General features: G+C 43.3%; 3 protein-coding genes, 1 long non-coding RNA gene and 1 other non-coding gene across 9 annotated transcripts in view; 2 read left to right on the top strand and 3 right to left on the bottom strand.

The window, feature by feature from the left end:
* Positions 1-47,138, bottom strand: part of sdad1 (SDA1 domain containing 1) — a 50,290-nt gene extending 3,152 nt beyond the window's left edge. The window contains exons 1-21 of the mRNA XM_033024537.1: positions 46,923-47,138; positions 42,596-42,700; positions 42,264-42,362; positions 40,708-40,818; positions 40,546-40,617; positions 37,536-37,636; positions 36,321-36,378; positions 33,765-33,839; positions 31,303-31,404; positions 30,608-30,677; positions 28,090-28,193; positions 25,571-25,628; positions 25,429-25,487; positions 21,379-21,455; positions 20,467-20,564; positions 18,573-18,649; positions 15,997-16,111; positions 15,128-15,222; positions 13,178-13,365; positions 8,200-8,284; positions 5,267-5,428 (exon numbers count right to left, since the gene is read on the bottom strand). Of these exons, the coding sequence (XP_032880428.1) occupies positions 5,267-5,428; positions 8,200-8,284; positions 13,178-13,365; positions 15,128-15,222; positions 15,997-16,111; positions 18,573-18,649; positions 20,467-20,564; positions 21,379-21,455; positions 25,429-25,487; positions 25,571-25,628; positions 28,090-28,193; positions 30,608-30,677; positions 31,303-31,404; positions 33,765-33,839; positions 36,321-36,378; positions 37,536-37,636; positions 40,546-40,617; positions 40,708-40,818; positions 42,264-42,362; positions 42,596-42,700; positions 46,923-47,012 (2,001 nt within the window). The 5' untranslated portion in view covers positions 47,013-47,138. The remainder of the gene's footprint in view (positions 1-5,266; positions 5,429-8,199; positions 8,285-13,177; positions 13,366-15,127; positions 15,223-15,996; positions 16,112-18,572; positions 18,650-20,466; positions 20,565-21,378; positions 21,456-25,428; positions 25,488-25,570; positions 25,629-28,089; positions 28,194-30,607; positions 30,678-31,302; positions 31,405-33,764; positions 33,840-36,320; positions 36,379-37,535; positions 37,637-40,545; positions 40,618-40,707; positions 40,819-42,263; positions 42,363-42,595; positions 42,701-46,922) is intronic.
* A 7,166-nt stretch (positions 47,139-54,304) lies between these two features.
* On the top strand, positions 54,305-92,639 carry LOC116975415 (flavin reductase (NADPH)-like). 2 transcript variants are annotated; one of them, XM_033024515.1, is made up of 6 exons: positions 54,305-54,657; positions 66,903-67,045; positions 67,210-67,411; positions 74,148-74,315; positions 82,528-82,560; positions 91,839-92,639. In XM_033024515.1, exons 2-6 carry the CDS (start codon positions 66,911-66,913, stop codon positions 92,000-92,002), a joined length of 702 nt encoding a protein of 233 aa, XP_032880406.1. In that variant the 5' UTR covers positions 54,305-54,657; positions 66,903-66,910; the 3' UTR covers positions 92,003-92,639. The 2 variants fall into 2 exon arrangements, with proteins under 2 accessions (XP_032880406.1, XP_032880414.1); XM_033024523.1 differs by lacking the exon at positions 82,528-82,560 and having other exon boundaries at positions 54,317-54,657; positions 91,845-92,639.
* Positions 92,640-93,413: 774 nt separating this feature from the next.
* LOC116975410 lies at positions 93,414-100,131 on the bottom strand. 2 transcript variants are annotated; one of them, XR_004412618.1, is made up of 4 exons: positions 100,068-100,131; positions 96,471-96,618; positions 94,155-94,394; positions 93,414-93,821 (listed from the first exon to the last, which is right to left on the bottom strand). It is a non-coding gene; the product is annotated as an uncharacterized LOC116975410 (long non-coding RNA). The 2 variants fall into 2 exon arrangements; XR_004412617.1 differs by lacking the exon at positions 93,414-93,821 and having other exon boundaries at positions 93,834-94,394.
* Positions 99,927-129,849, top strand: klhl8 (kelch like family member 8). Of its 3 annotated transcripts, none has more exons than XM_033024479.1 (10): positions 99,927-100,333; positions 105,102-105,398; positions 107,418-107,966; positions 114,263-114,449; positions 119,868-120,011; positions 121,474-121,585; positions 122,939-123,107; positions 124,148-124,307; positions 126,845-127,046; positions 128,243-129,849. In XM_033024479.1, exons 2-10 carry the CDS (start codon positions 105,204-105,206, stop codon positions 128,364-128,366), a joined length of 1,842 nt encoding a protein of 613 aa, XP_032880370.1. In that variant the 5' UTR covers positions 99,927-100,333; positions 105,102-105,203; the 3' UTR covers positions 128,367-129,849. The 3 variants fall into 3 exon arrangements, with proteins under 3 accessions (XP_032880370.1, XP_032880361.1, XP_032880378.1); XM_033024470.1 differs by having other exon boundaries at positions 99,928-100,319; XM_033024487.1 differs by lacking the exon at positions 99,927-100,333 and having other exon boundaries at positions 105,303-105,423.
* An 8,276-nt stretch (positions 129,850-138,125) lies between these two features.
* On the bottom strand, positions 138,126-138,196 carry trnag-gcc. The gene has a single exon. It is a non-coding gene; the product is annotated as a tRNA-Gly (tRNA).
* Positions 138,197-144,179: the final 5,983 nt, after the last annotated feature.

Raw genomic sequence — 144,179 nt, 5'->3', positions numbered from 1 at the left:
TGCCGGAGGCACCGTCTGTGTGGAGTTTGCAAGTTCTCCCTATGACTGTGCGAGTTTCCTCCCACATCCCAAAGATGAGGGGTTTGCAGGTTAATTGGTCTCTGTAAATTATCCCTAGTGCATGGAGAGTGGATTAGAAAATGGGAACGCATAAAACTAGTGAGAACGGGAGATCAATGGTCAGCATGGAATCGATAAGCCGACAAATGCTGTTTGATAAAAGTTTGTTTTAATGTTCTCTGGTTTGTTTTATGTGGGGGGAGGGGATCGAGGGAAACTTTTTTTCAGGTTCTTACCTTGCCGGAGATGTGATTAATTTTCGGATCACATTCTCCAGGTGCTCTGCGGCCTTCCATCGATGGAGCTGGAAGCCTCCTCGGACTGTCGTGAGCCCCACAGCTGGGCGCGGACTTCACATCGAAGCCGACCCTTTGCCTGGGATCGCTCCAACCGCAGCCTGCGGTCTTACCATCAAGAGCTCACAGTCTCAGGAGAGGCCGAGTCGGGAGCTCCAACGTCGCGGAAGGTTCGACCAGCCCCGATGCGAGGTTCAATAGTCCAGCGCGGGAGAGCCGACATCCCCCCCGATGCAGGAACTGATCGTCTCGACACGGAGGGCCCGAACGCCACCGGCTACGGGAGTCAAGATCGTCCCGTCAACGGAGGGCTCAAGGCCCCCGACCGCAGAAGGACAAAGGGAAGGGACTTGAACTTTATTTCGCCTTCCATCACAGTGAGGAATGTGTAGGAGTCACTGTGGTGGATGTTCATGTTAAAATGTGTTTTGGGTGATCTGTTACTTTTTATTTGTATGACTGACCATTTGTATGACCTGGCAAATGAAATTCCTCTTATGTTGCAAAACATACTTGGCAAATAAAGTACTATTCTGATTCTGATTAACTAACCTAAACTAGCTCCCGCTGGCTATTGAACAGTTTATTGTATTGTCTCATCATAGTGATTGCACCTTTCTTATTCGTGAGCTCTCCAAGATGCACTACTGATATTCTCCCTGATCAGTAATGCAATGCTCCCTCCTCTTTTGCAGGCTTCTGTGTCACATCTGAAGCATCTGTATCCAGGAATGCTGAGCTGCCACCATCTATCAACTATGGTTTTACAATGTAGTTCCACGCTCTCTCAATCTAGGCTAGGATTCCTCAATCTAGACTCTCATCATATCTCATTGCAGAAGCTGTAACCTATCCATGGAAGATGAATATTGTCTGAACAAGCATACGAATTGTGATGTCTTAGATCATATATGAATTGCCAAGGAGGAGGTATTGGTGATTTTAAAGCGCATTAAGATGGAGAATTCTCCAGAGCCCGACCAAGTGCATCATCTTTAGCCACGTGAAGTTCTGGTAGATTGGAGAGTGGCTACTGTACTGTTATTTAAGGGCAGCAAAGACAAGCCAGGGATCTACAGGCTGTTGAGCCTGAAGTCAGTGGTGGGAATGTTGTTTGGAGGGGATGCTGATGCAGGATCTCCCAGCATTCGGGTAGGCAAGGACTGATTCGAGAAAGTCAGCGTGACTTTATGTGCGGCAAATCGTGTCTCACAAATCTGTGAGGTTTTTTTTTGAAGAGGTCATCAAGATGATTGATGAGGGCAGGGCAATGAACGTTGTCTACATGAACTTTTGCAACGTCTTTGATAAGGTTCCACGTATCCATGCAAATCCAGTTTACACTTTCCCAATGACTCAATATTACTTTCAATAATATACTGAAGCTAAATTCCATACTCCAGTGGAAGCCAAGTGCGCTTTAATTCCATTTCCGTATAACTTTATCACTCTAATATTCTATCTTATTTTTAAATAATTTTTCTGTCTCTTTGAATTCTCTCTAGTCTTACTCTTCTTTGTGTTAATGTACTTTGTGCATGTTCCTTTTCTTTCCCTCATTATTCATTTATTATTTCCTAGGCTCTATTAACCACAATTGTGTCAATGTTTCACAAAACATTACTACACGTTCTACTTTTAATCCTTTGAAATCAGCTGTTCCCTCAAGATATCATCCTGGCCCCTTTCGTACAACTGTCACTCTCACTTAGCATGCTAAATAATGATATAACTAGAGCTTCTTTAGTCAGAGGGTGATGAATCTGTGGAATTCTTTGCCGCAAAAGGCTGTGGAGGCCATCAGTGGATATATTTAAGGCAGAGAAAGATAGATTCTTGATTTGTACGTGTGTCAGGGGTTATGGGGAGAAGGCAGGAGAATGGAGTTAGGAGGGAGAGATAGATCAGCCATGATTGAATGGTGGAGTAGACTTGATGGGCCGAATGGCCTAATTCTGCTCCCATCTCTCATGATCATCACTGTATCAATCCTTAAAATCCTCCGTTCTTAACCAGGCATTAACCCAACTATGAGTCTCTGTTCATGTGCAACAGACGGATGAAATACATGCACACGGTTAGGGATTTTCCTGCACACCATTTACATGAGTAAAGAATCAACAATTATGCTTCCACCCTAATGCACTGTTAGTGAAACACTAAGGGGCAGAAAACGCTGGTGGGTGTTGTGTACAGGCCACCTAACAGTAGTAGTGAAGTTGGAGATGGTATCAAACAGGAAATTAGAAATGCGTGCGACAAAGGCAAAACCGTTATAATGGGTGACTTCAATCTACATATAGATTGGGTGAATCAAATTGGCAGGGGTGCTGAGGAAGAGGATTTTTTGGAATGTATGCGGGATAGTTATCTAAATCAACATGTGGAGGAACCAACGAGAGAGCAGGCTATTTTAGACTGGGTATTGAGTAATGAGGAAGGGTTAGTTAGCAGTCTTGTTGTACGTGCCCCCTTGGGCAAGAGTGACCATAATATGGTTGAGTTCTTCATTAGGATGGAGAGTGACATTGTTAATTGAGAAACAATGGTTCTGAACTTAAAGAAAGGTAACTTTGAGGGTATGAGACATGAATTGGCCAAGATTGACTGGCAATTAATTCTAAAAGGGTTGACGGTGGATATGCAATGGAAGACATTTAAAGACTGCATGGATGAACTACAAAAATTGTTCATCCCAGTTTGGCAAAAGAATAAATCAGGGAAGGTAGTGCATCCGTGGATAACAAGGGAAATCAGGGATAGTATCAAAGCGAAGGATGATGCGTACAAATTAGCCAGAAAAAGCAGCATACCGGAGGACTGGGAGAAATTCAGAGACCAGCAGAGGAGGACAAAGGGCTTAATTAGGAAAGGAAAAATAGATTATGAAAGAAAACTGGCAGGGAACATAAAAACTGACTGCAAAAGTTTTTATAGATATGTGAAAAGAAAGAGATTAGTTAAAACAAATGTAGGTCCCTTGCAGTCAGAAACGGGTGAGTTGATCATGGGGAACAAGGATATGGCGGACCAATTGAATAACTACTTTGGTTCCGTCTTCACTAAGGAAGACATAAATAATCTGCCGGAAATAGCAGGGGACCGCGGGTCAAAGGAGTTGGAGGAATTGAGTGAAATCCAGGTTAGCCGGGAAGTGGTGTTGGGTAAATTGAATGGATTAAAGGCCGATAAATCCCCAGGGCCAGATAGGCTGCATCCCAGAGTACTTAAGGAAGTAGCTCCAGAAATAGTGGATGCATTAGTAATAATCTTTCAAAACTCTTTAGATTCTGGAGTAGTTCCTGAGGATTGGCGGGTAGCAAACGTAACCCCACTTTTTAAGAAGGGAGGGAGAGAGAAAACGGGGAATTACAGACCAGTTAGTCTAACATCGGTAGTGGGGAAACTGCTAGAGTCAGTTATTAAAGATGGGATAGCAGCACATTTGGAAAGTGGTGAAATCATTGGACAAAGTCAGCATGGATTTACAAAAGGTAAATCATGTCTGACGAATCTTATAGAATTTTTCGAGGATGTAACTAGTAGCGTGGATAGGGGAGAACCAGTGGATGTGGTGTATCTGGACTTCCAGAAGGCTTTCGACAAGGTCCCACATAAGAGATTAGTTTACAAACTTAAAGCACACGGCATTGGGGGTTCAGTATTGATGTGGATAGAGAACTGGCTGGCAAACAGGAAGCAAAGAGTAGGAGTAAACGGGTCCTTTTCACAATGGCAGGCAGTGACTAGTGGGGTACCGCAAGGCTCAGTACTGGGACCCCAGCTATTTACAATATATATTAATGATCTGGATGAGGGAATTGAAGGCAATATCTCCAAGTTTGCGGATGACACTAAGCTGGGGGGCAGTGTTAGCTGTGAGGAGGATGCTAGGAGACTGCAAGGTGACTTGGATAGGCTGGGTGAGTGGGCAAATGTTTGGCAGATGCAGTATAATGTGGATAAATGTGAGGTTATCCATTTTGGTGGCAAAAACAGGAAAGCAGACTATTATCTAAATGGTGGCCGACTAGGAAAAGGGGAGATGCAGCGAGACCTGGGTGTCATGGTACACCAGTAATTGAAAGTGGGCATGCAGGTGCAGCAGGCAGTGAAGAAAGCGAATGGTATGTTAGCTTTCATAGCAAAAGGATTTGAGTATAGGAGCAGGGAGGTTCTACTGCAGTTGTACAGGGTCTTGGTGAGACCACACCTGGAGTATTGCGTACAGTTTTGGTCTCCAAATCTGAGGAAGGACATTATTGCCATAGAGGGAGTGCAGAGAAGGTTCACCAGACTGATTCCTGGGATGTCAGGACTGTCTTATGAAGAAAGACTGGATAGACTTGGTTTATACTCTCTAGAATTTAGGAGATTGAGAGGGGATCTTATAGAAACTTACAAAATTCTTAAGGGGTTGGACAGGCTAGATGCAGGAAGATTGCTCCCGATGTTGGGGAAGTCCAGGACAAGGGGTCACAGCTTAAGGATAAGGGGGAAATCCTTTAAAACCGAGATGAGAAGAACTTTTTTCACACAGAGAGTGGTGAATCTCTGGAACTCCCTGCCACAGAGGGTAGTCGAGGCCAGTTCATTGGCTATATTTAAGAGGGAGTTAGATGTGGCCCTTGTGGCTAAGGGGATCAGAGGGTATGGAGAGAAGGCAGGTACGGGATACTGAGTTGGATGATCAGCCATGATCATATTGAATGGCGGTGCAGGCTCGAAGGGCCGAATGGCCTACTCCTGCACCTAATTTCTATGTTTCTATGTTTCTATGTTTATCAGCTCCCGAGCAAGTCCTTCTATGGATGTGTTTTATTTCCTCCATCTTTTCCGTTGGAGAATGCTACCACCCGTGCTAAAGTTCCCAGCAATTTTTTGTAATAACAACGTGAGTAATTAATTACCTGCTTTTCCCTAAAGGATCGTTTGCCCTTTGATCGCACATTTCGGCTGTATCTTATCATCATAAAATTCTTATTCTTTTTCTTGTCCTGGTTAGTTGTGCTTGCAAATGGATTCAACTTGGTTCTTTTTCTCACAAACTCACTTCTTTCAGTTTTTCCAGCCTAGGAGATAGTTTTAAACAAAACAAAACTTAATCAGACATTTTCTTTTTTTCTCTCTTTTTCTGTATGACTTTGTAAATATTTGATTAGTGTATAAATGTAAATAATTTGGTGTACATATAGCTGGTGGTGTACATATAGCTGCTAAATTTGTATAAGATAATTATAAAGCAGTTGAATAAGCGGTGGGAATGAATAAGCTTTGGCTTCTTCCTGTTCCTTTACGGACACATACAATTTCATTTATTTATAGATATTGTTTATGAAACTTTATAAATATTCTTGTGTTGTTTTTTGTATGCTGTTTCACACTTGCTTTTTATTCTTTTATTCTGTTTTAAATAAAGAATTAAATTATTCTGCTCGAAATAAAGAATTAAATAAATAAACAAACAGATGGATAAATAAATAAATAAAGAGTACGGAGGTTCATTATCAGCAGAGACAGGCCAATCACCTCATTGATTATCAAGGTCATAGCAGTAATACTTTTGCCAACGTTATGGTCAGAGGTCTGGCACTATAATCACTGGCTTCAAGCTTTCCGGAGGATAGGTTGCACATATTCTCATGCCAGGCCCAATCAGTTTCACCGAGAACAAAGAATAGAGCAGCACATGAACATATCAATGTCCATATCAACCCCAATGCCAAGTTTAACTGTTTTCCTCTGCTTGCACGTGATCCACTCATGCACATATCCAAATGCTTCTTAAATGCTACTATCATGTCTACCTCCACCACCACATCTGCCAGCACGTTCCAGGCACCCACCACTCTCCAAGTGAAATACTTGTCTCGCACATCTACTTTAAACTTTCCGCCTCTGACCTTAAAGCCAGGCCCTCTAATCTTTGTCATTTCCATCCTGGGAAAAAGGCTCTGACTGCCTACCCTATCTATGCCTTTCATAATTTTAAATACCCCAATCATCTCCCCATAGCCTCCGATGCTCCAGAGAAAACAATCATAGATTGTCCAACCTCTCCTTTTAGCTAATACCCTCCAAATCCAGGCAGCATTCTGGTAAATCTGCATCTTTGCCAAAGCCTCCAAATTCTTCCTGCAATGTGGATAACCAAAGCCCTATTAAGCTACTGCGAGACCTCCTTCTCCAATTGCCTTTGAAGGCAAGTATACAATATGCCTTCCTTAACACTCCATCTACTTGTGTTGCCACTTTCAGGAGTTATGGACTAGGACCCCAAGACCCCTCGATATATCAATGCAATTCTTGCCATTAACTCTACGCTTTCCCCTTACGTTCAACCTCTCAAAGTGCAACATCACACTGGCTCGGTTTATACTCTGCTATTTATCTGCCCTTTTCTGTAGCTGATCTACATCCCACTGCATACTTTGGCAGCATTCCCCACAGTCTGCAACTCCACCAATTTTGGTGTCATCTGCAAAGTTACTAACCAACCAATGTACATTTATGGTCATTGATATACATCACAAACAGCAGAGATCTGGCACAGATCCCTGCTGAACTCCACTGGTCACATAACTCCAGCCAGCAAAAATACCACCACAACCTTCCGTCTTCTATCAGTAAGCCAGCTCCAAATACAAATTACCAAGGATCCTATGCATCTTACTTTTCTGCATCATGAAGGTCTTTATCAAGTGTCATATTAACATTCTTGTTAACAAAATCCACTCGCCAACCCTACTTTACTACTGTGAAGTTTGCTTCCGTGGAGGTGTTAAAAGGAGCAAAACACAATTGTAGCACATTTTAATCAACTGCTAGCAGCTGTAATTTAACCATTGTGTTGTAATGTTCTAACAAAGCATAACTGCTTAATAAGGCATAACTAACACTGAAAACTCAGTTTACGTGCGTAGCATCAATTCCTTATCTAAATGTATTTATATCCCCGATTAAAGCAAAACATTTTTCTTGCATTACTAAATTATTTCTGTACAACACTTGAAATGAAATGAACTCCCTGTTGCACCCGAGAGATATTTTTGAATTGATTGGCTGTGTAGCCTGCTCACTTCTTGGCCTTCTGCTGCATGTTACATTTCCCTTATAAGAAGCTTGAATTTTACAGCCTCCGTAACACCTTGGTGGTCAGCTATTTATTACTGGATCAATGCCATCTGCCATTTCATCAGCATGGACCCTGGACCCTTCCGCTTCTGCCAAAGTGAGATTTTGGCAGAAGAACTGAACATACTCTCCACAACAAGCCGGGCGGGAACAGTCATGCTGCAAAAGGACAAGTTACAGGAGAATTCATGTCCTGATAGATTTAAAGAAACAGCATGGAAACAGGCATTTCAGCCCACACCGACCATCTGTCATGTTATCCCACTTTCGCATCCACTCCCTACACACTAGCGGCAATTTACAGAAGACAATTAACCTACCAACCCGCACACCTTTGCGACGATGTTTGATGCTACTCTGCTTTTCTTTATTCTCCCTTTTCATGGCAGTATTATGAACAAATATCACTCACAACATATTTTTATGGCCTAACCATTAAATTCCCAAGAACTTGTGGTGTTAACTGTTTTTCAAGGGCACAGAAATATGACAAAAATAAATCGAAGTCTTTTGCGGCTTACTGAGGGGATATTGAACAGAGGCATCAAGATTACTTATAAAATGAAAGAAATCAATGGTTATATAAAATGTTAAATATCAGGAATATTTAAGGAAGCAAACTCAAAAATATTTTGCGTAGCAAGAAGGTCTTTGTTAGACCTCAAAAAAACAATGATGCCATGGCCAAGAACATTTACCAGTTACTTACCATGGCTGTTGCAAGTCGGGTTTCTTTATCTGATTTGGGTTTTTTATGCAGCCGTTCTATATTTCGCAGTGAAAGCAGCTCTCCTCTGAAAGTTTAAGCATTTTACAATTACACATTCAAAGCAGAACATTTATTAGAAACATAGAAAAATAGGTGCAGGAGCAGGTCATTCGGCCCTTCGAGCCAGCACCGCCATTCAATATGATCATGGCTGATCATCCAAAATCAGTACCCCGTTCCTGCTTTTCCCCCCCATATCCCTTGATACTGTTAGCATTTCCGTTATTAAAGGGGAATCTTGTGATGCTGTCAGCAGGGAACAAAAAACGATGCTGGCTTGCAGAACAGGTCACACAATGAACCAAAAAAACAGCAATGACACTTAGCTGACTCGCCACCAAAGATTCCCTTTGTTTAATATCACCCGAGAGGAAAGTTGAAAGAATGAATTTCTGACTCATTCTGTTTACACGTTGCAACAAAATAAAAAAATCTGCGTCTATTAAACATCTTGCTAAGCTCACACATCACCTTTGCATACAAGCAAATTAAATTGAGTTTAGTTTAGAGATACAGCGTGGAAACAGGACCTTTGGCTCATTGATTCCAGGCCGACCATCTATCACACGCACACTAGTTTTATATTATCCCACTTTCGCATCCTACACACGAGAGATAATTTACAGAAGCCAATTAACCTACAAACTTGCACAGCTTTGGAATGTGGGAGGAAACCGGAGTACCTGGAGAAAACCCACACGGTCAGAGGGAGAATGTACACACTCTGCACACACAACACCTATAGTCAGGATCAAATCTGGGCGTAGCAACTTTACTACTGTGCTACCCTAAATACTAGACTGTAATTAATAAGCACACATACCCAGCATTAGACCTTTGTTACCTTCCCATTCAGGGAAACTTAAACTGAGCACAATTTTAGCAGTGCATACAAATTTTGTATGGTTTTTGACATAGTACAGGTGCACAACCTTTTATCCGAAAGCCTTGGGACCAGACACTTTTCGTAATTCAGAATTTGTCGGTCTTCGGAATGGAAATTTTTTAGCGTAGATTTTAATGGCTGGCTCAGTGGTAGAGTGCTCGGCTCATATCCGCAAGGTCGCGAGTTTGCGCCTTGATCCTGGCAGTTACTCGATCGCGAGTTTGAGTCTTCAATGTCGTTTTTTCTTGCAGAATAAATGTTTGTATGAAATACAGTGTAGGAGAAGTGTACTGACTGTGTGGGCAGAACTTTGGAAGTGATTGCCCACCAGTCTAAAAAGCCGCTGTGTCTCCCTGTCCCTGTGATAGCAGGGGGCGATCAAACAGCACAATACCCCCCTCCCTCTCCAACTCCAGAGGAATCCGCTCCCCGATGGGCCGCTACCAAAGATCATAGAGGTGCTCCTCTATGATCTTTGGCTGCTACAGCGACAAGTGGCAGTTCGCCCACAGCCCGAGCTGCGCCCCCTCATCCGCCACCCCAAGAACAAGACGTACCTTGCACACCATCAGCTTCTGCCCCTACGTGTTCCTCTGGAGTTGGAGCGGGGCTGGGCTGGAGTTGCTGCTGGCTGTGGGTCTCTGGGATCTCCGTGCTTGCAGTGGGCCTGGGGGTCGGTGGGCGGCAGTGGGAGCTGTGGACCTACGGACCTACCTCCGTGGAGCTAGCCAGCTTCGGAGCGTGGAGAGTTGCGGGGGCGAGCTGCTGCGACCCGACTCCGGTGGATGGTGACACCGGGAGCTCGCGGGACTCCGGTGGGAGACTGCTTTGCGGGGCACCGGCAGCGGCGACTTCTCCCGCCCGAATTACGGGGTTGAGAGCAAACATCATAGAGGTTGAGAGTGACCTGGAGGGGGGCCTTACAACGCCCGGCGCGGCTGTCAATTGCCGCGGACTTGCTAGCGCCCGCCGGGGGCTCCAACATCAAGACCCGGGGCAGGAACTACATCTCCCGGCGTGGCTTTGAGTGGCCGCTCCCCGATGGGCCCCTACGACGCCCCGAGCTGCGCCCCGTCATCCGCAACCCAGGTTCCTCTGTAGTTGGAGTGGGGCTGGGCTGGGCTGCTGTTGGCTGTGGGTCTCTGGGATCTCCGTGCTTGCGGTGGGCCTGGTGGTCGGTGTCTAATTGGTCCTGACGTCTCCGGTGACTGGCAAAGCCCCCGCGCCTGTGCAATGGGCGGGGAGCTGGAGAGGGGAGGGAAGGGGTCACACACATGGCCGGGAAGCAGAGGGGTGTAGGTGGGGTGATACTGAAGCGAGCGACAATCTGCTGCTGCCTGCCCCGCTGAGTTAAAAAGTTCCCACGCAAGACTCACGAAACACTGTATATCGTGAGTCTACCGTGGGAACTTTTTAATTCAGCGGGCAGGCAGCAGCATATTGTCAATTATTAACCCTCCCGCGCAATATACCCTCATCTTCTCTTTTATGAATGGGGATTTAGTTCCCCTTTCTTCGAGGACCGACCGGAGGTTCCGCTGTCACCTCTGCGGGCCGCCCTCGGTGAACGTTTTCAAGGACCTTTCTTCAAGGACCGAAAAAATGGCCGCTATTCGGAGGTTTTCGTTATTTGGATCTTCGGATAAAAGGTTGTGCACCTGTACCTTCACTGGGAAGGGGAGAGTCTAGAACGGAGTGGAAGGTCACAATATCAAATTAAGGGTCAACCATTTAGAACAGAGATGAGAATAAATTACCACTGGAGAGGCAGTGGAACTCTAGAACTCTGCACCCTAGATAAGTAAAGTAAGTTTATTGGCCAAGTATTCACATACAAGGAATTTGTCTTGGTGCTCCACCAACAAGTAACAACATGACATACAGTGACAGTTACGAATGACTCAGAAAACACTAAACATTAATAATAACAAAACATTAATGATAAAACACCATTGATCAAGCATGTGAACCAACAAAATACCAGATCCAAGGGTGGCAACAGATTTTTGGCTGTTGAATAGAGCAACTACTCGTGGATAAAAACTGTTTTTATGTCTGGCTGTGGCAGCTTTGACAGTCCGGAGTCGCATTCCAGAGGGAAGCGATTCAAAGAGTTTGTGGCCAGGGTGAGAGGGGTCAGAGATTATCTTGCCCGCTCGCTTCCTGGCCCTTGCAGTGTACAGTTCATCAATGGAGGGAAGGTTGCAGCCAATAACCTTCTCTGCTGATCGGACGATTCGCTGCAGCCTCTGGATGTCGTGCTTGGTGGCTGAGCCAAACCAGACCATGATGGAGAAGGTGAGAACAGACTCTACGATGGCCATGTAGAATTGGACCATCATTGCCTGTGACAGATTGTGCTTCCTCAGCTGCCGTAGGAAGTACATCCTCTGTTGTGCCTTTTTGACTGTGGAGTCGATGATAGCCCGATAGAGGCTCAGGGATGCAGAAAATGGAATGCAGAATTTTAGATATTAAATGAAGGGATTAAGGGTTAAGATTGGTGCCACCAAGGTGCAGGCAGGCACAAGGCTCATTTCAACCTCTGTCACATATTATTAAAATTGGGAATTTGGTCAGCAAGAGAATCTGGTAGAGAGAAGGTGCTGCTCTCTTCCTCCCTTAGCGCTTCAGGCAGTAACGTTAAATAGTCTAAACTAGTGCTAGGGGTATTTTTCTTAACAAAACTCTATTCAGGTTAAAAGGTCTAAGTGATATGCACTATTTAATATACGGTATAAACAAATTAGTTATTAGCAAACTTAATACCAAGCAAGCAGAACTGTCCAACTGAGCATCTAAGTAAGATGTGACTGGTAGGGCGTGTATTAATATGCTGTGGTTGCAGCTAGTGGCAATTGGGACAGATGAGCCGAGAAATGGTCAATGTGTAGGAAGGAACTGCAGATGCTGGTTTAAACCGAAAAGAGACACAAAAAGCTGGAGTAACTCAGCGGGGACAGGCAGAATCTCTGGAGAGAAGGAATGGGTGGCGTTTCGGGTCGAGACCCTTCTTCAGTTACTCAATGTTCTTTAATGGTCAATTGTTCTGTTTAATTATGTTTTTACTGTCACATGTGCCAAGTGCCAACACAGCGACATACCTTTCCCTGTACTTTTCTTTACAAGCAGTCCAGTCCAGTCCACAAGCAGTCCATACCCCTGATCCCGATTAGCAAGTGTACAGAGGTACAGAAAGCTCTTGCAGCCAAAGGTTCTTCAAGGTGGAGGTACTCAGATGTTTCATTACATTCAAGTTACAGTTAAAGACATTGCGATGCAATGGGAAGAAGTGGGGAGTTTAAAACATCAATCAGGCACAAACAGTGAAATTGTACGTATTAACTGTACAATGTACAGTTAATATCTGAATGCCTTTCAAGTTTTCAGATATTCCCACATTTTTGCTTCTATTTCAGACTCCAGCATCTGCCATGTTATTTGCTTTCCATTACATTACAGGGCATGTAGATAAGTTAAGCAAGCGGGGAAAAATAAAGTGGGAAATTTTTCATTTTATTAGCAAGTAGGGCACAAAATACATTTTTTTTAAATTGTGAGGAATCAGTAAATGTTGTTTGCGAGGGACCTTCATGTGCTGGTTCATGACTCGGAGAGTAACACCCTGGCAAAATGAGTTGTTGCAAGACCAAAAGTTATTTTTGCATTTATTACAAGGGGGTTGAGCACAAAATTAGGGAAGTTTTCCTGGGACGGTACTGGGGTTGTCAAGTTCAGATTAGGATACTGTGCTTATCATGACTGCTGAACATTTGTTGCAGATTCAATGAAATGACAGCAGCTTCAAAGGGCCCTGTGAGGGTCCTATCTCTGCTTCTTTTCTCATGTTTTAATGTCTTATTTTGTAGTATAGTTTAAGCTACAATTTAAACTATTGCAAACAACTGAAATACATACAGCTTTATCACAAGCTTTTTTTTCCAAATGTGAAAATGTTATTTACACAGACAATTCAAGGGATCAGTGCAGAGATTTTTCACACAAATTATTATGGATTAAAAATGTACATACTTGCTTTCATCGTCACTGCTCTCCTCGATTTTCCTCTTCTGATTTTTGCTCGGGGCAGGGTCAATCTCTTTGGCTATCTGTGCCAGTCGTATCTTCTTGAAGTCCTCCTGTGTTAGAAGGCGGCTGGCACTGACAATGGCTGCTTTGGCTTTGCGCTCTTCTGTGGGCATGCTCTTCATCTTCTCCATCTTTTGAAACACAGACATCCACTGAAACCATCTACAAGAAACTTCTTATCTAACCAGAGCTTCATTTTTGCAGCTGTTAATCAATGTAAAAACAACCCTAGTGGAATCTACCGTCACCCCTTTCAGAATCCAAGCGAGCACTGATATGCGGCAGAGAGCACATCGATTGGTTGCATCACAACTTGGTTTAGAGATTACCAAGAGTGGTAGACACTGCCTGGTCCATCATGGGCACTGACCTCACTACCATTGAACTGATCTATAGGAGGCGCTGTCTCAAAAAGAAACAGCCAGTGGCCACACTCTCATTTTGCTACCATTGGGAAGGTGGTATTTTGAGCCATGGCCACCAGGTTAAAACATTGCTTCTTCCCTCCAACCATATTGAACGCTACATGATGCTAATCTCAACTAAGAACTATCGACTGCCTTTCGTTCCACACGGACTTCAGAGTTTTCCTTGCGCTAGTATTGGGGTTATTAATTTATTGAATTTGTTCAATTATTGCCTATATGCATTCTGTTTACAGGCCTGTTGTGCTGCTGTAAATAATAATTTTATTATACATATAACAATTAGTCTTGACCTTGGATGCTTTTTCAGCATCCCCCAACCCGTCCCGTCTCTTGTCACTCTGAACATATATATGGTGGCTTCCAGCTACAATTAGTCTTCAACATCCAAGCTCGGGGAAACATCCTCTGGCCTTCGGTGCCTCTCAGAATCACTTTTGTCTCAATGAATTAACCTCACTTTCCCCCAAAGACCAGAGAGTATATGCCAATGCTCCTCTGAAAGTGTCATCCCCTCATGCCCCAGATTCCAACATTTGCAGTCCTTTAAGTCTTCAATCAAACACTGCTGAGGGTGAAATCAAACACATTGAAAAAGATGAGCTTGGTAGATTTTCTGTCATGACCCATTAATCAGTGAGGCAGGTAGTTCAGTCTTCACCTTTAACTGCTTTGACAGTCTGTATTTTGCTTACTGGCCTTTTTCAGGGCTTTCTTTGTACAAGGAAGTCCCTTTTCTTACCGTTAATATTTCTGCCCTTCTTATTTTGTCACTGTCTGATAACTGGTCATTCTCATGAACTTACTGGAACAGACTGGTTGTTCCATTATATACTGAATGCACCCTTTCAAACGAAATAGATATAAAACAGCAGAAAGAGTTGAAAATGTGAATAACTCACAAAATGGGGGAAGAAGATGGAAATGGAATATAAATAAAAATTGTACAGCAAAGCAAGTTAAGAGAATATTAAGGGAAGATGCCTACGGAACACTATGTTGGTACAGGAACCTAATGGGGAAGGTCCAACCCACATTCCCATAAACATGGAATCAGCCAGCATGGGGCGACTTGCTTGGCCACGACACCAAAGTCACAAAATCACAATAGCCCAGCAAAAGTAAACTGCAGAAAGTCACTGCGGCTCATTAATTACTGGTTCACGGAGAAAATCTGCTGTCTTTCTCTAGTCTGGATTTTTACAGGCCTGGTGTCCCACAGGTGTCCTACTATAAACTGTCCACAGACATGGCCAGGCAAGCTGGGCACTGTGGCATTATCTTCATTGCACCGACCACAAGAGTTCAGTCAAGCAGAGTATTAGTGCCATATTCCCAATAGTGCCATATTCCCATGGGCACACATGTTTTGTAACATGCCCACCTCAATCAAATAAACAAATTAAATAATATGGTCCATTGCTATTTTGCTAATATCAATGGTCAATGAGGAACATTTCAGACTTACCACCTCTTTCTGCTGCTCTTCATCTGAAGAATGATGAACATCAATCCAGCCTTCATCATCATCATCCTCATCAATGCTTGCACTTTCCCATCCATCTGAAATTGGGAGAGTTTTCTTAATCATACTTGGAAGAGTTACAACTGCTGACATCTCGGTCAAACCATAACGTTCCAGCCATAATGTAAAATAGGTTAATTTAATAAGACAGTTGGGATAAAGTTTCATGTTTACTTAACAATGGGCTGCACAGCTCTTTGGAAGCTGTGCACACTACAACTGGAAGGGTAGAATTTATTTGGCTGTGAGTTGAGACATCTGTGACTTTGAAAGAAAACATTAATCAGAAATCATAGTAGAACACCTGGTGCAAGTAAAGATAGAGCTTGGTAAAAGAAAATGTTGGAAGGCCGAATATTTGAGGAAGCAGGCCGGCACCTCCAGGATGATGTCCACTTCGATGTAACCCTTTACGTTTAACCATTGCTATATTTGTTCCATCAACCCCTCCTCCATCAACCGACTTCGATTGGCTCTAATAACGGATATACTGGAACTCAATCTACAAGTTTCAAGCCTCCTCCTCTGTGCATGATCTCCATCTTACAATGCCATTTATTTTGTTTTTACTCTGCTCTTCTAAAGAGCTCCTTAAAAACTTAAACTCTTTAAAATGTGTTACTTACCAATGTACACCTTGTAATATTCAAGAGAAACACAAGTTGCTTGAGCAGCCAATGTGAGATTACATATACTGCAGTTAAATATCAATAGCCATTTAATGACCAAAACACTTCATGTCCTTATCTAGTTGGTGATGCTGGTATCACGTGGCTTCTGTTAACACCAACAGATACATTATGGAGACTTACCATCTTTCTCTTCTCTCTCTTCTTCCAGCACTTCTGCTCCTGGGATGTAGTCTTTAGAATCTAATGCACCATATTCATGAATTCGGGCTTCCATTGAGGCTTCTGTAGGTTTACCCTGTTGCAAAAATGTATCTTGATGTTTGTAAACAATGCAACACTGGAGTCTCTTGAACATTCAGTTTTGGGGCATGAACCCTCAAATATTTTAGTTTTTATTTACCCCTCCACCTATTTGGCTTGCTGCTGAAAACAGCTACATTCTTGCCCCAGTAGGAAGATTGTTTTAAAGGAGGAGGGAGCGCAATTGTGAACGAAAGTGACTGAGCACGTTGAACAAGATTTCTTTAAAAATAAAATGCCTGTCACACTTGACAAGCATCTACACTACTCACAGTGCCCTCCATAATGTTTGGGACAAAGACCCATCATTTATTTATTTGCCTCTGTATTCCACAATTTGAGATTTGTAATAGAAAAAAAATCACATGTGGTTAAAGTGCATTGTCAGATTTTGTAAAGAGTATTTTTATACATTTTGGTTTCACCATGTAGAAATTACAACTGTGTTTATACATAGTCCCCCCCCCCCCATTTCTGGTCACCATGTGTTTGTAATTGCTCAGATGTGTTCAATTGCCTCCTTAATACAGCTCTCAGCGCCTAGTCTTTCTTCCAGTCTTTCCATCACCATTGGAAACTTTTATTGCTGTTTATCAACATGAGGACCAAAGTTGTGCCAATGAAAATCAAAGAAGCCATTATGAGACTGAGAAACAAGAATACAACTGTTAGAGACATCAGCCAAACCTTAGACTTACCAAAATCAGCTGTTTGGAACATCATTAAGAAGAAAGAGAGCACTGGTGTGTTTACAAATCACAAATGGACTGGCAGGCTAAGGAAGATCTCCACAGGTGATGACAGAATAATTTTCTCTATAATAACAAAAAATCCCCAAACACCTGATTCCAGAACTCTTCAGGAGTCAGGTGTGGATTTGTCAATGACCACTGTCCGCAGAAGACTTCATGAACAGAAATACAGAGGCTACACTGCAAGGTGCAAACCACTGGTTAGCCGCAAAAATAGGACAGGTAACAGATTGCTATAAAGTACTGAAAAGAGCAATCACAGTTCTGGAAAACGGTCTTGTGGACAGATGAGACGAAGATAAACTTATATCAGAGTGATGGCAAGAGAAAAGTATGGAGGAGAGAAGGAACTGCCTAAGATCCAAAGCATACAACCTCATATGTGAAACATGGTGGTGGGGGTGTTATGGCCTGGGCATGTATGGCTGCTGAAGGTATTGGTCTTTATTGATGATACAACTGCTGATGGTAGTAGCATAATGAATTCTGAAGTGTATGGACACATCCTATCTGCTCAAGTTCAAACAAATGCCTCAAAACTCATTGGATGGCAGTTCATTCTACAACAAGACAACGATCCCAAACATACTGCTAAAGCAACAAAGGAGTTTTTCAAAGCTAAAAAATGGTCAATTCTTGAGTGGCCAAGTCAATCACCCGATCTGGACCCAATTGAGCATGCCTTTCATATGCTGAAGTGAAAACTGAAGGGGACTAGCCCCCAAAACAAGCATAAGCTAAAGATGGCTGCAATACAGGCCTGGCAGTGCATCACCAGAGAAGACACCCAGCAAATGGTGATGTCCATGAATCGCAGACTTGAAGCAGTCATTGCATGCAAAGGATATGCAACAAAATACTAAACATGACTACTTTCATTTACATGACATTGCTGTGTCCCAAAAATTATGATGCCCTGAAATGGGGGTGCTATGTATAAACACTGCTGTAATTTCTACATGGTGAAACCAAAATGTATAAAGATGGCCTTTATTAAAATCTGGCAAAGTGCACTTTAACCACATGTGATTTTTTCTATTACAAATCTCAAATTGTGGAGTACAGATGGGTCTTTGTCCCAAACATTATGGAGGGCACTGTATATTGTAACCTGGCTCTCATGGATCCAATTTCATTTTATGCATCTCCTCAGACCATATCAACTAGAATATACTTTCAAATAGGAGCTTACATTCTCGTGCCTGAATGATTCCTTGGATTGTTTAGTTTAGTGTAGCGATACAGCAAGGAAACAGGCTCTTTGGTCCACCGAGCCTATGCTGACCGTCAATCACCCGTAACATAGCTTTATGTTATCAGAACTTTGCATCCCATACACTAGGGGCCAAGTTACAGAAGCCAATTAACCTACAAACATGCAGGTCTTTGTAATGTGGGAGGAAACCGGAGGACCAGGAGAAAACCCACATGGTCATAGGGAGAAAGTACAAACTCCTCACAGACAGCACCCGCAGTCAGTATCGAACCCAGGTTTCTGGCGCTGTGAGACAGCAGCTCTACTGCTGCACCACTGCGGGGTAGAGGAAGTATTGCCGACAACCTGCCTGAGAATCCGGGAAGGGTAGCTGAAGGTTTATCACCCTTTGCAGTCAATCTGCACCACACGTCAAAGTCAGAACCCATTTACCACATTGCGTGAAGAACATCTCAGCGCACTCCTACAGAAGCTGTAATAATTCTTACCCTGTCTTTCTTGAGCAGCATCTGTGGGTTCATTGTTCTAAAAAGCTGAATCAAGCACCTGGCAGACATCATCACATCTAGGAAATAAGAACGGAGCTCATGAATGCGGGAACAGGGAAAATTATACTTCTTTCATCATTTCTGCAGGATTATAGATTTGCTCCATATACAGTAAAACTCTGATAAGCTCGGTCACATGCTTTGTTTCCTGCACTCTCTTTAAACACTCCAGGTCCCATTTTCCAACATTGCCTTTAAACACACCAGGTTCACTGGAAAATGTGACATTCTACTGTTGAGCATCAAAAAATGTGAATTAAAAATATGCCTGGATTTCATAGGAGTAACTTTTTCCGTTTAGTTTATCGTCATGTGTGCAGAGGTACAGTGAAAAGCTTTTATTGTAGCGGCACCTAGTGGTTAGGCCACTCCTGCTATGCGAATCCTTGGCAGTCATGGGAAGGGGTCACGGGATATATGGGTGTGCCCTAGTATATAAGAACTGATCTTCCCTCTTTCGCTCTCTTGTTCTTCCGCTTCCTCTCACTTCATGAGAGTGTCCTGCCACCGCAGCAGGAGCTCAACCGAGCCCACGAGGCAACAGCCTCTCAACAACAACGACTATTATGTTAGAGTGCTAAATGTGCATGTATTTCCAACCTACAATGCCTGAATAAAGAATCCATTTATTCACAACGTTTGTGCCTCGACATTATGTTGTTTGACATAGGAGCAGAATTAGTTCAGTTTAGTTTATCCTCAAATGTACTGAGGTACAGTGAAAACCATTTGTTGCGTGCTATCCAGTCAGCAGAATGACAATACATGTTTACAAGCGAGCCATTTACAGTGTATAGATACATGATTAGGGAATAATGTTTAGTGCAAGGTAAAGCCAGCAAAGTCCGATTAAAGATAGTCTGAGAGTTACCAAACAGGTAGATAGTAGTTCAGCACTGCTCTCTGGTTGTGGTAGGATGATTCAGTTGCCTGATAACAGCGAGGCCATAATTAGGCCTTGCGCTTTAAAAATACCTAATGACTCGGCCTCCACCGCCTTCTGAGGCAATGAATTCCATTGATTTCCCACCCTCTGGCTAAATAAATTCCACTTCACCTCTATTCTAAAGGTACACTCTCCCACTACTGGACATCATCTCTATCTGGGCCTTTCATCATTCGGTAGGCTTCAATGAGATCCCCCTCTCATTTTTCTAAACTAAACTAAACATCTGGTAATCATGCACTCCCAAAGTCCAAGGGAATAAATCATAGGTGTTTTCTATCAATCTAATCTCAGGAGAAATTGCTGCACAAACACCCACAATCCTAATATCATGATTCTGCATTATTTAGTTCTGGCTATTTGAATCAGTGTGGGCCCTTATTCATCCAAGTGAGATTGGCCAAAATTTCCAAAGTAAAAAGGTTACAATGAGAAATATTTTAAAGCATATTTTTTGTCAAAATTTTAAAGATGGTGTCTGAAATGTCCACTAATGAAATTGCCATTTAATTTCCCATATAAACATTAATTTTAACATGGATTTTCACAAGGGGCAGTTAAGGACAAGGAAGCAGCTAATTAACACAACAGTATTTCAGAGTCCAAAATACCAATATTCCTTCGTGTGACATGCAGCTATTTTGATCTTGAAAATTTGCAGTGCAAAGGAGATTCAATGCCATTAAATTTGAGAAGGAAAGCAATAATGGGGGCAAAGCATTCATTATCACAATTGGTCAAATGTTTTGTACAAATCTTCAAAGGGAGAAAATAGTGCTTAAAGTGAGTATTACCCTAAAAAACAAAAAGCACACATTTACAAGAGTTGATGACAACGGTAGTGCTATTTTTAAAATTATTTTAAAAGTGTTTACATTAGCCACTCACTTTTGTCTTTATGGGTTTTGTATTGAGAGAGGTCCTGGAGAAGATCTTCTGTGATGGCAAGAGGGCATCGCGCACTTACTTCTTTGATGGTGTTAATCCTGTTTGGGAAGAGATCTTCTTTAGGATAATGGCCCACAAACTTTCAGTTTAAAAAAAAAACCTGGTCACCTGGAGACCTGTCGGCCTGCAACGTCATCAAACCTTTGTGATCTGTAAATCTCTGCCCACAGATATTGCTTTGGTGATGCTTTTCCTCCAATACCAGGGTCTTGCTGTGCTCTGACTGTCAGAGATCTTTGTCAATTACAATATTGATTCTCACTGAAGAAGTGAGGCTCAAGACAAAGGGCATAGAAAATCAGGCATGGCTTGATAACATTCACAGGAGGCAATCATCATCTGCCAACAAGAAAGTCTAACCACCAGTTCTTTATTGATCTAATTGCCTCTTAATTCCTTTGCTGCATAATGATAACAGATTTTTGCTGCTGCTTTTACCCAGCTGGCAGCATTACCTTGTGGAGATTAAAACTAATGTCTCCGTTGGCCTAAAGTGGCTCATTACAGGTCAAGCTGAAGACTTAAGACTGGGTGGCTTTTTCATTTGGGAAGTTAAATTCAAGTCCTTGCTCTGTTAACATCCACAGACCAGCGGGCAAGCCAGCAGGACTGACTGATCATCTTTCTCTGTGGCTCAGGTGAACTGAAGCCGAACAATGAAGCTCCTTGCATTCTCGGGTCAGTCCAGCTAACAACTGGAGATTTTTAACATGCATGATTGAATCATCAGGAGCCTACTTAAAAGTGGAAAAATGCCGTTATTCTAGCATACAGTTGGTCTACAATAAAATGGAGCTGATTACATTGTATACTTACATGAAGAATGAATCATTTAATGTTACCTATACGTACCCGACAGTCATAACTTCACCGGAATTTCTGTCTGTGACAAAGTTGTTTGCTATTGTCATCACTAATGTTTGGACAATCTAGAAATAAAAACAAACAATAGATTTTTGACAACATTATTGATTACAGGAATGCTGAAAAATACTGATTTGATGATGCATGTCCTCCATCAATCAGAGCTGTGTGTGCTCTGACTGTGAGAGACACTGTCAAAGTGACCATTGATTTTCACTTGAATAAGGAGAGGTTAATACAAGGACATATAAAAACAGACATGGTTTGATAAGTGGTAAGTAACATTCACAGCAACCAATGACCAGCCTCAACTAGAGAGCCTAGCCACCAGCTCTTGACATTCAACAACATTACCATCGCCACATCCTGCACTGTCAACATCCCAGCGTATCACCATTGACCAGAAACCTCTGCTGGACCAGCCACAAACACATCATGGCTACAAGTGCATGTCAGAAGCCAGGTATCCTGCAGCAAGCGACTCATCTTCTGGCAAAGCATCGTCAACATTTTCTCTTAATTTCACATTTTCAGCACTGGCAATATTTTTGTGTTTCAATAAGCAAGTTCTGTATTCTGAAAATCGCAAGGAATCATGGGATTTGTCAAAGGTCATTCGTGATAAAGAAAAAGGGAACAAAGCGCTGGCTGTATAAATTGTGTAAAAATTGTTAACTATTCTACCAATTAATTAATCTAGAATTCTGTCAACTCAATAGCGGACAGGCGTGGCTCTTTTATGAACATTAATTCGATCTTATTTCTATCTCACTTCACATCTACTCGCTGGGCAATTTTCAGAGGCTAATTAACCTACGAACCCACACATCTTTGGAATATGGAGGAAACCAATGTTATATTGCACAGGGAGAACGTTGAAACGCCACAGACAGTGACCCAGGTCAAGGTCGAACCCGGGGCTTGGAATTGGCCAGATTTTCCACACAATGTCCACATAAGCTCACAAAATAAACCACCACCAATCGGCACATTTCACAGTAACATCATCAACACCTGCACTCCAGGGCGTTTGATGCTTTGTAATATATTGGTTCTGGTTTTCTGTGAATAGTCCCCACCATCTGGCATGTCATCACCTCCGCCCAAACTCTGATATTAATGCCGAGCAAATGGCCCTCTCACGCACGTTTTTGTCACATGCAGTTTGTGCACATTAGATTGTCAATGCTGAGATTTCTGCATGGACTAGTGGAGAAGGGAGAAATAGTGTCACTAACTCCAGTAGCAATTCAACAGCACCTGCAGCGCCAGAGACCCGGGCATGGATGAAACGCAGGTCTGTATACACGCAGCAGTTTAACTGCCGAGAATGTTTATCTCGAGTGACCTATGACCTGGGCATGTGCAACTGAAATACCGAACTCGCTTATTAATAAAAAAAATAGACAACACAACTTCAGCCAAATCAGCATCTGATTAAACTGACAAAGTAAAATTATTTTGGTTGAGAAAATGGGGGCAGTTATGGTTTTCAAAAACAAAATCTTTAAAAATCGCTTGTCAGATATATTACCGAAAGGGAAGCACAAGGCATTACAGAGGAGGTGATAACCAGGGACACAATTGGACAGCAGGAAGCAGAGAATAGAAGTGAATAAATGTTATTTCGATCAGAGAAACACATGGTAGACATTCCCAGGAATGAAAATCAGGACACTCACTTTCATTATAGCTGACGTATGGGCCTGTCGCACTTTGGCGATTTTTTTCGATGACCGTCATAGTGTTGCCAAAAAAACAACGACTGGACCCCCCCTACAACAATGTCTACGGCAATGTCTACAACAACCTTCCTCCTAGTTGACGTCAGGCTACCGACAACTGGCGACCCATAGGACGTCCACCTACGACCACACCTACAACAACCTACGACCACCCGCGACAAGGTAAGAGAATTCAGTCGCCGGTGCCTGTGGCCGGATGATGTAGGTTGACGTAGGTCACCAATGGAATTCACCAAAGTCAGCACCGGCGACAACCTACATCAGGCTACAATTGTTGGCATCAAGCCCACGGGCGCCGACTGTCGCCGAAAAGTTTTGACCATTTCAAAATCCACCAGCGACCAGAAACAAGGTAAGACTATTTGGGCGACTGAGGAGCCCATACACGCAACAACCCGGCGACCATGTGGCGACCATGTAGTCGCCTAAAAATCGCCTAAGTGGGACTGGGGCATTAGCTACAACTGACTTAGACCCATCAAGTTGGGGGTGAGTTGATACCCATGTCAGTGGGTTGTGCACCTAAATCCCACTCTACAGAACTCAGCACAAACATCTAAGCTGACGCTCCCGTGAACAAGTCAGGGAGCGATGCATTGTCATCTTTTAGATGAGATGTACCACAACCACAGTCCAATCAACCTGTTTTTGTATGCAAGATGCAAAGATCTTGCAACACTATTTTGAAAAAGACCAAGAATTCCTGGTCTGTGGCCTGTCCAATGTTTATAGCTCAATCAACACCATTAAAAAGAAATTATCTGGTCAATATTATATTGCCATTGGCAGCTTTTTACTATAGGCAAATTTCACTGGTTGCAAATTCATTTGAAAAGCCTGAAGTCATGAACAGTGATGTAAAACTGCAAATCTTTTCTCCTTTGGGGCTGGGTGGAATAGACAGTACCAAGTCTCCGGATGACACAAATACTTTGAGCAGTAGAAATTGCAAACATGATAGCTGCAGACCCACATTTAAGAAGACAGATAGAGGGGGAAATGGGTAAACATAATGTAGATGCCTTTTAATTAGAACTTATCTGGTGTGGTGCATTTTTTATTAACCACCCCAAGTTTCAGATGGAGTACAATGTACAGCATCAAAATTCCAGAAGAACTTCCAAACCTTTGTAAAGCATGTTTATCGGGACAATTCCAGGGACGACAGATTTCAGTTACTAGAGAGCCTGAAGAAGCTGAACGTATTTTTCTCAAAATAAAGGAAGCAAGGAGAAGAATCAAGAGGGAGATCTAAAGATGCATAGTATGGAAGTAGATCAATAACCTGGACGTCACAGTTAAAATAATTAAAAGAACAAGAGGGAAACGAGAACTTTTTATATAAAATTAACGGAACTGAACGTTGGTAGGATCAGATTCCACAGGAACTTCCATGAGAGTAACTGCCCATGACATCAAAGCAGCGTTTAATCGAGTACGGCATCAGTGGGAGATACTTTTTCCTGAGCCAATGTCTTCTGTTTTATATTTACTCATTCTGAATCTTGTACCTTTTAGTTAAGGAGAATCAATCTTAATCTGATTCTGGAGCAAACATCACAGAGAAAAATGTTATTGGCTTTAGACTTTAGAGATACAGAGCAGAAACAGACCAGCAATCACCCCGTACACTAGCACTACCCTTCACATTAGGGACGATTTACAATTTTACTGAAGCCACTTAACCTACAAACCTAGACATCTTTGGAGGTAGCCATCAGACTATTAAACTCAACTCAAACAAAACTCTGAACATTAATAGCCCATTGCACTTTATCTGATTATTTATGTGTATATATACACACATTCAATAGTATATGGTCACACTGATCTATTCTGTATTCATTTATGCCTACTATATTCTGTTGTGCTGAAGCAAAGCAAGAATTTCATTATCCTCTCTGGGACACATGATAATAAACTCTCTTCAACTCTTGAACTTGAACTTGAGTGTGGGGAAAAACGGAGCACCCGGAGAAAACCTACGCAGTCACAGGGAGAACATATAAACTCCTTACAGACAGCGTAGTCAGGTCTCTGGTGCTGTAAGGCAATAACGCTACCATTGTGCCACTATGCCAGTGCTCAAATATATTCCCTACCCACAATAAAAGCCATTAAATAACAGAAAGCACCCTGGCTGTTCAAGACAAAAACAAAAATGACTCAGAAAATGTTGTATGTTATATCTACAAAAACATCCAAAATGTCTTTAATTCAGAATGTGAAAATTATGGCAAAATGTTTTATTAAAACATCCAAGGAGTGAAGTGATAAAGTAATTCATCTTTACCTCTGGAGGAACCAACAGATGGGCGGCCTGTGCAGCGTAGAGAAGAATCTTGGTCACTTCTAAAAAGGGGAACCGTGAAGAATTACAAGTAAATGCATTAAAAGGTACAATTTCACACAGTTAATGTCAGAGAAAGTCTCACCTCTTTGATGTGGCTGGAGGAAGCGTTGTATGAACGGGTAGAAGTTAAAGAGGAATAACTGTTTAGGAAAAAGTAAAAACAAGTAACATAACATTGTACAAGACAATTCTTAATGCCTTTTCAGGCTATTCCACATTGCTTCCATCACATTGAGCAAAAATCATTATCAAAACTTGATCTTAGTAAACATAACCAGCCTTAAATATTTCAATCAGTGGCAATGTCTTTACAACCAAATTTTCAGACGATAGACATTACTAAAGGATTATTATGATGTAGCCTTTTAGGTGAGACACGAGATTGCATACACTGGAATCTAGAGAAAGAAACTGCTGCAGGAACTCAGTGGTAAAGCAAGACGGTTGATATTTTGGGTGATGAACCAGCATCAAGCCAATTAACCTACAAATCTGCACGTCTTTGTAGTGTGGGAGGAAACCGAAGATCTCGGAGAAAACCCACGCAGGTTATGAGAACGTACAAACTCCGTACAGACAAGCACCCGTTGTCAGGATCAAACCCGGGTCTCCGGCGCTGTAGGGCAGTAGCTCTAACCGCTGCGCCACCATGCCTGCCCATGTATTTTACTTTTTGTTCGAGATTTGTGACTAACAAGTCAATTCTCTGAATTTTAACTGAGACCCCAAAACAAAACGTTAATTTAAATTTCAGAAATTGTTGGGAACATGAAGCAGTGTCTATAAGTTAATGTTTAAAATTATGTACGTAAAACATGATTAACCTGCTTAGTAAGTAATACTGCCAATTTTATTTTGTAAATCAGCTGTATGACTACTCACGTATTTTAAGGCATTAGTTGCAGAATAGTTATTTCTATGTTGAAGAAATATCCAATGGTTGAATGGAGAAAAGCACCACATCAAACGGAATTTACAGCCCGAAAGATAAGCGTCAAGAAGTCACTTTCTTCTGCGCAAAATTAACTAGTTTTAACCATGGTGGATACCGTGCAACTAATTAATAGGGAAGGACACAGGGTGATGAAAAGGACAAGAATCAACTGTGATGCTTCCCACAAAATACTGCTGCCAATATTTAGAACTAAACTTCACATCCAGCAACACTGCAGGAAGAATGATGGATTACTCCTCTTGGTCTACTTCATGATCTCACATCAAAACACAAGAGTGCCAAGGTTGCTGCCTTAAACAAATGATCGCAAAACGAGAGAAAAAAGAAAGAAACAACCAACACTATTATCACATTTCTATGTAACTTATGAAAGCCGACAGGTTTTTAATCAAACTTCAACGTCAAATTGTGACGTAATTATTTCATGACTGGAATTTCAGGAAATTGACAGTTCCATTAAATCAAATCTAAAATTATCATAAAATAATCAAGACTATCAATAATGCAAAATTGTTTTACTAATATTTCTCCGAAATATTAAAGTGTTCTTTGAGGCGCGAACAACAATGTTATAGCTAAACAAAAATGTAAAAAGTATTGCGTGAACATTAATGCGCACAATTTTTTTGTTGTTCAATCAGCCTGTTGTAAAATACATAGTCAGCAATTAAATCTGAATGAGTTTACAAAATGTATATAAATCTAGTTTAGTTGCACCCAAGAAATAGGCTTTGTATGCTCCACAGTTGACTAGGCCAATTCTCATCCAAATTACTGGGTGCATATACAAAATGTTCTCAAACATTATTCTGAAAAAACAGCAACAGCATCCCCTACTCCTGGAGGAGCATATTACATCATGAGAGCCTCAATGGGAGGGACACACAAAAGCTCAGTGTAAATAGCAGGCGGGGTACACTACCTCTCAAATTATCCAACTGCTTGCCTGTCGAACATCTCCTGTTCAACATGCTAACATTTGGTAAGTTCCACATAATTTTCAGTCACCTTAGAACTCTCCGAAGTAAATGGTCGTCAATCCAGAAAGACTGCCTAAGAATACATGGAAAGTTCTGGATCAACTAAATTTAGCTACAAGCTTTCTTTAAATTTTCACTCTCAACAAAGATAGACTTTAATCACAGATCCTTAGAGACCCATTGCAAACTTGAACTTCTTTTACAGAAGCTCGTGCATGTTATCAATGATTCGATGGTTGGTTAGGAACATGATTGTTCATGAATAAATGGTTTGTCCTCTAACATCTCTCAGCTTCTCCAAGTGTACTATTCTACAACTCTGCAAGTTCTCTGCACTCTTCCAGTTCTGACCCTCTTATTGGACATCTCAATTTCAAAAGAGGGCATGTTCAACAATGGTGTACCTCAGTACTTCACACTACGTCCTGAGATCACATCATCTAATCCTGGAATGTAGCAATTTGTGACATAAAGATTAGCATAGACGTGCAACTAAGCAACCATGACAGAGATCTTCAATTCTTCAATTTCTAGCCGAGCCAAAATCATTCCTGCTGTTGAACGTTGATTTTATGTGTAAAAATGTAAAAATGACTGCAATGCATTTCCAAATATATATATATATTTTTTTTTTAATGTTTTGCTGAAGTTAGATTAAAAACTCACCTCATGAATTCCAATCAACCTTGAGATTAGATCCATCATCATCATCTTTACTTCAAATCTTTCCTTAGAACTTTCCAACTCTTTGAAAAGTTTCTCTGCAAAGCCTGCGATAAAAATAATTGTGATTACTGGAAATGTATTCTAATAAACTTCTACCCATGAAGAATAGATTATATTTTTCACAAAATATATAGCAGCGCATGGAGCAACCTTCAGCATAGGTACCTCCCACATTATGGCTGTTCAGGTTACTGAAATTTGCTCTTATGCAATTTAAATATAATCGCAGAATGCAAAAGAAACAACAAATATTGGGGGGTTTTAAACTCGCATTTTTGACATGTGTAGATAATAAGACCTTTTTTTTTTTGCACCTAAGTTTCATTTTGCGATCTGGCAGTTTTATCCACCCAGGTTTTCCATATCATTTACTGTTTATTGTTGTGAGTTGTATAATTAAACTATTTTACCTCTACTTGATATGCGTTTAAAAGTGTATATCTCCATTCAGACTGAAAGTTGGAAGGTGATGACTGCTCCTTCACCTGCCAACCTTCCCCTCCCGCCTAGATCCATTAGCCATGTTTTCATCTCCCTCCTTATCTGTCTCACTTTTACATTCCAGTCTGCAGTTGCTCGGGTCTCAAAACGCAGGTCTTGGCCACTTGAAAGGCTTGCTTTGAAAACTGACACGGCAATCTCATATTTCGCTTGGGTAGCTTATAACCCACTGATATTAACGTCAAATTCTCTAATTTTAAGTAACTTCTACTAACACTCCCCCCACCGCCTCAGGTCATTAGTTGACAGCCCAGATCAGTCCTGGTCTATTCTCACCTCCAGCTCTTCAACCTTCCCACAACCCCTACTTTCAGTCTGAAGGGTATGTCGTTCCCCCCCACCCCCACCCCCACCCTGAAACAGCACCTATCTTTTTTCCCCCAGAGATGAGTTACTCCAGAAATTTTTATCTATCTAAAGCAATCTATTAAGGGGCTCCTCACCATAAACCAACAGCTACAGAAATCATTACCAGAGTCAAAAACATTCCATACGAATGCAACTCACACAGAGAGTTGTGAGTCTGTGGAATTCTTTGCCTCAGAGGGCGGTGGAGGCCGGTTCTCTGGATACATTCAAGAGAGAGTTAGATAGGGCTCTTAAAGATGGCAGAGTCAGGGGATATGGGGGGGAAGGCAGGAACGGGGTACTGATTGGGGATGATCAGCCATGATCACATTGAATGGCGAATGGCCTACTCCTGCACCTGTTGTCTATAACTCCGCTTATAACACAAACGGGAACTTTTGGGACACCGTCCAGTTGGGTATGGCTGCCCAGCCTGCAGCTGTCTGTCTTTTCACTTCTTTTATTTTTAGTGTGTTAAAAAGTGTTTTGTTTGGAGGTCTATTCTTTTTTATGTGGAGGGTGGGGGAAACTGCTTTTCCTAGTCCCTACCTGGTCGGAGAGGCGGCTTTTCTCCGGGCAGCATCTTCGACCCGTCCTCGCGGCCTACCATCGGGTCTGGAGCGGCGTTTCCCGAGGGGACCGGCCAGAACCACAGCTTCGGCGGCGGCACAGCGCTGGAGCGCTATCGCGGAGCGGGCGATCCATTGCCCGGGTCGCCGTGCTGGAGCTCCGGAACGCTGAGACCGCAGGTGAACATCGTGGAGCTGCGGGAATGTGGAGCGGCCAGCCGCGGGCGGTGGCGCTGAACTTTACATCGGGAGCCTGGGATCTCTCGCCGAGATCGGCAGTGGTGGAGCTCCATCCAAGCTGTTGGCTTCGGAAGCCGCGGTCTCTGGTAAGGAAGTGGCCGTTCCAGGCATCCCAAGCCGCTGAGAGGGTTCTCCCGACGCCGGAGCACCATCACCCGGTGAGAACTGCCTGAAACATCGGGCCCCGTAAGCGGCGACTGCGGAGGCCTCAATAGGCCCGACTATGGGTCGACTTGGGGATGGGGACTGGACTTTGTGCCTTCCCCCACAGTGGGAACCATTGTGGGGGGATGTTTTTATGTTTATTGTTAAATTCCTTTATAATGTTATGTGGTATTGTTATTAATGTGCTGCAATGGCAACTTGAATTTCACTGCACAAAGCTTGGTGCATGTGACAATAAATGAACCTTTGAACCTTTAGAGATGAAAATAATGTTTCCCGTTACACAATTCCCTTTCTATACCAAGGAACATCTTCAGCAATACTTTGACCTAACTAAAGCCATCACATGACAAGTAATTTCCGACATAGGCAAGTCTTAAATTGGAGCCATGGATAGGGCGAGTCAAATATCCAAAAATTTTAATTACCCGAGAATTGCAATTTATGAAAGTCAATCTAAGTATGCAGCCTTCTCAATTTATGTGAAAGCAACAAATATGTTGACACCAATTGCTTTTTCTTACTTCTAAAATTGACCATCTCTTATGTAGAAGACCCCCATGCACGTTGGTAAAGGAGGCCTGACTGCAAGTGAACACCTTACACAGTAAACTGAACACAAGCTAATTTCTTACCTTGTGGGTCATGAATGAGGTGAATAGCTGAAAAATTAAATACTTCTGCCTTTCTCTTCTTTTTATGTTTCTGCAAAAAAAAATGCATATAAAGTGATTACAGCTAAAATCATGAAATGTAAATTTATTGCCACACCAACGCAATTGGCCTTTAAAATAAATCCAGTCAAGGGTTTGATGCATTTGAGATGCTTATTGCTCTTCAATAAGCATAATCAGAATATTGTCTAATTATAAAATTGACCATATTCGGCAGTGGTGGATCTACTCTTCTCTGTTTTAACCTTTGGTGAGGAACACTAATGTTTTTCCATTGATAATCCTATGATGCAATTATTCCTTTATTCCTCTCTCAACTAGATTCCCACCCCCAAATTTAGAAGAATATTTCAAAACTTTGACATAATTGAAACTTCTCTGTACGACTGCCAATTCAGAATGAACGCAAGACTAATCAAACCAAATCCAGGATGCAGAGGTGAAAGGCACAACTCGTTTTATTTTGTTTGGGAATAGCATGTGGGAGGCTAACAAGTTATCAGGCATGAAGCCAGTTTCATCCAGAATGCCTGCGACACTATGGGTCACAACAAACTGCCTCGGATTCTCAAAAGCACGTCAAATGTCTCCATTACTAATCTCCATATTGTCAGCATTTCACAAAAAAACATCACTGCTGAAGTATAATTGCTTACTTTTAGCACTTTCAAAGCCTTTTCCAGTTTCTTTTTATTTTTTGATGATTTCTTTCCGGTTGAAAACTTCACGGTTAGATCTCGCACTGTGGGTCCTTCATCCTTAAGGGAAAATGACAATAAGAAATAGTTTAAGCAAAAAAAATTTGTCAACATCGAGGCTCCCACTCCAAACTTCCACAGTATCACATACATCCCTTTTCCAATCTCAGTGTTGGAAGACAAATGTTGCATGCATCTTCAATTAAGCTGATCCCCATGATCATCAAAAATATGAAACATGCTGTTTATCCTAAAGAATACAATGCCAGTAGCCCTTTCCATCATGCACGTGCCGTGAGTAATTACTCAGGGTAGGCAGTCAGTCGGCTTTAAAAAAAAACTTAAACCGCGCATGCGCAGATTGTTCTCCTCTCCGTAAAAATAAAAAATAAAAACAATTTACAATTCAATTTGCCCAAGGCTTCCAAATCTCCTTCATTTTGAATTACTGAATGGATGGGGGATGGAGGGTGACGGCAGGTGGAGAGGTGGTGGGAAAAGCGAGAGCACACCAGGACAAGTTGAATCAGTTGTCATCTTATTGAATGATAATACTAGTTCAAGGGTCCAATTGGGGAGAGTTCCTTTCACAGCGTGTGGAGAGTCTGGCCAGGGGTTAAAGTTGCGGCGAGGGCAGGAGTGTTGAGAAGAAGGGGTCGGGGATCATGCCAGTAACTCACTCACTCACCACTTCTGCGGCGCTCCGGGCGCGGAGCCACCGCATTGTGGCTGGGGAGGGAAGTAGCTCAGGTGGCCGCGAGCGGCCACCGGGACCTCAGCGCTTTCTGCCGGCCCACTCACCTCTGGCAGTGCTGTCCGTCTGAACATCTCTCACCTGCCGCTCGCCGGCTTCGCTCATGTCAGCCACTTCCCGCAAATCCTTAAATTCCGACAGCCGAGTAACCTCAATTGATCCCTTGATCGCACTGCCGGAACTTAAGGATTTGCGGGAAGAGGCTGACATGAGCGAGGCCGGCGAGCGGCAGGAGAGAGGTTTTCAGACGGAGAGCATTGCCAGAGGTGAGCGGGGACCGGCAGAAGGGACTGTCCGGTCCCGGCGGACACTCGCAGCCACCCAAACTAATTCACTCCTCGGCCACAATGCGGTGGCTCCGTGCCCGGAGCGTCGCAAGTGGGTTACTGGCCCCGATCCCCTCCTTCACAACACTCCTGCCCTCCCCGCAAATTTACCCCGGGCCAGACTCCCCAAACGCTGTGAAAGGAGCACTCCCCCCCACCCGGGAAATACAGTATTTAAAAGCATATAGCACCAAGAGATTTACCTACCACATTATTGGTACACAAATTCCATTCTTCTCTCTTTGTTTCCCAAGATACTCTTAAGATAAGGACAATCCATATTTGAAAAACCCGCCAAGAAACTTGTGCTGTGCATGCGCAGTAGGCTGCTGCACATGCGCAGTACTGCAAAGGCAGACTTTCAGCTGCCTTCAGCTCCCCTGGAAATTGACGGCTTGAAGCAGCGTCGACAGCACGTCAGCTGCAGACATTCGCGTGTTACAAGTACTGCGCATGAAAGGCACGGGGAATTATGCCTACCTAAGAGATCGATCTTTCATGCGCAGTACTTGTAACACGCGAATGTCTGTGCAGCTGACGTACTGTCGGCACTGCTTCAAGCCGTCAATTTCCAGGGGAGCTGAAGGCAGCTGAAAGTCTGCCTTTACTATTTATATTTAATAATTACCATTTTATAATTTTAGTCAGGGTAGGCAGTGCCTACCTTGCCTACCCTGACGGCACGTGCCTGCTTTCCATCATCTGTTCATGAAAAATGGCATGGCTTCTGCTTCGATTACAAGTGCCTCTCAATACCCATGTGCTCTGACCCAAGTCTCTTCCATTTAATTATTTATACACCCAATCTTGCAACACTGGCAACATCTTTCTCCTATTAAGCCAAAATCAAATTGCTCTTAATTTCTCCTGTTCCAAGTCTAGCAGTACCAAATTTTAAATGCATGTTCGCAGTTGCATTTCCTCACACAAGGCAGTTCAACTTCTCTTCTAAAGTGTGGAGTCTAAACTTTTATAAGCTTAGTACGGCAGTGTTTTTATATGGATGTACCATTATTTCACTATTTCTTAATTTTGCATTTCTTGTTATGACACAAGGTATTCCAACAGTTTTCTGATTAACAGCATCATCCTCCTGAGCTGTTAGTTTTAATCTCACAGTACCCTTAACTTCCACTACTCTAATTATAGTTTGGTCTTTGAATTACCAGCTACCATTCATATTTTGTTAATGGCTACAGCTGAGGACTCCAGTCCACACCACTCATAACCAATTACTGATACCCATCTAGTTGAAATGGTTTCACAGCAGAATGTAGTTATCTCCAACCGTTCATAAATATCTTCCCGCAAGTGTTTCAAGAATTAAATTTCAGATCTACCTCAGAATCCAAATCACTGTCATTTTTCTCATCGATGTCTTTACCCAGAAAGAACTTCAAGGCTCCAACCAAAATCTGAAAATTCAGCGACAAAAGGAAGTTGTGATGGCCAAATGAAATTCAAAACTCAAAGTTTATAATTTATACATAGGATACAGTTGGTTATTTGGAAACAATATTTAATTGCTCAAAGGGCTAGAACACACAGATATCCGATACTAAAGTTCATTCATCAGAGGTGATTAGTGGCTGGAACATGAAATGCAGATGAAGAGAATTAAAGTTAGTGCAGCTACAGATTTAGTTCCAGCTGGAAATAAATGAATTTAATAGAAACATACTGAGACAAGAAACCATTCCAAAAGGCTAGAAAACTCAAAAATTGACACATTCATCACATTAGGAGAAACAAACACACGACAATTAACATGGGTGATATCTTGCCTATTAACTTCTTCCGTTTACATCTTCTATTTCTGCTCTTTCAAGTGATGAGAGGATTACAAAATAAAACAGAATTGCATACAATTCTGGCCGCACTACAGGAAAGATGCAACTGTAGGAGGATATTTACATGGATGTTGCAGGCAGTGGGAAATGTTTAGCTAGGGTGAAAGATTAGACAGGCTCTGCAAGCTTGGGTGCGAGTGAGAACAATTTGATGCGATTAGCAGAAGCTTTAGAGGAGACAAATAGAAAGAGTTCTCCGAGAATGTGGTATGGGTTAGAAACTCACTACAGGGTACTTGGAAAAATGGTTGAGGCAGAAACTCTCCACATTTAGTAAGTGCCTGATGTGCACTTGACGGGTCGTGAGTTGTTCGACTGTAGATTAAATGATGGAAAATTCAATTTTCTTGGGAGTTTATGAAACATAGAAAGCTGCAGTGTTGCAACACAGAGGCATGCTGTTAATCTGTCAACCAGCAGGAAGAACGGGAAGCAATACGATCAGAAACAGAAGATGCTATACAATTTAAATGGGCTTGTAACACTCAGGATTTATTGAGAACCAGCACTATAAGCCACTGAAAAAATGTTTTTAAAACATGTAGTTAGCATTCGGTTATTGAGCATTTCCCCTTATATCAGGGTTATTCCCATCCCTCACTGCTTTGAGAAGGTGGGTGGTGTCTCATCTCCCTAACATCCTACACTTCATGTGCTGAAGGCACTGCCATGGTGTGAATAGGATTTTCACAGCATAGAAACATCAGAGCTACCAAACTACCTATAGTAGAGTTTAACAGGAGGTTTCATAAATGCCATCAGGCTATTTAAGTAATAAATAGTATCAAATTAGCCCGGCTGACCAGTTTCCCTATATCTCGATAAACCCTGTTGCTCACAAAAGGCTCAGACAGTTTTGATGTAAAATACTTTCCCATCCCATGAGGGTGGGGATTTCTGCCCAATGACAATGCCCAAGTTCCTAAATCTCCCTTGCATCATCCTGGACTAGAGCCCAACCTACACTGGAGGCTGCAGACACCCTGGTAGCACCTGGGCTTTACTCCACAGTGTTCCCCTCGTGACTGGGAGCCATGTTTTTTGCCCATCAGCATGGCTTCAAAGCTGGTGAAAATAAAACAGAGATTGAACACTCTGCCAGCATCTTCTGAAAACCAGGCTTATTCAGCATTCTATTAATTTCCCCTGAAATGTTCACATGTCCATTTCCATCACTCGATTAACTCTCAACCACAAGTAATGGATACGATTGATTGCAGCACAATAATTACAAGCCAAGGTGGCGCTGTTGCAGTCTACCCTGAAGCTCACACTCATCTCTTTATCCAATTTATCTTCATTGAAAATTACTACAAGAAACATTTGGAAGTAACCTTTAGCGTTATATGCATATATACCTCCTCTGTTTGTCAATCTCAACGGTTACAAAGCTTTTAGAGCAGATGCAAGCACAAAAGAACAAGTCTTCATGACTCTGCTCTGCCCACTCCCAACGCAGAGAAAAACACTGGTTACATTTTCATAGTCCCAGGAATTAAAAATAAATTGGCAGGAAATTAGTGTGGCCTCAATTTCTTAAACCTTCTATCTTAAACAAAAGGTTAATTTAGTTCCATTCGCTTAAGATTAAATTTGTGCAGGAGGGTCTGCTGTTTATTCCCACTGCTTGTTGTAACATGTTCCCAGTCCCATCTGAACTCTCGAGCAAATATTGCTTCTAAATAAAGAAAAGTTGCATTTAAATATATTATCCAAATCCAATCTCCGTTCCAGTTTAAATTAATTTTAAAATGTGCAGACTTACCCCAGATGTATTTGTGAAGTTAATGCTTAAAGCAATACGGTTTGCCTCCCCTCCATTGCTTACTTAATTGAACAATTACTCAATTGTGTATTCATTTATAAGTTCTAATCATAAATTTTCAAATCCATGTGCAACCTTGTTACAGTTTACAGTTTAAAAAACACTTTTTTTGCATTGTCTCTTTCAACATAATCTAAAAAAATTCAAATACACGGGTCTGTTTTTCAATGTGCTCACTGGAAGAACATCCTGTCTTAGTACAATTGCCAGTCAATTCTTACCTTGACCACTTTTGAGAAGCAGGCTGTGGTAATGACATTCACAGTCTTAGCATCATTCCTGCAAGTAAATCAAAATCTTTGCTTCAGTAATGATTCCATTTCCTCTGGACCTTTCTTTGACACCCAACAAATTTGTGCGCAAAGGAATCTTGAACCATCCATGAAAGAGGGCATTTCACATATTGGTACGGGGTGGGAGTTAGCAACCTTCACGTGGTTCACCCTGCAATCAACCTGACGTGCACAAACAAGTTCAAATAGAACAAGTTGACATATAACTTTAGGCTGTACACCCCATACGCAAGAAGAAGAAGACATACTGGTACCTAACAATCAGCATCAGCTGCCTATTCAAACATGGGGAATGAGAATTTAAAAAAGCAAAATCCGAGACATTGGGCTGGTCAAGTTGAAATATTAATGTTTATTTTCCACAAAAACTGCTTGATCTGAGCATTTTCAGCATTTTCAGTTTTTATTTCAGAATTGCAACATATAATTTCTATTTTACATTTGATGGGACATTAGAACATAGACAGACAAGAGACACACCACACCCGACTCCTGATTACGTGTGCCAGATTTTCAGTACCAGGAAAACTAATTGCATTTCTAAATGGCTTTCACTCTCCCTTGAAATAGATTCCAATAATTTCCCCACCACTGCAGTTAATCAACCTGTCTGCAATTGTTTTCTTTATCCTTTCTATTTGTTCTAATAACAGTATAATTGGCATCATAACTGTAGCTGTAACGTATTGTAAAATTGTAGTTAGTGCCTCTATAACTTTCTCTCTTGGTTCTTTAACAACCTGGCACATATTTTAACTGGGCTTTGTACTTTATCCATTTTCAAAAATGCTAATAGCCTATTAGCATCATCTAATAGGGTGTACATCATCTCTTAATATATTTATGTTGCCCACTTGTTTCCTTTAACTACAACATGAAATTAATCCTCCTATCCATAGACCAAGATCAGAGCATCTTAGAACTCCCTTCAAGCTTATTCAGCAAACGGCCCGGTACCAAACTTTGAGCTTATGAGAATTCTAAATCTTTCCAAATGGCCAGTTGTTGCAGAACACTAAATGTCTGTTCAAATAGTAGTAATTCAAGAAATTCATTAAATGATTCAATAGATATTTTAAATGCACTAAAATTGTTTTAAGTAACTTAACTGGTAACTACTCAAACAATGATATCCAAACGTACCAGATGTTTCTTTTGTACAGATCTATCATCACATCAAGGGACATCTTTGCTGCGATGGGGTTGCTGTCCCTCAACATCGTGTACATAAAATTTTGTAAAACCTGACAACATGCAAACACAAGTCACATACTCCCACAAATAATATTATTTTTAATTAATTATTTAAACACTTTGTTTTACAAGGACAGTCTACATTGCCTTTACTTTTATTCAAAGTACTCGTACATTTTACGACAGGGAATAAAACCATCTGTTACACCATATTTTGCTGCCACCCAGAGACGTTTTTAGTGTGGCCCTCCATGGCATTAGTACATGTCATATCTACTAACCAGCACTACAACTAGTCTGGTATTATAAAAGCAAGAAAGATGTTATTGGTTGGAAGCTAAAGTCCAGAACCAAATTAGATTCTGTCAATGTCAAAGTCCTTGGTATATGCTAGGAAAAAAATAATGGCTCTCTAAGTGAAGGTCACATCTTCACTGCAGTTATAAATATATTTTAATTTTTGCTCCATTGCAAATGTAGAAAAATTGCATAAATTTTGCTTTGCCTGCAGACATTCCTAGGTTGACAACATTTTTATGAAGCCAGTGGCGTTGAAACGTTGACACACATGTGCACATCTACTGAGAGGATCAACTGTCACTGTCACCAGCTTAGGTCGAAAAGAGCAAGCAGAAAGCAAATTTAGGAAATGTTGCTGTCCGTGGCAAAAGCACTATTGTTATACACTACGAGATTTCTGCTGCTCATCCCTAAAAAAGATAAAAGTGGGAGTAGCCATTCCAGGTAACAAAATCAGTGCGGATGCAAATTTAGATTAAAACCATTCCTGATTAAATCATAGCTTAACTCCTAATCTAACATGCATTTATTGGATCTTTGGACCACATCAACTGTGTCTCATCCAATTATGATTCTTTTCACCTCCTCTATTCTGTACATTTCTGACTTGTTTCTACGTTTTTTTGGTGAGACAGTCTGAGGTAGGCTGGCAGATACCAGTCTTGGGAAGCCATTGTATGGAAGGTGCAACCCAAGCAGCAAGTACTACTGCAAAGAGCAACAGCCAAATGTTAACCTGATGCATATTTACTGAGGCTGCTGGTTAAAGCACAATTGTTTTTTTAATTTCCACCACAGGTAATTTCTTTTGGGAGGCTGTGGAAAATCAAGGGGCAGAATTCTGTAAATTGGATTAAATGGAGGACCATTCATCCTTGGCTTGGGGAACTGAACATTCCTGTGGTTCCTGAAGGGAGACTTACTATATTCAAACCCTTTGCTTCCAGTTTGGAAACACCTGTTTATGTATGATTCCAAATGTCAAGCATATTATGAGATAGTGGGAATATTGCTTAAGCAGTTTTACTCCATTGTGCATGAACACAATATGAATTAGCCCTCTATTTTGTTCAACCCCACACCTACATACAAATGAAAATGTGTTATTTATGATTTGTTTATATTTTCACACATCTCCATTAGTTGAATCAATTAAATCACTTTTATATTCATGATACAAAAGTTATTAAAAAAAAGAAAGCATTCAGATTATATATTTCCAATGCAAAACTTGTCCAAGAATCATGAAGTTTGCAACATAACTAATTTACCTGTCAGAATTAGCAAAATCCTTCCTGAAATTTCATTAGCAACTTAAACCTGCTGCTGCCCATTTACATGCCCGTTAAGCCTACAGCATCTGGTAATCCAAGGCAGTCTTCTGTCAAGTAGTTACCAGGACCGAGATCATTGTCCAAGAATTACCTACGATGCAAGCCTTATTGAAACATTCAATATGCATCAATGGTTGCAAAGGCTTCAAAGAAACGTTTTAACCACAAAATTTGCTAGTCTTTTTCAGGCAATTTGCAAATTCTTAGCTAATTGCTGCTGCAAATTTCAGTAAAAGGCTGATCGGTAAATTTCAGTTGTGATATATGCTCCTAAATATTTCTCAATTTTCTTTCATGGATGCTTTGCATTGAAAAATATAACCTTTATATATAGATTTCGTTTTAATTTTGAATTTTGAAAGTGAAAATAATTTGATTCTATCAAATCGATTCAATCCAGCCTTCAGGAACATTTGTATTAAATTACATATTTAATAAATAAAAGCACTTGTACATACAAGCACATTATACTGGGATGGGAGTGAGGTCCCATCATCGATGAAGTACATATGGCTCATTCTTCATGTCACTAACAAACTACAGCACCACCACCTTGCATAATACTCCCACAGAACCTGCTAACCTTCTGTTGAGTTTATTTTGCAGATGTTATAACTCAAATTCACCTCCAAAACATCACTATTAAGTAAGTAAGTAACTAAGTTAATTGGCCAAGTATTCACATACAAGGAATTTGCCTTGGTGCTCCGCCCACAAGTAACAACATGACATACAGTGACAGTTACAAATGACTCAGAAAACACTAAACATTAATAATAATAAAACATTAATGATAAAGCACCATTGATCAAGCATGGAACCAACAAAATACCAGATCAAAGGGAGGCTACAGATTTTTGGCTGTTGAGTAGAGCAACTACTCGTGGGTAAAAATAGTTTTTATGTCTGGCTGTGGAAGCTTTGACAGTCCGGAGTCGCCTTCCAGAGGGAATTGATTCAAAGAGTTTGTGGCCAGGGTGAAAGGGGTCAGAGATGATCTTGCCCGCTCGCTTCCTGGCCCTTGCAGTGTACAGTTCATCAATGGAGGGAAGGTTGCAGCCAATAACCTTCTCTGCTGATCGGACGATTCGCTGCAGCCTCCAGGTGTCATGCTTGGTGGCTGAGCCAAACCAGACCATGATGGAGAAGGTGAGACTCTACGATGGCCGTGTAGAATTGGACCATCATTGCCCTTGGCAGATTGTGCTTCCTCAACACATCCCAATGTAAGAAACATGTGACAAATAAGTTATCTTGTCTTATACGAACTAAAAACTCAGAAGGTCGTGCTGCTGCACACTTGAGTATTTATTTGAGTTACTCACCGTGTTCACTTTGTTGTTTTTGTGTTTGGCGTTGATATTCTTAATGTCAGTCACTATATGCAAGTACAGGGTCTGATAATATATAAAAAGAGCGTATCAGATTTCAAGTTGACCAAGTCATCTGCACTTATTTGGTATTGAAACAGCATAAAAGTAGCATACCTTACGCAAGAGTTTGTCTTGACACCTCAAGAGCTCAAAGAATAATTCCAGCAAACTTGTCGGATTCAGGAGGCTCTTATTTCTGAGTAAAATCAAAGCTTTACAAAATGTCTAAATGAAAAGTCAAGGAAATACAAAACATTAATGCACGGACGTCAAATGCATCGCACAATAATAAATGCTAATTTAGGACCTTTTTCCACAGGTTCATTCTACATTGTCATCAACTAAGAAAGTGGGCAGATATCCATGTTCCAGGAACATTTCAGTCAGTGACGCAATATTGAATGTGGCACGTTTCTCTGAGAGAGAAACATGGCTTTGTAGCATCTCTCCATTCCAACTGGTTGAAAGACAATGAAGAATAAATTCAACTTCAGCTGGAATTGGGTGTCATTTAAACAGGGGTTTGGTTGTTATTATCTGCTTTTAAAGTTTAACTTGCTCCCTCTGGTGTACGATACAATACAATACACTTTATTCATTCCCGGAGGGAAATTGGTCTGCCAACAGTCACAACACACAAGATACACAAAAACTGACTGTTGTCTGGCTGCTGTGTGCACAGTGCTTTCGCCGGAACAAATGAACAAACAAACAAATGCAGACTTATCCTCTGGGCAGAGGATTCTAAACTAGAGTCCCCCCCCCCCCCCCTACACCAGGTCCCCCTTAGTTCTCAACACCGTCCCTCAAGGGTCCCCATTGTCTTCCCCTCCTCCCCCCCCCCCCACACACTCCACCATCACTGAGGTTCCGCTGACTCCGCCGATGCTCTGTTGCTGTCGAGGCTCAAGCTGCCGCCGAGGCTCCCATCGCTGTCGCCGCCGCAAGGCTCCTTCAGCCCAGGCAGGCCTCGCCGCCAGACTTCTCCGCAGTTCCCTGGGAGGCCTGTGGGGCGAGTCAGGCCGAACAACCGCGGCACCAATGACCAGAACGCGCCCGACCTAGTTGTTTTCTGCGGGTGAATCGGGCTCGCCCGACTCCCCGGGACACTCCCGCTGCGTATGCGACTCCCTGGGACAATTTGTAACAAATTGTGGCCATAAACTTCTGCAGCTAGAGTAGATTAGATCAGCCACTGTTACAGCAGGCTGGCCAATAGATCCTAATATTAACAATGCGGGTTAGGTACTATTCTAACTCAGTGATATAAAATATTTGTAAAATGAGACAATGTATTCCTGGGAAAACCGTTTTTCCATAAACTATACATGGACAATTATAATAATTGGCCAAACCCAAGATCAATCTGCATTCACTATTTATCTAGAGTTTTAAATAGAAACTAAAAGTAGAATTCTATGAATCCTGAATATTTAATTAGATAAAGGTGTAACGTGTAAATATATGTCCTCATGATGAACATTAAATGCTGCAAATCTTTTAACCCTTTCAAACCCCCCACACCCAATGAAACATTATGAAACATCTCACAGATTGAAACTTATTTTGATGCCACATAGCAAAGAGGGCCCAATTAGTCTTCACATAAACAGAAAACAACATGTTTTACCTCTATTGCGAAACAATAAATAGCATTAAGAATAGTTTACCATCCGCAAATCTGAGTTCAGAATTGTGTGGTGAGAGAAAAGAAGCTCTTTCAATTCCTGGGCAAAGTTAGACAGCTCCTCAGGGTAACAATGTGCAACCTTGAATCAAGTTAAAAGATTATATTTAGGCATTTAGATTTTGATAACAAATAACATGCTTATTTTCCCCACAATTTTATAATTTCACAAACTTGTCTTGACCAGTAGAGTTCAATTTTTCTAATCCTACATTGCATTATGGTAGGTAAACAGCCAATTTTCATGAAAAAATAAGATAGCTAAATGGTTTTCAGTCAGTTCAATGCAATTTTCAATTACAAAAGTAAATTTACCTGTGCAAGAAACATCACCAGTTCAGAAAGTTCTTTACTAGGTTTGTCTGGCTGCAGCTTGAAAATACGCACATTGGACAGGTAGTGGTTGTACTGCTGTAGAAACTGTAAGAGAGAATTTTTTTTTATAAATGCAGATTAAATTGTGAGAAAAAAAAGTTTTGTATTAAATGCTGTGCAAGGAACACATGGTTCATTGGGAAAGCTTTGTAAGTATCACTCTTGTAGGTGACTCTCAAAGGAATGTTCAATGTTAAGCATGTATTCTATTTTACACACTGAAGGAGCATGTGATTGGTCTTTGGATTCACACAATATCAGACTTCTATCAGTCGATTTTGCCATCTGCGTCGGCATTGCAATATCCAAAACAAGTTGTTAAACAAAATAAAATGAAATGTAAGATGATATATCATAATTTCATGCATCCACCACGTTATGCTCACTTTGAATACCTTCACTAATGTTTTCACTTAGCCTCTCCCATAACCATCTGCTTAGATATAATATTTCTGATTGAGGATGCAATTTAAATCTACGGTCTGGGATCCTGCAGTAAAGCTTCAACTACTTGTTTCAAATGTCTCCAAATATCGTTTTCTCCACTGGAGTTATCAAACATGATCAAAAGCCCACAAAGAGGCACGAGGTCAACTGATCCAAAATCTGGTCCGTTTTATTTTAAGGAGATTCTTAAAACTAGAGAGGGAGAGTATTTTTTTTTAAATGAGCTCTTTGGACCTTTGTACCTGAAGCCACAATACAAACAATGGCGGGATGGAAATCAAAGGTGTGCAGGAGACCAGAGGTACAGATGTTCAAGGGTGGTAAGGCTGAAGAAGGTTGGCAACATGTAGTAGGTGAGATCATAGATGGGTTTGGACCAAAGTACAGGTACAAGTAGTTCTGCCATAAAACACAGGTTATTGATAGGCGACGATCAGCCTTGATCCAATGAATGGCGGTGCTGGCTCGAAGGGCCGAATGGCCTCCTCCTGCACCTATTTTCTATATTTCTAAAATGATAGTAATTTTCCCAAAGAAAGTCGTGTTATAGAAAATTGCATTGTGAGGCAATTGTATTAATGGGGGAAAAGTGAGTTAGAAGCTAGATTATTTCAACTCACAATAAAGTTATTTTTCCTGCTGGATTTTCAAAAATAAAAGCCGTTGTAATAGAAATAAGTTTATTTTTGTTATAGCTAGCTAAAAGCTCTAAAGGCTGTATTTTACATTGTTTACTTGGGTATTATTTCACAAGGGTCAATACAAGCCATTGCTCGTCAATTTCAATTACCACCCATAGTTAAAGGAGCAGCTGTGCTCTTAAGAGATAAAGGGGTCAGGTTATAGCAGGGAAATTCCATAGAAACAGGTTGGCTGAGGAGTTGGGGCAAGGGGCAGGGATTTAGATTTCTAGATCACTGGAATCTCTTCTTGGGCAGGGGATCCATGTACAAAAGGGACGGGTTGCACCTTAATTGGCGGGGGACTAACATTCTGGCAGACAGGTTTGCTACAGGGTGGGTTTAAACTAAACGGGGGGGGGGGGGGGGGGGGGAGATCATTGCAAGGAGACAGAGGGCCATGAAAGGAGGACAGAAGCAAAAGGTAGAAGGGAGATGAGAAAAACTAACCTGAAAGCTTTGTGCCTTAATGTGAGGAGCATTCGTAATAAGGTGGATGCATTAACTGTGCAGTTAGTAGTTAATGAATATGATATAGTTGGAATTATGGAGACATGGCTCCAGGGTGACCAAGACTGGGAGCTAAACATGCAGGGGTATTCGATATTGCTGTGGCTTCAATTTCTCTCATTGTCCAAGCTTCCTTACTCCCATCTGCTCTGCCGTTCACTCAGGGATGGTAGGGATAGAAGTCGTGTTTTGATGCAGCTCCTCATGTGGATGCTTTTGATGGAGAGGAGGGTGTGCCTGTGATGGACTGGGCTGAGTACAACACTCTCTGCAGCCCCTTATGTTCCTGTGGACTGGAACTACCGTTCCAGGCCACGATGCAACCTGTCAGGATACGTTCTATAGTACATCGGCATATTTTAAGAGAATTATTTTTAAACTTCCAAGAAAGAACAGGCCTGGCCCACCAGAGGTCCACATGCACCTTCTCTAACCTCATCTACTTACGAGTGCTGGGCCCAGGACAGAGATATTACTGCCCTGAAATTTGAAGCTCCAAATTCTCTCCACCACTGCCCCTTAAATCTAGTCCCCTCTCACCTTGAGAAAAATGTCTGTGACCTTTCATCTTACCCATGTCCTCGTGGTTTTGTATATCTCGACAGTCATCCCTCAGCCTCCTATATTCCAAGGGAAAAAGTCCCAGCCTATCCAGCCTCCTTGCAATTCACATCCTTGAGACCACAAAGAGTCACATCTTTGTGAATCTTTTCTACATCCTTTCTAGCTTAATTGCATCCTTCCTAGTGGCATAATTCCAGAACTGCACACAACACTCCAGTCTGAAGAAGGGTCACAACCTGAAACGTCATCTGTCCATGTCCTTCAGAGACGCTGCCTGACCCACTAATTACTCCTGGACTTTCTGTTCTATGGGAAATCACATTTGTGGGACAAGATTTCCCAGAAATCACCAGAACAGATAATTTAAAATTCAGAGAAGTGGAAAGACTGCAGAAATATAGATTGCAACACTCAAGGTACATCAGTCATTGAGATAAACACCACAGAAAGAGACTCTTCAGCCCATGACTTCCAAGCCGACTGTTGAAACCATTTACTCTGTGGAGAAGGGAATGAGATCATACACAGGTCAAGTTAGGGCATATTTTTAAACCAATCGATGTGACGGATCAAGAGCCCTTTTCCTGACCGTTTTCCCAAATGTATATATCAAACTTGGATTGTTTTCCCTGGATCATTGGAAGCCGTGGGGAGACCTGATAGAGGTTTATGAAATTATCCAGGGTAGAAACATTAAAAAAACTAGAGAATATAGCCTCAAGCTGAGAGGGGCAAAGTTAAAGGAGATATGCAGGGAAAACTAAAGCAAAACTAAAACTTCGCCTTACCATAGTTACCCAACTAGATGCAACTAAATTTAAGGTAGCTCTTTTTTCCTCCAAGAACCCTTTCTTGCTTAAATCCACCCTCCACCACCTCCAGTTTAAATCCCATTTGGAATATTTTGGAGGACCAGGAAACCAAAACCAGGGCAGGTTTTTCTTTGCACAGAGTGGTGAGTAACTGGAACACGCTGCTGGGGTTGTGGTGGAGGCAGATACGATAATGACATTTAAAGAGACTTTCAGAGAGGCACATGGACATGCAGGGAATGGAAGGCTATGGATCACGTGCAGGGGGAGGAGTTTAGCTTAAAGGCATCATGTTCAGCACAGATATTATGGGCCGGAGAGTCTGTTCCTGTGCTGCACTGAAATAGGGTCCCGACCCGAAACCTCACCTATCCATGTTCTCCAGATATACTGCTTGACCCACTGAGTTACTCCAGCACTTTGTCTTTTAGTGTAAACCAGCATCTACAGTTTCATGTTTCCACGCTGTACAGTTCTATGTATCACAACGCGTGGTGGCAAACAAAGCACATTGAAGTTTAAAAAGCACCGAAACAAGGGCCGCGTTCACTTTTGAGCTCGTGACATCCTAAAATACCATGGGCACATTATTCTATAGATCTGCAAACTGGGGAGAATTAGTTTTAAAACATCTGACACTAATGATAACGGCTTGGTTCACGTGGCAGGAGTACGGCAACCGTGACTTCCAAACTACATTTAATTTGGAAGGCATGGCGTTGCAGTGCGTTTAAGGATTGCAGTGGGGTTGGAAGAGAGCGAGTAGGCGCTGGTGCAGGTAAACGTAGAAAATAGGTGCAGGAGAAGGTCATTCGGCCCTTCGAGCCAGCACCGCCATTCAATATGATCATCATGGCTGCTCCTCCAAAATCAGTACCCCGTTCCTGCTTTTTCCCCATATCCCTTGATTCCCTTAGTCCTAAGAGCTAAATCTATCTCTCTTGAAAACATCCAGTGAATTGGCCCCCACTGCCTGGCTTCTGTGGCTCGAGTCGGTGTAGGAAGTAACTATAGATGCTGCTTTAAACCGACGATAGACCCAAAAAGCTGGAATAACTCAGTCAGCGGGACAGACAGCATCTCTGGTGAGAAGGTGACGTTTCGGATCTTCTACTGAAGAAGGGTCTCGACCCGAAACATCACCTATTCCTTCTCGCTAGAGATGCTGTCTGACCCTCTGGGTTACTGCAGTATTTTGCATCTATCTGTTGGAGTAGGTGGTGATGCAGGCTCGGCGGCGCCGGCGCCACTCACCTCCTCGGTGTAGGATTGCGGGTCCCGCTTGATGAGGTTCTGCAGCTGCGGCAGGTTCCCGGGCAACTTGTTGTTGTTCCTCGCGGACATGATGCTGCCGATCAAAGCTCCTATGCTCCGCTATAAGATCTTTGCTGCCGATTGTCCCGGCCCGGAGCGCGCGGACACGCCGCTGCCAGCATCACGTTCCAACCCCCTACGGCGGCTGCCGGGGACACTCAGTGCACGGCGGAGCCAACACTATTTCGACATTGCTAATGTCCACAAAACCACACGACTCGATACGATGTTTAAGAAGGAATTGCAGATGCTGGAAAATCGAAGGTAGACAAAAAAGCTGGAGAAATTCAACAGCATCTATGGAGCGAAGGAAATAGGCAACGCTTCGGCCCGAAACGTTGCCTATTTCCTTCGCTCCATAGATGCTGCCTCACCCAGTTTCTCCAGCATTTTTGCCTACCTTCGATTCGATACGATAGAACGTCATTTATCTCAGGAGGGACATTGATCTGCCCAGTCATAAAATACAAAATACATGAAATTAAAGTGTAAAATGTCCCAGATAGAACAATTCAATTCTTACTTGCAGCAGCACAACAGAAAATGTAAACATCGTACATTGTAAACAATATAATAAACGAGAAGAAAAGATCATTTATATCAAGAAACGTTATTTACCCCAGGAGGGAAATTGATCTGTCAACAGTCATAAAAACACAAACACAAGATACATGAAACAAATTGCACCCCTGGAGAAGTGTGTAGGAAAGAACTGCACAGATGCTAGTTTGCTCCATGGATAGATGCAGAATGCTCGAGTAACCCAGTGGGACAGGCAGCAGCTCTGGAGAGAAGGAATGGGTGACGTTTCGGGTCGGGTCATACTGATTTTTGGGTTTGGAGGCTGGAAGAGAGGAGGTGTAGTTCAAAGCAAAGATTATAGAGGAGCTCCTCTAGTATCTTTGGTTCAAAGCGTGGCAGGTAATAGGGAGGTTGCACGGCAGTCGGGTCACGACCTGTGACCCGTGACCCGTACTGTTGCTACGCTACGCCAACTGGAGTACACGCGATGAACTGCAGGTAAGCACTTACCATTTTGTCCACCATAGCGGGCCCATTAAAAACCCGCCAAAATTGTCAATTTTTGTGCTGTAAATAATTATGGAAATCGGGGTAAGCGTGAGAGACATTATCCTACTTATCCTACTTCAGAATTCCAAAAGTGAGGAGAAATGACAGTAGATAGAAGCGGCAGCTGAAAGGACAACAACAGCTAAAGTGCTTGGCGAACATTGGCCGTGCAGATATTGATATTGAAAATATTGGGAATTATCGCGTTTGCTCACTATATTTCATCAACAGTAAGGCATTATTTGTGTTTTTTCTTGATTCCTTTGGTATCTAAAAAGTTTCAGAAGTGAAAACTGGCTGTAAAATTTTAAAATTGCCCATGGTTCTCAAGTGGGTTTTACATACAAAAAGAAAACGCTTCTGAAGAAAAAATTATCATTAAAAAATCGCAAACCTCATAATTTTGAATTACATTTTACTCAGATGCAAGCCAAGGAATGGCATAATTGTTAGCTGTTAATTGATCATAATCAACCTTAGCAAATTGACAATATCCTATTGAAGGGGAGTGGGTGTTTAAGCTGTCAAGACATTTTATTATTTGCGAAAATATACATCTCAATAGCATAATGATAGAAAACTTACTTTTCCACACACCACTTGTACGTCTGGAGATTTTTTTAATGGGGGGGGGGGGCGGGCAAATGGTTGGACAAAAGGCCAGAGATGAGAAAAAGATGTGAGACAAAAGGATTGACGAGTTGCAAATTGTGAAGCTAGAGGAAGGATGTAAGCTGAAGGGAAGGAGAGAAATAGGTGTGAGTCTAGGTAGAGCACAGGAGAGAGGACGATGTTGTGGAGAAAGGTGGGGGGTTGGGTTTGATTGTTCATACTGTTAAGTTGTAAGCGACCCAAGCCGAATATGGGGTGCCGTTCCTCCCGTGACATGAAGATTGTGATGGGAGACTGGAATGCCAAGGTTGGAAACAACAACACAGACCAGGAAAGAGCTATGGGGAAAAAAGGGCTGTGGTACAATGAATGAGAATGGAGAGAGACTAATAGAATTCTGCACCACTTACAACCTAGTAATTGGAGGGACCATCTTTCCGCACAGAGGCATCCACAAACTGACATGGTACTCTCCAAATGGAAAGGATAAGAATCAGATAGACCACTTGATGATTAACGGCACATGGAGACGCTCATTACTTGATGTTAAAGTTAAATGGGGAGCTGATGTTGGTACTGACCACCACCTAGTCCTGGCTGTTCTCAAAGTGAAACTGTAGAAAAAAGGGAGCAAAAAGACAGACAGGCAACAGTCTGACGTTGAGAAACTACATGACCCAAAAGTGAAAGGCTCTTTCGTCTTACAATTAAGGAACAGGTTTCAGGCACTAGCAGATATGGATGATCACACAGCTGATATTAATACTGTGTGGGTACAAACCAAAATAGCTTACGTGAAAACACGTGAAGCCTGCCTGGGGTTTAAGCAGAAGACAAAAAGGGAGTGGATGACTGAAGACACATGGCAAATCATTGAAAATAGGAGAAAATTAAAGAAGCAAATAAATGAGACAAAGTCCAAATGGCTGCAAGAAAGATACAAGATGCAGTGCCAAGGAGCAAACAGAGCAGTTCAGAGGAAAGCCAGAGCTGAGAAACGGGGGTACCTGGAAGATCTTACTAATCAAGCAGAAGATGCAGCTAAGAAAGGGGAGCAAGGGAAGGTCTACAAGATAACCAAGATAATCTGTGGCAAAAATCGTCCAACCATTGAGACACCAATTGTAGACAAAAAGGGCCGACTCCTAACAACAGAAGCGGAACAAGAAGCTCACTAGACAGAACACTTTAATGAAGTACTGAATAGAGCACCGCCCATAATAAAGGCTAACACCCAACAAGCAGAGGATGACCTGGACATTAGCACTGAACCACCAACTAAGGAGGAAATTGTTACAGCCATTAAGTCTCTCAAAAGTGGAAAAGTGGCCAAGATAACCTCAATGAAGAACTGTTCAAGGCAAACCCAGAACTTGCAGCTGAAGTATTTGTACCACTTTTCACACCTATTTGGGAAAGGAAGGATATACCTGATGACTGGTCAGAAGGAGTCATCATTAGGATACCAAAGAAAGGCAACTTAGAGAGTGTAACAATTGGAGAGGGATCACTCTTTTATCAATTCCAAGCAAGATTCTGGCAAAGATTATTATACAACGTACCTCAGAAGTAGTAGACAAACAGCTCAGGAAAGAACAGGCAGGATTTTGTGGTGGAAGGGGATGCATTGACCAGATATTTGCCCTTTGTAACATTATAGAACAGTGTACAGAGTGGCAGAGACAGATATACATCAACTTTGTTGATTTCGAGAAAGCATTTGACAGCATCCACCGAGACAACCTCTGGGGCATACTACGAATGTATGGGATCCCACAGCATATGATCAAAGTCATTAAGAGCTTCTACGCCAACTTCTCTTGCAGAGTGGGGAACAGTAACCACACATTCCAGGTGAAGACAGGAGTCCGACAAGGGTGTGTGATGTCAGTGCTACTCTTCAATATTGTTATTGACTGGGTGATGCGTCAGACAACCGAGGACCAAGCAAGAAGCATATGATGGACCCTCTTCTCAGCATTGGAAGACCTTGATTTTGCTGATGACTTGGCTCTGGTCTCCCACACTCACAAGCACATGCAGGAAAAATCATCCCGTCTCAGTGACTTTGCACAACAAATTGGCCTGAAGATAAACCAGAAGAAATCTGAAGTAATGATACTTAACATCCAAAACCCTTTGACAATCCAAGTGAATGGAAACGATCTTCCCATAACTGAGCAGTTTACCTATCTTGGTAGCAAAGTCAGACACGATGGCGAAGCACGCAATTGACATAAAGAACCGGCTAAACAAGGCTAGGAATGTTTTCAGAATGCTAAACAATGTATGGAGGTCCCAGCAATACAGCACCAAGACCAAGCTGAAGTTATACCAGAGCTGTGTCCTCTCCACCCACCTATATGGCTCGGAATGCTGGAGAATGACAGTGAGTGACATCAACCAGCTGTCAGTCTTCCATACTAAGAACCTGAAAAGAATCCTTAGAATATTTTGGCCAAACACCAAATCCAACCAAGATCTCCTTGCTCAATGCCAACAAGAGAGCATGGACACCATTATCATGAGAAGGCGCTGGAACTGGATTGGCAATATACTGAGAAGAGAACCAGACAGCATCCCAAGAATAGCCCTGCACTGGACACCGGAAGGGAAAAGGAAAAGAGGGAGACCCAAAAACCACCTGGCGTCGAACTGTAGAGGAGGAAATGAAAACAATGGACCTGACCTGGGGTAGTGTCCAGAAGCTGGCCCAGAACAGACAGGAGTGGAGGACCTTCGTTGCTGCCCTACATGCCAGGAGGCATAATAGGCAGTAAGTAAGTAAGTAAGTGTTACTGTAGGCCATCCATCTCATCGAATTCCAATGGACAGGTGCCCAATCCAAGGGGGAGCCGGTGTGCTTTGTAACTTTGGTTGCTATTTGTATACATTGGGTACGCAGGCAAAAAATGTCACTGTGTCTAGTCACGTGTCAACGCACCCATTCTGCATTGTCAGTACCTACACACAGGAAGAAAATGGGAGCTGTAGTTTAAGGTGTGTAGTTGGTAAACTTCTAGAAGATTAAGTAATGCAGGACAGGTTGACTGGGAAACATTGGTCAGTTGGTCCCAATCAACCCGATCCTGCAAAGTGTACCTTGAATTCGGAACCAGCTACAGAAAGTTAAACCAAGTTTGTTTTTTCAACAGTAATGTGCTGAATCCTTGTGGACAACATTGTTATCCATGTGACTATTTCACTTTATTGATGTGGATTGGGTTACACGGCACGCCGAACTTCATACCTTAAACACAATTGGTTTTTTTTATCTGTACAATTCTAGTAAGTAAGTAAATTTTATTCATATAGCACGTTTAAATCAACTCGCTTTAAACCAAAGTGCTTTAAATAAAATAAATAATAAAATAAATAATAAAGTTTCCGTACATCCATAGAAAAATTAAAAATAAGAAAAATGCCATAACACATTATAGAATTCAACATGAACATCCACAACAGAATCAAAATTTTCCACTGTGGAGAAAGGCATCAAAAAGTTTAGTCCTCTTCCTCTGTGAATCACCCGAGGTCTGGGCCGATTTGTGGCCTCCGCTGCCAGTCTGATGTTTTCAGGCCCTCTTGCCGGAAAGCTGGAACTCCGGCGTCGGGTGAACACTCCTCAGCGGCTTGGAAATGTCTATCCGTGTACTTTAAGCTGATCTGCGACAATAATAAAATTCACCACCTGTAGGTGCAGAGATAATATTGCACACAATATTGCTGGGGGGAAAGTTAGCGGCCACGCAACACCTGCGGAGGAAATGGACAAAGCCGTTTCGAGTCGGGACCCTTTTTCAGATTCAAGTTCAAGTCCAAGTGAGTTTATTGTCACGTGTCCCTGATAGGACAATGAAATTCTTGCTTTGCTTCAGCACACAGAACATAGAAACATAGAAATTAGGTGCAGGAGTAGGCCATTCGGCCCTTCGAGCCTGCACCGCCATTCAATATGATCATGGCTGATCATCCAACTCAGTATCCCGTACCTGCCTTCTCTCCATACCCTCTGATCCCCTTAGCCACAAGGGCCACATCTAACTCCCTCTTAAATATAGCCAATGAACTGGCCTCGACTACCCTCTGTGGCAGGGAGTTCCAGAGATTCACCACTCTCTGTGTGAAAAAAGTTCTTCTCATCTCGGTTTTAAAGGATTTCCCCCTTATCCTTAAGCTGTGACCCCTTGTCCTGGACTTCCCCAACATCGGGAGCAATCTTCCTGCATCTAGCCTGTCCAACCCCTTAAGAATTTTGTAAGTTTCTATAAGATCCCCTCTCAATCTCCTAAATTCTAGAGAGTATAAACCAAGTCTATCCAGTCTTTCTTCATAAGACAGTCCTGACATCCCAGGAATCAGTCTGGTGAACCTTCTCTGCACTCCCTCTATGGCAATAATGTCCTTCCTCAGATTTGGAGACCAAAACTGTGCGCAATACTCCAGGTGTGGTCTCACCAAGACCCTGTACAACTGCAGTAGAACCTCCCTGCTCCTATACTCAAATCCTTTTGCTATGAAAGCTAACATACCATTCGCTTTCTTCACTGCCTGCTGCACCTGCATGCCCACTTTCAATGACTGGTGTACCATGACACCCAGGTCTCGCTGCATCTCCCCTTTTCCTAGTCGGCCACCATTTAGATAATAGTCTGCTTTCCTGTTTTTGCCACCAAAATGGATAACCTCACATTTATCCACATTATACTGCATCTGCCAAACATTTGCCCACTCACCCAGCCTATCCAAGTCACCTTGCAGTCTCCTAGCATCCTCCTCACAGCTAACACTGCCCCCCAGCTTCGTGTCATCCGCAAACTTGGAGATATTGCCTTCAATTCCCTCATCCAGATCATTAATATAGTAGGCATTTACTACAAAACAGATCAGTTTGTCCATATACCATTGTATAAATATATACACACATGAATAAATAGACTGATAAAGTGCAAATAACAGATAATGGGTTATTAATGATCAGAGTTTTGTCCGAGCCAGGTTTAATAGCCTGATAGGCTGTGGGATAGTAGCTATTCCTGAACCTGGTTGTTGCAGTTTTCAGGCTCCTGTATCTTCTACCTGAAGGTAGCAGGGAGATGAGTGTGTGGCCAGGATGATGCGGGATACTCAAAATCCGAGTGCAGTACCAGTCCGAAGAAGGGTCCTGACCAGAATTTTTGTCTGTTTGCCCTCCACAGATACTGACTGACCCACTGAATTCATCCAGCGCTTTTTGTTTCGTCCCAGTACAGTACTACTAGCAAAGTGCGGTAGAAATGTGAGACTCGTTCACACGGGGTGGGGCAAGATCAATTGTTTGTTTGAACTGAGGTGAACGCTTTATAACCAAACATAAAAATTACGGTGGTACACAAAAATGCTGGAGAAACTCAGCAGTATCTATTGAGCGAAGGAAATAGGCAACGTTTCGGATCGAAACCATTCTTCAGTGTACCTTCGATTTTCCAGCATCTGCAGTTCCTTCTTAAACAACATAAAAATTACGGTGTGTAGGTGCCGGGAGGTATATGGAGTCAGATTACAGGGCGAAAGCCAAAATGTTTTTGTTCCGAAGGCGGTTCTGTCCGAACCGACCTCAGTGTTTAAGTCTTTACATGCGTTTGGGAACATTCTGTAACAGGAGTGCGTTCCTCTACGGGCTCACGTATAACAAATGGACTTTGCTACTGAACTTCACTGCATACATTCTGCTGCATCGTGGAAATATACAACACTTATAACTTCCCGCCTGCCAATCAATTGAGTTGTAGTGACGGCGTTTATGTAAATACCGTGGTTTGCTTGGATAAGGCGGGGCGATAAGGGTTTGGGGTTGGGTTCCGGCACCCGGATGAAGAGCTGTTTGTGTAATACTTCTTTTGAAAGCCACTGATTTCTTAATAGAGTGCATAAAACTTTTGACAAGTTCAATTATTCCCTTGCAACTGCGGTCGTGGGAAACTGAGCGGCAGCGTATTTTTTTTTTAACAAAGTGAGTATGTCCTGTTAAACTCTGTGGTTTATTTGTTTCACATTGAAATATTTTACTATGCGTGCAGTGGAAGGATTATTACTTTTCTGAACGCTATAAATTGTATTTCATTGTGGATTTAGGATTAAGGAACAATTATCCTGTTTTTCTGGCAGTAATTCTTGCAGGCGTTGATAAATGATCTATTAATATTATTTTTCATATATGGTATCACCTTGCTGAAATTCCCAAACCAAAGCAGAAATTACTCGAAGACACCAAATCGACATCTAAGGCGATAACTTCCTCCTAAACTTCCACCTGAAAAGGAGCTTAAATTTGTAGTTTAAATTTGTCCATAGGTCTTCCGAGGAGTGCATATGACCTCAATTTACATGGTAAAAGAAAAATTATGAACATTTCAAACACGCTGCTGGGACCGAGAGGGAAAAGAAACAAAGAGTATTTAAAATTATAGTCTGCAGCCGGGAAAATACACCAGGGGGGGTTATCTTTACATGTGGAGTGACCTTGGAAGCGGCAGTTGTTTTGGCACTGACAGGCAATGAATTCCATAGGAACACAAAAATGCTGGAGAAACTCAGCGGGTGCAGCAGCATCTATGGAGCGAAGGAAATAGGCGACGTTTCGGGCCGAAACCCTTCTTCAGACTGATGTACATACATTAACCCAATTATCCCCGGGATCATTCTGGTAAACTCCTAGGGGCCCTACCCAACACAGAGGCTCTTTCTCATATATGAGGCTTAAAACTGCTCACAATATTCAACATGTGGTCTGCCCAATGCCTTATGAACCACAACCTGGTTCAGCAACTCCAACGCCTGGGTACGATGAAGTTGATAAAAAAGTGGCGCATGATGGATACTGACCTCCCCACCATCAAAGGGATCTGCTGGAGGCCCTGCCTCAAACAGGGAGCCAGCATAACCCTGGCCACTCTCTCATTTCACTCCTGCCCTCGGGCAGGTATGGGTTTCTGAAAACAGGAGCAGCTTCTTTCCAACCACCATCAGGCTATTGAACACTACAAACACTAACTAAACATCTAAATCTGAACTACCTTGGTTGCACTAGGGGCTTGGGGCTTTTTTTTGTTGTTTTGCACTAAAATCGGGGTTCTTTTTTATTTATTGAACTTTTTATTTCTGTTTGTTTATTTTGTTATCTATTTGTTTACAAACCCGTTATGCTACTGCAAGTAAGAATTTCATTGTCCTCTTTGTGGTACATATGATATTTAAACACTCTTTGACTTGACTCTGCCTTCTGTGCTCCAGGAAAAACAGTCTATCTATTCTCTCCCTCGAACTCAAACTTCTTGATTAGTACGGGCGTTAGAGGTTATGGGGAGAAGGCAGGAAAATGGGGTTAGGAGGGAGAGATAGATCAGCCATGATTGAATGGTGGAGTAGACTTGATGGACCAAATGGCCTAATTCTACTCCTATTCCTTATGACCTAAACCCTCCAGTCCTGGCAACATTTATATCAATCTTTTGCACCATATAGTTGGTGTTGAATGAGCCATTTGCATATATTTTAGCGATTCTCTGTTACTCTTTGTACTTCTCTATAAGGCACTCCCCCAACTTAGGCAATAGGAGTCTTGCGTAAACTCGCACTTATGAAAACAATTCTGTACGCGTGTAAGGCAGTTTGTAATTTCCACAACACTGTACATCACCCAAGTTTACATCGGATAGAAGCCAGCAATGGCGGCAGTGTTTACCCAGAAGGCCACGTGCCACAGAAAGTGCCCTTTATGCAGCCGGATGCTGCTGAGATAGTTAATGCTCTCAATGACAGACCCAGAGTATTAGAGTAATTCAGCAGGCCAGGCAGCATCTCTAGGGAACATGGATAGGTGGTGTTCAGGTCAAGACCCTTCTTCGGACTCAGTAAATTATTTCTGGCATAGGATTGGCATGGTGAATCTGATTTGTGAAAAATCTGACTTGTGTTACGTTCTGTGAACCCTTACATAAGTTAGGGAGTGCCTGTCGTTTGCAATGGGTCACGTTTGAAATGAAGTGGATGCAAGGAAGAAACTGTTCTCCCTTGGAATAGAGGAGGTTGTGAGGGGATCTGATAAGATATTTAAAATATGAACGGTCAAGACAGAGTTGAAAAACAGAAAATTAACCCATTAAAGGAAAGACAGGACGGAAAGGTCAGTGTTCGTCATAACCTGCATGGCAGGCTGCTCTGGAAGATTAGATCATATGGGATCCAAGGAGAAATAGCTGAATGGATAGCAAAGTGGCTCCATGGAAGGAAGCAGAGGGTGATGGTGGAAGGTTGCTTCTTGGACTGGAGGCCTGTGACTAGTGGTTCGGTGCTGAGCCCGTTACTGTTTGTCATCTACAATGATTTGGATGAGAGCATACAGTGCAAGATTAGCAAGTTTGCTGATGATACAAAAGTGAGTGGTTATGCAGATAGTGAAGATGGTTGTGAAAGATTGCAGCAGGATCTAGATCAATTGGCCAGGTGAGCAGAGGAATGGTTGATGGAATTTAATACAGAGAAGTGTGAGGTGTTCAATTTTCGGACGTCAAACAAGGGCAGGGCCTATACAGTAAATGGTAGGCCTCTGGTAGTGTTGTAGAGCAGAGGGATCTAGGAGTACAGGTGCATGGGTCCTTGAAGGTCGAGTCGCAGGTAGATAAGGAGGTCAAAAAGACTCTTGGCACTTTGGCCTTCATCAGTATTGTGTTTGACATTGGGAGATCATGTTGCAGTTGTATAAGACGTTGGTGAGACTGCATTTGGAATATTGTGTTAAGTTCTGGGGACCATGTTATAGGAAAGATATTGTTAAGCTTGAAAGGGATCAGAAAAGATTTACGAGGATGTTGCCAGGACTGGAGGGTGTAAGCTACAGGGAGAGGTTGAGTAGGCTGGGTCATTGTTGGCTGGTGTGGGCAAGTTAGGCCGGAGGGTCTGTTTCCACACTGTATGACTCTGACTCTTTGACTCTAAAAAGGATATGTTGTATTTAGAAGGTGGACAAAAATGCTGGAGAAACTCAGTGGTTGAGTGTATTTATAAGGCAGTTTTGGCTTCAGTTTGAAATATTTTAATTGTATTCCAACACCACAGTTGTGAAATGTAGGTCCAGTTTTAAGGCTTAAGACAAAGTGAAACTAGTGTTAGGGCCGAGTCCTGATCCTGTTCAGAATATGTTCTGTTTAGATTCTAGACTTTACTTTAGACTTTAGAGATACAGTGCGGGAACAGGCCCTTCAGTCCACCGAGTCCGCGCTCACCCCATACACTAATTCTATCCTACACACTGGGGATATTTTATTTTTATTTTTTTTACTGAAGCCCATTAACCTACAAACCTGTATGTCTTTGGGATGTGGGAGGAAACCTGAGCACCCATAGAAAATCCACGCGGTCACAGGGAGAACATACAAACGCCGTACTGTCAGCACCCACAGTCAGGATCAAACCTGGGTCTCTGGCACTAAGGCAGCAGCTCTACCGCTGCGCCACTGCGCCGCCCTTGGTTTAAATTGTAGTGTAAATCACTTAAAAAAAATAATTAGCATAGGATTTTTTTAAATATCATGTTGACAATCATGACCAATCTAAAGGCTGCCTATATGCGTCTATACCCATTTACACGAGGTTCCATTTTGCTTTATGGTAGGTTTCATGACTATGTCATGTTGTACACTTATCTATGGAATTCAGCATTGTAAATTAATAAGGATTATTTGTGTGGTGGAAGGGAGAAACAATTTTTATTATTGATTTTTGAGGTTACAAATTGAATCTTCCCATTTTAATGAAGGCTGGATTTGTTACCAGGAAATAACACAATTTCTTGACTGGTTAATGCTGTTATTGTTGCAGTCTATTTTGTAAAAACTGGACATAGACAAAAACTGGAGTAACTCAGCGGGGTAGGAGAGAAGGAATGGGTGACATTTCGGGTTGAGACCCTTCTTAAAAACTGTATATATGTCAATTGTAAATATTTAATCAGTAATAAATACTATTTGGAAACGGGCCCATCAGCCCCGAGTCTGTGACGACCAATGATAACCCATACACTAGTTTTATCCTACATGCTAGGGATAATTTACAGAAGCTAATTAACCTCTAAACCTGCCGCTTTTATGTAGGAAACCGACCTTTGAGAAGAAATCAGAGCACCCAGAGAAAACCCACGTGACCACAGGAAAAAAGTACAAACTCCATACAGAAAGCACCGTAGTCAGGATCACACCTGGGTTTCTGGCACTGTAAGTCAGCAGCTCTTTCACTGTGCCACTGCGCTGCCCTATTATCACTGTGAATGATATTAGATACTTTCATGATTATAGCCTGCTGGCAATTTTTTTTCGATGTTTAAATAAGATTTAACTCTCACCAAGACTAGAGATCCAGTGAAGAACATTCCAATTGAATGTTCAAGTTCATACACATCGTTCATAAACGAGGACAAAACAAAGGAAGTACAACTCGTGCTTTGTTTACGTGTAGCCTCAAACCACAATATTACAAAACGTGTCGATAATAGAACTTTGATGCCTTGCATAAATGATATAATCTTGCTTTTGATCTGGAAGTGATATATATGCATTAAAGTCTGTTTGAAAAAAAATGCTTTCAAACGGATTGATTTTAGTGTGACAGAAATATTATGCGGACAGTTTTTCATAACAAGCCTTGCTTTATCTAAATTTGAAAGGGGCACAATGAGACAGTTGTAGTGTGTTTTGTAGAAGCAATGCATGGAGGAGAGCATGTGATAAGTAGTTGAGTTCAAGTAGAGAACCTAACTTAGAAGGAAACTAATAATCCTGCATCCCAACAGTAGGGATATATTACCATTCATTACATCTTTTCCACAAGGTGGGAAATCAGATACAATGTTCTACGTGCAAATTTTGAACTAAAAGGAAAAAAATCTCTTTAATGTCCCACGAGTGCAACATTCCCAGACTCGCTCTGTGATATCCCACCACTCGCCACATCTTCCCATCTCCCCCTATGTCTGCCTTCCGCAAAGACCGCTCCCTCCGCACCCCACCACTCGCCACATCTTCCCATCTCCCCCTATGTCTGCCTTCCGCAAAGACCGCTCCCTCCGCAACTCCCTTGTCAATTCTTCCCTTCCCTCTCGTACCACCCCCTCCCCGGGCACTTTCCGTTGCAACCGCAAGAAATGCAACACCTGTCCCTTCACCTCCCCCCTCGACTCCATTCAAGGACCCAAGCAGTCGTTCCAGGTGCGACAAAGGTTCACCTGTATCTCCTCCAACCTAATCTACTGCATCCGCTGCTCTAGATGTCAGCTGATTTACATCGGGGAGACTAAGCGGTGGTTGGGCGATCGTTTCGCCGAACACCTCCGCTCAGTCCGCAATAACCTACCTGAACTCCCGGTGGCTCAGCACTTCAACTCCCCCTCCCATTCCCAATCCGACCTCTCTGTCCTGGGTCTCCTCCATTGCCAGAGTGAGCAACACCGGAAATTGGAGGAACAGCACCTCATATTCCGCCTGGGTTGCTTGCGTCCGGGTGGCATGAACGTTGAATTCTCCCAGTTTTGCTAGCCCTTGCTGTCTCCTCCCCTTCCTTAACCCTCGAGCTGTCTGCTCCCATCCCCCCCCCTCGGGCTCCTCCTCCTCCTCCTCCCTTTTTCCTTCCTTCTCCCCCCCACCCCCCATCAGTCTGAAGAAGGGTTTCGGCCCGAAACGTCGCCTATTTCCTTCACTCCATAGATGCTGCTGCACCCGCTGAGTTTCTCCAGCATTTTTGTGTACCTACGCTCTGTGATATATTGGCATTCCCACCAAAGGGAAGAATGTCTGACACACTGGCGACCCCCAGGGCAGGCTGTCAGGAAAAGTGATGAGTGCAAGTGGTCATGTGGGCTGTATTGCACAACAGCTGATGTGGCAAAGAGATGAACACCTTGTATTCTCTGATTTGATGTCCAGGATTGAAACAAACTGCAAAGTTGACTATACAAAGACCAGATATTAAAAGAGGACTGGTTTGAACAAGGCAAACTAAGCATTTATCACCCAGTACTTCAGAGGTAACTTTAAGTTGCACAGAAATGTTATCATCAAAATACATTGGTGCTACCTCCTGCACCCATACAGAACTCACTGACTTCATCCTTTTCACCACTAACTTCCATCCGGCATTCAAATACACCTGGACCATTTCCGACATCTCCCTACCGTTTCTAGACCTCACTATCTCCATCGCAGGTGACAGACTACTGACCAACATGTACTATAAACCCATTGACTCCCATGGTTACCTGGACTACACTTCTTCCCACCCTGCTTCCTGTAAGGACTCTACTCCCTACTCCCAATTCCCCTGTCTACGTTGCATCTGCACCCAGGATGCGGTGTTCCACACCAGGGCACCAGAGATGTCCTCATTCTTCAGGGGACGGGGGTTCCCCTCTTGTACAATAGATGAGGCTCGCACCAGGGTCTCTTCCATAGAGGAGGTTGAGGCAGAAACTTCGGAGTGGCGGCGCGGCACTGGCTGCAGCGGATCACCGGCAGTCCCGTTTGTTTGTGTTTTTTGTGTTGTTTATTTTGTTTTGGTTAGTCTAGTTTTTGGTTTTTAGTTTGTGTTTTGGGGGGGTGGGGGGTTGAAACGGGGTTTGCAGTCTCTCCCTGCGGGGGAATGCGACTTTTTTGTCGTATTCCCCTTCTCTGTCTCCGTCTGCGCTGAGGTCCAATGGAGCTGATGACCTCGAGGCTCCGGAGGCAGAGCCCGTCAGGACTCGCCCTGAGGTCGCTCCCGTGTGGGTGGTCCGGCTCAGGGCTGGAACAGTGCTCCCGTGAGAGGCTGTGGCGCTCTCATGAGGGCGGCCAGCCCAAGGGTGGAACGAGGCTCCCGTCGGAGCGGCCGAGCTCGGGGAGGTGCGGCGCTCGCAGCCCGAGGGAGGTTCTGCGCCCATGTCGGGGCGGCCCGGCCAGAGGGAGAAGCGACGCCCAAGTCGGGGCGGCCCGGCCGGAGGGAGAAGCGACGCCCAAGTCGGGGCAGCCCGGCCAGAGGGAGAAGCGACGCCCAAGTCGGGGCGGCCCGGCCAGAGGGAGAAGCGACGCCCAAGTCGGGGCGGCCCGGCCGGGGGGAGAAGCGACTCCCAAGTCGGGGCGGCCCGGCCCGGGGAAGAAGCGATGCCCATGTCGGGGCGGCCCGTCCCGGGGGAGGTACGGCGCCCATGTCGGGGGCGGCCCAGCCCGAGGCTGAAGATGGCACGATACTCACGTGAGGGTGGCTGGGACGGTGTTCTGGCGGTGGTGGCCTGAGTCCGGGGTTCGGCCACGGGCCAGCGGCTGCGTCTGCAGGACTGGTGGGCGGCAGCTTCGACCACCCCGGGCCGCGGTGTTTGAGCCGCGGGACTGATTTATAACATCGCCCGGGGGGTATCGCCTCAGCGCAGAGGGAGAAGAGGAGGGAAGCGACTGCAGACCTAAGACTTTTACCTCCATCACAGTGAGGAGATGCTGGGTGGACTCACTGTGGTGGATGTTAATATGTGTTTATTGTTGTTTTTTTTATTGTATTATATGTATGACTGCTGCAATTTCGTTCAGACTTCGGTCTGAATGACAATAAAGGCATATCTATATCTATCTATCTATACGCCGTAACTCTGCTCACACTACCCATCCCCCCCCCCACTCGTAACAAGGGCAGAGTCCCCCTTGTCCTCACCTTCCACCATACCAGCCGTCACATACAACAAATAATCCTCCGACATTTTCGCCACCTCCAATGGGATCCTACCACTGGCCACATATTCCCATCTCCTCCCCTTTCGGCTTTCCGCAGAGACCTCTGCCTCCGTAACTCCCTGGTTAATTCGTCCCTTCCCACCCAAACCACCCTCTCTTGCAACCGCAGGAAATGCTACACTTATCACTTTACCTCCTCCCTCGACTCCATCCAAGGACCCAAACAGTCTTTCCAGGTGCGGCACAGGTTCACCTGCACCTCCTCCAACCTCATCTATTGCATCCACTACTCTAGATGTCAGCTGCTCTACATCAGTGAGACCAAGCGTAGGCTTGGCGATCGCTTCGCCCAACACCTCCGCTAGGTTCGCATTAACCAACCTGATCTCCCAGTGGCTCAGCACTTCAACTCCCCCTCCCATTCTAAATCCGACCTTTCTGTCCTGGGCCTCCTCCATGGCCAGAGTGAGGCCCACCGTAAATTGGAGGAGCAGCACCTCATAATTCGCTTGGGTAGTTTACACCCCAGCGGTATGGACATTGACTTCTCCAATTTCAGGTAGTACCTGCTTTCTCCTCCCCTTCCCAGCTCTCCCTCAGCCCACTGTCTCCGCCTCGTCCTTTCTTCTTCCCGCCCCCCCCCCCCCCCACCCCCACCCCCACCCTCACATCAGTCTGAAGAAGGGTCTCAACCCGAAATGTCGCCTATTTCCTTCACTCCGTAGATGCACCCACTGAGTTTCTCCAGCATTTTTGTCTACTCTCTCATCAGAATTCGATGTTACATGTCTTATTGTAGCATTTATAATTGGGGCAATCCTATAAAGTTCCTTCACCCGATGACGAGACCATGATAAGATAGCTGAATGTCAGAAACATTAGTCATTAAACATTAGACGAAATGCAGGGCAATGCAAGGAGTAATTTAAAGCAGTCTACTTCAATACTGGAATGAGATAGCAGCAAATATTACAATAGTTTAACAATATTCCTTATATCAATCCCATTTATCTATCTATCTATCTATATATTACTAAAACTCTGTTCTTGACCGATTTTGGCGATCTGTGCTGCAATTTCCGTGAGAACGCCGCCACCTACGGCCGTCATTTTTGGCCACCTCCCTCAGAGCCCCGCTCCGCCGTATGTGTGCCGAGGACTTTTCCCGTCAATGAAATATGACAGAGATATTAATGATTTTACAAAATTCCCCATTCTCTCTGCTGCCCCTGCTGGTGGGATGGGGGAGGGACTATAAAACCAGGAAGTGGTGTGCCTCAATCAGTCTCTGCAACATGGAGGTCTGAGCTCTGAATGACTGAACCAATGTCTCCTCCCCCCCCCCCCCCCCCCCCCCCCCCCCCCACACAACCGCACGTTGTGGGAACAGACCCAACGGGTCTGCACTTGGTCTAGTACATAACTAAAACTCTGATCTTGTGCTCTTCCGGTTTCCACGCTTTTTCTATTTGTGCAAAAACGGTATGCGATAGCAGTACGATATTTCGCCAGGTTACTCACCGTTCTGTGCTGCGAGTGCAACAAGTTTCGATCCGATCAGTGGCATATTGCAAAAGTTATTGAGGTTCAAAAATCTTAAAAACCACGCGTGCGCAACGCAGATTGGTCTCTTCTCCTGTCAGTCAATGCCACGGCCGGGATGGCGACGTTCATTCCTGCCCCATCGGTGGTGGCCTGTCCCGCCTCACTCACAAACACCTCTCTCCCCTCCTCACAGTAACTTGTCTATTATCTCCCCCTCCACCAGCGGCAGCCGTGGGGTGGGTTCGGTCATGGCCCAGTGGAGGCCCTGGTCCCGTTTCTCTCTCCATCATCACTCACCCCTCTCCCCCGCCCGCTGAAGCAATGGCGGTCCCGTCTACCCGTCCCCCCGGGTCCGTCTCCTCCACTACCGCCGTTGCGGTAACTCGCCCTCATGGCCTTCTCGGAGGAGATCTTCTCCACCAACTCATCAAAGCTCGTGGTGCCCACCGTGACGAACACTGACTCCATCGTACCTCCCACGGCCCAGCGGTGACACCGAGCAGGTAGGTGGGCGGGCGGGCGGAGAGGACGGGGACGGTGACGGGCCGAGCTGCAGCGGGCAGTGGGCAGAGGGAGAGTCGGGTTGCAGGGTGGCCGAGCAGTTTGCGCGGAGTTTGAGTAACACACAGACAGACCGGCAGACAGACAGACAGACACATACACTGCAAATTGGTCCAATCGTCAAGTCAAATGGATCTAAACTGCAGCTAACAATGAATGACCTGTGGAGGAAGGAACTGCAGATTGCAGATGCTGCTTTTTGTGGATGGAGGGAGGGAGTGACTGTGGGAAGGGGAACGGAGAGGGGGGGGGAGAAAGGGATTGTGGGAGGGGAGGAGGAGGCGAGGGGAAGATCCTGGGGAGTTGAGGAGGGAGCATGGGGGGTTTGAGGGAGAGGAAGGGGTAGGGAGGGAGAGGGGGAAAGTGGGGGAGGTGAGGAGGGGGAATAGAGGGAGAGGAGTGGGGGCGGTAGGGAGCGGGGAATGGAGGGAGAGGAGGGCAGTGGGGGAGGTCAGGAGGGATAGTGGGGGGGATAGGGGGAGGTGAGGAGTGGGGGATAGAGGGATAGCAGGGTGTAGGGTGGGAAGGGGAGTTATGGAGGGAGTGACTGAGGGGAGGGGGAGGTGGGCGAGGGATTGGGGGAGGAAAGGGGGAGAGTGGAAAGAAGAGGGAGAGTGAAGAGGAGGAGGGAGTGCTGGAGGATGAGGGGAAATGAGCTGCGCCTGCGCAGTTGGGAGCTATGCGTGAGTTGTGCAATATTGCGTGGGGGAACGGTTGCATTGGGGGACCAGGCCTCCCGTGTGACAGGGACCCAACGGGTCCCACTTAGTCTAGTTATAACTTCTTCTTCCTCATGTCCGGCCATCTTCCAAATTGCGTCTTTCCGGTCGGTCAGTGACGGTTGACGGTCGGTGGTTGCAGAATTGGCTACTTCAGTCAGTCACTGTGGTACAGTTCCTGTTATCAGCATTGCCACGTGGAGGCTTCTGCTTGCATCCCTAGTTATAACTAAATGTTACAATTGAAAAGCTTTTAGGAATAGAATTACATGGCAAAATTCTAGATCAACCATAATTGCTACTTTATGCATCAATAAAACATTTTTTTTTGTGACAGTTATACCTTTAGTTATCCAAAAGTGATATAATATTTTGTTATGGAACATGAGCAATTCAAGAGATGGTCACCATTAATGAACATTATTGTGTGGCTTTTGGTTGGAGACATCAATCAAGAAGATGGGTAATAACAAAAATGACAAATCATCCTTAATTGCACTTGTTAATACATGTTTAATTTTTTTTTAGTTTCAGCCAAGATGAAGAAAGAATAAATTACAAAATAATCAATAGTAAATGTGACATGAGCCATAGAATAAACAAGCCTGATAGTTAACATGTAGAGTTCCAGCCCAGTTCCGAGGGGAACACAGAGAACAACCCACCATGTCTCTCAGACCTTGGCGGGAAAACCACTTAATTTTGTGCAGTGGGCACACACCAAGAGGAATTTGAATGAAGAGTCTACAAACCAATTACACTAAGAATATATTTATCAAATTAAAAGCACTGTTGCTCCCATCAATCTAGCCTTTGTCTTGGCCAGTGGAAGAACAATACCTCGTATTCTGTTTGGGCATCCTACAACCCAATGTTATGAACATTGAATTCTCCAATTTCAAGTAATAGTCCCCCACCTCCACCACTGAATCCTTCATTTTCTCCCTACTCCTCTCTTTCCTCTGCCCCTCCACAGCATTGGTGTACATTTTTCTCCCACTACCCTAGTCACCCTACTCCTTTCCTCTTCTCTGTACACTCATCCCCCTCTCCAGGGTCCCTTATTTCAGTTTTATTCACCCCTTTTTCCATTCCCCCTGTCCTCTTCACCCATATCTCTCCTTCTGGCTTTACATTTCACTCCTCCTCTTTCCTTATCTGACACATGGGATATTGTGTCTTCTTTTCACCTCTAATTTTTGTCACTTACACCACCCATCTGCCAATCAAACACCCTCCATACTTGTATCCACCTATCACTTTGGGGCTTTGCCAACCCCCACACCTCGTTTCCAGCTTTCACCTCCCCCTCCTTCCCCCTCCATTCTATCAAACTGAAGAAAGGTCCCAACCCAAAATGTCATCTGTCCATTCGCTCCACAGAGGCTGCTTAACCCGCTTAGTTCCTCCAGTCTTATAACATTTTACTCCTTTCTCTAAAGCCAAAATCCAAAAGTGAGTATCTTAGATGCAGCAGCCTGCAGCTCCCAACTTACTTCTGGCAACATACATACATACATACATGTAGTTTGGAGTGGAGTGAATGTGCGAGTTCTCATAATTGAAGTCGGAACTGTGAAAATGCGTTTGGGATGCACAAGGAAGTTATTAGTCTGTGTAAAAATTCATTTGAAATTCTAAATAACCACCATCTGTTAATTGTGTAGCTTATTGTTTGTCTCTTTTAGACTGAAGAATGAAAGTCTTGGTGCTTGGTGCCACAGGCAAAACAGGCCAGTTTCTAGTGAAGCAATCCCTGCAGCAGGGTCACATGGTGACTGCTGTGGTGAGGACTCCCAGCAAACTCACCATTCATCATGACAACCTGAAGGTACTTTCTGGCGTCATAGAAATTTCTGTATTCTGCAATTTACATTTGTATATTCCTCAAATTGGAAAATTATACTGCTTCGAATTCCCTCTATATATATATTTATATAACAACTTGCAGCCTGGTACAAACTGTTTCTTATACATTTATCAACTATTTTGCAGGTTGTTCAAGCAGATATTTTCTCTGCCGACAGCCTCGTGGAGCACTTTAATGAGCAGAATGTTGTCATGTCCTGCCTTGGTTTCCCAATAAGCATATTTTCTCAAGTTACTCAATATACAGAATCCATGAAAGCTATTATTGCTTCAATGCGCCTGGCAAAAGTGAAGCGAATTATCGCAATGACATCCTGGTACACACAAAGTGAGTCCTTAGACCATTATGTATTTGCAATGAATTGGAACACATTGGAATGTAACACATTATGTAAACACATCACGATAGAATATAATTTATTTTGATAGGTAGTGAAAATAATGTGAATGTTCTATTATAAATGGAGTATAGGAATTTCGAATGGAAAAATGTAGAATTTAAACACAAAAATGTGGAGTAACTCAGTGGGACAGGCAGCATCTCTGAAAAGAAGGAATGGGTGGTGTTTCAGGTCAAGACCCTTCTTCAGACAAAATAGAATGGACAAATTAGAATGAAAAAATAATTTGGATACCTACATGTCCCGGTTCAATTATTCAATGATACTTTATTGTCACATGCACCTAGGTACAGTAAAATGCTTAGCAGACCTCACCTAACAGTATACAAGTGTCACCATGTTTCTGGTGCTGATAAAGTTACAAAGGTTCACCAAAAGTCCTTTCTTCCATCCCTATCTTCTGCCTGCTGCCGCACATATTATGGAAGGAAACTGGTGCACCCGAAGGAAACCCACACGGTCACAGGGAGAACATGCAAACTCCTCACAGACAACACCCGAGACCAGGATCAAACCCAGGTCTCTGACACTGTGAGGCAGCAGCTCTACCAGCTGTGCCACTATGTTGACCCCTAGTTATATTTTCAAAATTTGTGGATGGCACAAAATTGGCGCAAGAGGGTTGGGAATTATTTTGAATGTGGAGGAAAACGGGAACAAACAAGGGAATGGCATTTGTAAGGTTTCCATTTATCAGGTGAGTAATTGACAAATTTAATGTGAATAAAAGTGAATGCGATTGTTACATTTTTGAAGGAAGAATACAGAGGCCACACCTCAATAGGAGTTCACATGGCTGGAAGAACAAAGGAATGGAAGAAAACTGAATGGCATACTGACAATTAATAGTGAAGGATATATGTGCGGTATTGCAAGTCTATCAGTGGCTGCAAACAAGCACAGCATATGGTGCATTGACTTTAATGGGAGTTAAGTAAATGGAAATGGCAAGAACTCACTGTTGTTATTTACATTTTCATTAAATTTGCAATTTGTATTCATTTATTACATTTAAAGACTAGATAAAACTGTTTTAGCCAAGCCACTGTCCATGGATATCATATGAAGTAATAATACCGCACAATAAGTGTCATCTGAAAAGTAAAGTTATAGTAGTGAGAACATTACTGTGTGAACATAAATAATACATTCAGCACAAACTATTAGTTCAAGGGAAATCTGAACACGCTGGAATTGTTCAGCAGTTTGGTCAGCATTATGGAAGAAGGATGGGTTAATATTCCATTTGAAATGTGATGTGAGAACTGTTCTTGACTAGTCATGGGGTCTTGGATGAGATAGCAAACTGGATACAAAACTGGCTTGGTAGAAGGAGGCAGAAGGTGGGAGTGAACGGTTACTTTTAGATTGGAGATGTGTAACTAATAGTGGACCACAGTGAATGGTGCTGGAGCCTTTATTGTTTGTCATATATATTAGTGACTTTGAAGAGAATGTAAGTTGGTGGCATAGTGGAAAGTGAGGAAGATTATCCAAGGTTATAACAGGATCTAGATCTACTGGGAAAGTGAAGATGGGGAATAGCTGATGGCACTTATCTCAGACATATGCAAAGTTTTGGGAAGTTAAAGAAGGCCAGGACATACCGAGTGAGTGGCGATGCCCTGTGGAGTGTTATTGAACAGCAAGATCTTGGGGTACTTGCACTGTTGCTTGAAAGTGTAGATGAAGAAAGGCATGTGGTACGCTTGCCTTCATCAACCATGGCTTTGAGTGTTGGAGTTGGGACGTCGTGTTACAGTTGTACAAAACACTAGATGGGCCTGAGTTGGTGTATTGTGTGCAGTTCTAGTCACCACACTATAGGGAGGATGAAATTGAGGTAGAGATTGTGCAGAAAAGATTGACAGGAAAGGTGTCTGGACTGGAGGGTTTGTATTGTAAGGAGAGATTGGACAGGTGTTGTTCCTGGAGCAAAGGAAGCTGAGGAGTGAGCTTATGGAGATTTATAAAATCATGAGGGGTAGATAGTTATAATCATGGGATTAACAGATAATCACCTTGGTTGACATTGATAGGTTGATCCGAAGGACTTGTTTCCATGCTGTATAAGTTCTATACATATATCTATGAAACCTTTAGTCTACAACGTTGACCCTCCTATCCTTGCTTTCTACTGCAGTCAATGTGGCTTAGAAATAATTCCGTGCCAACATGTGGTTTGTACATGTTTTTTTTATCGCACTCCATGCCCACAAAATATGTGCAGTAGTTTGGGTCTTACATGGACAAAGATCTCTCCTTCACCTCCTCCACCATCAAGCAGTAGTGGATTGCGAAATGGGGAGGTTGCACAAGACATAGATCTGAAGTAAGGGTAATACAAAAAGTGTTAGAGAGAGAGAGAGAGAGAGAGAGAGAGAGAGACCAGGGATCGGTGCACAGAGTAAGGTTGGGTATTCAGGTTGGGTATTCAGTCAGGTTTATTTTTTCTCTCTTACAAAGATACTTTTTTTGCAACAACGGTGTCAGCCAGCTCCCTAACCTGAGGTTGTTTATATTGTCACAATGCTGCTTTTATTTTGTTGGAATTAAAGTTCATTAATATAGCCTTAATTATGAAAGATGTCTTTGCCTTTCTCTATTCAGATTTCATAACTCAGCATGTTTCCTTATCCTTCCATTCATTTCTCATGAGTGTATTTACATAGTCCCTCGTATACAGAGACTCACATGATTTACAAGTATTTACATAGTATGAAAACAACTATTTACTATTCTATATAAATAATTTATTTAAATCATTTATACAAATAGTAATATATATATATATATATATATAAATGTTATTTGTATAAATCATAAATGATTTCTATAAATTATTTTTATAGAATAGTAAATAGTTGTTTTCATACTATGTATATGTGTGTGTGTATATATATGTGTATATATATATATGTGTGTGTGTATATATTACAAAGTATGACATCAAGTATTAACATAGTGCCCTTATATTTCTGCTATATTTGGTGATGATTCAAGTTAGTTTGGAGAAACAGCATGGAATCATGCCTTTTGGCCCATCAAGTCCACATTGACCATCGATCACATAGTGAACATAGAACATAGAAAATGGGTGCATTCTCTAGAAGGAGAAAGAGTAGGCCCTTCGAGCCAGCACCGCCATTCAATATGATCATGGCTGATCATTCAAAATCAGTACCCTGTTCCTGCGTTTTCCCAATATCCATTGATTCCTTTAGCCCTAAGAGTTAAATCTAACTCTCTCTTGAAAACATCCAGTGAATTGGCCTCCTCTGCCTTCTGTGGCCATTCACACAAGTTTTATCTTATCCCTATTTTTTCTTAAAACACCCTACATATTAGCGGCAACTAGCTGGGGCCAATCCTCCTGCAAACCCAGCCGTCTAGAGGAAACCCATGTGGCCACAGGGAGAAATCCACACTGAGCGCCTGAGGTCAGGATCAAACCCGGGTCTCTGGCACTGTGAATGAGAGCAAGATACCGTTAATACTTTTGCGGGTAGGCATATTATTATTGCACCCCTTTGTTTTTATTCATAACTTTGAGTTTATATTTTATTACCAACCATTTTTTGAATGTGGTTTGATTACGTGTGCTCGCATCACCCGGGAGGGCTGGTCCCCCAACTTAATATTCCACCTCTCCACCAATTCCAATATCGGTGGCCAGTGGTGGAGGGTGGAGGGGAGGGGGGGGGGGGGGGGGGCGCGGCGCTGGTATGGGTGTTGTGGGCTGAAGGGACTGGTTTCCAGAGGGCTAGTATGGACATTGTGGGCCAAATGGATTCTTGGGCTGGCAGCTCAGTCACTCAAGCCTGTTGTGCTGGGAGCTCACTCACTCACGGCTGGTGGGCTGGCAGTTGACACGGCTATTCCTTGAAATTCCATTTCAAGCAGGGTGCAAGGCCACCAAATTCAAGTGCAGTTTCTTACCATTTCAAGCAGGGTGCAAGGCCACCAAATTCAAGTGCAGTTTCATACCATTTCAAGCAGGGTGCAAGGCCACTAAAGACAGCGAGTCGTGACCTCTCCCTCCTCCATCTTGCAGAGACTGAGCCACGCCCCTCCTCCCCTCCCACCAGAAGGAGCATGGCCATCATGGCGCGATTGACAGGAGAGAGAATCTCAACATATTTTAAACACTAATAACTCTTTTATTTTTCATCGATGGGGAAAAAAACCCTTGACCTGCGCAGTGGAGTCTTGAGTAAGATGGCCAAAAATCACAGCCGTAAGTGGCAGCGTTTTTTTTTTTAAAATCAATATACAGAACAGGAAGTGGTCAAGATCAGACTTTTAGTAATCTAGATTATTTGTGTATGAATTTTTTCGCCACATACTTTGTGAAGCTAATCTTTTGGGTACCTTCCGCTCCCATAAGAATATCTTTCAGAACAAAGCACAGGCGATGTTTTACCAGTGTTTTTAATTCACAGATCAACGACTGCACCACCAACATTTGCTTGTCAATTAACTATCCAGTTGAATATGAACCTTGTTAATGTAAATATATGGTCTTGACAACAAAGTTGATCTTTGTAATTATATTTACACAATATTATGAAATTCAGAGTGTGGACAGGACTTGTATGCCCTTATATTTGGTAATTATCATAAATTTGATCCTTTTAAACACATTCCTAAGTAATTTATTTTGTGAAATAGGAATTTTAACCCCCTTAAAATGAGTGACTGTGGATTATAATTTCATAATAGATGTTAAAAATTGAAAAGCCTACATGTTGATTTACTGTCTTAAAATTGGAATCTCACGGGTTTGAGCGTCATCCCCCCTCCCAGTAGGACAAGTGATAAATTGTGATAGGGCAGCATGCTTCAAGATTTTAACTTTGAATAGAGTGTGCCAGCCTTATTGATCAGATAATATCTGTTATGTTGTAGTTGGACTACATTTGCAATTCTTCTTTCAGTTATTTCAATGGCTTTTTCTCTTCTCTTGAGAAGACTCTCTTTTTAGGAGAGTTTCATGAGTGCTCTCCATTTACCGCAATTCACCCAATGGGCTATTCTTCCAAATCTGAGGTTAGACAGTAGGCGATTTCAGAGATCAAAGTTAGACAAAATGATGGAGGAACTCAGCGGGTGAGGCAGCATCTATGGAGCGAAGGAAATGGACATCAGAGATCAAAGTAGTTGAGTCCAATAAAGTCAAGTTTATTCGTCACATACACATACGAGATGTGCAGTGAAATGAAAAGTGGCAATGCTCGCGGACTTTGTGCAAAAAGACAAACAAACAAACAACCAAACAAACTATAAACAAACAACCAAACAAACAACCAAACACAATCATAAACACACACATATTCTTTTACATATTAAATATTGGAAGGAAAAACATTCAGTAAAGTTAGTCCCTGGTGAGATAGGAGTTTACAGTCCAAATGGCCTCTGGGAAGAAACTCCTTCTCAACCTCTCCGTTCTCACAGCATGGCAACGGAGGTGTTTGCCTGACCGTAGCAGCTGGAACAGTCCGTTGCATGGGTGGAAGGGGTCTCCCATGATTCTCCAAGACACAAGGACACATAGGCACAAAGCGCTGGAGTAATTGCGGGTCAGCCAGCATCTCTGGAGAACATGGATAGATGTTTCAGGTCCAATGTTGTTCTTAGCAAAGGGTTGCATTTGTATTATTTCCAACAAAAGTCACTGATTAGCAGTGTGGAACAGGAATACACACCAAATTTATTGTACCTGCCTAGCCCTAAGGCATAAGGATAATGGTGTTTTCTCAGTGTTTGGCTGAGATGAATAATAGAAGATTGGATCATTTTGATCTAAATGCCATATCGGGTAGTGTTGGTCATCCACTGAACCATTAGAATGTTTTTCACAAATGTCTGATTTCATTAAATGTGTCACCTTCATACTTTACCAGAGTTGTGAATGGAAAAAATACTAGGTCCAAATAGCAACACTAATATGACACGAATAGTTGACTCAAACACAGCAGTACTACTTCCATGAGGACTAATCATTGTAATGAATAAAACTCTTATCAGGCTTGAAAAGATAGACACTGAGTTAATGGTTCCACTAATTGGGGTTTCTGGAACCAGGAGCTGCAATGCCAAAATGATGAGTCCAGCATCTAGGACAGAGAAGCGGTGCCTTTTTTTCAGAATTTACTTTAGAAATACAGTGCAGAAACAGGCCATTCAACCCACCAAGTCAGCGCTGACCAGCAATCACTCTATACACCAACTCTATTCTACAGAATAGGGACAACCTAAAATCCGGTAGGTCTTTAGAGTGTGGGAGGAAATCGGAGCACCCAGAGAAAACCCACACTGTAACGGGGAGAATGTGGAAACTCCGCACAGAACCATGGTCAGCATCTAACCCGGGCCTCTGGCATTGTAAGGCAGCAATTCTACCACTGTGCCACTCTCTATCGAAAGGATAGTGGCTCTTTCGAATCCTTTGTGCTGAACATTGTCACTGAGCGTATCCAATGGGAATAGATCTGGAAGTGTAGGAGAGTGGTGCTAAGGTAAAGGATCAGTCACAATCTCATTGAATGGTGGAATAGGTGTGGGAGATCAGTTTGACTATTTCTGTTTCTGTTTGTGTATTCTTATGCCACGGAAGGATTGTGGAGGTTTTTCAATCAAAGCAGTGTCCATGTTTTACAGCTGAGAGTGCACAATTGACCTCTTGGATGGTGCGGTGGCTGCTAATCCCCATGATCCGTACCTTACTGAACAACATGTATGAGATGGAAAATTATTTGACCGAGGAGTGTATGGATCTGGATTGGACTACAGTCAGGCCTCCGGAACTTCAGAATGCTCCAGAAACAGGTTTAAATCTTGCTTTTTCAATTCCATTCACCTCTATATAGGTTTCCCCCAATGTTGCCTAATTCCCATCTATGAATAAGCATCTTTTCACAAATTCATATGCTGTTCCCATAATTTTCCAAACAAAACAATGATTCTGTGATCTCGATATTGTTGACAAGCTTTAGTTTAGTTTTTTTTAGTTTGGAGATACAGCGTGGAAATTGGCCCTGTGGCTCGCCGAGTCCGCGCTGACCATACATGTGGTGTGGGCACAAACGGCGTCGGGAAGAAGAGGAAAAAGGTTCTGCAACGTGAGTTAGAGAGTATAGGAAGAAGACTGAAAAGCAGGACTTCTAGGGTGGTTATCTCTGGTTTGCTTCCAGTATCTCGTGCTGGTGAGGGCAGGAACAGGGAGATGGGGGATCTGAATGTGTGGCTGGGGGATTGGTGCAAAGAGCAGGCATTTAGATTTATAGACCACTGAGATCTCTGCTGGGATAGGGGTGACCTGTACAAAAGGGACGGGTTACACCTTAACTGGAGGGGGACCGACGTTCTGGCAGGCAGGTTTGCTAGTGCTGCACGTGTGGGTTTGAACTAAATAGCGGGGGGGAGGGGTTGACAAATTGGGAGTATAAAGATGGAGTTCAAGGGGAAGTGAGTACAGGAAAAGTTACAAAAGACTCCTGAATTAATGGGAAGGAAAGTTTGAGAGGAGATAAGAGAGTAAGTGGCAATAGTGTGAGTGGGAAGGTGAAAACTGGTTGAAATGTTGTTTATGAATGCGCGAAGTATGAGAAATAAAGTGGATGAGCTTGAGGCTCAGTTAGAGATTGGCAAGTTTGATGTTGTGGGGAATTACAGAGACATGGCTGCAAGAAGACCAGGGCTGGAAACTGAATATTCAAGGGTATACGTTCTATCGAAAAGACAGACAGGTGGGCAGAGGGAGTGGGGTAGTTCTATTGGTAAGGAATGAAATCAATCAATCCATCAATCAATCAACCTTTATTGTCATCTTGCAAAGCAACAGTTGTACAGTGCAAAATGAGAAGACGCTTCCCAGGGAATACCGGAGCATCGCACATGAAACTTAAAACATTTCACACATAATAACAATAAAAACAATCCAGTCCCTGATGAAACAGTATAAATAGTTAAAAGCAGGTAAAACAGCAACATTAAAATACAGTAATTAAAATGTCTAGGGCAGCTGATTTGAGTGGCCAGTGCCAGAGTTATTAAAATGTCAGTGCAAAGCTGCAGAATCAGGTGACTGTGAGTACAGAGTGACTGTTTAGCAGCCTCACAGCCTGTGGCAGGAAGCTGTTTAGCAGTCTTGTAGTCCGGGCTTTGATGCTACGGTATCTCTTGCCTGATGGCAGGAGATCCAGGTGTGTGTGGAGGGGGTGCAGTTTGTCCTTGGCTATTCTCAGAGCTTTTTTCAGACAGCGGCTCTGGAACAGTTCTTGTACCGAGGGTAGGGAGACAACAATGATCCTCTCTGCTCCCCTCACTACCCTCTGCAGAGCCTTCCTGTCTGAGCAAGTCCCATGCAAGGGCTGACATAGAATTAGGAGATGTAGTGTCAGTATGGATAGAACTGAGGAATTGTAAGGACATAAAGACCCTAATGGGAGTTATCTACAGGTCCCCAAACAGTAGCCTGGATGTAGGGTGCAAGTTGAAACAAGAGTTAAAATTGGCATATAGCAAAGGTAATGCTACGGTTGTTATGGGAGATTTCAACATGCAGGTAGACTGGGGAAAATCAGGTTGGTACTGGACCCCAAGAAAGGGAGTTTGTGGAGTGCCTCCAACATGGATTCTTAGAGCAGCTTGTATTGGAACCTACCAGAGAGAAGGCAATTCTGGATTTAGTGTTGTGTAATGAACCGGATTTGATAAGGGAACTCGAGGTAAAGGAGCCATTAGGAGGTAGTGACCATAATATGAGAGGGAAAAGAGAAAATCGGAAGTGTCAGTATTACAGTTAAACAACGGGGACTATGGAGCGATGAGGGAGGAGCTGGCCAAAGTTGACTGGAAAGATAGTGGAACAACAATGGCAGGTATTTCTGGGAATAATACAGAAGGTGCAGGATGAGTTTATTCCAAAGAGGAAGAAAGATTCCAAGGGGAGTAAGAGGCGACCGTGGCTGACAAGGGAAGTCAAGGACAGTATAAAATTAAAAGAGAAGCATAACATAGCAAAGATGAGCAAGAAGCCAGAGGATTGGGAAACTTTTAAAGAGCAACAGAATATAACTAAAAAGGCAACAAAGTGAGAAAAGATTAGGTACGAAAAAGATTAGGTACGAAGGTAAGCTAGCCAAGAATATAAAGGAGGATAGTAAAAGCTTCTTTAGGTATGTGAAGAGGAAAAAATTAGTTAAGACAAATGTTGGTCCCTTGAAGACAGAAACAGGTCAATTTATTATGGGGAATAAGGCAGACGAGTTGAACAGGTACGTTGGATCAGTCTTCACTAAGGAAGACACACGCAATGTCTCAGATGTACTAGTGGCCAGAGGACCTAGGGTGACTGACGAACTGAAGGAAGTTCACATTAGGCAGGAAATGGCATTGGGTGGATTGATGGGACTGAAGGCCAATAAATCCCCAGGACCTGATGGTCTGCATCCCAGCATACTTAAGGAGGTGGCTCTAGAAATCATGGACGCATTGGTGATCATTTTCCAATAGATTCAGGATCAGATCCTGTGGATTGGAGGGTAGCTAATGTTATCCCACTTTTTCAGAAAGGAGGGAGAGAGAAAACAGGGATTTAAAGACCAGTTAGCCTAACATTGGTGGTGGGGAAGATGCTGGAGTCAATTATCTATATTACTAAATCTCTGATCTTGACCGCTTTTGGCCCACTGTGCTGCAATTTCCGCCATCTACGGCCGTCATTTTTGGCCACCTCGCACAGAGCCCCTCTCCGCCTTTCGGGTGCGGAGGATTTTTCCCATCAGAGATATTAATGTTTTTTAAAAATTCACCATTCCCTCTGCTGCCCCTGCTGGAGGGAGGGGGAGGGACTGTAAAACCAGGAAGTGGTGTGCCTCACTTAGTCTCTGCAAGATGGATGAAGCCAAGGGTCACGTCTCTCTGAGCTCTGAATAACACTGAACAAATGTCTACACAACTGTGAGTACTCTTAATGTGGTTTGAAAATGAAAATATGGTTTGTATGAAGTAAAAAGGCACTGCCTGCAAATAGTTGTTTGGGTGCTTTGGCTTGAAGTTGAAAGGCACTGCAAATGGTGGTTTGAGTGTTTTGGCTTGAAGTTGAAAGGCACTACTTACTGCACATGGTGGCTTGGGTGCTTTGGCTTGAAGTTGAAAGGCACTAATTACTGCAAATGGTGGTGGGTGATTTGGCTTGAAGTTGAAAGGCACTTCTTACTGCAAATGGTGGCTTGGGTGCTTTGGCTTGAAGTTGAAAGGCACTACTTACTGCAAATGGTGGCATGAGTTGTTGAAAGGCACTACTTACTGCAAATGGTGGCTTGGGTGCTTTGGCTTGAAGTTGAAAGGCACTACTTACTGCAAATGGTGGCTTGGGTGCTTTGGCGAAGTTGAAAGGCACTTCCTACTGCAAATGGTGGCTTGGGCGCTTTGACTTGAAGTTGAAACGCACTACTTACTGCAAATGGTGGTGGGTGATTTGGCTTGAAGTTGAAAGTCACTACTTACTGCAAATGGCGGCTTGGGTGCTTTGGCTTGAAGTTAAAAGACACTACTGCAAATGCACTTACTTCCTGTTTGCACTGTATATTGATTTAAGATAAAAATGCTACCACTTATGACTGTGATTTTTGGCCATCTTACTCAGTCCCCCCCCCCCCCCCCCTCCACTGAGCAGGTGCAGAGAACTCTTCCCATCAATGAAAAATAAAAGTGTTATTAGTGTTTAAAAAATGTTGAGAATCTCTCTCCTGTCAATCACGCCCTGAAAGCCACACCTTTCCCGGTGGGAGGGGAAGGGGTTATAAAACCCGGAAGTGTGGGTGAGGCTCAGTCTCTGCATGATGGGGGAGGGAGAGGTCGTGACTCTGTCTGAGCTGTGAATCAACTGAACACACTGACTGTCTACTGAACTGTGAGTTTGGTGTTTTGTGTGGTTTTATGGTGGTTTCACCCTGCATGAAATGGTATGAAGCTGCATTTGAATTTGGTGGCCTTCGACCCTGCTTGAAGTGGAATTAAACTGCACTTGAATTTGGCGGCCTTGTATCCAGCTTGAAGTAGTTGGAAACTGCACTGAATTTGGTGGCCATGGATCCAGCTTGAAGTGGTATGAAACTGCACTTGAATTCGGTGGCCTTGCACCCTGCTTGAAGTGGTTGGAAACTGCACTTGAATTCGATGGCCTTGCACCCTGCTCATAGTGGTAAGAAACTGCACTTGAATTTGGTGGCCTTGCACCCTGCTTGAAATGGTAGGAACATGGATTTGAATTTGGTGGCCTTGCACCCTGCTTGAAATGGAATTTCAAGGAATAGTCATGAGTCAACTGCCAGCCCACCAGCCGTGAATGAGCTGCCAGCAGATCAGGCTTGAGGGAATGAGCTGCCACCCCAAGAACCCATACCAGCACTCCAGAAAGCCCCCCCACTGTCCACCAATATTGGAATTGGTGGAGGGGTGGAATATTGCGTCGGGGGACCAGCCCTCCCGTGTGAACATGGGACCCAACGGGTCCCACTTAGTCTAGTAAAAGATAAAATAGCGGCACATTTGGATAGCAGTAACAGGAGTCAACGAGATCTGGGTGTCCTTGTACATCAGTCACTGAAAGTAAGCAGGCAGTGAATAAAACTAATGGTATGTTGGCCTTCATAACACGAGGAGTTCTGAGTGTGGAATTTTCTGTCTCAGAAGGTGGTGGAGGCCAGTTCTCTGGATGCTTTCAAGAGAAAGCTGGGCAGAGCTCTTAAAGATAGCAGAGTCAAGGGATATGGGGAGAAGGCAGGAACGGGGTACTGATTGTGGATTGTGGATGATCAGCCATGATCACAGTGAATGGCTCGAAGGGCCGAATGATCTACTCCTACACCTATTGTTTATTGACCAGCGATTACCGTACATTAACACTGTTAACTAGTGAAGTATCACTTCACTAGGCAGTGAAGAAAGCGAATGGTATGTTAGCATTCATAGCAAAAGGATTTGAGTATAGGAGCAGGGAGGTTCTACTGCAGTTGTACAGGGTCTTGGTGAGACCACACCTGGAGTATTGCTTACAGTTTTGGTCTCCTAATCTGAGGAAAGATTAGCCATAGAGGGAGTACAGAGAAGGTTCACCAGACTGATTCCTGGGATGTCAGGACTTTCATATGAAGAAAGACTGGATAGGCTCTGCTTGTACTCGCTAGAATTTAGAAGATTGAGGGGGGATCTTATAGAAACTTACAAAATTCTTAAGGTGTTGGACAGGCTAGATGCAGGACGATTGTTCCCGATGTTGGGGAAGTCCAGAACAAGGGGTCACAGTTTAAGGATAAGGGGGAAATCTTTTAGGACCGAAATGAGAAAAACATTTTTCACACAGAGAGTGGTGAATCTCTGGAATTCTCTGCCACGGAAGGTAGTTGAGGCCAGTTCATTGGCTATATTTACGAGGGAGTTAGATGTGGCCCTTGTGGCTAAAGGGATCAGGGGGTATGGAGAGAAGGCAGGTACAGGATACTGAGTTGGATGATCAGCCATGATCATATTGAATGGCGGCGCAGGCTCGAAGGGCCGAATGGCCTTCTCCTACACCTATTTTCTATGTTTCTATTTTTCTATCCTACACGCACTAGGGACAAATTACAATTTTATCAAGCCAATTAACCTGCAAACCTGTACGTCTTTGGAGTGTGGAAGGAAACTCTCGCGGGTAACGGGGAGAATGTACAAACTCCTTACAGCCAACACCATATTCAGGATTCAACCCGCGTCTTTGGCACTAAGGCAGCAACTCTACCGCTGCACCAACAAGCCTTTTTCTAAATTTGGGAATTAGATCAATTTGTACAGTTCCTATCAGTGACTGCTGTGTATATTTTTCACAATGGTCGCAGAATTAAAAAATTAAATTCTACAACTGTTTGAGAAAAGGAGGTTCTCTTCCCTTTTCTCCTTATTTGGATTAATCAAATCTGTACTTTAGGCTGTGTATGCCATACGTAAGAAGAAGAACCTAATCTGCAACTATCTCTCAAGATTTTAGACTATCCAAATAAGGAAAGTCTCCAGGCATCTCTCGTCATTACCCTGAGGATCTTGTAAATCTCAAAATGCTTAAGGGGCTGTCCCACTTGGGCCACCTAATTGGCGAGTTTAGAAGAGTTTGAAAAAATGACATGTTGAAGACCTCCTTCGACTATGTTGAAGACCAGCTTCGACTGACTACGACTAACTTCGGGAAAATTGGGCACCGAATAGTGGAGAGTGAAGATCCTTCGACCTCCCTTCGACTATGATGAAGACTATCTACAACTACCTTTGACTACCCTCGATTGCTTACGACTAACATGCTGACCTACTACGACTGAACCTACGAACAAAAAAGGATCGTTTTTTTCCATGGCGACTTTTTTTACTCGCGGGCATTTTTTAACATATTGATAAAAATGCCGCGACCTAGCTGAGGCCTCGAGTACGCGGAGACCACTCTCGAACATGAAGGAGAGTTACGAAGACCTCCTACGACCTCGTGGTGACCATGTTGCGAGTATGAGTCGAGGGCAAACTCACCAGAACTTGCGGATTAGGTCGCCCAAGTGGGACAGGCCCTTTACCCTTCTATCCTAGGAACCATACAAACTGATGCCACAGTGTCTCTCAGGTAACTACTGCCCATGTTACTTACTGTATAACTGCAGCATGACAGCCTTACTTTTGTAGACCAGCCCTTTTATTTTTGTGTTTTGATTACTTGTTGTAACTGCAGATTTCTGCATCTCAGTGGACCAGTACCTTCCACTCACTGACAACTTCTAATGTTTAGTTTATTTATTGTCACGTGTACCGAGGTACAGTGAAAAGCTTTTGTTGTGCGCTAACCAGTCAGCGGTAAGACAATACATGATTACAATTGAGCCATTCAAAATATATTCTGTTTTGCTCTTTCCCACCACCAAAGACAAAAGGTTGACATTTATCTGCATTATTCCAGTCATCTCATCCACTTGCTCAACCTATTTGAATTATTTTGTAGAATTCTTGTGAAACTCCCTGCTCATTTCTCCATCTTTCTTTGTTTCATCAGCAAACTTGGATGCATTCTATCCTGTCAATTCACCAACATAATTTGTGTACATTTTGCATTGCTCAGAGCTCTAAGGTCATCCAATGACAACTGTAACTAATGCATTGAATTCTACCCTAGAAGTGTTTATCTTTTAAATGGATATTCCTGCATCTATCCACTCAGAGCAGTAACAAAGCTCAAAAGGTTTGCACATTTTACAGCAAATGCAGAACATTTTAATGAAACTGAAGTAATAGAAATATGCAGGTGAGCTGGATCACTGCTGGATGCTCTATGCATGGTTTGGCACTCTTTCACCATGTGCCTGTGCATGAAGTGTGAGTGGGCATAGTTCCCACTGATTACAATCAATAGAAACTTTAGGTGTCAGTTAATGAAAGGGCTTGATGATAGTAATCAAGGTATTCTTTATTTCATTGAATCTCTATAAGTGATATGATCTCACATTTTTTTCAAATTGTGGGCTTTAACTAGGAATCACCAATTCTGTCAACACACTAACCATCATGCAGCCTAAATTGATTTGCTTAAAGACGTTTTATTCAGATCTTTTACAAAGGCATTTTAAATCCAATTCCACCAGCTGTCATATTCGGATGGACTATTTTGAGAGATGATAATTTATCACTGGAGTTTGACTGGGAGAAAACTGATTTTGTGGTAACAATTCATTAAATTTCTGGCTGACGTGGTCATTTTATCACAGCAAACTGGCAGGGAACTGCCTGCATCAGATAGGTAATCTACAGTATCACCTCATCTTGCAATGTGTTTGAAATCCATGCAAACTAAAATGGAGTGGAATGTGAAATAAGTTATGGGTCTGATCCTAATCACTTTAAAGCTGGATGTTGTGGGATAATTTTTCCACTGAAGTCAACAGACTGAATTGTTGAAATTTTGGCCCGCTGAGAAGAGATAATGAATTCTGCTGCATAAAAGTGGCATCTGTTGCATTTTCAGATACTCATAACATCACCGCGGATAGTTTCAGACCTCACACTCTTTTCACACTCACTCCTTCATTTGCATTGATGAATGTCATGTTTTGCTGTGAAATGTTAATTCGTTTTGCTGTACTTTACTAGGAGCTTTTCTCAAGCATAATCAAGTGTATCTCATTGACAGACTTAAATTCCATAATTATTTTATCTTTTTTATGTTGGGCATCCATCCTTTGTGTTCCGAAAAAATGTACCCTAGGTTTCCAATGCCATCCTGTGCTCCTTCCCATTTTGAGCAGCCCTGGGCCAGTGACACAGTGAGGAAGCGACACTTTTTTTCCAAGGCGTTTTTGAGAATATCCTTGAATCTTTGCTTCTGCCCACCAACTAAAGCTGTGATGGAGTTCAGAATATCTCAACTGATTTATTTTTACTTTATGAGGGTTCAATCAAATTTAGGAAGGGATGAATCAGTTTTGTGCTGTTCTTAAGTTCTTAAAAATTAAACTTCATTGACATCAGATGACGAAGCAATACTACAGTTGTTAAGAAAGGGTTCTGAAATGTTCTTGATAGCTCACCTGCATTGATATTATGTGATTTTTGTATGTTAGCAAAACACATGTGTTGGTGTGCTCTACACATGGACAGGATTGTCACCCATATGTTAGATTCAGCAATCAGAGAAGCATTCGCTGGCACTGCAACCTTGCACTGTGAGAAGCACCAATGTTTGATTCAGTTTTGTATGTAGCACATACAGGTACTTCTCATAAAGACTCATTCAATGCTCTAACACAATTTAAATGTCTTCTTCAAATTATATGAATATCTTGTGTTTGACCGCGATTTCCTCAAACTTTGTTTTTTTGACATGGCTAAACTGACAATTAGTTTAGAGAGGAGGAACTTATTTAAACATTTATGTGCGAGTGTTCTTGAACGTTTACTCTTGCTACTAGTCTGCAAATTAATATGCCCTGAGCCTGAATTACTGCCCCATCTGGGCAAACAGGACAATATAAGACATTCTAGAGATGTTCTGATTGCACTTACGCAGTTAAGATTGGATTAAGAAAGGTCACCGAGAATATAAATGCGGATGGGAAGAAAAAGTCTGGTAATGACAAAATGGAAAGAATAAAAATGAACTATGAAATAAAAGAAACAAATTAAAACTTGACATATCCACTTGATGCTTAATTTAGGGTTTGGGTTCAGTTTAGGGATCCGGTGAATATTATGGTGCTCAGCTCAGAAATGAGATAATTTATCATTGGTAATACTTGGGATTACAAAGAGAACATTTGTTCCATTTACTGCAGAATGTTTTTACTGTGTAGCACCCATTTACCTTTAGTTGAACCACAAAGATGCGCAGGGCAGGTTACGTTGGTTGATTGGAATTCCTGCTGTGAGCTGTTGGTACATAATTTGTGATGGAAAATATCGTTATTGTTTCTTCAATGAGAAGTGTTTCAATATTGCCACAGCTGTACTCAGTTGCACAGCCCTGCATTGTGACACGGCCTTCCTGTTATTCAATCCTGTGTAACAGGAAGGTGGGAGCAAAACAACTGCCCACCATAATACTGAAAGAACCAAACCCTGCCTCTGGCTGTCAAAACCATTCAGAAATATTTGAAAACTTTACAAAACTATTAAATCAAACAAATTAAAATAGATTGAAACACACTCAAGCAATTATAAATGTAGGATCTGTCACTTCCTAATGCCTCCCAGCAGTTCCCCATTGACATCTGGGAGAGAACTTACTGCAGCAGGTCTGAGCTGGCATAGGTGCTTCAAGCTATCTGTGCAGTACATCTACTCTGCTATAGGGCAGCATAAATGCAGTTGGGAAATTGCCTGCAGTCTCCAGAGTTACTTTATATTATCTTGCATATGAAACCACAGGCAGCTCTGCATGGAAAGGGAAATGTGATTGTATGCGGCTATCCAGGATCAAATCTGTGATTTAGAATCTGGATTTGCAATTCAATTAAATAAATATAATATTGGCTTCTGGGTTTTGGATCCCTAAGATGACTTTAAAAAGGAGAGTGGAAATTGGAGGTGTGCTCTATATTCAATGACACACCACTGATTTTTTCCCCCCTGTATCTGGTCAGGAGTAGCAGTAAAATACATTTTCCAGCTATGTGCAGAAGCCAGCAACTTGTGTTGTTGATGCTCTTCACCCATTCTTGAGTCAGACAGTGACATCGAGACTCTAGTGTTGCGATGTGAATGAAGATGGCTGAATGTATCAACGTGGGTTTGAAAGTTCCTTCCACACAGTTTATAGAGGTGTCAGGTTGCTGTAGCCTGTATTTCTTGATGTCTGTATTTCAGTGTTTCTTGATTTTTGAGATTCTCTTTCCAGAACCAGGGGCCACAGTCTTAGAATAAAGGGGAGGCCATTTAAGACTGAGGTGAGAAAAAACCTTTTCACCCAGAGAGTTGTGAATTTGTGGAATTCCCTGCCACAGAGGGCAGTGGCCAAATCCCTGCCACAGAGGCCAAATCACTGGATGGATTTAAGAGAGAGTTAGATAGAGCTCTAGGGGCTGGTGGAATCGAGGGATATGGGGAGTAGGCAGGCACGGGTTATAGATAGGGGACGATCAGCCATGATCACAATGAATGGCGGTGCTGGCTCGAAGGGCCGAATGGCCTCCTTCTGCACCTTTTTTCTATGTTTCTTTTCCTCTTTGTTTCCTCAATTCTAGCTTAGCACATGAACGAGCATTGCATCTTATGCAGGAACACCACACAGGGCAATCTGGTTCTTGTTGTTCCTGGTGGTGTATGTCAATGTTGAAACTCTGCTGGGATGGTCCAAAAGAGTCTTTGAATCTCTTTTTCTGTCCACCACATGATCAGTCGGCTCTCCATAAAGCAGCTGCTTCAGTGTTCTGCTTTCAGACAGACCAGTGGTATGAATATTGATTTTTCTAACTTCAAGTAACCCTTAGTTACGTGGTACCCATGGTAACTGCTTTTATAAGGTGGAGATTGACAGATTCTTGATCAATAAGTGTGTCAGGGGTTATAGGGCAAAGGCAGAAGAATGGGGTTGAGAGGGAAAGGTAGATCAGCCATGATTGAATGGCGTAGACTTGATGGATGGAATGGCCTAATTCTGCTCCTATCACTTATGAACATCCCTTCTAATACATCCTTCCAACGTGATTAGTGATTCTTTCAGCAATGTGTAGATGATGGGGAGGTACGTCTGGAACAGAATCTGTGCGTCTGGAACCTTGTCTTGCCACTTGATGGGAGGTTTTCCTACAGAGAGCAGCCATGTGGAAGTGGTTCAGCTGCTTGTTATGTCTGCTGTACACTGTCTACGATTCACAAGCATAGAGCAACTCCCTTTACAAATACATGGTTGGGGTAGCTGAGGTGGAGAGCTACAAAATGGTTTTGTCCAGATCTTGGATTCAGTACAGGAAATGGTTAAATTGCCCCATTCTCTCAGGAAATGTTGGTTTCCTGAATTAACTACAACCATGATTAAGGCACCAACTTGCTATGACTTTACTATTCATGTCAATGCATTTGAGCAACCCTGAGCTTTCAATTCCTACGTGGGTCATTACCGCCGGGCTAAGTTGTGCGGCATCTTCTTTACACAGGTAAAGTTGAGTAGGAAGGAACTAGAGATGCTGGTTTAAACCGAACATAGACGCAAAAATTGGAGTAAATTGAAAAAGACTCTGCAAAAACATGAACAAGACATATGTGCAAACACAATTGGAAAACTTGGTGGTGCAAGAGTTGGTCTGTTGCTGAGGCAGTATCGAGGTTGTGCAGGTCTTGTCAAGATCCTGATATTTGTAGGAAAGTAGCTGTTCCTGAATCCGGTGAAGTGAGCTTCAGTACCTCCTGCCTGATGCTAGATGCAACGAGGGTGTTGCCCGAAAGTCAGGGATCCTTGATGATGAATGCCACCGCCTTGTGGCAGCGCTTCATGTAGCTCAGGGGTCGGCAACCTGCGGCCCACGGGCCGAATCCGGCCCGTAACACAACATCATCCGGCCCGCAGGCACATATATATATTTTTTCCTCAATCATCCGGCCGGCAGACTTCCGTCATCTCTGGTACCTGGAATGTTTAAGAAAGAACTGCAGATGCTGGAAAAATCTAAGGTGGAAAAAAATGCTGGAGTGAGTTTCTCCAGCATTTTTTTCCACCTCCGGTACCTGGAAGGTAATTTTTGAACCGAGGGTCAGGTGAAACACTGAAAAAGTACTGCCCATTGCTCTGCGTGAGGCCGGTCTCCTCCTCCCGGGCCCAGGCGCGGTGACGCAAGGAGGCCTGCGCTGGCGGCTGCAATGGCTGAACGCCGAGCTCTGGCTGTACCGCTTCCTGCGCAAAGCCGCCGGCACAGCCGCACACCTTCTGTGTCTGGGATTCACTGTCGGGATTGGGGTTGTCAGTAGGCCGGGGATGAGCGAGTATGATATTTGAGCTCAGTGCTCCGGGTGGCATCCTTGAAGGGGCGGGATCCATGTGTACACGTGATAGATGTGGCCCGCCATCCGCTCACAGACATGTGTCCTGGCCCCTTGGCAGAAAAGGTTGCCGACCCCTGATGTAGATGCTCTCCAGGGTGGGGAGGACTGTGCCCATCCAAACACGGAGAAACACAACCAGTTTTACAGTTTGTAACAATGTATCCCTCTTGGGATCACACTGTCCTGAGCCAACAATTGGTCTATCAGGAACCACCCTGCCTGAGGTCATCTTTTGCAGGCCCTGATTTGTCCTGGTCTTTAATTGCTCTAGTCCCCCCCCCCCCCCCCTCCCCCCCTCCTCCCCCCCCCCCTCCCCCCCCCCCCCCAAATCAGTCTGAAGAAGGGTCCTGACCCCAAACTTCACCAATTCATTTTCTCCAGAGATGCTGCCTGACGCGCTGAGTTACTCCAGAAATTTGTGTCTATCTCAAGCACAAAGAGGTGTTGATTAGGAAGTATATCCCAAAATGCCCAAAAATGTAGTACGGTCTATCTGAGAAGCCCTCAGGTCGTGTGGCACAGTGAGGAAAAATAGGAATGAGCCATGTCTGTATAGTTCCTGAAGGTAGGTGAATCTAGCTAAGTTAATCACTGGGGGAATTGAAAGTGGGGACGTGTCTCGCAACATTGTTCAGTCGGGCCTCGGGGTCAGGTTGTGAGGTTGGCCACTCCCGCCAGTTTGAGTGCTTGTTCAGGTTGGGCTTTCAAAAGGCTGGTAGGTCACTGGTTTCTCCAATAACCTTAGGCAGCGGTTTTGGAGTCAGCAGTCAGGCCTCGCCGGCTCAGTCGCATCCTCCAACAATCCTCCATTGCGCTGGTTGTGAGACATTTTTGTTTCATTGGGATATGGAGTCGTGCGGTTCAGGCCGGAAGGCTGCAAGACTCGTCGGTCATGGTAGGCCTTGTCCTAGACATCGCTGGTCGGTAGGGTTGTCAACTTTCTCACTCCCAAATGAGGGACCAAAGGTCAAAATAAGGGACAAATTCTCGACGGCATAAAGTACAGAAGGCCTTCGTCAAGTCAACACTGACGGGCTTAACCCACGTCTTTTTTTGCTTCCCATTGTTGTTACAGCTGCACAGTCTTTTCTTTTTTGCAGGTTGATCCATTTTGCAGGTTGATCCATATTAGCACATGCTAAACCGACCGAACAACACCAGACGTTACTGAAACTTTTTGTTTTGTCAGGAATTGGAAAAATATAGCGTACAACTGATGCGCATAAAGCAGCCTGTGATTGGATGATAGGTGAATCACTCGTGCGTGGCGTCAACAGCACATGCAACACAAACGCACGATGTTGTATCAGATCTAGGATCTGTCTGTAAGTGTGCCCTCTGGTGATTACAGAATACAGATGCTCCTCGACTTACGATGCTTCAACTTACGATATTTCGACTTTACGATGGTGCATAAGTGATGCACATTTAGTAGAAACCATACTTCGAATTTTTAATTTTGATCTTTTCGACGAACCAGGCATGCATCTGATGCACGGAAAGTGACAGGACGTCAACCAAATCACCAATTCCGGGCAATTCGTTGACCAACTTGAGCAAGTTGGCCCGGGTGCTGGACTGCACACAAAGCCCAGCCGGTGGGCCAGCTGAAGAGTTTTAGAACATAGAAACATAGTTTTGGCCGCATGATGTTGTGCGCAAAGTCTGGTGTCCGGGCCAAAACTTCTCAGCTGGCCTGCCGGCTGGGCTTTGTGTTCTGCTGCACACGAAGTCCAGCACCACATCCAACTCATGAACTGATGATGGGCCATGAGAAGGATGGGTGGTGTTGTCGGCGGTAAACGAAGGTCTGAAGGTCGGACAGCTGGCCGGGCTGCTGACTGACGGAGCCGTGAGCGAGGCGCTGCGGCTGCACTCCATGGGCTGCACTACGTCGGGACGGGTGAGGCAGGGCCGGACGGTCCCGACAGTCCCCTCGACCTGAGTAGTAGCAGTCAAATAAGGGTCAAGGATGGTCCCGTATGGGATAAACCAATTTAGCCCAATATACGGGATGTCCCGGCTAATACGGGACTGTTGGCAACCCTGCTGGTCGGGTCCGTCTGAGTTTGGGAATGGGGTTGGGAGATCAGTTGTTCCTGGTAGACGGAAGATTTTCAGACCTGGAAGTAGATTGACCTGTAGTTCGAGACACAAGTAACTGCAGATGCTGGGATCTAGAGCAAAATACTAAGTGCTGGTGGAACTCAGCAGGTCCGGCAGCATCTGGGGAGGGAATGGGCAGGCGGCATTTCAGGTTGGGACCCTTCCGAATGGAGATGGGTCCTGACCCAAAATGCCTCCTGTCCGTTCCATCCCCAGATGCTGCCTGACCACTTTGTGTTCTGACCTGTAGTGTGGTTTGCTGATCTTACCGTACATGGCAGCCTTGCCAACAGCCTGTCTCGTCCCTTTCTTCTTTTTTTGTTTTTAGTCTGTTTTTACTTGTATGTTTTAGTGTATCGTTAGTTTTTGTATTATGTGGAGAGGGTGGGGCGGGACTTTTTTTTATCACTTCCCTCGACGGAGATGCGACTTTTTCCGTATCGTATCTCCGTCTGCACTGTGGCCTAACATAGGCGGTCCCTATGTTAGGGATCGACTTCGGGAGCTCCAACCGCAGGAGCTTCGACCGGCCCGATCGCGGAAGCTTCGACCGCCCTGACCGCGGGAACTTTGATTGCCCTGACCGCGGGAGGAATGGAGGAAAGAAGGTATAGGTTAGGTACAGTGGAATGTGAGGTCGCCAAAAAAATAAGATGGACGTGCTGCCTGCACTGGTGAGGACTTGGAGGGAGTGCCGTGAGTGCAGTGATCTCAGTGTTTGCGGGGACATAACTCCATGAGGACATCCCGGAGTCTAGTGCGAGGGTGGACGGCTTTCTGACTGTTTAGGCGGGCAGGGACTGCAGAGAGAGTGACAGCGGTCGTTACAACTTTGGTCACATCACGGTGAAGTAGCGTGTGTGTGGCCCGGACATAGAACTGATGGCTGTGGGTCTCCGCTGTGTGCCCTGGGGATTCTCACACGCCGCTGTGGTGGCTGTTAAAGTCTATGTTTAATCTTTATGTAGTTTTGTATCTTGTTGCTTTTTTTTTGTATGAATGTATGGCAAATCAAATTTCACTGTACCTCGGTACACGTGACAATAAAGTACCATTGATCCATTGAATGAACTCTTGTTTTGAGTTACTTGACAATGTCTAGAGTTGGCGCTGGCACTAATTATCTATCTAATAGACACAGGGGAGGAGACTCTAAATATGACATTATATCTCTGTCAATCAGAGATGGAGAGACAGGCAGAGTTGCTGGTAGAACTAAAAATACCTCTGAAATTTAGACTGACTTTTTAATCAACAGGTGAACTATGAAAAGGACAACATTTTGATCATATCCCCTGTAATCTTCTCTGGCCTTCAAGGACATGGCAGGAGAGCATGAAGATGATTCCTCAGATGTCCTTATTTCCCAAACATGCATATCACAGAATGCACATTCACATAAATGCGTAGATCCACTTAGTAAGATCATTCACAATATGAGAAGACTACGAGTAGACTATGACTTCTTCACACCCTACTTCCTGTCAGGACTCTATCCTGGCTCAGCACTTCAACTCCCCCTCCCATTTCGAATCCGACCTTTCTGTCCTGGGCCTTCTCCATGGCCAGAGTGAGTCCCACCGTAAATTGGAGGAGCAGCACCTCATATTTCGCTTGGGCAGTTTACACCCCAGCGGTATGAACATTGACCTCCAATTTCAGGTAGTCCTTGCTTTCTCCCTCCTTCCCTTCTCCTTCCCAGCTCTTCCACAGCCCACTGTCTCCGCTTCTTCCTTTCTTCTTCCCGTGTCCCCCCCCCCCCCCCCCACCACATCAATCTGAAGAAAGGTCGACCCGAAATGTCACCTATTCCTTCGCTCCATAGATGTTGCCTCACCCAGAGTTTCTCCAGCATTTTTGTCTACCTTCGATTTTTCCAGCATCTGCAGTTCTTTCTTAGACTATGAGTAAAAACTTGTGACAAGAATAGTTCAACAAAATCGACCTCAGTGACACAATCCTGTCCACTGATTTGGATACATTATAAATTGGAAGGCAGTTATGTTTAGAGATATAGCGCAGAAACCGGCCCTATGGCCCACCGAGTCCATGCCGGCCTGCGATCCCCACACACACTAGCCTACAAATAATAGGACCAATTTACAATTATACCAAGCCAAGTAACCTACAAACTGGTACATCTTTGGAGTGTGAGAGGAAACCGGAGATCCTGGAGAAAACCCACGCCGGTCACGGGGAGAACATACAAACTCTGTACAGATAGCACTCATAGTCAGGATCGAACCTGGGTCTCTAGCGCTGTAAGGCAGCAATTCTATTGCTGTGTCACTGTGCCACCCTTTGTATGTATCCATGTATTCTATGGATGATGAGTGCACCAATAGTAACTCAACCATGTGCACTACTTTGGTTACGAGATTTCTTCCTGGCATCCTAATGAGCATTTGTGAAACCTGTGAGTGGGCATTGTTAAGGCTCATTAATCATTAATTTCAACACTTCATTTCTTATATCCTAACAAGAATTGATCTAAAATAGTGCGTAAATTGCATGTGCATATTCTTTCATAAAGGGGTTCTACATTGTGTGTATTTAAAAATACTATGGCATCAATGATTTCAATCCTAATTCCTCATTATGCCTTTCATTAGTCTACTTTTTTTAAATCATTCCACTGATACAGTGCCTGCAAATGAATCGCCATTTCTTATTTATTTATCCTTTAACATTTTTTTTCTCTAGATAAAGAAATGTTAACTTATGGTGGCTACTTTGTTCCGGATCAGGATGGGAATCCCATTGCAAATGCAGTGACACGGGGAGATGTTGCTCGCTTCATGCTTTCCCAGCTTAATGAGGATACGTGGGTGAAGAAGTCTGTGGCCATGGTAACAGTGTGAAATATAAATTCCTACAATTTCCCAGCAGAATCCTTAAAATGGTTCATCTAAACAAATAAGAGACTATTATTAACAACAAAAGTATTAACATTTACTTTTAATTCAGAGATAAATGATTAACCTAAGAACTCAGTAGTTATTTTCTTTCATCTCTACTTTATATATGAATAGCTTTGACTGCAGAATATCATATGGGTGCGCTTAGAAATATCGAGCATCTATTTGATTTTCTCTCTTGCAATATTTAGTGGATTAGTTCATTCTATGTAAGCAGAAAACTGCACAGAAATTGAGAAGATTTATATAAAACTTGATTTTACAAGCATTTTTCAGTGGTTGACTGTATTAATGACAATGTTAGTAAATTTGCAAAGGATTTGGATGTATTCAGAGAAATTTTTTTTTAAATAAAGGAAATAAAGTTGTAAGTAATGCAGGTATGCTTAATCTCAACCTGAATGTATAATCTGCATCAACCTGATATTGTTTTTGGAAACTCTGGAATGATTCTGCGTCAGTGCATTGTCTAACTCAGAATAAAAAAAAGATGAATCAAATAGAGGATAATAGTAAATCGCAATGGATTTTGTTTATATGGTAACTTGTAAAATAAAGTATTTTATGCATTCAAGATGAAGGTTGATTGAAATGTGTACATTTTTGTTTATTTTTGAATCCAAAGAAAACTTGCTTTATACGTAACTGAATTGTATTGAAAAACTATTAGTATTGTTTTATGAGTTATTATAATCTACCTTTTAGATGTGAACCCTCATTTAAATTGAAATATCTAGTCGGGACCAGAAAAGGACAGCAATAATATAAGGTTTGCAAGTTAAGATCAGGTTGTATTTTATTTGGGAGACACAAAATGCTGAAGTAGCTAACCGGGTCAAGCAACATCCCTGGAGATCATAGATAAGTGATGTTTCAGGTCAGAACCTGTGTTCAGACTGATTGCAGGGATTGGGCAGGCCAAAGCATGGCAGGTTAATTTTTATTTGGCAAGTTTAGCTTAGTCCTAAGTGGAAACTGCTCAGCACTGACGTTAAATTTGGAATGCAAGAGAGTGTGACTGTGTGAACTATTATTTCCCCAGGAAAGCACTCTGGGTCAAGCGAAACAGAGAGATGGATAACAGCATCAATACTACGTTGTAACATGACACAAAGGCATTTCCCTTTGCAACAAATATTGTTGCAGTGTTAACGTATTTGAATGACTGTATTAAAAAAAATCAAAAAAGACAATGTAGTATCCGAACACTAAACTGCTACCTTACTCTGTGCAGTATTAAAGAAAAACTGGAAATATTCAAGTGAGTTTAATCTTAATAAAAATATAATTTGCAATTAAAATGCAACATGCAGACTGGCAATTATATTAGTAAATATTTTAATAATTTGCTCAGCTTCAGGATTAGATCATCAGTGTTATCCAGTTTAAAATTAGTTTGGAAATATATTTTACTTTGTATTTCTTATTTAATAACTTTTTAGCAGAATTCGCAATATTTAGAAATGTGTTGCACAAAGCATTAATCTGCACTGCTTAGGATGGTACAAAGCTATGAAGGACCTTGGTGCTGATTTAAAAAAAAGAATGCAGGCCACAGGAACATCTGGTCTAGATTTACCAAGAAATGCTGGCAGTTCCACACGTCCCGGGTTCGATTCCTCCATTAGCGGATGTGGAAACTGAATTTGCCCGCTTCTCCTCTTCTGCCTCTCCACAAATGCCCTCTAATGCTGGACTTCACAGACTGACAGGAAGCTGAGGCGATTTCCAGCACTTTCATCGTGGAATTTGCTGATAGGACCTGCATCAATTTCGGTATAATGCATTAATCTATATTGCAGTTTTTAATATTTTGTTAACTGAACTTTTTGATTGTATTTGATTGCAAGGCACATTCAGAAACATCATAATTTTTAGTAGGTTTGACAACTGGGTTAACCCAAGGGGCTTGACCACCCAGCAAGTATTTCCCCAGCTGTATCATGAGTGATACATGTTTTGACAACCCCACTTAGAGCACTGCAGTGCCCAACATACTATCTCCTCCAGGTCCTAAAGTTTGCTGATAAGCATTCAGGCTGCTTCTGTCAGTGACTGACAATGGGTCATCCACAAAAGATAAATTCATCCTTACCATGAATTCAACTCTTTGGTCTCATGTTGACATCTGCAGTTAAGAGGCTCTTTGAAATGCAAACTGTGCTTGGGCCAGTGGATTAATAATATGTTCCTTTTGATACCACTCAGCTGCTTTTCATGGAGCAGACAGATCTAGGCAATTTTCCACATTGTTGAACAGCTTACCGAGAGTTGGTTCTGGCTCAAATGTCTTCAGTTCTGCAGCCAGGATACTAATGCAAGCATGAAGTGACAACTGGTTAATTAAAAGAAAATACAGTAGTTAATTTTCAGTTGGCAGGCTGTGATAGCACAAAAATATGAAGTTAACTCCGTTGTTATGAAAAGGAAGATTATTTTTAACCAGCAAGAGACTGGGATGCTGAATGTCCTTATAAAAGAATAATGAACATATAGATACAAGAAGCAATTAGGAAAACAAATGGCATGTTTTGACCATACAAATAAGTTTTGCCTTGATTATATAGGATTGGAATGCATACATCTGGAATAGCGTGTGTAGTTTTGGTCTTCTTGCCTAAGGAAGGAAATTAATGAGTACACAATGTAGATTTGCTCGAACTGTGGCACAAAACACTTGACCTATGACCTTGTCCAGCCCATGGGTTACATCAATGCAGCTTGCATTCACTGTCTCCATTGTTGCAGCTTGCTACTTGGTTATTGCCAGCGATGCAAGGCCAAGGAACAGACTATGTGGAACCCGATCTGATCTTATGCCCCAGAGTCCAGATCCAAATACAAATACAGCCCTAAACTATGATAGTGGGCATTGGTTTGTCACCATAAAACAGCTTATAGTATTGATTACACATCAGTTGGTATATTACACTTGTGCCACATTGGGAGACGGGTCTCTTACATTAAAATACCAGAGTACAATATATCTTGGGTGCTAGTTACGTACACAAGCATTTCTTTCTTCAAGGTGCTGTGAATCTTTGGAATCTACTTTCCCAGAGGACCGTCGATCCTCTGTGTTTGAGATTCAATGGAGGGTTCAGTTAATTCTTGGATTTTATGAGGATTTAAGGATCGTGTGGGATGGTGGTATTGGCGTAAAATAATCCCTGATCTTGGTTAATATTGGAGCAGGTTTGAAGGTCTAAGCGATCGGCTCCTATTCCATATGTTCTTGAGCGACTACAGTGCAATAGAAACACATTTCCATAGAGAGCACACCATTCTTTCTAAGACTGCTACTATAGTAGTATTGACTTAACACTTCAATTAAAGCTTCACTCACAAAATATTTCATTTTTACAAGTTTGGGCAAGTGATAAATCACAGTGTAACAATTCACAACAAATTCCACTAACAGCACAAGTAGTGTGATCAGCTGCAATTAACACAATCTCAGAACAAAATAAAATGTCTAGAGTAGATTTATATAGTAACACTTTCCCCAATTAATTTCAATTTTGGATAATTTGGTGTGTGGGGATTATTACAAAGAGATGACATTGGAACATTTTGTTTTAATTGGTCATTGGTGACATGCCTCAACGACTATTGTGGCACTAACGTCCGTGGTGATGAGAGGTCGGTTATGGAGCATATCAACTCCTACCTCAACAAGAACCTCGACTCACTACAGTTTGCCTACCGCCACAACTGGTGAACGGGGGATGCGATCTCACTGGCTTTCCTCTGCGCTGGACCACTTGGACAATAAAAACACATACTGTACGTCATGCTGTTGTTTATAGACTATAGTTCATCGTTCAATACCATCATCCCCTGCAACCTGTTTCTCTCCCGGTTCACAGACTCGCCGGCTGCCTGCCACTTTTACGGGCTGGAAGAGTCTATGTGCCACGTGTATATGGAGTTTGTGAGGCTGCATCTCCTGTTCCATTATCTAAAGGGGCTGCTCCTTGCCTTCTGGCTGTACTTCTCACCCACCATCCTCATCTTCGGACACCCTGTGTGTAAGGGAGAGGGTAGGGCCGAGGATGTCCTGGTTGGGTTGCTCCTGGGCCTGGCCAAACTGGCCATCCGCGTGTCATGGCACCAGGTGGAAGAGAGCTCTGCTGGAGCCGGCTGCCTGCCCTTTTCCGGGGTTACGTCCATGCTCGGGTGGTGTTAGAGAGGGACTACGCGCTGTTAACAGGCGCCCTGCGGGATTTCCGGGACCGTTGGGCACCGCGAGGGGTTGAATGCATCCTTGACAAGGAGTGTAAGATAGTTGTATAATAGTTTGTCGTGTATTATGGCGGTGGGTTCTGTTTTGTTTTTTACTGTACGGTATATATTATTTTAATATTTGAATAAATATTTTTGATTAAACATTTAAAAAAAAGCTGGTTACCAAGCTCACGGAGCTGGGTCTCTGCGCATTCCTCTGCAATTGGATCCTCAACTTCCACAGACCAGTCTGTCCGAATTGGCAGAAAAACACGTCTTCCTCAATAACAATCAGTACGGGAGCACCGAAGATCTTTCCTGGACCCAGCACACTGATGCAATTACAAAGAAAGAACATCAATGCCTCTATTTCCTGAGAAGATTACGGAAATTTGGTATGTCAAAGAGGATTCGCTTGAACTTCTACAAGTGTACAGTAGAGAGCATATTGACTGGTTGCATCATGCAAAACATTGTGAACATGCCCAGTCCATCACCAGCTCTGACCTCTCCACCATCGAAGGGATTTACGGAAATCACTGCCTCAAAAAGCCAGCCAGCATAATCAGAGACCCACACCGCCCTGGCCACACATTCATTTCACCCCTGCCATCGGGAAGAAGGTACAGGAGCCTGAAAACCGTAATGTCCAGGTTCAGGAACAGCTTCCCTACAGCCATTAGGCTATTAAACACTGCAACCTCTCATAAGCTCCGAACTACATAGACTATTATTGTTATTATTACACTATTATTGTATTTTTTGCATACGTATGTGTGCATGTATATATATGAGCTATATACAGTGCCTTCCATAATGTTTGGGACAAAGACCCATCATTTATTTATTTCCCCTCTGTACTCCACAATTTGAGATTTGTAATAGAAAAATCCACGATTTGTAATAGAAAAAAATCACATGTGGTTAAAGTGCACATTGTCAGATTTTAATAAAGGCCATTTTTATACATTTTGGTTTCACCATGTAGAAATGACAGCAGATAGTCTCCCATTTCAGGGCACCATAATGTTTGGGACACAGCAATGTCATGTAAATAAAAGTAGTCATGTTTAATATTTTGTTGCATATCCTTTGCATGCAACGACCGCTTGAAGTCTGCGATTCATGGACATCACCAGTTGCTGGATGTCTTCTCTGGTGATGCTCTGCTAGGCCTGTATTGCAGCCATCTTTGGCTTATGCTTGTTTTGGGGACTAGTCCCTTTCAGTTTTTTCTTCAGCATATAAAAGGCCTGTACAATTGGGTTCAGATCGGGTGGTTGACTTGGCCACTCAAGAATTGACCATTTTTTAGCTTTCAAAAACTCCTTTGTTGCTTTTCTGTAAATCCCTTGGGATCATTGTCTTGTTGTAGAAAGAACCGCCAGCCAATGAGTTTTGAGGCATTTGTTTGAACTTGAGCAGATAGGATGTGTCTATACACTTTAGAATTCATTATGCTACTACCATCAGCAGTTGTATCATCAATGAAGATAAGTGAGCCAGTACCTTCAGCAGCCATACTTGCCCAGGCCATAACACCCCCACCACCATGTTTCACAGATGAGGTGGTATGCTTTGGATCTGGGGCAGTTCCTTCTCTCCTCCATACTTTGCTCTTGCCATCACTCTTATATAAGTTAATCTTCGTATCATCTGTCCACAATACCTTTTTCCAGAACTGTGGTTGCTCTTTTAAGTACTTCTTGGCAAACTGTAACCTGGCCATCCTATTTTTGCAGCTAACCAGTGGTTTTCATTATGTTCCAAACAATTGATTTTGATAAGCCTAAGGTTTGGCTAATGTCTCGAATAACAGTTTTATTGTTGTTTCTCAGTCTCATAATGGCTTATTTGACTTTCATTGGCACAATGTTGATAATTGATAAACAGCAATAAAAGTTTCCAAATGTGATGGAAAGACTGGAGGAAAGACTAGGTGCCATGAGCTCTCTCATACCCGCACTAAGGAGGCATTTAAACACACCTGAGCAATTACAAACACCTGTGAAGCCATGTGTCCCAAACATTATGGTGCCCTGAAAATTGGGGGGGGGGGGGGGGGGAATTTCTACATGGTGAAAACAAAATGTATAAAAACCCTTGAATAGAATTTGACAATGTGCACTTTAACCACATTTTTTTCTATTCAAATTGTGAAGTACCGAGGCAAATAAATAAATGATGGGTCTTTGTCCCAAACATTATGGAAGGCATTGTATAAGTATTTGTGAGTATGGGGGGTTGCACATAAGGTCACCGGGTCAAAGGGCTTGACACACGGAACCGCTCAATCCATCTGGAGGACATCGCAGCTTCCAATATATGTTGTTAATACACGAAACGCGTACTTTCCTACCTGTTAAAAAACGCCAAAATTGTGAATTTTTGTGCTGTAAAAAATTGTGGAAGTCGGGGTAAGTGTGAGAGACATCTATCCTACTTCAGAATTCCAAAAGTGAAGAGAAATGAAGGTATAGAGATGCGAGAGCTGAAGGGACAACAACAGCTAAAGTGGTTGGCGAACATTGGCCGTGCAGATATCAAATTGGAAAATATTGGGAATTATCGCATTGCTCACAGCATTTCATCAACAATAAGGCATTATGTATGTTTTTTCTTTATTTATTTGGTATCTAAAGAATCAGAAGTGATAAATCTGGCTGTAAAATTTTAAAATCGCCCATGGTTCTGAAGTGGGTTTTTACATGCAAAAAGAAATCGCTTCTGTAGCTAAATTTATCATTAAAATAATCTCTAGATTTACGAGTGGTGCGTGGAAAAGTACGTTTTCTATCATTATGATTTTTTAATGATAGATTTTGTTTCAGAGGCGTATTCTAGTTTTTGTATGTAAAAACCCACTTGAGAACCATGGCCGATTTTAACATTTTACCGCCAGATTTTTTTAGATACCAAAGGAATCAAGAAAATACACAAATAATGCCTTACTGTTGATGAAATGCAGTGAACAAACGCGATAATTCGCTATATTTTAAATCTCGATATCTGCACGGCCAATGTTCACCAAGCACTTTGGCTGTTGTTGTCCCTTCAGCTCTCGCTTCTATCTACCGTCATTTCTCCTCACTTTTGGAATTCTGAAGTAGGCGATTTCCATAATTATTTACAGCACAAAAATTGACCATTTCGGCGGGTTTTAACGAGCCCACTACGCTGGAAACAATGGTCAGTGCCTACCTGCAGTTCATCGAGTGTACAACAGTACGGGTCATGGGTCGTGACCCGACTGCCGTGCTACCTCCCTATTTATATATATATATACACACACTGAACTTTTCTCTAAAGTACACAAAAATGCTGGAGAAACTCAGCGGGTGCAGCAGCATCTATGGAGTGAAGGAAATAGGCACCGTTTCGGGCCGAAACCCTTCTTCAGACTGACTTTTCTCTCTCGCTTATTATATTGTTTACTGTACTATGTTTACATATTCTGTTGTGCTGCTGCTAGTAAGAATTTAATTGTCCTATCTGGGACATATGACAATAAAACATTCTTGACTCTTCTCTCTTGAAATAGAGAACAGTGTGTTGCGCCTCCCGCAGCGTTGTGCGTGCATGGTGTTGGTGAGAGGGATGGATCCGAGTGCAGAGCGGGCGCGCGCGCGCTGGGATTGGAATGTTCCCCGGGACCAGGATCTCCCGCCCGCAGTTGGAACGTTTCCCGGGATGAGGCGCGTGCCGGTTGCGGGCCAGAAGGAGGGGGATGAGGGAGAGGGAAAGGGAATGAGGGTGGGAAAGGGACAGCCTGCAAACCTACCCGGAACAGACCGGCTCTCAGTCTCACCACAGATCCTATAGGATCTTTGGTCTCACCCACACCGCCAGGCCAACCCGGAAGTGTTTGCAGTGAGTGCTGTGGGCTCCAGCCAGCATTGCAAAGAAAGCCTCCTCAGGGGACGGGACGGGACGGGCAGCGAAGCGAGGGGGAAGACGCCAAAGCTGATCTCTTGGCTGCTCGCCCTAGTTCCTACATCTGCCAATAACGGCTGCAGACACCGAACAGGGAAAGGTATGCGTGAGAATGTAAGGACTGTGACACGGAGTTTAAGTTAGTTTCGATGTTTTTAAATCGACGAACAAACTAGTGCATTGTGATATTTAGACTGGTGACCCAATTGGGATTATTTTAGACTTCGGGAATAGAATGGCTGTTAAATATTCGGATAAAGACTAAACTCGCAGGCGGTGTTCTGAATCGGCATCGATTCTATTTCTGAACTCGATGCCTGATGTATTTGCAATGCTCGTCTTAATATTTCCCTCATTGGGAATGCGGCAGGCTCCGTCCTCAGCGACTTCCCGGGCAATTTGTCTGGAGAGGTCCTGCTTTGGTTCAGGTTGCCGCAATGTCTTTTCAAAGGCAATCCCTAATGGGGTGAAGGGTGATTTTGTTTCTGGCTGCGACTTGCGTGGGGTGGGAGATGGCTGAAGTGTTGGAAATGGGATCAGCAGACTGCCACAGGTGGGTAGGAGGCGCTTGGTCTGGCGGGTGGGTGGTTCGGATCTCGCGGGTTATTGTCGATACCCCCACTCGCCCCAACATATCGGAGCGGATGCACATAGCTCGATTCCCTTTCCCGATAATACCTGGGAAATTCTGGGGGCCATAGCTTATAGTGGGACCGATGACAAATGCCATTCCTTGATCTTGAATTGGGAAACCGTCAACCTGATGCATAAGGTGTAAGAAAGATCGGCAGATGCTGGTTTAAATCGAAGGTAGACACAACATGCTGGAGTAATTCAGCGCGACAGGCAACATCTCTGGAGAGAAGGAATGGGTGACATTTCAGGTCGAGCCCCTTCTTCAGCCTGATTTCAGGGGAGTGGGTGGGACAGAGATAGAATGTAGTCATAGACAGTAAGAATGTGGAAGAACTGGGAAGGGGGAGGGAATGGAGTGAGAGGGAAAGCAAGGGAAATGTGAATTTAGTGAAGTCAATGTTCATACTGCTGGGGTATATGTGACCCAAGCGGTACCTAAGCCTCACAACTAATTTCCATCCTGCACTCAAATTCACTTGGACCACCTTTGACCGTTTCTGGATCGCACTGTCTCCATCACACTTTTGAACAACATCTACTACAAACCTACTGATTCCCATAACTATCTAGACTACACTTCTTCCCACCCTGCTTCCTGTAAAGACTCTATCCCCTACTCCCAATTCCTCCGTCTAAGCCGCATCTGCGCCCAGGATGATGTTTTCCATACTAGGTCATCGGAGATGGCCTCATTCTTTAGGAAACGGGGGTTCCCCTCTTCCATTATTGATGAAGCTCTCACTAGGGCTCCTCGGTATCCTGCAGCTCTGCTCTTGCTCCCCCTCCCCCCCCCCCCCCGTTCGCTACAAGGACAGAGTCCCCCTTGTCCTCACCTTCCACCCCATCAGCCATCGCATACACCATATAATCCTCCAACACTTTCACCACCTCCAACGGGATCCCATTACTGGCCACATCTTCCCATCTCCGCTCCTTTCAGCTTTCCGCAGATTCCGTTCCCTCCACAACTCTCTGATCAACTCTTCCCTTCCCACCCAAACCACTCCCTCCCCAGGTACTTTCCCCTACAACCGCACAAGAGGCAACATCTGCCTCTGGGAGATCGGGTAGATTAAGGCAGACTCTGCGGAGGTGTTCAGTGAAACGATCGCCGAGCCTGCGCTTGGTCTCGCCGATGTACAGAAGTTGACACCAAGAACAGCAGATACATTAGATGAGGTTAGAGGAGGTGCAAGTGAACCTCTGCCTCACCTGGAAAGACTGTCGGGGTCCTTGGATGGAGTCGAAGGGAGAGGGGTTGCATCTCCTGCGGTTCCCCTGCCCCTTCCCAGTTCTCCCACTAGTCTTACTGTCTCCGACTACATTTTATCTCTGTCCCGCTAACTCCCCTGACATCTGTCTGAAGAAGGGCCACGACCCGAAACGTCACCGATTCCTTCCCTCCAGAGATGCTGCCTGTCCCGCTGAGTTACTCCAAAATTTGTGTAAACCTGATGCATAAGCTCTTATTGCCATAGTAAAGGCTATGGGGTGGCACCGTGAGGCAAGGAATCCCGTGGAGTCCAGATGAAGTAGCCCAAGGGCGAGAGGGTGGTTCTGAATGCAGCAGTGGAGTTCAGTGGCTTTGGTGGAGAGGTTGCAAACTCGGGCAATGCGAGTGACTCCGTTGGAATGTAGGCATAAGCTGATGGAGCTGGGGAGATGGTGTGTAGCGTTGCAGGGTCAGAGTGAGAGATTCTAGGGGAGGAGGTAGTGAGTGGATGAATGGCAGTCACACTGTTTCTCTACCCATCAATGGGTATGTTTTTAAGGTGGAGATTGATAGATACTTGATTGGTAAGGGCATCAAGGGTTGTGGAGAGAAGGCAGAGGAATGGAGTTGAGAAGGAAAGTAGATCAGCCATGATTGAATGGCGAGTAGACTCGATGGGCCGAATGGCCTAATTCTGCTCCTATGAGTTATGAACTTAGTATGCTCCAGCTCATTTCATCTATATCAGGGGTCTCCAAACTATGGCGCGCTGGCCACATCCGGCCCGCCACGAGATGTTATCCGGCCTGCAGCAAGCTCTTAACACGTTCCGTGCGGCGGGCTATTTAGCGGGTTCTGCGGTAGTGCGGGAACTTACACCTCAGTTTGTCATAGGCTATCAAGTTGAGGGTTTGTGTGCAGCTGCTGACTGGTTACCATTAGTTGTACGTGACTAATACCCAGGGATGCAGTGGTGCTGGAGCTCACCGGAGCGCCGCTCCAGTACTTCTGTAAAAAAAAAAGCCAAAATAAACAGTGGGGAATTTTAACCAGCGGGTGTGTGGTCGGGGAAGACCCATCACTACTGAAGTTCCCTGTGGGGGGGGAGGAGCGGGAAGCGGGAAGCACTGGTGCTGAGCCTGGAAGTCTGGTGAGGTGACGGCTCTGGCTCGCTAGTGGCCGATGGACGGCAGCAGCATCGGTGGCCCCGGGGAGACAGTGAAGATCAGCGGTGGCGGTGGCCGCAGTGAGTGAGTGTGGGTGGGTGGGTGTGTGTGTGTGAGATGATCTGATTTAGTGTTCTAGCATAGATTTTTTTAAATAGAGATTATTTTGTTCAAGGTGCACGAACAGTGTACAGAGATTCCTAGTGCCTATAAAGGTTTATTCCATTGCATTTTTTTTCTGGTCGGTGGTTCTTGGGGAGAACACTGATTCCCAGGTTTGTTTAGACCAGGATTGTACAAGTTAAGGGTAGCAGATTCGTTCAGTGTCTATTTATAGTTTCTCATGTGTGCAATCCTTCCTAATTAACTCTGATCAATGAAAAAATTAATATAGAAGTAGAAACGAGAAACTACAGGTGCTGATTTATACCAAGATAGACACAACATGCTGGAGTAACTCAGCGGGTCAGGCAGCATCTCTGGAACGAAAGGATGGGTGATGTTTCGGTTCAGGATATGCCTAGTCTATTGTGACAACTGAAATGAAGAAACCTAACATAGACACCTAACCTTTATCAAAATTAAGGAACCTAACCTAAGTTCCTTCCTGGTTAGAGTATCGACGTGTAGGAAGGAACTGCAGATGCTGGTTTAAACCAAAGATAGACACAAAAAGCTGGAGTAATTCAGCGGATCAGGCTAGAGTATCAATGGTTTGTTTCTCTTTCTATTATACATGTACTTTATTGTTTTCTCTTCCTCTGGCATGGTGAAGCTGCAGTGGTATGCACTAGTTAGTGCTGCTGCCTCACGGCTGTAGCTATCTGGGTTCAACCTTGACTCCAGGTGCTGTGTGTGGCTTTCACACCTTCCTGCAACCACATGGGTGAGCTGGGAGATTAATTGGCCTCTGTAGAGTACCCATTGGTGTAGAATGACAAACAAATCTAAAAAGAGATGATGAGAAAATAACTTGGAGGGCTACAAGGAAATAGAGAATGGAACTGATGAGATTGCTCTGCTGGGAGCATTGGGCTAAATGGACATATTTAGTGAGTGAGAAATCCTTTACATTGAAACCTGGTCAGCTATCTTTTATTAAAAGTTTCCTGCTTTAACTTGTCCCTTTCTTGCTTCTTCCCTTGATTTGTTTTGAGCAACAGAAATTCAATTTTTCTTTGTTCGATTTTTCTTTGTGTGTGAAGTTGGTTCTAATGGATTTAAAATGAAGTAAACTTTTAAGTTCTTGTTGAGAAATGGATGTCAATGGTTTTCATGTTGGAAGACTTTCAAATTGATCTTTCTTTACATTTATTCTTCAAGAGGCGGCTTAAAGAATGATTCTTTAATTGAGTCTGAAGAAGGGTTTCGGCCCGAAAAGTTGCCTATTTCCTTCGCTCCATAGATGCTGCCGCACCCGCTGAGTTTCTCCAGCATTTTTGTCTACCTTAAAGAATTATTCATTGAAGTCATAGATAATTGCTTTCCTACTATGGCCTGATATTTGTTTTCAAAAGAGTGCATCATCTGTGAGAAGGATGACCTATTTTGTATTGTAGGAAATATTTATTGCAGCTTATAGAAATAATACCACGGTAAATCTGATGATTTCATAAATTCATTAATTCATTAATCTCCAAGAGTCTGGAAATCTCAGTTATTGAATCTGATGTTAGAAATACATAGCCACATTTTCTTTGGAATATTAAATGCATCTCAGTAAAGCAAAAACACACACTATAGTTAAAATCAGTATTCAGTGTTAATTTTACAACTAAGAGCTTTCAGTATTTTTTCAGAGGTGAAAACAGTGTTGGAAGTCGGTTTGAGAAATGACTAAATAATTGATGCTGTTATTTTTTTGCAGGAAGGGATACATTTGTATACACTAGCAAGATTTTAGATCGACAAACAGTAATGTGTTGAAGATCTCAGTTAGGTGCTTGGAGGTGACACAACATATAAAGAAATGGCTACTGATATGATACCAGAGAATTTGAAGAATCATCAGCAAAGGAGCAGGAAGCCTCCCATTAGCTCCATTGACCATGACGCTGAGGCAGATGATTGTTTTATTTTTGAAGCAGAAGAAGCTTGGAAGGAATATCACCGTGCTCTCTATCAGTTCTATGAGGGCAAAGAACTGTGCGACGTAACACTGAAGGTGAGAAGAATGCCGCCCTTTGTCTGTGAGTAGCTGATGTAAAGTGTCCACATACATCGTCATTTGGATTGTAAGATTCAGTGGGGTTTAGTGGGCTAGCTATCACAACAATTCACCAGTGTGAAAGTAAAATACTGTAGGTGCTGGAAATCTGAACTTAAAAGAAAAGTGTGGGGCATCTCAGCAGGTCAGTTACCACATCATGTAATGAGGGAAACAGAATTCTTAATGAATTTAGAGTTTCATGAGGAATGGTGGTTGACTTGAAAGTTGAACCCTATTTCTGTCTTGACAGACGTTTCCTGATGTGCGGAGCATTTTCTTGCATGTTTTTGCAACAATTCGCGTGTTAAACATGTAGAAAATACTGAGCTGCAGGAATATTCTGCAATGATTTTAATACCCAACATTACAAAGTTCATGCATGTTGGAGTAATATGTAACAGTTGTACTAAATGTCATCACCAAAGTAGGTTAGGGGCGACATTGTTGCTTGTTCAGATGAGCCTAGATATGTCACCTCACTAATCCCAATCTGTAAAAATGTTGGCAAATATATTTTCACTTCCCACTCAATTGTTTTACTATGTATGTGCTGCTGTGAGAACATCTTTGCCCTACACCATCTAGTTGATGGACTACCAGGGTTAATTTTCTCACCCACATGTCTTTGGTGCAATTGCCTCCAGCTATATTTTTATTCCTTTTGCCAATGTCCAGCAGCTCTGCATTCTAGGTTATATCTGAATCCTATTGCCCCAGTGTATCCAAGGAAACCTTACGTCAGCATATATAAATATATACAATCACTCTCCTACAAATGTACTGTTTTGAGAGTATGGAAAGCAGCTTCCACGTTCTCATTTGAGATTAAAGATTGGACTTGGATCTTGCTATTCCAATACAGCTAAAATAAATTGCGATCTACCTGGCAATGTGAGAGTTACCAAAGTGAATCGTGAATGAAATATCTAATTGGCCCAGTCACTGCACCATACAAAGGTGATGCTATTTGTGGTGTTTCAAGAGGAACTTGCCAGTAGCCTTGCTCACTGAGGCTCAGTTTGGGTTTCACCAGCACCTCATCAGAGACGATTCACATTTGGACAAAATAATTGAATTCTGGTGAGAGCGACTGTCCTTGACATCAAGGCAGAATGGGGAACGGGGAATCGAGGACCCCTCATTCATTCAAATGTTGCCTTTATGTAAAACTGAAGTCGATGTGAATCAAAAGGAAACTTCTCCATTAGATAGAGTCTTATTTGGTTAGAAAGAACCTGGTTGTGGATGTTGGAGGTCTATCATGTGAGCTCCAATATATCACTGCAGCAGTTCCTTTGGACAGTCTCCAAGGTTCATTCATGTTTGTTAACTTCATCAGTGTGGAGATTTTCTGGTGGATCAATTCCATAAGATAAAATTGTCCAAGCTTGCCCTTGTTAAACATCCAGAGTTGGTATAATTTGTGGCACATAGCCTGATAATGCCTGGCTCTCTCTCTCCTGGGCAGCATTATTTCAAATATTATCAGTAATGAAAGTAATGGATAACTAACTAGTAATAGATCAGGTTAAAGTTTTTCTTCAACCATTGGTCTCCTTTCTTCAATAGCGGTAAATGTATGTGGTGACTTAGTACATCCACTCTAATTGTTAATGTAGTTTACAAATGCTGGCGTTACTAATGAATTCTGCTGTGTATATTTTAATATTAATCTCCATAATGAATACAATTATATGAATTAATGTTTTGACTTTGCAGTCGCAGGATTCCATTAATAATGTACACAGTTCACATGTCATTTATCTGATTCAATTTTGAACAAAACATTCAAATTAGGTTAATCTACTCACAGTATAGTTTGTTGTTAAATGTGCATCACATAAAACAAGTAATCTGCCGTAATTGATAATCCCAATTTAGTAGAAATAGTAATTTTCTTAAGCAGCCTTTGTTGATTTGGATTAATTTTAAATTGTGTTACTAAGCAATGTTTTATTTTCCGTTTTCTATTAGGTTGGGCCCAAACTAATCCCGTGCCACAAATTGGTGCTGGCGTGCGTGATTCCATACTTTAAGGCAATGTTTCTTTCTGAAATGGCTGAAGCCAAACAGGACTTGATCGAGATTAAAGATTTTGACGGCAATGCAATGGATGACCTTGTGAAGTTTGCTTATTGCTCGAGGATTAAACTTACTGTGGACAACGTGCAACCTCTTCTGTATGCGGCATGCATTCTGCAGGTAGAGCTTGTGGCCAAGGCATGCTGTGAATACATGAAAGCTCATTTTCACCCGTCAAACTGCCTAGCAGTCCGGTCATTTGCTGAGAGTCACAATCGCGTTGACTTGATGAGCATGGCTGATAAGTATGCTTGCGAACATTTTAACGAAGTAGTAGAATGTGAAGACTTTATAAATGTTTCACCAAGGCACCTCATTGCACTTCTTTCATCCAGTGATCTGAATGTGGAAAAAGAAAAGCAAGTGTACAATGCTGCTATGAAGTGGCTACACTCAAATCCGCAACATCACGCCAAGTGGTTGGACCAAGTTCTTGCACAGGTAAATTGGAGGTTCTGTTGGTCAGTGAAGATTTAACTGCCGATTAAGTGCAAAATTGTTATTTTATACAGTAGATTAGTTTTCAAGGCCATTGTTTTTTGATTAGTAGCCCTTTAGAGAGTTCAGATCATGATTGATCCATGTGCTTCTGTTTAAAATGCAAACCTTAATGAACAGATTTATCCAAATAGCATGTGCAGGTTTTTAAGAGCAGCAGGGAGTTAGAGGTCATATTGCAGTGAACAAAAGGTCAGACAAGCAGAATAATAACATTTCAAGTCATGGTATCAGAATAATCAATGTTGATATGGTTGATAACGCCTACTTCTTTTTCTGGATGCCTTTGTATGCTTTGCTCCTTGTAGTCACAGATGTAAGGATTAACTATAGATGCTCTAGAGCAAGTCAATGTGCTCTCTTCTCATATGTGTCATTGTATCTGCTTTACCTAATGAAAACTCAAAGAAAACCTTTCTGTATTTTCCTTTGATGTTTAAATGTGGAATATCAGGTCCCATTGGAAGCATTTCAGCTGTGCGCACAAGGTGGATGGGCTGAAGGCATTTTACAACAGACTTCTAGCTGCCTATTGTACACTTCAAATAGAACTGGGGGGCACGTTCGTCACAGACATCAAAAGAAGACATGAGATTTTTGTGTCAAGCTCACATCATCTGGAAGTGTCTGGAAGCTAAATATTACCAGGATATCGCGAGTTATAGAGCCATACAGCATGGAAACGAGCTCTGGCCCAACTCGACAATGCTGACCAAGATGTCCCATCTAAGCTAGTTCCCATTTGCCCATGTTTATCCCATTTCCCTCTAAACCTTTCCTGTCCATGTACCTATCCAAATCAATCTGATGGATCTGGCAATCCCACTCTGATTAGAACTTGAAAATTGGGAAATGCTTCCAAAGCTTGAGTTAGTGCAGCCCACACTCCTTAATAGTGGAAAGGTGCCACCCAGTTCTGCCACTGAGGAAACAGACACTCCTTCTTTGTGGAATAGATGATGGGACAACATGTGTCTGAAGAAGGGTTTTGGCCCGAAACGTCGCCTATTTCCTTCGCTCCATAGATGCTGCTGCACCCGCTGAGTTCCTCCAGCAATTTTGTGTACCTTCGATATTCCAGCATCTGCAGTTCCCTTTTGAACACATGGGACAACATGTGATAGGATGATAGTCCGAAGTCCTCGCTGTCAACTGGGAAGTACCACAATAGGTCTGAGCCAAATACAGGTATTTGCAACTCTGATAAGTTTCTGATGAAGGGTCATTGACCTTAGTTTAAATCTTTTTATTTGAATTTTGAATTTAACAGCAATTTGCATACATACAATGATAACAGACAGTGATAATCAGGACATAATTGTACAACAGTATGTAAACGACCCTCAAAACCCTTACCCTTACCCACCCTCGCCACCCGGGAACAAACAACACTCACATACGTACACATCCACACAAATACGATAAAAAAAATAAAAATGTAAATAAAAAAAATAAAAAAATAAAATAAATAAATAAATAAATGAATAAAATAAAAAATAAATAAAAATAAAAAATAAATAAAGGGGGTCATTGACCTTAAACGTGAAATCTGTTTCTCCTTCCACAATTGCTGCCCAACCTACTAAATACTTCCACCATTTTCAGTTAAAAAATAAATAAATTATGATCTTGCGCTATTTTATTTCTGATCAGGACATGTCACTAGTGATAGTTGGTGACAGTGGATCCTGGATGAAAATGTGGTGTGTGTTAGATGGTGCACCAGTGCACTTTTCCTGCTGCACAGATGGCTTTCTATTCATGCAAAACATCATTTTAAATAAAACTCAGAATATGAATTAGCAAGTCAGTTTGACAGAATGCATTTTTCCATTCTTTCAAGGAGCTTTTACAACTTTTTTGTGGAGGCTCTAAGCTTTGACTTGATATTCAAATCATAGCTGTTTTACAACAGAGCTTTGGGTCATCCATCTAATTGCTGATGTTTAACTCGTACTGCTGTTCTGTATGAAAGGATTCATTAGTTTGAAATACTTTTGTATCCAAGGAAAAATGTGAATGTTACTTAGAATGCCATCCATGGCCTGCCTCTAACGTGCATATTTTCTTGCATTAGAGGATGTCCCGCAGTTATGAGACAAGCTGCCAGTAGTCAAGCGAACAATATAACTGTTTGTCAGCTTTTTCCATATAGCAGTCGGTTCTGTTGATTGAATTGATGCCTGGCTGGCATCCAAGTTTTTTTAAAAACAAAAATGCATATTCAATATTGCTGATGGGGGTTTAAAGTTGACAGCTGAAATGTTGTACTTTCTTAACCACATCTGTTTTTGTGCTAATTTTGTATGGAGAGCATAAATCAGTGAGGACATGACCTTGTGCAGAGCCTTGCTAGATGTGAGTGTGAGAGGCAAAGAGGGCAGATGCCATGGCAGCTGCAGTGTACTGAGTTGTCATTGTGTCCTGACAGTAAGATCCGATCACGCGTTGCTGGTGCACCCTCCACTATGTGGCAGTAGGTGAGGTTTGTGGGTTGTTGACAGTGGGCGTGCACATCTCTGAAGATCTCTCCTGGTCCGAGAACACTAACGCAATTATCAAAAAAGCTCATCAGCGCCTCTACTTCCTGAGAAGATTACGGAGAGTCGGTTTGTCAAGGAAGACTCTCTCTAACTTCTACAGGTGCACAGTAGAGAGCATACTGACCGGTTGCATCGTGGCTTGGTTCGGCAATTTGAGCGCACTGGAGAGGAAAAGACTACAAAAAGTAGTAAACACTGCCCAGTCCATCATCGGCTCTGACCTTCCTTCCATCGAGGGGATTTATCGCAGTCGCTGCCTCAAAAAGGCTGGCAGTATCATCAACGACCCACACCATCCTGGCCACAAAATTCATCTCCCTGCTACCTACAGGTAGAAGGTACAGGAGCCTGAAGACTGCAACAACCAGGTTCAGGAATAGCTACTTCCCCACAGCCATCAGGCTATTAAACCTGGCTCGGACAAAACTCTGATTATTAATAACCACTTTCTGCTATTTGCACTTTATCAGTTTATTTATTCATGTGTGTATATATTTATATCATGGTATATGGACACATTTATCTGTTTTGTAGTAAATGCCTACTATTTTCTGTGTGCTTAAGCAAAGCAAGAATTTCATTGTCCTATACAGGGACACATGACAATAAACTCACTTGAACTTGAACTTGAACTTGGTTCGCAACCAGTTATCTGGTGCCAGCACCCGGTCACCTCAAGAGCTGTGTTCATATTGAAGGGTCAAAGTGCATGTTGTAGGCACATCATGCATTCTTTATTCAATGAAGTATCTTAGGAGGCCTTGTGGACATGAGATGTCCATCTTTACTTGACACTGGCTCATCCTTGTGTCATTAACAGTCAGGATGAAGACGCATGAAGGAGACCTTTTCTTCAGGCCTTTTAGGTTCAATAATAGCTTGAGTTAGTCAACCATTTGTGGTGACTAGATAGCCCATTCTTTCAACCTGGATAAGCTGCCAAAGCAAAATGGACTCTACATCCAGAATCTGTGAACTGATGTGTAGAAAGGAACTGCAGATGCTGGTTTGTACCAAAGATAGACACAAACTGCTGGAGTCTGAAGAAGGGTTCCGACCTGTAACATCATCCATCCTTTTTCTCCAGAGATGCTACCTGACATGCTGAGTTACTCCAGCATTTTGTGCTTATCTGTGATCCGTACCGACCAGCGATCCCTGCACACTAACACTATCCTACACACACACACACCCGGGACAGTTTACACTTCTACCAGCCAATTAACCGACAAACCTGGACGTCTTTGGAGTGTGGAAGGAAACAGAAGATCTTGGAGAAAACCCACACGGCCACTGGGAGAATGTACAAACTCCGTTCAGACGGCATCCGTAGTCAGAATCGAACCCAGGTCGCGGGCACTGCAAGCGCTGTAAGGCAGCAACTCTTCCACTGCGCCACCGTGCGACACATGAGTAAGCAATAGTGAATTTACTAATTGTGCTCTTCCAAAATCTACAGAAACTAGTGATTCTCATGGTTCACTATTTAAGATGAGAGGCTGGAAGAGAGAGAACTGGGAACTTGTCGCTAATTAGCCAGACCAGTAATTGGGAAATGCTAAAATCTACTTTAAAGATATTAATAATAAAATTGGGCAGAATCCAAAAGGAAATATGAAAGAGAATTGTTTGACTTTCAATAATGTCACAGCCTTTGGAAAAAATGCCACACGGGTATGAAACAAACTTGAAGCTGGATTGAGGACTGGTTAACTGAGAGTAAACACAATAGAAATAGATGGGAAGCTGTGACAGTGGGGACTGTATAGGTTGGTGCACAGTCCCCAGCTGTTACACTTTGTTCCAATCACTCCAATGAGGGGAGATTGCTTTGTGTGTTTTGGGTCTTTATCATTGTACCGCTGCTGGCAAATTCATTTCACTTGCACTTTTTGTGCAATGTGACGAATAAAACCATATTGTATTGTATTGTACATGAGTCATAAATCCAAATTTGCAAATGATACAAAGCTGATTACTATTGTGGATTATGGGGTTTCAGTAGGTTATGAATTGTTCAAAATGTCTAACTAAGTCAGCCTGTAAATTCAGTTGTTGAGTGTTCAAGATGGAGGTCGGTAATTTTTTGGGATATTAAAATAATTGGGGGATATGGGGTTGGTGTAAGAAAATGGTACTGAGGTAAAAGATAAGCAATGATTTTATTGAATGATGGAGCAAGTATGAGGGGCTAAATTGGCTGCTACTCCCAACTCTTATGTTGTCATTTTATTCTAATATTACTTTGCAAAGGAGGTCTTTCAGCTGATTGTCAGAGCAACCCCATTCCCCCTCCTATTTTCCTGTAGCCTGTTCTATCTTGTGCAGATTAACTCCCCCTCTGATTCTACCAGTTACTTGCATGAGGAGTAAATTACCATTAAAACGGATGATCTGGTGTTGATTGGGGAATTCACTACTTGCAAATTGTGTTTTGTACACTGCTACTTATGATAAGTACATTATTGGTGTAAGGTACAGAGGAAGATTGTAATAATGTAAGTGTATAATAAAGACTTCTACTTTCTTGCTAATATTTTTATGGCAATAACGCTTCAGTCGGTTGAGATTAGGTTGTTCTTCACAACAAGAATCAGCGCCCAATGGGTAACAGTAATTTACTTTTTCAAATGACAAAAATGACAAAATGACAAAACAATTGCCTTACCAAAACAATTAGACACATGCTGTTGTATTTGCAAAATGACATGTCATTGGAAATATATGTTGAAGTCTTTCATCAAGGTTAAAAGGATTCTCGAAGATAAAAGTGGGTCGGGGAAAGCAACCAGCTTGATGACATTGAGTGAAATGATAAATAAAGAGGCAAGCAGATGTATCCTTGTGCATGAAGCTCTCAAAAGTCTTTCCAAAGAACTTAAAGTGAGAACCTCCTGGAAGCTGGTATCTGCTATGCTTTATAAGAAAATATTATTGCTGACAAACGGTTCCAATCTTAATTTCCCTCAAATAATGATTGATTTACTTGTATTTTCAGCATTTAGTTGTTTTAAAATTATTTACAAATTTCTAGAATTCTGTTTTATTAAATCCTTCCACTGCTTTGTAGGAGTTGTGTTCAATTTCACAGGGATTTTTGTAAGTTCATATCAATAACAACTGGAACCGAGCCATTGCTAACTAATTATAGAAAGGGAGAAATCGCAGCTCTGCCAGCGGATTTCTTTTTGTTTTTACAGCTACACATAAAATCTGCTTCCGATTTAGATGGGTAACGATAAACAAGGGGAAGGAAAATGGAATTGCAAACTGACCCAGTTTAGTAACAACTAAACAAACACTAGTAATTTGGGAGCAAGCCAGCCTTTTTGTTATGTTATGTGACATTAACAATGTAACAACCTTTTGCATATAGATTTGCTTTTGAAGTACAGTAACTGTTACTGGGGTTAAAAATGAATTGATTCCACTATTGACATAGGGTTAAGGTGAGGGGGGAAAGATTTAACAGGAATCTGCGGGGTAACTTTTTTACACAAAGGGTGGTGGGTGTATGGAACGACTGCCGAAGGTGGTAGTTGAGGCAGGTACTATCGAAACGTTTAAGAAACATTTAGGCAGGTGGGACTAGTGAAGGTGGGACATGTTAGTCAGTTGGACTGAAGGGCCTGTTTTCCACTCTATCACTCTACCCACGTCTGGTGTCCACTATGAACTCTTGTGCTTTGCTGACAGGTCCGATTGCCGTTATTGTCCGTCGATGTTCTCATGGGGGTTGTGGCTAAAGAAAGCATAATTCGCCAGAATCTGAAGTGCAGAGACCTGTTGGATGAAGCCAGAAACTATCACCTTCAGTTGAGTAACAAGCCAGTGCCAGACTTTGAATACTCCGTACGCACAACATCAAGAAAATACACCGCAGGTAACACTGCTTCTCATTTTCTTAACCTGAAAAGGTGGATTCCAATGCAAAATAGGAAGATGTATTTTATTATTCCGTGTAAAGAGAAATCTGCAGATTGTTTTGGTTTTCTCTTTGGTTAGGTCATTTCCAACTGCGTGCAATTTTTGAGTTTTAATTAACTATTTTCTTTCCACATTTATATGAGCATTTTACATTGGAAAAGTTATGGGGTTTTTTCATTTCAAATAGTACTATTAAATGTGTATATATATATATTGGTAGGATTGACTGCTGGTGCAGCAGTAGAATTTGTATTTGTCTAAAGGTACTTTAATCCAAATTCAGTGGGCAGTGGAACTAATCCAAATCTCATTCTGATTTAACATGTTGACAGGATCCATAATGGCTTTCTCATCTTTTTGAGTTGCTGCCAATAAAATCTACCTGTCTTTAAACTTGTCTTCATAATTATAATCATAATTGTGATTTATTAGCCAAGTATGTTTTGTAACATACAAGGAATTTGATTTGCCATACAGTCATATCATAAAAGCAACAAGACACACAACTACATAAAATTCAATATAAACATCCATAACAGCAGCTCCTCCACATTCCCTACTGTGATGGAAGGCAATAAAGTGTTATCTTCTTTCCTCCTTTTTCTCCCGCAGTCGGGGCAGTCGAACCATCCGCAGTCGGGGCGGTCGAAGCTCCTGCAGCTTGGAGCTCCCGAGGTCGGTCCCAAACCAAAGCACAGCCAGCTCCACGAAGTTAGGCCGCAGCGCGGAGAGAGATACAATATGGATAAAGTCGCATCTCTGTCGAAGAAAGAGATTAAAAAAGGTTCCCACATAATACAAAACTAAAAGTACACTAATACATACATTTTACAACAAACTAAAAACAACAAAGAAGGAAAAAGTCGAGAGACTGTTGGCGAGGCAGCCATCATCGGCACCATCAACATCATGATATTTCATATTCCACAACACCCCTTTTGCTCCAAACATATCTAGCAATGGCTAGCTTCAAATTATGATCTGCAGAGAATTAAGGCAATATGTTTAGTGAGGGATGAATAGGTTAATGCCTCGCCAACACTGTCACTTCCTTCTTTGTGTTTTAATCGTATGTGTTAAATGTATGTTTTTAGTGTTTAGCTTGTTTTATGTGGGGGTGGGGAGGTTGGGGGAATCTTTTTCTAAACTCTTACCTCGACGGAGATGCGATTCCGTATCGTATCTCCATCTGCACTGTGGCCTTTGCTGGAGACCGACTTTTAGTGCTCCACCGCGGGGAGCCTATGGGACTTTAACATCGCGGAGCCCGCCCGCGACCCCTTTGCCAGGGATTGACCTCGGAGCTCCAACCCGTGGGTGCTTGCGTACTTTAACATCACAGAGCCCGCGGTCTCTGGTCAGAGACCAACTTCGGGAACTCCAAGCCACAGGAGCTTCGACCGCTGGCTGCAGCAGCTTCGATCACCCCGACACATGGTTCGACTGCCCCGACCACGGGAGAATAAAGAGGAAGAAGATTGGACTTTGTTGCCTTCCATCACAGTGAGGAATGTGGGGAATCCACTGTGGTGGATGTTTATGGTTAACTTTTATGTAGTTGTGCGCTTGTTGCTTTTTCTTCTCGTATGGCTGTATGTTAATTCGAATTTCACTACCTTAATTGGTACACGTGACAATAAAATACGTTTGACCTTGAAACCTTTGAATATGCGAAAGAGGAATATATCAATGAGTGATTACCTCAAATAGACACTAGGCGCAGGAGTAGGCCATTCGGCCCTTCGAGCCAGCACCGCCATTCAATGTGATCATGCCTGATCATCCCCAATCAGTACCCCGTTCCCGCCTTCTCCCCAAATCCCCTGACTCCGCTATTTTTAAGAGCCCTATCTAGCTCTCTCTTGAAAGCATCCAGAGAACCTGCCTCCACCGCCCTCTGAGGCAGAGAATTCCACAGACTCACCACTCTCTGTGACAAAAGTGTTTCCTCGTCTCCGTTCTAAATGGCTTACTCCTTATTCAAAGGTATAATGGTTCAAAGGTTCTTTATTAGTCACATACACCAATTGGTGTCGTGAAATATGTATTGCCATTGCAGCACATAAAAAAGAAAACAGCATAACAATAATAAAGAAATTTAACATAAAAAACATCCCCCCACAATGGTTCCCATTATGAGGGAAGGCACAAAGTCCAGTCACCATCCCCATGTTCACCCATAGTCGGGCCTATTGAGGCCTCCACAGATGCCTTTACGGAGGCCCGATGTTCCAGGCCCTTCTCGCCGGATGATGGTGCTCCGGCGTCGGGAGAATCCTCACAGCACTTTGGGGAAACCTGGAACGGCCGCTTCCTTACCGGAGACCGCGGCTTCCGAAGCCAACAGGCCGTGCTGAATGGAGCTCCACCACTGACGATCTCGGCGAGAGATCCCAGGCTCCTGATGTAAAGTTTCAGCGCCGCGGCTGGCCGCTCCACAGTCCTGCTGCTCCGCGATGTTCATCGGCGGTCTTCAGCTCACCAGAGTTCCAGCGTGGCGACCCGGTCAAGGCATCGCCCGCTCCGAGATAGCGCTCCAGCGCTGCGCTGCCGCCGAAGCCGAGGTTCTGGCCGGTCCCCTCAGGAAACGCCGCTCCAGGCCCGCTGGTAGGCCACGAGGATGGGTCGAAGGTGCAGCCCGGAGAAAAGCTGCCTCACCGACCAGGTAGGGACCCTGAAAAGCAGGTCCCCCCCCCTCCCCCCACTTAAAAAAGACTAGAACTCCGAAAAACAAAAACTCAACTAACTACAAATAAAAAAAAGAGATGAAACAACGGACAGCTGCAGGCTGGGAAGCCGTTACCCATAAGGACGGCGCCATACCTGTCCTGTACGGGTACAGATTGCATATTTTAAATGCAATCACAGCTGCTGTGATTGGAGTTATCCTGAAAAGCAGTGGGAGCTGAGGAATTCAGTAAAATTTGGAAGTACATGGGGACATGACAGGGTTTGAGAGTTAATTGAATTTTTTTTGTTAGTCAGGTTAGGAGAATGTATTGCCCGAGAGGATTTTCCATAATGAATGATCCTTCTATCAATTATGTTTTGAATTTTGATGACATTTTTACATATTTGTTAAATGATTTATTTTCTTGAGTTTTATGGTAAATTGATAGTTCAGTGGATTACATAATTATTTAACAGTTGTTTTGGCAGGGATGACTGTTGGACAGCACTATAATTCTAGTTTATCTTAAAGGTACTTGGCTATGTAATTCAAATTAAGTGGGCAAATCTCAGATTCTATTTTAACAGGTTCTTGTCATTGTATTGCAGTGTATTGCACCTCAATACAGTCATGGGCTGACAGACCCTTTGGCCCATCGTGTCCATGCTGACCATCACATACCTATTTATATTAATCTCATTAATTTCATTCATCGGCACTAAATCCCAGATTCCAATCACCCTTTCGGTGAAAAATGTCTTCCTTGGAACCCCTCTGAAGCTTTTATTCCTTTTCTTAACATCAGCCGATTCATTTTAGAAGCCTCTGCTGTGGGAAGAGGTTTCCTACCATCTCCTCGATCAATGCCTCTCATAATCCTGTGTATTTCCTTGAGTTCTAGCTTCTGCTTTCTCTTCTTCCTGCTCCCAAGGAAAATTAACCCTTTTTATCCACTCAAAACAAATCCAGTCTAGGTCAGGCAGCATCTGTGGAGGCATTGCACAGGCAACATTTTGGGTCAGGACTCTTCTTCAGACTGATTGTAGTAGGGGATGAGAAAACTGGAAAAGAGAGGTGGGGGTGGGACCAAGCCTGGCAGGTGAGCGGGGGAGGGGGGGGGAGGGGGAGGAGGAAGTGATTGGGAAATGGGTGGAATGAGTGAAAAGGAGCCAAAGGTTGTCAGATAAGGAGAGAAGAAGAATAAAGTATAAAGTCAGGGAGGGAGACGAGGAGGGAAAAGGGTGGTGGGGGGGGGGGGGGGGGGGGGGGGATAAAAGGGAAATGAAGGACTTTGGCATTGGAAATGAGGGGAAAAGAGCAGGGTGAAGGCAGGGAAAGGAGGATGAGATATAGTGGGAGAAATGGGTGCATAATGGGGAGGGGCACAAGAAAGAGAGGGGTGGGGTGGGGGGAGTTAAAATTGGAGAATTTGATGTTCATACCATTTGGGGTTTAAGCTAGCCAAGTGGAATATGAGGTGCTGTTCCAGTTTGTGTGTGGCCTCACTCTGACAATGGGAATGGGAGTTAAAATGATTAGCAACCAGGACCCAATTTAAAATAGTTAGCAACCAAGGCCTGCTAGATCTCCTGGTTGTTAATCATCTTAACTCTCCTTCCCATTTTCATGCCAGCTTTCTGTGTTTGACATATTCCTTTTGGATACGGCACATCCAGATAACTGCTGCATAAAAATATAAACTTTGTACTTCAGTACAGGATGGGGAGTCCATTTGGAGCTGTATAATCTGGGACGAGACTCTCCAGCTATTAAACCCTCTCAGGATCTAGTACGAATCCATGAGATCACATCTCATTCATCTTTGCTCCAAATATGGTGCACTCTTACTCATTCACTCCTCATGAGCCAAACACCTCGTTCCAGGGTTTTATAAATATCGAGATCAAAATTACACCCTGTTTTCTTTGAAGATTGACCAAAGCCCTGTCCAATCTTAGCAAGACTTTCTTTTGTTCATGACCACTTTCACACCTGAATCCATAATTGTTTTTTGTACCTGAATTTTAACTTTCTGAAGACATCTGTACACCGACGTTTTCTGATTTCTTGGCTTAAAAAAATGTCTGTTTTCTTTACTTTGCATCGCCTAATGCCTCCCCACATAATTGTAAGTTGTAAATGGCTGGGAATAGAGGCAGCGGCTCAACTGTGGGCCACTCTGCCACCCATTTAACCCCTTTCCCAACTAATTTTGCTTCACTATTGTCATTTGCAGTAAAGTCGAAAACACACATATGGGATTATTGACAAGACTTTAGAGATACAGCGTGGAACCAGGCCCTTCCGCTCACTGAGCCCACGCTGACCAACGCTGACCAACGATCACCCTGTACACTAGCAAAATCCTACACACACTAGGGTCAATTTATAATTTACAGACACCAATTAACCTGCACATTTTTGCAGTGTGGGAAGAAACCAGAGCACCTGGAGAAAAGCCACGCAGTCATAGGGAGAACGTACAAACTCTATACAGACAGCACCTGAACTCAGGATCGAACCCAGGTCTCGGGCGCTGTAAGGCAGCAACTCTACTGCTACGCCACTGCCTATAGCTTCTGCCATTCCTTTGTTCCCCACTACGTTGTTGTCTAACTGTAGGGTGAATTTCCTTGTTTTTCTAACATTTTGCATTGACCTGGGTAAAGTTGGCGCATGCGTGCTTTACTGTCCTCGTTGCAGGCATCATGTTCTGTGTGGGTGGAAGAGGAGGGGCAGGCGACCCGTTCCGCAGCATTGAATGTTACTCAATCAGCAAAAACAGCTGGTTCTTTGCGCCTGAGATGAACAGTCGGCGACGGCACGTTGGAGTCATCTCAGTGGATGGTAAATAATATTTTGGATAATAATCCCATTCACATACAAGACATTGGTTAGGCCACATTTTGAATACAGTGTACGACGTAAATTGCTGGAGAAGCACAAAGTGCTGGAGTAACTCGGTAGGTCGGGCAGCATCTGTGGAAGGAATGGACAGGAAAGTTTCAGTTTGGGACCCATCTTCAGACAACTGTGTACAGTTCCATTTGCCCTGCTATAGGAAGGATGTCATTGAATTGGAAAGGTTGCAACATCCACCCTTAACATGAACTGGGAAGTAACATCGCAGGCAAGTGGAACTAGCTCAATTAGACACCATGGTTCAGATGCAAAAAGGCACAAAGAGCTGGAGTAACTTTGAGGGCCAGGCAGCATTACTGGTGAATATGGATAGGCGAGGTGCTTGGTCAGGATCCCTTTTCAAACTGATTTTGCGGGGGGGGTGGATGAAAGCTGGAAGAGAGAAGGGTGGATACAGGTGAGGGGAGTTTTGATCGGCTGATGGTTGGACGAAGGCCAGAGATGAAAGGACATAAGGTGTGAGTCAAAAGGATTGAAGAGTTGTGAATTATGAAGCTAGGGGAAGGACTAGGTGGAAGGGGAGTTCGAGAGGGAGGAAGTGGGGAGAAATTGGTGCAAGTCCAGGTAAGGAGGAGGATAGAGCGGAGAGAAGGGGGGGGGGGGTGATTTGGTAGTTGCCTAATGATGGAAAATTCAATGCTCATACTGTTGGGTTGTAGGCTACCCATGCGGAATGTGAAGTGCTGTTCCTCCAGTTTGTGTGTGGCCTCATTCTGGCAACAGAGGAGCCCAGGACAGAAAGTTCAGAATGGGAAGAGGAAGTAAAATGGTTAGCAACTGGGACATCCAGTTGACCTGAAGAAATGTGTTCAGTGAGCCTCATCAAAACAGTTGCCAAGTCTACGCTTGGTCTTGCCGATGTACAGGAGGTCACATCGGGCACACCAGTTGCGGTAATAAGGTTGGAGGAAGTGCATGTGAACTCTCTCACCTGCTGGGGCCCCTGGTTGGAGGTGGGGGAGGAGGGCAGGTGTTACATCTCCTGCCGTTGCAGGGGAAAGTACCTGGGAAAGGGGTGATTTGGGTGGGAAGGGATGAGTGAACCAAGGCATTGCAGAAGGAGTGGTCTCTGCGGTAGGTGGTGGGGAAGGGAAGATGTGACTGGCGGTGGGATCACGTTGGAGGTGACGTAAATGATGTATTGAATGTGGAGGCTGGTGCTGTGAAAGATGTGGAATAGGAGGACTCTGCCCAGGACGGGTTAGGTCAAAGGTCCAGTTCTTGGTTCTTGGTTTCTTGGTCCTCCAAAATATTCCAAATGGAATTTAAACTGGAGGTGGTGAAGGTAGGGCTTAAGCCAGAAAGGGTCCATACTGTAAGCTCTATAACTCTGACTGTTTGAAAAACAGTGTATGAATTCTAATATTTCTTGTTAATTGAACCGCAGGTAAAATCTACGCAGTTGGGGGTCATGATGGAAATGAGCATTTGGGCAGCATGGAAGTATTTGATCCAATGACAAATAAATGGATGGTGAAGGCTTCTATGAACACTAAACGGTACGGAAATCTTTAAATTCTGCTTCAAAACTATGAGTTTCTTTATTTTACAATTAATACTTCTCCAGCTGGTAGAATTATAACCAAGCAGAAGGTGGCCTTTCAGCCCATTAATACTATGCTAGCTCCCATAAAGCGATCCGACTGCAGTCTATCTTTTCCCTGCCCATCTGCAAACTCGTCCGTCAAAATCTCCCTTCCCTGACAGTTGCAGTATCTTAAATGGTACTCCCGGTCACTTGTATAACTTGAAGTACTTCTGTCATTTCAACAGGAAACCATTCCAGTAGGTAGTTTAGTTTAGAGATACAGTGTGGAATCGGGTCCCTTTGGTACACCGAGTCCGTGCCGACCAGCAATCACATGTACATTAACGCTATCTTACACAGCAGGGACAGTTTACGATCTTTACCGAAGTCAATTAGCCTACAAATCTGTACGTCTTTGGAGTGTGTGGAAAGTTTGAGAATCTCCAGCTTGTCCTATAAATTCTGATACCAGTGTCCCATCCTGCACTAAATACTGTTTGTTAATCTCTGTGCACCCAACACTGCTGGCCCACATTGGTTCGTTCCTGATCCCCAGTATCTTTAGTTTAATTTACTTCATTCAGAGGCCTATCTCAGGACTAAAAGTGGAATATGCCCCCTGGAACTCCAGCCCGTCTGGAGCCGGCAGATCCATTTCCATAGACGACTTTGCGCCATTGGCCCCTTGTTAGACTACTCTCTGAAGTTGTAACCTCTGTTGGTCTGGCAAAATGGATAAACCAGAAAGGCTCTAGAACCAAGTGCTGGAAAATAGGTGGTGAGCCTGTAGGTGCATGTACATTGCCCTCTATAATGTTTGGGCCAAAGACCCATCATTTATTTATTTGCCTCTGTACTCCACAATTTGAGATTTGTAATAGAAAAAAAATCGCATGTGGCTAAAGTGCACATTGTCAGATTTTAATAAAGGCCATTTTTATACATTTTGGTTTCTTTTTTTTTTTGGAGGAAAGACTAGGTGCCGAGAGCTCTCTTATACCTGCATTAAGGAGGCAATTAAACACACCTGAGCAATTACAAACACCTGTGAAGCCATGTGTCCCAAACATTATGGTGCCCTGAAATGGGGGGACTATGTATAAACACAGCTGTAATTTCTACATGTTGAAACCAAAATGTATAAAAATGGCCTTGAATAAAATCTGACCTTGTGCACTTTAACCACATGTTTTTTTCTATTACAAATCTCAAATTGTGGAGTACAGGGGCAAATAAATAAATGATGGATCTTTGTGTGGGTCACTGTATGTCCACAAGTTATTGTGATTTTTGATGTCAATGTGATTTTTAAAAATATCTGCAGGAGAGGCATTTCTCTGGCTTCCCTCGGGGGGCCAATTTATGCCATAGGAGGTCTAGATGATCATACGTGTTTCAGTGATGTTGAAAGATACGATATTGGCTCAGATGTGTGGAGTTCTTTGGCAGCAATGAATACACCAAGAGGTGGCGTAGGTTCAGTTGCACTTGGGGTAAGAATTTCTTAAACTCTACAGTTTTGTGTACATATATATCTTAATTTGCAAACTGAAGATTATCTGATATGGTTTCGACTTTGATATGTACAACGTACAATAATGCAGTAATAATATTTGCACCATCCCCTGAAATATAATGGGGAAATAAGGAGAAAAAAACACTGGTATTCATTTGTTCGGGATAACTCATTGGGTCTTCAGTTCTTTGTTAACCCTGTTAAATCATATTTGGAATACTGTTAACTAATCTGTACTCCACATTATTAAAATGATATAGGAGCATTGAAGAAAGTGAAAATCAAGACAAAAAATCTACAGTTGCTGGAAATATGAGATAAATCACAAAATGCAGGAAACACATGTGCAGAAACAGTCTTTAACCTGTTTCACATTCTACTTTTTCAGTTTAGTTTAGCGATACACCGTGGAAACAGGCCCTTCAACCCACTGAGTTCATGCTGATCAACGATCACCTCCTACACCAGTTCTATCCTACACATTAGTGACAATCTTTACATAAGCCAATTCACGTTGTATCCGAAGAAGGGTCTCTACCCAAAACATCACCTATTCCTTTTCTCCAGAGATGTTGCATGACCGCTGAGTAACTCCAGCATTTTGTGTCTATCTTTGGTGTAAACCAGCATCTTCACATAACACTGTCTTTGGAATATGGGTGGAAACTGGAGCACCTGGAGAAAACCCACGCAGTCACAGGAAGAAAATGCAAACTCCTTACAGACAGTACCTGTAGTCAGGATCGAACCAGGGTCTCTGGCGCTGTGAGGCAGCAACTCTACCGCTGCGCCACCGTGCCGCCCAGGATGCAGGGTGCAGAAATTATTTTACTAGAAAGTTGTGAAAGATCTGAGTGTTTACAACTGAAGGGATAAAATGAACAAGCTGGAGTACTCTTCCCATCGATCCTGCCCTGAAGAGGTGAATGGTGCCACTGGCTCGCTTCCCATTGCATCTCCTTTTCCTCTGTACTCATGTGATTGAATGTAATACTTTGTACATCTCGACACTTTTAGAACTACGTATATGCAGTTGGTGGGAATGATGGAATGTTAAGTTTGTCCAGTGTCGAGAGATATGATCCCTACTTAGACAAATGGATGGAAATTAAGGATATGGGACAGAGAAGGGCTGGAAATGGAGTTGGTGAACTGAATGGCTGCTTGTACATAGTTGGTGAGTGTTACATTTTCACAATTGGGACACTTTCAGAAAATGATTCCTATTCATATTGACATATACAATGTTTTTTTTTTCTAAATGATCCAGTTGGCCAATGGCTGGTTCAGGAAGGTGTTGCTTCAAGCCAGCAGTAAATAGTCTGGTAACTGTAGGCAGACCATGGAGAATATAGAAGAACTGAAGTTTGGAGAAAAAGATGGAAAAAGAGCTGATTTACAGTCAACTCAGATACTTTTAAACATCGCAACTGGATTCCCAATACATTTCATTCCCACTACCATCTCTGCCACTTATAATGTACATCCATGTGACTAATCTTCCATTATTTATTTGCTCGGGAGCAGTAAGAAATGGGAACGGGAGCGGATCATTTGGCCTTTCAAGACTGCTGTAGCATGCATCAGGATCATGCTCATCTCCTACCTCCATGCCTCTTTCCTGCACCACTGTTCACGTGTTCCCTCCCTGCCTTAATATTCTGAATTGTATCAATCTCTGTCCAAATGAATTTGGTGCCTGGAACTCTCCATCCCCGAGCTCTAGAAGCTCAAAGATTTATCACCTAAGAAATCTTTCATCTTGTACCTTTATAGAAACATAGAAACATAGAAATTAGGTGCAGGAGTAGGCCATTCGGCCCTTCGAGCCTGCACCGCCATTCAATATGATCATGGCTGATCATCCAACTCAGTATCCCGTACCTGCCTTCTCTCCATACCCTCTGATCCCCTTAGCCACAAGGGCCACATCTAACTCCCTCTTAAATATAGCCAATGAACTGGCCTCGACTACCCTCTGTGGCAGAGAGTTCCAGAGATTCACCACTCTCTGTGTGAAAAAAGTTCTTCTCATCTCGGTTTTAAAGGATTTCCCCCTTATCCTTAAGCTGTGACCCCTTGTCCTGGACTTCCCCAACATCGGGAGCAATCTTCCTGCATCTAGCCTGTCCAACCCCTTAAGAATTTTGTACGTTTCTATAAGATCCCCTCTCAATCTCCTAAATTCTAGAGAGTATAAACCAAGTCTATCCAGTCTTTCTTCATAAGACAGTCCTGACATCCCAGGAATCAGTCTGGTGAACCTTCTCTGCACTCCCTCTATGGCAATAATGTCCTTCCTCAGATTTGGAGACCAAAACTGTACGCAATACTCTAGGTGTGGTCTCACCAAGACCCTGTACAACAACAGTAGAACCTCCCTGCTCCTATACTCAAATCCTTTTGCTATGAAAGCTAACATACCATTCACTTTCTTCACTGCCTGCTGCACCTGCATGCCCACTTTCAATGACTGGTGTACCATGACACCCAGGTCTCGCTGCATCTCCCCTTTTCCTAGTCGGCCACCATTTAGATAATAGTCTGCTTTCCTGTTTTTGCCACCAAAATGGATAACCTCACATTTATCCACATTATACTGCATCTGCCAAACATTTGCCCACTCACCCAGCCTATCCAAGTCACCTTGCAGTCTCCTAGCATCCTCCTCACAGCTAACACTGCCCCCCAGCTTAGTGTCATCCGCAAACTTGGAGATATTGCCTTCAATTCCCTCATCCAGATCATTAATATGTTTATGTTAGACTGACCTCTGGTTCTAGACTGCACTGTTGACCAATAAAAGCAAATGTGCTGTGAAATAATTGTTACACAATTACAAGCTCCTGATTTAAAACAAAATACCACTGTTTATTCAACTATTTATTGCAAAAACACAAATTGGGAGTGAAAATTAATATGTGAAGTACATAGCACATTTTGCTCATTGCACTGTGCCAATAACATAAAATGCACCATATTGACTGGGTGAGGTGGTATTTGAATTTAGTTTAGAGATACAGCGCGGAAACAGGCCCTTCGGCCCACCATGCCCGCTCCAACCAGCACATTAACACTACCCTACACACTCGTGAGACAATTTTACGTTTTATAGCAAGCCAATGTGGGACAAGCCTGCAAATCTATATGTCTTTGGAGTGTGGGAGGAGACCAAAGATCGCGGAGAAAACTCACACAGGTCACGGGGAGAACGTACAAATTCCGTACAGACAGCACCCGTAGTCAGGATCAATCCCTGGTCTCTGGCTCTCTACCACTACGCCACCATGCCTCCCCGAATTGATTCCCGAGCTGCTGCTGTACTGAATTATTAATTTCCATTGATGCACTGATAGAATTTCTCTAGTTTCTTTTACTTCATAATTTTAAGGATAAAGATCTATAATGTCTCCCTATTAGCACTTCTACCTTTTGAAATTAAAACATTACCTTGCCTTCCCATTTGTGAGGAAACAGGATGTAGCTCACTGATGAAAGGACCTATCAGTTGGTATCATGTTATGTACAACTGTGGTTTGGAGAAGAATAAGTTAGTTTAAAATGGGTGATTGGCTGAGATTGACAATCTCTGATACTGAAAATGGGTGCAATTTGTATTGTGCCATGTAGCAATGTTTCGGCACCTTCAACATTACAATAGGTGGTTTATTGTTATTATTTTGTACTCATAGTAGGTTTGTGTGTCTGATTTAGGTGGGTTTGACGATAACTCGCCGCTCAGCTCTGTGGAAAAATTTGATCCTCGTACAAACAAGTGGGAATATGTGGCTGAGCTAACAACACCCCGCGGTGGGGTTGGTGTGGCATCTCTAATGGGGAAGATCTTTGCCGTTGGTGGCCACAATGGCAACGTTTATCTAAATACTGTGGAAGCCTATGATCCGATAATGAACAGGTGAGATGTGTCAATCCGGCAGCTCTGTGACTAATGAGCGGGGCAAAATGTGACATATTTCACACTGATTTAAAAAAAAAATGTTGTTGGCTTTTGTAGTGTAGCTCATTACTGAGGATTTATACCCACAATAAAATCTCCTTGGGTAAAATACAGCGTTAAGCCCCTGTCCCACTTAGGAGACCTAAACAGCAACCTCTGGTGACCTTGCCCGCCACCCAAAAAAAAAATCAAGGTCGAGGTGACCTGCAACCTCCTACCAATTCCCATGCATATGTTGAAAACCTTCCTCGACTATGAAGAAAACCGGCTTCGACTAGACCTGCGACTAAAAAATTATCGCTTCTTAAAACGGCAACCTATTTTCAGTCGAGGCCGGTTTTAATCATGATGCAACCTAGATGAAGCCTCGACCACGCGGAAACCACTTTCGACCATTAGGGAGAGTGACCAAAACCTCCAGTGACCTCATGGAAACCTTGGGTGGCGAGCAAGGTCACCAGAGGTTGCTGTTTAGGTCTCCTAAGTGGGACAGGGGCTTAATGCAATTCAAGGCTGTTGCACTTTGTAATCCAAGTCTAAAGGGCCTGTCCCACTTGGCGATTTTGCTGGCGTCATATCAGTGTCGTGAAAAGATTTTGAACATTTCAAAATCCAGCGGCGACAAAAAAAATGTTGCAACACTTGAAAAAACACCGCGCGTTATACGTCATCAGCCGTGTCACCGCCGCGTCATACGTCGTCACGCTGCGTATTTTTCGGTGACCTGATACGTCAGTCAATGATGCCGGCAGTCGCATAAAAAATTGCCAAGTGGGACAGGCCCTTAAGTGGGTGCCCTGCCCCTCAATCACTCCGGAAAATATTCTCTTTGCTACTAGCTGGTACTAGTAGAAATCCATTCTTAATTTCTTACAAATGGTCTTGTCTGCCCATTTTCAGGAGGAAAAAAAACTGTCCTCCACTCACTGAAAAACATTCTGTGATTCAAAATAATTTGATTAGGGCTCTGAGGCTAATTGCTCTAAGTTTGTGTGCTGCCTTTCAGTGACTTGAAAATGAGCACCACAACTTCTTATCATCTTCAAAGAAAAAAATATTTTTTTCTCCCCATTTTTACTGAGAACCACATTGCTATGATGAAATGACTAAATGGCCTCAATGCCTTATTGTTTTTTCTTTTTCCTGTGTTGTAGGTGGGAGTTGGTTGGATCCATTTCACACTGCCGGGCTGGGGCAGGAGTAGCTGTGTGTTCTTGCCTGGTCAACCAAATCAGAGACATCGGCCTGGGATCCAGCAATGTTGTCGACTGCATGTGATTTCTACCATCGACACAGAATTCAGTAGAGTTTACTGAAGATAGATTTTTTTCTTCCATAAATTACTGTTCCATGTAGCCGGTAACCGTAGAGAGAGAAAGAAGGCCAGGGAGAAGCTCAAACTTTGTAGATTTTATTTCACATTGAAAAAGAAAGGTTTGTTGGTATTGCAGTTTCTATTTATAGGAAACATTAAATCTACTTTCAGTCTCTTCCCTTCTGTTCCCATTTTGTCCATTTGCCAGTCCTTGGTGGTACGTCAGTGGCCCCACTCTCTTCCTTCCCTGTCCTCGCCCCCTTTCAGGGTTCCAAATGCATTTAAATTCTAGGAAGTTTGGCACCAAGTTCACCAAGCAATAATTATTTAGTTTTGTGAAGCCAAAAGCAACAGTGCACTGTTCATTTTATTAGCTACTGTATTTACAACAAAGCTATTATTTATAAATCCTGACATTGTGAATTCTTAATAGCTTCAGACAAAAATCTTGCAGCCGATAGATTTATAACTAAGGTTTCTAGTTATGATTCTGACTTAATACCCATTTAGAACAGTGCACATTGATAATGACTGACTATTCGTTAGTACCTTTGATCCATGTCTTATCATCTTGCTTTGTCTCCTCAAATTGTATATTCCACAGTTATGTATGAACATTGCACAAATTGACATGAGCTAACTGTGAATGTTTATTTTATGGAATAAGGGAATTATTACAATTATTTTCCAGGATAAGGAAATGACTTGTTTCTCATGAATGAGTGAAACAAAAGTGGAAACCATTTCTAGTACTTCTCCCATTCTGAAAATTCTGAAAAGTTCTGAGGCCACTCTGTATTTCACAGTGAGTTCTTGATCATACTGGGATTCACCAGGAAATTAATGTGCTTGTCCACTGCAGAGGTGTAAAACGCTAAAATTGTGTGCATCCCTTTTTGCCATTTGTGCCCACATGGCAGAGGCCCCTTCAAGGAATACAAGGATATCGGAAGAAGGATAATAATTGCAAGTAATTTTGGGAAGTAGATGGGAGAATGCTAACCCCTCTAGCATTTATAACTATGATTTTGTTTTTAATTTAAATTAAAGCAATAACAAATGCATTGGCACTTAACAGTCTAAACGCATTGGGCTACAATTTGCTATATAATCCAAGGTGAAGTTCAAAAGCTTCAAATAGCACCTATGTAGATGATTTAATTTATTAGAAACCTAATTCTCCCCCACTAATTTGCCAATAATTCTTCCTGGCCTGTTATTTTAGTGAGGAGGTAAAGAAACGCATGTGGTTATTTAACCACTGACTATATTTAAAAAATACAATTTAATGAATATTGATGAGATTCATATGATGATCTAAAGTAATTGTCTTTATTACCTTCGGGAATCGTTTTCACTCTGGGATAAGCTCCAATGTGATACTTGCAAGCCACCAACAATGCTTAAAAATTAAATTAAAACATTAAATGTTATAAATATTTACAATGAGACTATTTGTTTTGTATAGCTCTGGTCTAAAGTTACATTGAATTGTTCAAAATAGTTTAATTATGGTTGTGTTATGAAATTTATAATGTAATGACATTTTGCTCTATTTGGAAGCGTCCAGTTCCATGTAAGTCCTTTGCTACGTGTGAGAGAGGTTTAGTTTAGTTTAGAGATACAGCACGGAAACAGGCCCTTCGGCCCATCGGGTCTGCGCCGACCAGCGATCCTCTACACCCACTAGGGACAATTTTTTTACATTTACTAAGCCAATTAACCTACAAACCTGTACGTATTTGGAGTGTGGGAGGAAACCGAAGATCTCAGAGAAAACCCACGCAGGTCACGGGGAGAACGTACAAATTCCGTACAGACAGCACCCGTAGTCGGGATCGAACCCGGGTCTCCAGCGCTGCATTCGCTGTAAGGCAGTAACTCTACCGCTGCGCCAACGTGACCGCCCTATGCAATGTCATAATCTATGGACACCAGATTTAAGACATTATAATGCAAGCACTGACATTGTCCATGAACAATATCAATGGCACATTAAAACAACTATTACCTGTGTGGACATGTAAACTCCTTTTATTGTACACCTATGCAAGCCACTTAAGTAAATGCAATGCAATTACAATGTTCCCGACCAGCGTGTAAAACCATGCTTGCTCTTTATATCATCTTCCAGTTTCTCTGCTGCCCGAGATTCATCCGGAGGCGGCACCGACGCCCCCACTCACCCGGTCCGCTGCTAGTTCGGGGCCAGGGTTAAAACTCCATGCGGTGTGGACAGAGCGGCCGCCAAACACAGATGCGCCAGAGGTGAGGGTGGGAGATATGAGCGGTGCCTCGGGGAGGGGGGGGGGGGACCACCGCCGTGTCTCACCTATCACACCATCCAGGGCCGGATTTGGATGAAGAGAGGCCCTAAGCTATTTCACTTGTGAGGCCCCCTCCCAAACCCCCACCCCTCCCACAACTAGAGGACCATGACTACCCGACAGTGACAGTGTGACACATTTTGTTGTCCTACTGTATGTTGTCATTAAACAGTTGGTTTTAAAATACATATGTGATTCACTGCGGAGCAGGCGATGCCTTACCTGGATCGCCGTTTGAAGCTCCGGAGTGTTGGGCCTGCTGCTTCAACATCATGGAGCTGTGGTTAGCGGAGCTCCCAGCCTCGGGCCGCACTGATTTCAACATCGCGGAGCCCTGGGATCCCTTTACCGAGGGCCGCCAGCGTGAATCTCCACCCAGCTCAGCCTGTGGACTGCGGGAGCCGCGGTCTCCAGTAGGAAGTGGCCAATTCGGAAGTCCAAGCCGCTGAAAATGTTCTCCCGTTCCGACGTCGGATGGTGACCCTCAAATTTCATTGTACCAATGGCCATGGGGGGGGGGGGGGGGTCCATTGGAGACGGGAAAAGGGATCATCAATGGGGGCGAGGACTCCTTCCCATGGAAGAACGGTGTGAGGCGGAGGCGACGGAAGTGCAACAAATCATGGTGGGTGCGGAACTCATAGAGGTGGGGATGGAGGGGGACAAAGCTGAGGACTCTGCTGACCTGTATGACGACCAGCTTTTCAAGCTTATCTTCATACTGGAAAGATGTATGTTAATAAAACAAGTTGTTGGTTCTCTGAGGCAGGCACCAAAACAGACTGGTGGCTGCCTGTCCCGCTGAGTTACGCCAGCATTTTGTGTCTATCTTTGGTTTAAACCACGATCTGCACTTCTTTTCCTACACGGTACTGTAATGTAAACTGAGTGATTGCATAGGAGAACATTACTTCATGGCAGGTTATTATACTCCATTTTTGAGAAATCTGTAATATTGATTGTTTTGAAACGTGATTACTGAAGGGTTGTTGTAAATGAGTGAAGATATGCTGTGCATTCCAGAGCTTCCATCTGTTCATTCAAAGGCACACAATATAAGCAACTCCATAATTCAACTTCTTCAAAGTCAGTTTGAAGAAGGGTTTCGGCCCGAAACTTTGCCTATTTCCTTCGCTCCATAGATGCTGCTGCACCCGCTGAGTTTCTCCAGCATTTTTGTCTACCTTCCATAATTCAACTGTCAAATCACATTGGAATGATGAATGAGAGGGGATATTATCTTTAATTCAACTGCGTAACTGCTTAACTGCTGAATTTAAATTATTTGGTCAATGATTTAGAGTTCATTTTTAGACTTAGCAGATGACACAAAGCTGGGTGGCAGTGTGAACTGTGTCGAGGATGCTATGAGAATGCAGGGTGACTTGGACAGGTTGGGTGAGTGGGCAGATGCATGGCAGATGCAGTTTAATGTGGGTAAATGTGAGGTTATCCACTTTGGTGGCAAAATCAGGCAGGCAGATTACTATCTAAATGGAGGCAAGTTGGGAAAATGGGAAGTACAATGGGATCTGGGGGTCCTTGGTCATCAGTCACTGAAAGTAAGCATGCAGGTGCAGCAGGCAGTGAAGAAAGCAAATGGCATGTTGGCCTTCATGACAAGAGGAGTTGAATATAAGAGCAAAGAGGTCCTTCTGCAGTTGTACAGGGCCCTAGTGAGACTACACCTGGAGTATTGTGTGCAGTTTTAGTCTCCCAATTTGAGGGAGTGCAGCGTAGGTTCACTAGGTTAATTCCCGGGATGGCGGGTCTGTCATATATTGATAGAATGGAGCGGCTGGGCTTGTATACTCTGGAATTTAGAAGGATGAGAGGATATATTATTGAAACATATTAGATTATTAAGAGTTTGGACACGCTAGAGGCAGGAAACGTGTTCCCGATGTTGGGGGAGTCCAGAACCAGGGACCACAGTTTAAGAATAAGGGGTAAGCCATATAGAACAAAAGCGCCTTGAGTATTAGAAAGGCGCTATATAAATCCCATCCATTATTATTATTATTATGAGGAAAAACTTTTTCACATAGAGAGTTGTGAGTCTGTGGAATTCTCTATCTCAGAGGGCGGTGGAGGCTGGTTCTCTGGATGGTTTCAAGAGAGAGCTAGACAGAACTCTTAAAGATAGCGAAGACTTCTTTCAGATTTGGCTATTGTCTAGTGAACTCCGGGCCTGAATATTTTGCAGGTCTTGTTGCAGTAGACTCGGACTGCTTCATTTGCCAGACAGTTATTTGCTCTGACTGGAATTAAAGATTGTAAATCCAGCTCCTGGCCTCATGCTGGGCAGCAGAGGGGAGTAGCAGGTAGAGTTGCTGCCTCAGGGTTCAGCAGCATAGATTTGATCTTGTATGTTGTCCCTCTGAACTTGTGGATTTGTCATAGGTGTTCCAAGTTCTCTCACCCCCCAATAACGTGCTGGCTATACGTTAATTGGTTGCTATAATTTGTCCATTGTGTAGATGGGTGAAAGAAGGTCAGGGTGGAGTTAATGAGAGAAAGAAATCTGGGAAAATAAGAGGGAGAATTAAAATTGACAGGATTGATCCGAGAACTGGAATGAACTCAGTAGTCCATATGGCCTCATTCTATGTCACAGGAGAATATGGGATGGATGGTCATTGATAGACCAGCTGAGGATGGTTGGACCGAGACACTGTCATGAGGAACCTCCGCACTCATGTCCCGTGGCTGAGATGATTGACCTCTGACAACCACGACTATCTTCTCTGTGTGAGGTATGACTCCAACCACTGGAGGGTTTCCTGTTGATGTCCCTTGACATAATTTTGACCTGAACTCCTTAATGCCAACTTGGTAAAATGCCACCATGATAGCCCTCATGCAAAGTTAGATAAATTGAAAGTCTGAGTGGGGAAGGTTGCAGGGCTGTGGGGACAGTAATGGCATAATAATGTCATGGTGGCGGAGACATGTGGCATTTTGGACATGGAAGAGGATCAGCAACCTTTGTGATGATGCAGACACGGGCCGAATTTGGAATTGATTTGGAGTTCGGCAGGTTGTCTGCTGCACCTGTGAAGGGAAGATTGGTTCTGGTGATTATACAACTTGGGTCTCAGGAAATGAAATCAGCAGGTACACAAAAATGCGGGAGAAACTTAGCGGGTGCATCAGCATCTATGGAGCGAAATAAATAGGCAACGTTTTGGGCTGAAACCCTAATCAGCAGGTTGGCCTTCCTATTGTTTGACAGAAAGAGATGAGTTACTCCAACACTTTCTGTCTATTTTCAGTATAAACCAGCATCTGCAGGTCCTTCCTACACATCTCTGTAAATTCTCCCTGTATAAATGGGTGGGATTTCCATTACACAGTATATAGTGGATTAATTTGAACATTTCGAATTTGAAGAACATCTTTGAAGAAACAAAGAACTGCAGATGCTGGACACAAAGTGGGTGGATTAACTCAGCAGGTCAGGCAGCATCTCTGGATCAGCAGGTCAGGCAGCACCTCTGGATCAGCAGGTCAGGCAGCATCCCTGGATCGGCAGGTCAGGCAGCATCTCTGGATCAGCAGGTCAGGCAGCATCTCTGGAGAAGATGGATAGGTGATGTTTCAGGTCGAGACCATTCTTCAGACTAATTGGGGGTGGATATAAGTTGGAAAAAGGGTGTTTGAACTCTGGTGAGTTCAACTCCTGGCCCTTTTCTCCTTGTGTTGCAGCTTGCAGGCGACTGGTGGTCTGTCTTCAGGCTTCAGCCTGGCTTCTGGCGACAGCCACCAGGGGGTGCTGCACGTCAGCCCATGAGCGACTGCTGCCTTCCACCTTCTAAACATCTGTATCCACACCTGGCTGTTGACCAGAGCAGCATGATAGGAATTCACTACAACACAAGGTGCCACCAAACCACACATTTCCAAAGAGAGTTTTATTGCAACACTATTTATTTTATTTTCACTGCGCTTTGTGTCACTGTACTCCACATGCGGGCCAAGAACATTCTTCATCATAACACAATGCCTCCTGTGCGTAGCAGCAGTATCTTGGCAAGCAAAGTTTAATTTATAATCATTGCCTGCTGGCAACGGACTGTGACTGACATCAAGAACAGCTTGTGATTTAATAAACTGCAGCTTTTGCGTAAATATTCTAGCTCGTTGCACGGTCCTGTCAGGGAAGGTTTGTCAGAGGGGCCAGAGACACTCTAGCCTGTGGTGGATTGTCACCAACTTCCCAATTCGAAACACCTTCAGTGTCAACAATCCCAGTGGGTGCAAGAACATCAACGGCTACTGGGGTTCAATCACAAGTTAGTATCTATGCATTTATGAAACACGCTGTCAGTTCAAACTAAAGCTTTCCAACTGTTACCAGGGGAACAAACTTCAGTTTTTACCAGCATTTGCAGTTCCTCCCTACTCAGTTTTTAATCCTTTGCCCTGCCCCACCTCTCTCCCAGCTTTCTAACCCCCCCCCCCCCACAGAATCAGTCTAGAGTAGGGTTCAGACTCAACCTAAACTATCCATGTTCTAACATTTTCAATCTATAGGTGTACAGTGTTAGCTGGGTTAGGCAAGACTTTACACTGTCTAAGAAAAAGGTACAGAAAATGAGTATTTGTGGGATACTCATTGGTGCAGGAGGCCACTCAGCCCTCAGAGTCCATTCCGCCCCTCATTCAGGAAGAGATCCTCATTTCAACCACTCTTTACCTGAAAAGTGCTGCCCCTTAAAACCCCTGCTGGAAAAGTTAGAATGAGAGCACCAAGCACGGCCCGTGAGCAGAGTGGATCTCACTGCAGTCTCTTCTGCTGGGCTCCTGCTGGGTGACATGCACCGTCTCTGAGGATGTTTAGGCAAAATGATAGCATACTGTAGAGAAATTGACTGCCTGACCCGCTGAGGGGGTGTCACAAAGCCCTTTTGTGTAAACCAGCATCTGTTGTTCCTTGTTTCTGCACCAGGATGTCAAAGGGCTTGGGGCAAGTTGCTGAGAGGAATGAGCAGCAGCTGGAGGTAGGAGAGTGCAACTGCTGCAGGGAATGGGATGGGAATCAAACTGTAGAGGCCAGAGTGACTCAGTAATCCAGCCAACATCTGCAACGAGAGAGAGACACACAGTTAACATTTCAGGTCAGCGACCTTTCACCAGAAATGGAAAAAATAGAAATCCAACATGGTTTAAGATGCAGAGAAGGGGGGGGGGGGGGGGGGGGGTGAACAATGGGAATGTCCGGATGCCCTGCATCTGCATCGTTCTGCTTCTCTCTAGGGCTCTATGTCCCACTACACCCACACTTTTCATTTTTCTCTCACATTCTCTGATTTTGTTCCTCTTATTTATATTTGCTCCAGATGTCACGTGATTAAAAGCTCCTTCATTCAGCTGGCACCGTCTTCCACAGCGCCTGCTGTGCCTCACACAGCCCCAGCCATGGTGATCCCAGGTTGATGTGGCCGGGTGGCTCACCAGCGATGAGGGGTCGTGGTCAATAGTGATGTGGGGATGGTCCTGAGTGGATGCCTGGATCCTGTCAAATCTAAACACGTCAGGTCCAATTCCACAACAATTTAACTTCCTCCCTTCCTTCCTTCCTTCACTCAGCTAATCAACCAGTCATTGTTTCTCCATTATTGGAGACATCAGCCAGTTTAGGTTACATCCCCTAAACTTTTGATAAGATGTAAATACTCAGGCATTTATTCGCTCTCTGTAGCACTAGAAGTAGAATTCAGTCTCGTTACCAAAATAAATGTTTCTTCTTCTTGGGGGCAGTTCCTTAGGATTGAGGATGATTTATTTTAATTCTGGTTTTGTAATGTTGAAGTGACTAAAGAGTCAAGGTGGGACCTGCAGACTCTTCCTCGGATGGGGCAGTAGGTGGCTGAGGGGATGGGTGGAAGGTGAATGGATAATATGCCGGATGTAGTTACACAATCAACTGCAGATGCTGGAATCTAGCAAAACACAAAGTGTGCAGGAACTCAGCTGGTCAGACAGCATCTGTGGAGGGAATGGACAGGCAATGTGCAAGATGTGGTGCTCCTTCTACAGAGGGATTTAAAGAGACAGCATTGGTGGTATCTTCATGCACATGGAAACAGCACAACCCGCTGTTGTCCTCTAAGACATAAGTCATACTGACTTGAAATACATTGTTCCTTCAACATTGGGTCAGAAGCCTGGAGCTCCATATTCAAGTGCCTTGAGGGATAACTTCTCTGCATGAACTACAGAGTTTCAAGGTGGAAACCTGCCACTATTTCTTACTCCTGGAAGGAGTGGCCAATAAATGCTGTCTTTCTCATCCACTGTGTTACCTGTTCACACATGTCAAAAAGAGATCTTGGCACAAATTCACTAATGCAATGCAACATATCACTTTGCTTCAGATTTTAGACAGATGATAAGATTGATTGCCAGTACAGGTTTCATTCAGAAACAACAGTTCAAATTCCATACTAGTACAGGGCTGGCACCTGGCCAGGCTGGTGTTTAAGGCTCGGCTCCAGACGGCATAGACGGGACTATCAACGCGAGTTTATAACCTGGCCAATGCAGGAGACCTAGATTAGCGATGCTGGGATGGATTAAAGCTGTTGCGCAGTGAGTTCTGTGCCACGTAAACAGAGCCCTCATTCTGCTCACCCAGCAACACGTTGTTGACCGTTACCTTTGGATCGATGGGAAACTTGTTTCTGACATTCAAAGAACAAATTTACAGAAAATGGCAAAATGGTTAGAAGCAGGAATAGACAACCACCTTTCATCAACATCATAGGTGACGGAACAACTCAGCGCCATTGTCCAGCATCATTTCCACGTGCGGATTGCCTCTGCGCAGATGTCTATCATCTTGGGTTTGGATTAACTCAATAACTGGGCCTCCATCGCCTACCAGGGTAGGGAATTCCAATGATTCACCGCCTACTCATAATCCACCCTCGTTTTGTACGATCAGAAAACGTAAATATGATGTGTGCTTCCCGCAGTGCGTGGAAAAAAGCTAAGGCATGACTTGCACTGACACAAAGTCTTCAACACGCTTACGACTACAGGCACTGAGATATTATGGTCTCTTGCCATCGCAGCAGCAGGCAACTTGTGCAGAGTCAGGCTCCCAGAGGCAGGGGGATAATAACTAGCGGATAGTCTGCAGCCGGTGTGTTGGTGAGAGTGTCCATGATCTGATGGCAGCAAACCATCTGACAGAGCGGGTGCCCGTTTATCGAGCATGGTGCTGCTTTCAAATTACTTAAGTGAGACCTGAGAAAGCTGGAAGATTGAGCAGCAATTGCAAAGCTGCCAGAGTAAAATGATAAACAGATGGGGTCAGAGTCGGCACAAGGAGGGTTAAGTCCAAGAAAAAGCTGGGGAGGAATACAGCCAGGAAGAAAACATTTCAACTGCATTGGCCGGGAATCGAACCCAGGCCTCCCGCGTGGCAGGCGAGAATTCTACCACTGAACCACCAATGCAACAGATGATAATAATCTTGCTGTCAGTGTACTCAATAGTTGCATCCGCAGGGAATATCCTTTTTTGGGTATTATACATTAGTCATTTGGCTTCTGCAACGTATTAGACCACTCAGCAAGATTGTGGTTCATTTTCTTCCTTAATCACATTCTCCTGCATTATTCCCCGTGTTCCTTTAACCCTTTAGTGTGCAGAACGCTAGAGAATATTGCCCCAGTCTTCAGTCCTGAGAGATGTCCCCACCCTCCTCACCCGGGTTGACCAGCATGCACAACATGCCCCAAGAAGAGGCCAAACTTGACCGACTTGGCACAGCAGTTGATTCTGCTGCCTCACAGGTCCAGCCACCTGGGTTCAATCCTGATCTCGGGTTCTGCCCAGAGGTGAAATGGTCTCCGTGTCACTATAGTTTTTCTCCGTTTCTCCTACTTCCCAAAGCTGGTTGATTGGTTTTGTGCCTCAGCCTCATGAGGTGATCCATGAAGCCAGGAGACTCTGTGATTTTCAAAGGTGGAAGGTCAGAGATTCATTGGAGGATAGAGGAAGCAGGAGGCTTAAACGATGAGCAAATGAGATGAGTGCAGAAGGGGGAGTGAGGGAGGGAGGGGATTAAGACATGGGATTAGGAAATAGTATTTGAAATAAGAGGGTGGACAGGCCCACGTGGGCATGGCCATGTGTGTAGAGTTGTGATTGCGATCAATGCAGCTAATTGTCCATGTGCCCAGTAATGTGTGCGCAAGTCAGTGCAACAGCGACTGCTCCCCGATCACCTTGGATCTTCCAGTCAATTGACAGACACTTTCCTCAGACATGTAGTGCATTGGTTGATCATCCAGGCTTCTGCAAACAGTCGGACTCAGTGACACAGAAGTTGCTGCACATTCTATCCAACATGGCCTTGGTGAAAGATGGAAATAGTTTTGAATTACAAATATAAATGTCATACAAAATTTGAACAAAACAAATGTAAACATTTTACCCATTTGCCGTTCCATCTCATGTAATGTATTGACTACATCTCGTGCCCTGCTGTCACCTGAACACAATCTGCATGTTGCCAAGCTGCAGGCCAAGTGGGGATTTGATTTCTGCATCTCGTCTGACCCTCTGTGACTGTGTCGGTGTATTCCTGCACTAACTACTGATGGGCTGGCACGGTGTCACAGCTGCAGCCCCACAACAACAGTGACAGGATTGAATCCTGAACTCTGGTACTGTCTGTGTGGAGTTTGCTTGCTCTTACTGTGACCACGTGGGTTTCCTTCAGTTATTCCAGTTTCCTCCGCACTGGGAGACATGCAAGCTGGTAGTTTGTTGCTCTGAGTATGCAGGCGAGTGGGAAAATCACCATGTGGGGGCGGGGGGGGGGGGGGAGGCTGATGGTAATGTAGGCAAGGAATGTGAGGAGGGAGGAAATGGGTAAGGATAGGATCTTTGGTAAAGATTGGTGTTTGATGGCCTTGGCATTTATTGTACTGTAGACCTTTGAGAATGTCGCTGGTGCACATTCATCAGATTCAACCCTGTCACTGTTGTTTAGTTTAGAGATACAGTGCAGAAACAGGCCCTTTGGCCCACTGGGTCCGCACTGACTAGAATCCCTGCATATTAGCATTATCCTACACACATTGGAGACAATTTTTACGTTTTCCAAGCCAATTTACCTGTACATCTCTGGAGGAAAGGAAGCAGAAGAGAACCGAAGATCTTGGAGAAAACCCACGTAGGTCACGGGGAGAACGGACAAACTCCGTACAGACAGTACCTGTAGTTGGGATCGAACCCAGGTCTCTGGCGCTGCAAGCGCTGTAAGGCTGCAACTCTACCGCTGCACCACTGTGTTGGCTTCCAGCATCAATTCACAGACATCTTCCACTCTTCAAAACTGGAATGAAAGTAAGTTATCCTTGACCCTGAGGGACTGCCCAAGGAGGAGGAGGAGGAGGAGGAGGAGGAGCTGACCTCAAGGGGGTGGTTGTCCTGTGGGAACCAGACATCTCTGACCCTTACTCACAGTAGCCGCGTCTCCAGGGTGTTATCAGATGAAGGTTTCTGGACAAGTGCAATCAAACAAATAGTGCAGATATTGTAACTTCTAGTGGTTCCTCCGTACACCCCCCCTCTTCTGACTTTTGATTACTGGACTGTGCTGATTTAAATGGAGTTCACTGACCTTACTGAGGTGATACTGCTGCAACAGTACTGTTATGTTCAAATAAATACCCAAATTAATTTGTTTTAACATCAATGGCGCTTTATTGTCACATGTGCGAAGTGCAAGCTCACAATGAAATTATTTTCTTCAAACAGTCCAGTAGAGTATCACTGATTGGCAATTGTACAGAAATAGTTTGCTGAGCCCGCATGCAAGCGGCATTGTGTTTTGGCGCCATTTTCCAAGTCCAGACCACGCTCCAGTTGTTATGATGGTACAAATGAAAATAAGAGACTGCATGAGAACATACAGGGCAAGATTAGCAAGTTTGCTGATGATACAAAAGTGTGTGGTTTTGCAGATATTGAAGATGGTTGTGAATGATTGCAGCTGGATCTGGATTGATTGGCCAGGTGGGCTGAGGAATGGTTGATTGAATTTAATACAGAGAAGTGCATTTTGCAATTTGGGATGCCTAACAAGGGCAGGACCTACACAGTGAGTGGTAGGCCTCTGGGGAGTGTTGTAGAGCAGAGGCATCTAGGAGTACAGGTGCATGGGTCCTTGAAGGTGGAGTTGCAGGTAGAGTAAAAAAGGTGGTCAAAAAAGCTTTTGACACATTGACTTTCATCCATCAGAGTATTGAGTATAGAAGTGGGGGGTGGGGTGGGGTGGGGGGGGTTGTAATTGCTTAAGACATTGATGAGGCCTTATTTAGAATATTGTGTTAAGTTCTGGGCACCATGTTATAGGAAATATATTGTCAAGCTTGAAAGGGTCTATAGAAAGGGCCAATGTTCTACAGACTCAGGATCAGTTCCTGTGGATTGGAGGGTAGCGAATGTTATCCCGCTTTAAAAAAAGGCGGGAGAGAGAAAACGGGGAATTATAGACCAGTTAGCCTGACATCGGTGGTGGGGAAGATGCTGGAGTCAATTATAAAAGATGAGATAGCCGCACATTTGGATAGCAGTAACAGGATTGGGCCGAGTGAGCATGGATTTACAAAGGGGAAATCATGCTTGACTAATCTTCTGGAATTTTTTTGAAGATGTGACTAGGAAAATAGACAAGGGAGAGCCAGTGGATGTAGTGTACCTGGACATTCAGAAAGCATTTGATAAGGTCCCACACAGGAGATTAGTGGGTAAAATTAGGGCACATGGTATTGGGGGTAGAGTGCTGACTTGGATAGAGAAGTGGTTGGCAGACAGGAAACAATGAGTAGGGATTAACGGGTCCCTTTCAGAATGGCAGGCAGTGACTAGTGGGGTACCGCAAGGCTCGGTGCTGGGACCTCAGCTATTTACAATATACATCAATGATTTGGATGAAGGGATTCAAAGTAACATTAGCAAATTTGCAGATGACACAAAGCTGGGTGGCAGTGTGAACTGTGAGGAGGATGCTACGAGAATGCAGGGTGACTTGGACAGGTTGGGGGAGTGGGCAGATGCATGGCAGATGAAGTTTAATGCGGATAAATATGAGGTTATCCACTTTGGTAGCAAAAACAGGAAGGCAGATTACTATCTAAATGGTGTCAAGTTGGGAAAAGGGGAAGTACAACGGGATCTGGGGGTCCTTGTACATCATTCTATGAAAGTAAGCATGCAGGTACAGCAGGCAGTGAAGAAAGCGAATGGCATGTTGGCCTTTATAACAAGAGGAATCGAATATAGGAGCAAAGAGGTCCTTCTGCAGTTGTACAGGGCCCTAGTGAGATCACACCTGGAGTATTGTGTGCAGTTTTGGTCCCCTAATTTGAGGTAGGACATTCTTGCTATTGAGGGAGTGCAGCGTAGGTTTACAAGGTTAATCCCCGGGATGGCAGGACTGTCATATGATGAGAGAATGGAGCAGCTGGGCTTGTACACTCTGGAGTTTAGAAGGATGAGAGGCAAATTCATTGAAACATATAAGATTGTTAAGGGTTTGGACACGCTAGAGGCAGGAAACATGTTCCTGATGTTGGGGGAGTCCAGAATCAGGGGCCACAGTTTAAGAATAAGGAGTAAGCCATTTAGAACGGAGATGAACAAACACTTTTTCTCACAGAGAGTGGTGAGTCTGTGGAATTCTCTGCCTCAGAGGGCGGTGGAGGCAGGTTCTCTGGATGCTTTCAAGAGAGAGCTAGATATGGATCTTAAAAATAGCGGAGTCAGGGGATATGGGGAGAAACAGGAATGGGGTACTGATTGGGGACGATCAGCCATGATCACATTGAATGGCGGTGCTGGCTCAAAGGGCCAAATGGCCTACTCCTGCACCTATTGTCTATTGTCTAACAATAGGACATCCGAGATGTTCTCATTCCTTAGGGAACGGGGGTTTCCCTCTCCCATCATAGATGAGGCTTTCACTCGTGTCTCCTCCGTACCGCTTGCTCCGCCCTTGCTCCCCCTCCCCCTAGTCGCAACAGAGACAGAGTCCCCCTAGTACTTAACTTCCATCCTAAAGGCGTCGCATACAACACATGATCCTCCGATATTTCCGTCACTTCCAACGGGATCCCACCACTGGTCACATTTTCCCATCTCCACCCCTTTCCACCTACTGCAGAGACCGTTCCATCCGCAACTCCCTGGTTAACTCATCCCTTCCCACCCAAACCACCCTCTCCCCTCCCCAGGTACCTTGCCCTACAATTGCAAAAGATGCAACACCTGTCGATATACCTCCTCCCCCGACTGTCCAGGGACCCCAACAGAACTTTCAGGTTAGGCAGAGGTTCACCTGCACTTCCTCCAACCTCATCTACTGTATCCGTTGTTCAAGATGTGGACTCTTATACATCGGCGGGACCAAATGCAGACTGGGCGATCGTTTCGCGGAACACCTTCGCTCAGCCCGCCCGAACCTACTACGGGATCTCCCGGTTGCTGGACACTTTAATTCTCCTTCCCATTCCCACACAGACATTTCTGTCCTAGGTCTACTCCATTTTCAGAGTGAGGCTAAACGCAAATTAGAGGAACAGCATCTCATATTTCGCTTGGGCAGCTTAGCCCAGTGGGATGAATATTGATTTCTCTCTGAAGAAGTGTCTGAAGAAGGGTCTTGACCCAAAACATCACCAATTCCTTCTCTCCAGAGATGCTGCCTGACCCGTTGAGTTACTCCAGCATTTTGTGTCTACCTTTGATTTCTCTCACTTCAGGTAGCCCCGGCATTCCCTCCCCCACCCAAGTCGCTCTATTTTCCCGTTTTCACCCAACAAACAGCTAACAATGGCCCGTTTCCTTTATCATCGTTTCTTTGTTGCATATCTTTCATTCATTGTTCTTTCTCTCCACATCACCATCTATATCTCTCGTTTCCCTTATCCCTAACCAGTCTGAAGAAGGGTCTTGACCCAAAATGTCACCCATTCCTTCTCTCCAGAGATGCTGCCTGCCCTGTTGAGTTACTCCAGCTTTTTGTGTCTATGCCAGAGGAGGTAGTTGAGGCTGGGACTATCCCTATGTTTAAGAAACAGTTAGACAGGTACATGGATAGGACAGGTGTGGAGGGATATGGACCAAGCGCAGGCAGGTGGGACTAGTGTAGCTGGGACATGTTGGCCGGTGTGGGAAAGTTGGGCCGAAGGGCCTGTTTCCACACTGTATCACTCTGTGACTCTATAAGAGATAGTGGACTGTAACTAAATCAAAGTGATTATCCCCATTAGTGTGCCCTCTAGTGTTCAGCTAGCACGATGCATGTGCCGTGCATAACTACAAATGGTATTTGTTTATTGTGGCAAAGGTGAAGAAACATCAGCTGAGCGTCCCGTCTAGATGGATGTTTAATATCTTGACAAATGATTTCTCTTTTCCTTCCCC

The sequence above is a fragment of the Amblyraja radiata genome, chromosome 1 (assembly GCF_010909765.2).
Source record: "Amblyraja radiata isolate CabotCenter1 chromosome 1, sAmbRad1.1.pri, whole genome shotgun sequence".
Lineage (NCBI taxonomy): Eukaryota > Metazoa > Chordata > Chondrichthyes > Rajiformes > Rajidae > Amblyraja > Amblyraja radiata.
Note: the sequence above shows the minus strand (reverse complement) of the source record. Positions and strands in the feature narration are given on the sequence as shown.

Coding starts and splice junctions, on each gene's coding strand:
- LOC116975415 (XM_033024515.1), top strand. CDS start 66,911: ATGAAAGTCTTGGTGCTTGGTGCCACAGGCAAAACAGGCCAGTTTCTA. Junction 74,316..82,527: donor TCAGAATGCTCCAGAAACAG/GTTTAAATCTTG, acceptor TTGCATTTTCAG/ATACTCATAACATCACCGCG. Junction 82,561..91,838: donor CACCGCGGATAGTTTCAGAC/CTCACACTCTTT, acceptor AACATTTTTTTT/CTCTAGATAAAGAAATGTTA.
- klhl8 (XM_033024479.1), top strand. CDS start 105,204: ATGGCTACTGATATGATACCAGAGAATTTGAAGAATCATCAGCAAAGG. Junction 123,108..124,147: donor TAGGTTCAGTTGCACTTGGG/GTAAGAATTTCT, acceptor CGACACTTTTAG/AACTACGTATATGCAGTTGG. Junction 127,047..128,242: donor TATGATCCGATAATGAACAG/GTGAGATGTGTC, acceptor CCTGTGTTGTAG/GTGGGAGTTGGTTGGATCCA.